The sequence below is a fragment of the Anolis carolinensis genome, chromosome 2 (assembly GCF_035594765.1).
Source record: "Anolis carolinensis isolate JA03-04 chromosome 2, rAnoCar3.1.pri, whole genome shotgun sequence".
Classification (NCBI taxonomy): Eukaryota; Metazoa; Chordata; class Lepidosauria; order Squamata; family Dactyloidae; genus Anolis; species Anolis carolinensis.
In genome coordinates, this window is record NC_085842.1 from 57,006,362 (window position 1) to 57,150,540 (window position 144,179).

The following is a 144,179-nucleotide window of genomic DNA, read 5'->3' on the forward strand; positions in this document are numbered from 1 at the left end:
TATTATTATTATTATTATTAACATTGAGGCTGGATGGCCATCTGTCAGGAGTGCTTTGCTTATGCTTTCGGTGCACAAAGACAGAAGGGGATTGGACTAAATGGCCCAAGGGGTCTCTTCCAACCCTTTTTATTATTGTTGTTGTTGTTGTTGTTATTATTATTATTATTGCTCGGTGGCCAACTATAGTTTGGCCCTCCAACGGTCCGAAGGATCGTGAACTGGCCCCTTGTTTAAAAAGTTTGGGGACCCCTGTCTTAGATGCATCTACTGAAGCCAACTAAATTCAGTAAAGTTCATTCCTACTAAGTAGGCATAAAATTACAACCTACATCTTGTATTTCCCTTAATTTACTTAATTATGTGTAATGGATATCTCTCTGTGAGTTGTTGGAATATAGATTCTAGCAAAACAGGGGGGGGGGGGGAGTCAATAGGAGCTGCAGTTCCGCAAAGTTGTGGCTCACACAATCTCTAGCCCTGATTTACACACTAATATACTTGAACACAGAAGAAAACTCCCTACTCATCACCCCGGATTGTGCAAAATACCTTCTTGTTATTGAGATATCCTAGATACTCAATCATTCAAGGTCTCTGTATTATGAAGAAAGATGCTATAGCCAAGGAAGGGGTTGTTCATTTTGTAGATATTTTTTATGTTAAGGGTGACATTTGTTCTGGCATCCGCATCACTTCTGAAAATGCCCTTGAGAAATCAGAGAAGCTTATTCCACCCCCTGGGACCAGACACTGGTATGAGAAATAAAAAAAAGATAAGTCGACTGCTGTTCTGGCCCGGTAAAACTGCTTTCATGTTGTTAACAGTTTTGCAGAATTCCTGCACAACTTCAGTCTGGGAGAACGGCATAGTCTAATTCCCTGGAGCTTCACTATTCTAAGAATTTGTCAGAGCATAACATATTTATGTGTCCTAAGTACATTTCAATTGGTCAGATCTTGACACTGACACTTGTATTATTGAGCAGCAACAAACCCAACCCTTACATGAGCCAGAACAGCATGAGTTCCAAATGCTGTCCAGCCAGACGTTTCTTTCAGAAGGATGTGTTAAAATAATCCTTCCCTCCTTCTGCCAGTTCAGATTGAGTGCATTGTTGAAACAAGACAGGATATCTTTTAAACTGACAGGACTAAAGAGTTATAGTGTCCTAAATCAAATTAGCAGACAGCCACTGAGTGGGAGCCTTGGTAAGATGAATGGGCTGCCATTTGGGGGGGGGGGGTTAAACAGGAGTAACAACAAGGTAATGAACAAGTTCAACATTAAGCTAAAGGGATGAATAGAGATAAATCTCAAAGGTGAAATGCAGAGCTTGCTAAAGTCTACGGGAGATTTGACACTGATACCATTTAAGCTAGGATTTCACCTGAACTATTTCCACATATTTTTTTTAAAAGTAGACTTCAGGCACACACCTTGGCATAGGAAATGGTATAACATACCCAGGATTAAACCATTAGCAGTAAATCTTAGACAACTTTAGAACAAAGAAAGATCTTGCTTCCAGTCATGAAAGTTCAAGCCAATAAAATGATGAGATTGCTGGTGTGCTGCAAAGTATGACCTAATTTGTGTTGTCCCTCCCTTTGAAATATATGTATCCAATTCAAACCACGTGAATGAGATTTATATTTAAGGTACATTTACATACTTTAAAAAGAAGCCGCAGTGGCACAATGGGTTAAACCCTTGTGCTGGCTGAACTACTGACCTGATGGTTGCTGACCTGAAGGTTGCCGATTCAAATCCACAAGACGGGGTGAGCTTCTGTCTGTCAGCTCTATCTTGCAGGGACATGAGAGAAGCCTCCCAGTAACATATCCAGGCATCCCCTGGGCAACATCTCTGTAGACGACAAATTTTCTCACACCAGAAGTGACTTGCAGTATATTCTCAAGTCGCTTCTGACACAATTAAAAATAACATACTTTAAAGAGACAAATCCTGGAAGTTGATGGGGCTGAAGTAAAGAGCATGTGGTTATAGTAGCATGCTGCATATATTTATCAAAAAAAGAATCAGGTTGTTGTTGAAAAATAATAACTTCCTTAATAATAACTTAAGGTAAGGTAAAGGTTTTCCCCTGACATTAAGTTCAGTCTTGTCCAACTCTGGGGGTTGGTGCTCATCTCCATTTGTAAGAAGAAGAGCCAGCGTTGTCCGTAGACACCTCCAAGGTCATGTGGCCGGCATGACTGCATGGAGCACTGTTACCTTCTGTTTTATTTATAAGACACCCTGATATAGGGCAATGTGCACATATTTTAGGAGACAGCATTGTGTAGTGATTTAAGCATTGGATATGATTTCAAAGACCAGTTATTTAATTTATACTTAATAACTTAGATTGAGTATAAATTTATACCCTTTTTACCAACTTATACAAGTAGATCTTGGCTGGATTTCAAGGAGCCCAGTCCAGCCCAAACACTCCTGAGAAGAGTAATCTAATCAGCTGCTAAGCTCCAAGATGTCAAAGGGAAATGTTCCTTAAGACAATGGAATAACCCCACACCCATTTCTTGTAGAGGTTTGTCTTGACAAAATATTTTGGAGCTTCTCTCTTATCTGGATTCAGACTGATGATTTATTAGAAATAAATGTACATGGGAGGTTTCATGAAATTATTAAGTACACTGAACTAGACCATAAAGCTATGGCCCCTTTGACCTTGGAAACCTTGGAAAAGATGTTTCATTTGCCTGTGAAATTTCCCCTCAAGGAAGCAAGGCAAGAAATCCTCTTTAAAGACGTAATTAAGATCAGGTTTCAAGAAAGGCATCCAGATGTTGCAGAAATATCAGATAGTGGTAAGGCCTGGTCTGAGGAAGAGGCGGACACTTTGGTGATGGGGCCCGATACTCTTGAAGTAGAATCTAAAGTTCAAAAGCAATGCAGCTATGAAACAAAAGTGTTTGCAACAAGTATTCACAGCAGACAGGAGCAAGAGTCTTTGGCAAAAAAAAGTCTTACAGTATATGGGAACAAGAGTCTGTGGCAAGAAATCTTTTGCAAAGTCAACGCTGTAGCATGGAGACTGGAACACAAATACAGTAGAGTCTCGCTTATCCAATGTAAATGGGCCGGCAGAACGTTGGATAAGCGAATATGTTGGATAATAAGGAGAGATTAAGGAAAAGCCTATAAAACATTAAATTAGGTTATGATTTTACAAAATAAGCACCAAAACATCATGTTATACAACAAATATGACAGAAAAAGTAGTTCAATACACAGTAATGCTATGCAGTAATTACTGTATTTACGAATTTAGCACCAAAATATTACGATGTATTGAAAACATTGACTACAAAAATGTGTTGGATAATCCAGAATGTTGGATAAGCGAGTGTTGGATAAGTGAGACTCTACTGTACCCCAAGTTGGTTGGTTGCTGCCAGCACTGACTACTGGCTTTGCTGCTAATTTATAGCCCTGAACTCCTAGCACAGATGTTCCTAGGGCAAGGTCTGATTGCTCAGCATTTTTGCTGTGATTCTAGCTGACCTTCCCCTTTTTTCTTTTACCCTTCGCCATTCAAAAAATGTATGGACTAGTAGTATGTCTTGCTCGTCTTCTCCTTGCTCCTCAACTCTTGGCCCCAAATCCCCAAGTGCTACCTTTTCAGCCTCCTGTTCTACCTCTTCCTCAGAAGCAGGAGAGTAGTCCACAACAATCTGTTATTGCCTTCAAACCTGGTCATGTTTTTCCTAGATTTCAAGGTAGCCTGGTGAGCTGGACAACAGACCTACACTTCTCCCTTGTGGTGGATAGCTTATTTTGGCAACAAGGTTTTTTTAGTTCATGTGGCCATAAGTGGACAGGTGACATGAAAGCTGTGATGCCTCATGGGCCTTGTAATCCTGTTCCTAGTACAGACCCAATATAGGTGTTTGGCGCGGGAGATTCTTTGCGGAGTCAATTGATCAGCTTGAGGAGAGAGATCGTGTGTGGACTTCGTAACCCCAGTTCCTTGCTTCCCGGATCAAGCTTTCAAGCCTTTGCCTTGCCTTGCTGTTTAACCACGGACCCTGCTCCATGCTTCACGTTTTGCCTTGTTCCTAGTCACGGACCTAGCCAAGAACCAAGTTTATTTCCAGCCTTGTTGTCAAGCTTCATTGGACTCTAAGACTCTGACATTTCCCCACACTATTGCTTGGCAAAAGTGTGTGTTTCGGTCAAGTGGATTAAAACTTTGAACTCTAATATCATTTATTGGACAATATATTTTTGGACTATATTTGACCTCATTTGAAAGGTCTGTTTCTGAACTATATTCTTCACTTGTTTTTATTGCTTTTAAATATTTCCTTAATAAAGATATTAGATAGAGATTGGCCTCCGTGTACGGTTATTGGTGCCCAGCAGCCAGGGGTCTGACAGTTTGACTCCGCCAACCCAGCACCAATTAACCTAAGGCCAATATGTCAACTCCAGGAGCCGGAGCGACCGCCCCAGCTCAACCACTCAGTTACACCATTTCTCAAGATGAATTTAATCGGATCCGGGACACACTCCGGGAGCAGGAGGGAGAGATACGGGGCTTGAAGGAACGAGGAGCCCGTCTCCCTGCCCTAGCGCTGCCAACCAAGTTTTCTGGAGAAGCCTCCAAGGTTCATGTCTTCCGTCGCCAGTGCCAGGCGTACTTAGAAGCCCATCAAGCCGAGTTTGCCCAAGAGGATGTCAAGGTGGCGTGGATATTCAGTCTCCTGGATGGGCCTGCGACCACTTGGGCGACGGCATTGTACGACGCGGGTACCATGCACCTAAATACCGCGCAGCAATTCTTGAACCACCTTCGGAAAACCTGGGGGATCGAGGACGACGAAGAGGCGGCCGGCCATAAACTCCGGCGCCTCTTCCAAGGGGACAGATCGTTGTCCCGATACATAGCCGAGTTCCGGGTGCTGGCTCAAAACACCAGCTGGAACGATATAGCGCTCAGGGGGCAGTTTCGCGAGGGCCTCAACATCGAGATGCAGGAAGAAATTTCTAAGGTGGACCCCTCCTGGGACTCTTGAAAGACTCATTGCCCAGTGCTTACGGGCCGAAGTCTTGCTTGCCAACAAGAAACAGTGGCTCCGGGGCCAGAGTGGAAGGGCCGGAGTAAAGCCTCCCACTTCTACCAGTGTCCAGCCTCGTCCAGTATGGAGACCTCCACCACCAGCCCCTAACCCCACGGGAGGCGAGGAGGAGCCGATGCAGTTGGGCAATGTGCGCCCCAGGCTGGATGTTGCTGAAAAGGCCCGCCGCCAACGTTTGAATCTGTGCTGGTACTGCGGAAATGGGGGCCACTTCGCCAGAGAATGTCCAGCCAAAAAGAAGCCCGCCGCCCGTCTGGCGGTGGCGTCCTCCGCGGAGGCGGAGGCTGCCGAGGCGGCTGGAACAAAGCCGGCGGGGGAAGCCAGCGACCGGGCGTAGAAGGGCTCGCCAACCCGGTAAAAAACTCCATTCAAGAGCCGCAAACAGGGGTCCTATTTCTCCTGGTGGTCACGCTGTGGTCAGTGAAAAAAGGACCCGTCATGATACATGCCATGATAGACTCAGGGGCAACAAACAACTTCATCGATAGGGACTATGCTGACTCTCTGGGATTACAATATCATGATTTCAAGAACGCCCGGGTGGTGCAAGCCATAGACGGCCGACCCCTAAAGACAGGTCCAGTAAGCCAATGGACCGAGCCCACCAGAATGTGGATAAGAGAACACATGGAAGAAATCTCCTTCTTCATTACCGAGGTTCTCCATTTCCCCGTGATTTTGGGTATCCCGTGGCTGACACTCCACGACCCAAACATCTCCTGGACCAACAGAGAACTGCAGTTCGCCTCAAGGTTTTGCCAAAATCATTGTCTAGTAGCCAAGGTCTGCCATGCCACAGACGCAGAACCCATCATCACCTTGCCCAAGAAATACTCGGACTTTTGGGATGTTTTCAATGAAAAGGAAGCCGAGAAACTACCCCCACATAGACCCTACGACTGTGCCATTGACCTGGTGGAGGGGGCCCCAATTCCGCGAGGACATCTCTACTCCCTGACTGAACCAGAGCAAGAAGCTCTCAGGGAGTTTATAGAGTCAAACCTTTGCAAGGGGTTCATCAGACCCTCTCAATCCCCAGCCGCTTCCCCAGTGATGTTTGTGAAAAAGAAGTCAGGGGACCTACGCTTGGTTGTGGACTATAGAGCATTGAACAATATCACGAAGCGGAATCGCTACCCCCTGCCTTTGATCTTGGACCTATTAGACTGGCTCCGAGGGGCCAAGGTTTACACCAAGCTGGATCTCCGGGGGGCTTACAATCTAGTTCGTATCAGAGAAGGGGACGAATGGAAAACCGCCTTCCAGACCAAATTCGGATTATACGAGTCCCTAGTCATGAATTTCGGATTATCCGGAGCCCCTGCAACTTTCCAGCATTTTGTCAACGATATTTTCCAAGATTATCTAGATCGGTTCTTGATCATATACTTGGACGACTTTTTGGTGTTCTCGAAATCGCAATCGGAACACGAGCAACAATGGTGCTACAACGACTGCGGGATCATGGACTATATGCCAAGTTAGAAAAATGCGCCTTTGATTTGCAAGAGGTAGACTTCCTGGGATACCGCGTCTCGCCACTAGGACTCTCCATGGACCCGGCAAAGGTTTCAGCAGTATTGGAATGGCGGGCGCCAACCAACAAGAAGGAAGTACAGCGCTTCTTGGGGTTTGCAAACTACTACCGCAAATTCATCCCAGACTTCGCTCGCTGGTCTGACCCAATCACCAGCTGCATCCGTGGGAAGCAGCCTTTCCGCTGGACGGAGCAAGCAGAGAAAGGGTTCCACTAGCTAAAGCAGTTATTCACGACCCAGCCAATTCTACAGCACCCTGATCCTAAAACCCCTTTTGTTGTGCAGGCTGACGCCTCTGATGTCGCAATTGGGGCTGTACTCATGCAGCCAGTGGGAGAACATCTTCATCCTTGTGCCTATTACTCCCGTCAACTAACAGCCCCAGAGAGAAACTACACTATTTGGGAGAAAGAACTTTTGGCCATAAAGGCAGCTTTTGAAAATTGGAGACATTGGTTGGAAGGGGCCAAATTTCCTATTGAAGTTCATACTGATCATCGAAATTTAATATCATTTATTGGACAATATATTTTTGGACTATATTTGACCTCATTTGAAAGGTCTGCTTCTGAACTATATTCTTCACTTGTTTTTATTGCTTTTAAATATTTCCTTAATAAAGATATTAGATAGAGATTGGCCTCCGTGTACAGTTATTGGTGCCCAGCAGCCAGGGGTCTGACAAAAGCGCATGCATAAACAGTTAATGTATACCAAAGTGTACCATAATTATGACAGCAATAATTCAAGTTTAACTATGACTTAGAACCCAAATACTCTAAAGGCATGAGATTCCATCTGATTTTGGAAGGTAAGCAGGGGCAACCCTGATTAGTAATTGGATGGGACAATACCAATGAATACCAAGTGATGTAAGCTATATTTCAGGGAAGGAACTAACAAAAACATCTCTAAGTATTCCTTGCCTAAGAAAACTTTATGAAATTCATGGAGTCACCATAAATTGACAGGAGAATTGAAGGTGCGCGCACACACACAGAGGAGGGGAAGTTACAACATACAAAGAAATTCTAAACTCCTGTAAGAGGAAGGCCAGGAAGAACAGAACCTCACTTTGCCTGGTTTAAACAAAATGCTAAAGCCAGAGAAAAATATGTTGCATTTTAATCTGAAGTTGGGAAAGTGGCAGGGCAAAAGTACAGGACAAGTAGTCAGAGTATTTATTTATTAATACTAATGAATTATCTTACATCTTGATCTTAGCAAGTATTTACAGTATTTGCAATGAACATTATACCATAGAAAACAAATTTAATCTAATCTGATTGATATATTATTCTGTTCCTCCTAGAAATTCAGGGAGGCATATACATGTGTAACTATATGCATATAAACATTCTACTCGTTTGATCCATTTGTGAGTTTGGTTCAGCTGAACTCTAGGGCCCTTACTCAATATTTGTTTGTTTGTTTAATATCTTTCTCCCAGTATGGAATCCAAGGTGGTGTCTTACTAGATAGTTACAGCACTTTAGTATAACCTTTAACTATCCTGGATAGTTTGAAGTGTTATGAAATCTTTAGAATTCACTGCCAAAGACCAAGGGTATTGCTCTAACTTTAAATCCCAGAATTCTACAGTATACAACCATGGCTATTAAAGTAGAATTGAAGTGTATAGTGTAAAAGAGCTATTTGTGACATGGAGCTAATCTGAAGACATTTCAACCTAGGTTTCCTCACTCTTGATCTAACACAACACCACATGTGTTTTCCCTAATACTTTTATCAAAAATGCTGGGGCCTATAAACATTTCTTTAAAGGGCTTTCATCTGGCATTGCAGATTATTTCCCTATTAAAATAAGAGATTGTATCCACTGATTTTTTATAGTCATCTGCTGCAGGGATATGGAATGGCTGGCCCTCCAGATGATTTTGGACATTCACATCCATCATCCTTTGTTATTTGCTATGCTATTTTGGGGCTGAGGAATGTTGCAGCCCAGTAAACCTGACATTCTTCATCCATGCTGTACTACTAAAATATTTTATTAAGGGGAAACAGCCCAATCTATTTTATCACCACACGTATATATGCCCCCATAAGTATATATATATATCTTGAAATGAGGAAGATGGTTTTTAAAAACATGCATGTTTCTGAAGCTACAGGTTCTCATCTGCCATCTCACAGCTCCAAATATCTGCTAGTTAATTTAACTTTTCACTTCAGAGCTGATCAATGTAATTATAACTGTGTGAAAGCATGAATCCATTTAAACATGATTATAGTAGTGCTATTCCCACTTGGCCAACTTTGTAAATGCTCCTATTATAGACATTGTTTTTCCTTACCACCTGTGGTTTTTAATCATGGCTCAGATTTGGCAGCTAGAAATGTAGTATTAATTCCATGTCCCTTTACACTGCATAATGCCCACTCTTTTTCTTTGATTCTTTCTTTCTTTGTATACATTTGTGCTCTTATCTGGCCTTGAACATAAATTAACCCCAGAGCATTGTGGCCACTGCTCATGGTTTTACAGGATAAGTGTTTTAATCTAAACAGAGATTAGTTTGTTAACTGCAGCAAAACTTGGGAGGATCAAGCCACTTTCTTCTAAAGCGGTAATCGTTTTCTTGATCTCACAAGCAAGCACTTAAGCAGAAAAGATTTAGTGGGACACTGGAGTATTTGTCTTCTGAAATACCACAGCATGTAAACACCATTTGTTCTCATGTCTGTGAAGAAGTGAAGGAGCTCAAGGTAACACGGAATCTGCCTACATTTCCAACAGTGGTGCTTTTCTTTCCAAAGATGCTGATTAATATTTATTGTCAGAGCAAATAGCTTAAGTGCTGGCTCTTATGTAATACATCAGTAATGATAAAAGAGAGAAATAATGTCTACCATCAGTTAACAATAAGTTGGGATATACAAGTAATTGAAGCATCTGCTCGCCACTAACAGTATAAAATTTGGTCACCTCTGGGGCCAGGTAGGAATTTTTCCCCTCCTATGTTCTAGGAGGGTTTTTCGACTACCCTATGCTGTTGTAAATGGCAAATTGGGAGGTGCAGTTGCTTAAATAGGCTATAACGGAAAGCAGTAAGGGATTGACATCTTTGGTGTGCACCCAAGGCTCCTCATTTGTGTGTAGGACAAGAATGGACACCCCCCCCCCCCCCGCGCCTAGGATTCAAACAACCCTTGTGAGGGGGAACGAAAATGGCCTAGGAATGGGAGATTATGACCTCAATTAATTCTTGGGGCAAAACTCTCTGGCACATTTCCCTTAAAGGTCATCAAGGATTACTTCAGCTGAGGACCTGGTGATTTGCCCAAATTCAGCCCAGGGGAAGGTCGGGAAGGACCTTGACTTCATTCCACACCAGATTCATACCACACGTTAGAATTAGTTTCAAGTTACAAGTTACAAAAGTTTAATTAGGTAACATTTAATAAAGTTGGCCATATATGAACCCATATCTGTCATGTTTGTGTCCATATTTTGGTAGGTTGGATGGCAATATCAATTTAAGTATAAAATCTTTACAACCAAGAGGAAGTCTGCTCAAATAAATAATGTGTATTACTTTTATGGGTTCGTGGTCTTTATTTTTGATTTTTGCTGAGTGAGGCAGCGACCAGATCTTTTGTACATCAGTCTGACTGCAGCATTTGTAGTTGAATTTGGTCTGCTGTTAAGTTTTGACTTGTTTGCTTCTCAAATGCTGGAATTTCTAATCTCTCCTAAAAGGCATTTTGGTGACTCAGTCTTGTTTGTGCCTGGAAAAAATGTCCATGATGATGAAATCAATTCAATTCAAATGTAATGCTTGAGTTCACCTATAGAACTATGACACCCCTTCCATCTCACTGGGATGAACCAGACAAGTACTTTCCCGTGGCCTGACTAAGATCAATTGATGTTGCCAGTTAGTTATAATATGTTTCCTTATAGGGTTTGTAGTTGCAGATGTCACTGTTGCTTTGATTGTGGCCTGGGGGCTGAGATTTTTAAGGCTGTGGGTGCAATATTGTTCATACTTGTGTGCATTGAATGGTCATCATGCCACAAAGGGGGGGGGGGGTATTAAGCAGCATCAGATGGTGGCTCCCATGTCTGTGGATCCACTATAGATTTTAATCCTGTCCTTGAAGGAGCTCTCCAAAGTGCTGAACACTTTCATCCAAGGTTGTTGTATGTTTTCCGGGCTGTATGGCCATGTTTATTTTTATTTATTTATTTATTTACACTATTTATATTCCGCCCTTCTCATTCCGAAGGGGACTCAGGGTGGATCACATTACACATATAAGGCAAACATTCAATGCCTTAACATAGAACAAAGACAAAGACAAACGTGGGGCTCCAAGCTGGCCTCGAACTCATGATCTCTTGGTCAGAGTGATTTGTTGCAGCTGGCTGCAGCTGGCTGCTCAACAGCCTGTGCCACAGCCTGGGCCGAAATGTTCCAGAAGTATTCTCTCCTGACGTTTCGCCCATATCTATGGCAGGCATCCTCAGCAGTTGTGAGGTACTTTCATCCAAATTTAAAGCTTCTTTAAAGGTTGGAATGGATCACTGCCTCATTAACACAAGAGCCACCAGTTGAAACTTCAGTTGAGATGTCAACTGGCAATTACAATATTCAGGGTTTGAAGCTTTTAGCACACAGCTCCAAAGAATCAAGGAGTTGTGAGGGGGCGGGGGGGGAGGCAGGATTCCTCATTTGGAACAAGAGGGAAATGGCATCTATTCTCTTCAGACAGTAGTGGGAGCCCATGATCCCAGATAGATACTGATTCTGAGTCCAGTTCCTCCACTGAGACTTCCTACTGTCTTCTCCAAAACCTCCACAGTACCTGGCCCGATACTGGAACAGTTGAGAGAGCTCTAAGTAGGCACCTTGTAGAAAACTTTGAAGAAATAGCACTCATTGTTCTCACTCAGGTTGACCTTGGAGTAACACAGGAAATATTGTGGCAGGAAGAAACAAGAAAGCAATGAAGAGATATAAGAATTCTAGGTGTAAGTAATATTCAACATCTCACTCCCTGCAATGCTAAAATTTTTGAAACAAAGCAACAAATTCATGATGGGAATAGAAATGGGGGTTTTCTCCACTATCCAATTAAGAAAAGGTAAAACTGTCTGGGTGTACACATTGGGTGAAGTTATTCATTCTCAAATGCTTTTTAAAATGCCTTTCTATAAAACCATTGAGTTTTTCTTGCTGTATTTTCCCTCGTTTACTATTTTGGAAAAAGGAATAACAATACCATGACATACTGACAGCAGTCAATATTCTGTAGAAGTAATGTAACCCTGCAATCTCTAAAATAAATTAAAATGTACTTGAGCAATGGCTGGAAGAAGGCTACGAAATGAAAACGCTCACAATTAAATCTAGATATCAATTTCTATATTGATTACCAATAAAGCAAAGGATGATTCCTTCATGTGTCAGCTTAGCTCTGGTTACTTGTTGATATACTCTAAATAGAAAAGTAATGTTGCTAAAGCTGCCTGTTAGGGGAAGTCTAACAGAAATGTTATTAGTCTACATTTTAAATTGTTCAGTCACTTTTAACATAGATCAATGGAACCCCCAATGGCACAGTGAGTTAAACCCTTGTGCTGGCAGGACTGCTGACTTACAGGTCAGTGGTTCAAATGTGGGGAGAGCAGGTTGAGCTCCCTCTGTCAGCTCCAGCTCCCTATGCGGGGACATGAGAGAAGCCTCTCACAGGATGGTTAACATCAAACATCCGGGCATGCCCTGGGCAACATCCTTGCAGATGGCCAGTTCTCTCACACCAGAAGCAACTTCTCAGGTCGCTCATGACATGAAAAAGGAAATCATAGATCAATGTGAAATCCTACAATGTGAGGCACGATGGAAATTTCATATAATCCATATCCATGTGACATATGTTCCCAGATTTTGAAAGAATATGCAAAACTGTGGATTGTAGTGAACCCTACTGAAGTGAATAACTTCTAGTTCAAAAATACTTTAGGGTTACAATGGAAGACTTAGAAAATACCTATAGAAACCATATTATGTTGGTAGTAGATAAATGAAAATCTGCATACTAGTCCCATGAATCTACAGCTATACTGCATTGCAAATAAATAAATAAATTTGTTGCTTTTGTAATCTAACTACATTACACTTTCATGCCCCCTGCCAAATAACTCATGAGATGTAATCTTGCTACTTGTAACTTAATGATTTCCAAGCTCTGCTTCTGTTCCTCTTCATCTTGTCTGATCTGTGAAATGGGAGACTTGGACATGGGTTTTTTTTATCACTTATAGGATGTTTTATTATGGCAATTAATGTCAAACTATAAAAATATGTGGAGGACATACAAACTCTAGACTGTTTTTTTCCCAAGCATCTTGTCAGAATAAAAACAAATTATGTTTATTTATTCATTTTGTGTCAAAAGCATTACCTAAATAAACAAATATAAAACTAATAAAATAGAAGGAACTCAAGGAGCTAAATAATTTTAGACCAAAATGGGCAACAGCCTTGTGGATTTACAAAGCACATTTGATTGCTGATTTTTTTTTTTGAATTCTACACTTTCTTACCTTACCCCTGCTTTCTACTATTTATCTTTTGTGTGCTTTTACAATAAACTGTTTGCCTTCACTCTGGGCTCTTGTGTGATGCTCTGATCATAGGTGGCTTCAGGTCTGGGGTGTAATAGCCCAGAGGGATACTCTTGCTGTTGTTGGAGAAACATTAAGAGGAGTGGTGGTTTCCATACAGAGGATGGCTTTCACAGTATTCAACCTTATTTCTCTCACAGTGGGCAGCAACTTCTTGTCGCACATCAGGGAGGGGGTGGCAATGCCAAGTAGCTTATAGAATCTATCAAAGGGTTTGGGTTTGAGACATCCTGTGATTATTCTACATGTTTTATTCATTGCTATATTCACCTGCTTCATGTGGGCAGACTCGTGCCAAACAGGGCAGGCATACTAAGCAGTTGAGTAAGACAAGGCCAGGGCTGATGTTCTTATTAATTTTGGGTCTGCACCCCATGTACTACCAGTAAGTTTCTGCAGGATGTTATTGCCTACAGCTACTTTGTGCTTGGTGTTTATATAGTGTTTTCTAAATGTAAGTAATCGATCTAAGGTGAATTGTGTTTAGTTAAGACAACACTATTAATTCCAGGGTTATAATGTTTATTTATCAGTTTGCACTTCATCTTTTCTCTCCACTGTTATCATGGCATGTTTCTGTAAATTTCTACTATGAATCCCCTTCAGGAAGTAACAGCTTTACAAAACACACAGGAAATAGGTGATCTCTGTGCTGTATACTTTCCAATAATTAAGTCTGCTTTCTCCCTTCATCAGCCTGTCACATTAATTCCTATACTATGACCGATACAGAGATTTAATCTGCATTTAGTCAGAAAATGACTGGTCTCTTCATAGCACGCAGTCAGGCATGACATAGGCTTATTAATCGGAAGCAGACAGAGGAAGTACATTTTGGATTTTTTCCCAGCTGCCACATAGTTTGAACATCTCAGGGTCTTCAGTGCCAATGTTCTTCTTCAAACTTGTGTTTACTTTCCACTCATGTTTAATACAAACAATTTCATTACTGAGGTTGTTTGCTGCCCCAATCCAATTTCAAAATATAATTCTGATCTTCAGTCATTTCTGATTACTCCTTGTTGTTTCCCAAGTTTGTTCATTTTCAGAACACCTCCTTTTATTTTTTGATAAGGTTTTAAAATTTAACCAGATACACCAATATGTCTCAGAATGAGTCACTGTTCTGCCACCAAACGACAGTGTGGGACAGGAAAGGTTTACAGAAACCTTAACAAATAGAAATCCTATCAATCCTATCAATCTAACTAACTCATTACAAAATATGAAGCTGTTTTAGACCACTTTGAACAATCTAATTTTTTTACAAAACACCAGTGGGTAACTTTTGAGTCTATCCTGAAACCCATCCTAAAGCACAATTGTGATCTTCCATAGTTTATTAATTAATACAAGGTGTACAGACAACAGGCATGTACCATCAGACAAATTACTGCATTTTGGATGATACACAGAGTAACAAATAAATTTAGAAAATATTTCTAAAGTAATAACTTTTCTGAATGTTTTAATCAGTTATTCCCAAACTTTTGAAAGACAATCTGATGGATCATAGAGGTGCCACTATTTGAATGGATTCTTAAGATCATAGTGTTTGCACATGAAAACTGTGGGTGAAAGTTTAATCAGTTGAAGTTGACATCACATGATGAACCATAGCAGGTAGTTCACAAAGTGCTTTGGTTGCCGCCATCATTATTAATGTGCAATTTAATTTGCAAAACTGATGACTGACTACTTTGAAATCATTTTGTATTACTTCTGAGTGATAATATCATGGCCATTTACAAAATGAAACATCTAAAATCTCAAAAGAGTTTCTGTATTGCAGATTGACAATTGGATCAACCTTGCTAAGACAAGAAGGACAAATATTAAAAATTGAAGTACTGTAATTACAAAATTCCTTTATGAAGCTTGCAGAGTTTAGTTTTTTGCAGCAGAACTGAAATCACTATTGTGTACACATACGGTGGAACCTTGACTTACGAGTGTCCCAAGTTGCAAGCTTTTTGAGTTATGAGTTGTCACTTGTCCAATGTTTTGATTTGACATGCAAGCCAGACCAGACTTATGAGCCCCTTCCAAGATGGTGGCCATACCGGAAGACTGAGGCAGAGAGAGAACAGCCAGAGCATCAACCATTCCATCTACCCACTGAGGGACTCTGCCATTGTTTGGACTTGGAGAAGGCCATGCAAGGCCAGCAAAGGGACTTGAAGGGAGTCTCCACAGTGGTGAAAGGAGATGGAGATGGTCCCAAAGACAGGCCAAGCTTGCAGGGAAGGATGGGGGGGGGGCGCCTTGGTGCAGGGCAACTGGAGGCCTCCTTTCTCTCTGTCTCTGCCTCTGAAGGGCAGATGGCTGTGGGGAGGTTGAGAGGGAGCTGCTCAAGGAGCGAGGGAGGAAGTAAAGGCTGGCTGAAGCCCACAGGACCTTGGCAAATGGATTTAATTTGTTCTGTAACAGAGCTCTGGGATGGATTAGTAGCATTTCAATAGGGAAATTTGCTTTGACATACAAACAAACTGAGTTACGAGTTTGGTCACAGAATGAATTAAACTCACATGTCAAAGTATCACTGTATCTTGATTATAAGTTTTCATTTAATAATTTTGCATCCTATTTACCAATATATCCCTGATGTCCAGTCCACGGTTTTCTGTGCAAAATACTGAAATTGTGATGAAGGGGCACAAATATATGAGGTTGCAATAACTATCTCATGGTTTTATGCAGCTCCAGGCACCAATTGGATTTCTGACTTGGCTTATGCATTGACAATGCTTTGATTGATTGAATGGTTTAACCGACAGTGGGTGAAAGGCAATGGGAATGTGATCCTATTAATATTAACTGGCCTATACTTAACTATATTTGATACAACCCAGCATGATTTCTTTCTAGATAGGTTCTCTACATTGGAGATTACAGGTGTCAATTTCTGGGGGGTTCGTTCTAACTTGGAGAGCCAGTTATGGGTGATGCTGGGTTGCATTATTAGGCTACGACTTTGCCCCATTTCATTTATGCTGCAATTGTTCTGTCCCCAAGCCCTTCAACATATATGTGATGCCTCTGAGTGGGGTCTTTTGAAGTGAGATATTGTAAAAATGCTGATGTAGCTCTTTCTCTCATCTGGCAATATATCTCCATTGTAGTTGATTTAGAGGAAGCAAAGGCTGTGATGTACCCGGCTGGATGACAGCCAATGAAATTAAGTATAATCCAGGCATAATGATTGTAGATGAGACAATTCATCCAATTGGAAAAGAGCTTTAATCTATTCTAAAAGGGACTGCATCCTTTTTAATGTTCTATCAGTCTGGGGTGAGAGTGGGGCAATTTTGCAGGCTGCTGCCCATTCCTAAATACCCTATTTTTCATAACTGGTGGTGACGAGGTGGCACTTCTGGTTTTTGGAGGGGGGCATCAGGACTCTTAATCAAGATATATGGCCCTATATCATGCTTTAGAAAAGAATCATGACTCCTGGGAGCTTATGCTTCCAAGAAAAAGTATCAGTGGATATGACAGTTTAGGAGTGTACCACTAGCTGCAAAAGTAGGCAGATATGCATGTGACCATGCCTGCTTTAAAAGATCAGGGCTAAATTTTGCAGATGCTACATAGCATATAATACATTTCAGTAATTGGGCAGTACAGAGTTAGCTGCAGTTGTCTATCATTATATATTGTATGTGGGGCTCTTGGGATCTGCAGTCCAGCAACATCAATTACTAGCCTTACTATACAGACTGGAATTCCAAAATCCAAAATACTCTGACATCTAAAATTGTCCACAGGGGTTGCTGAGGTAGTGACACAATTGCTTTCTGATTATTCAATGGACACAAACTTTGTTTCGTGCAAACATAATTAAAATATTGTATAAAATTATCTTTAGGCAATTACCACTAGGTGTATATGAATCACAAAACAACTTCATATTTAGACATGGGTCAATATATCTCATTATATACAAATCTGAAATCTTAAACACTTCTGGTACCAAGCATTTTAGATAAAGAATACTCATTATGTATATCACTGCCACTAAGTTTGATTGGACTTATTTCTAGATGAGTGGATATATATGGAAAAGCAGCCTAACTCAAAGCAGTAGGATTTTCTTTCAATGTGATGCATTCACCGTGTGCTATATTTTTCAGTGTGATGCATACACTGTCTGCCACCAGCTTTCACGTGCTGAGATTACCATTCAAGGAACAAAAGTGTACTTTTTAAGAAGTGGCTACAACTTATTTTTAATTTCTTGATTGAAAAACTAATCACAAAATTGTTTTCCTTTCCCTTCACATTATTGTCTGAAAGATACTTGAGTAAGGCATAACTTTATGAAATGGAACCCACTTAAGGGAAATGGCAGATTTGGTTTGGGGCCTTTTTGTAGGAAGAGAAATAATATTCAGGCTACAGAAGAAAATAAATTCTGTTTTGGACTCTGGCTCACCTTTAAAACTCCTCAAAAATATGTTTTGACTCCAGAACAGAGAGACTTTTTGGACTGAATTTCCTATTCTCTTAGTGTTGTGTATCTATATATACATATACTCTTGATAGGTTCAAGGCTGTTGCAGAAAGTGGGAACATAAAACAAATGTGATACCATTTGAATATTTCCTGTCTTACAAGAGTGATTACAGATGATAGTTTAGTCAAAAATGGGGGTGAATATTCTCACAGAAAAGAGAATGCTTAATCATCTTAAACATTTACACAGAAAAACATTTTAAAAAATCTAATTCCAATGACCCATATAATTTTAAACGTTTTTTAATAAAACAATCTGGGTCATTAGAATTAGATGATCCTTTCTTCTCAGTATTCCTCCTAATTGGTTATGTTAGCAGTGGCTTCTGGAAGCTGCAGTCCAACAATATATGGGAGTGTTTGCCGTTTCAACCCCAGCCTTATATTTTAATGCATATTAATACTGCTGACCTATGTTGGCTGCTTTCCATTGTCTTTTCCCCCATATGACACCTTAGAGATAATACACATTATCCTGAATATGTATTCTAATAGCTATGAAAGAATTAGATGAAATTCTGAAGTGTAAAGATATATCACTATATACTAAAGTTACAATGGTTTGTGCCATCATATTTCCCATTTTTAATGTATAGTTGTGAAAGCTGGACAATGAACATTTTATGAGTTTACCTGTGAGCTGTCTTATGTCTCACTCTGGGAGAAAAGCAGCAGATAGATAGAGATAAATAGACAATACATAGATAGTTGATGGGGAAAAAATAATTCATTTGGGACGTGTACTGGAGAAGAGTTTGATCAATACTATATCAACTACAAAAAGGACAAATAAATGGGTGTGAGAGCATCAGGCCTGAATTCCCTTTAGAAACCAAGATGACTAAACTGAGGTTATCATACATTGGCCACATCATGAGAAAGCATGACACAGCAGAAGCAATAATGTTTGAAAAGCAGAAGGCAATAGGACTAACATTCCAGGTGGATAGACTCAATCAGGGAAGCCACAACCCTAGGTCAAAGTCAACTTGAAGGCAGCTAACAACACTACCGTAATTTTCAGCTGGAATTCATGATCCTAAATATTGTAAAGGTAAAGGTTTTCCCCTGTCATTAAGTCTAGTCGTGTCCGACTCTGGGAGGTGGTGCTCATCTCCATCTCTAAGCCGAAGAGCTGGCATTGTCTGTAGACACCTCCAAGGTCATGTGGCCAGCATGGTTGCATGGAGCACAATTTCCTTCTCCTCAGAGATCTATTGATCTATTCATATTTCCATGTTTTCAAACTGTTAGGTTGGCAGAAGCTGGGCTAACAGTGGGAGCTCGCCTCACTCCCTGGATATGAATGGCTGATCTTTTGATCGGCAAGTTCAGCAGCTCAGTGGTTTAACCCACTGCGTCACTAGGGGCTCCTCCTAAACACAAAAAAGGAGTGTATGAGTTCATTGGTACATGTTTCCGATTCACAGCCCCTCAGACTGTTGGGGGACCGGACTAGGATGAAATAGTCCAAAATTAGGATTGTTGTTGTTGTGTGCCTTCAAGTCATTTCAGACTTAGGTCAACCCTAAATCTAAAGTTTAGGACAGAGGCCAGGTCAATGACCTTGGAGGGCCTTAGTTTGGCGACACCTGATCTAGACGATCTCATAAGGCCATAGGTAAGCAAAGAGACCTCCAAAGACCATTTAGATGATTTCATAAGACCATAGGTAAGGAAAGGGACCTTCAAAGGCCATCTAGATGATCTCATCAGGCCATCAGAAGACTATAGATAAGGAAAGGGACCTCAAAGACCACCTAATGGTTTCATAAGACCATGGGTAAGGAAAGGGCCCCCCAAAGGCTATCTAGACAATCTCATAAAGCCATAGGTAAGTAAAGGGACCCTCAAAGGCTATCTAGACAATCTCATAAAGCAATAGGTATGGAAAAAGACCCTCAAAGGCCATCTGGACGGTCTCATAGGACCATAGGTAAGGAAAATGATCTCCAAAAGCCATCTAGATGGTCTCATAAGGCCGTAGCTAAGCAAAGAGACCTTCAAAGACCATTTAGATGATCTCATAAGACCATAGGTAAGCAAAGAGACCTCCAAAGACCAGGTAGACTTAGGTCAACCCTAAGTCTAAAGTTTAGGAGAGGGGCCAGGTCAATGACCTTGGAGGGCCGCATCCGGCCCCCAGGCCTTAGTTTGGGGACCCCTGCTCTAGAGGTTTGACATTCTTGTGCCAGATTTCGTTCTTGTGATTTCAGAGATCCATATGACATTCTCCGCATCCTCAGGTAGTTCCTTTGAGCTCCTCAACTGCCACCAGATCAGTTTATTTTTATCACAGTACTTTGTAAAGTAAAAAATACTGGTTACTAGTGGCTATCCCTTTCTGTTGTTCCTTTGTCAAGAGGAGAGTTTCCTCTGTCTGTGGGGATTCTCCATATGACTCAAAACACTGATTTTCCAGTATTCTGGACTATTTGCAATGCCCCATAGATAAAGAATATTCTCCTTTTTAAACCACCATCCTCCTCCTAACGCACATAATGGAAACAGGTTAGCAATGTCCCCCTACTTGCATATATTTATTTAGTCTATTTGGATAATACAGCAACTGCTACTGTATGCACATTCATTCAGATTTGGTTACCACTGCCAACCCTACTAAAAGTGCATTCCCTACATTTAATTGCCAAAAGGTCATATATAAAATTAAAAATACAAGGGTAAGACAGGAAACTATTATTCCAAGAACCTCGGTTCTTTGCAGTAAAGAATGGTTTCTTTATTGAAATGTTTATATCTTGCCCTATATCTGCGGTTCTCAGAGCAGCATGCAATAAATCAGTTTACAAGGGTTTTAAATGATAAGAATAACAAGATTAAAATACTATTAAACCACTGAGCAGTGGAGACAATTTAAAACCAGTTAAAGCTATTTAAAAAGGCTAAAGACTGGTTTCGCAGGGCATTTCTCTCCCCCCCCCCCCCTTCCCCACCCCATGTATTTACTAAGGGAAGCGGGGAGAGGAATGTCCTTTCCTTAGGATGGTGGTTCTCAATCTGGCTGGGATTTCTGGGAATTATAGGCCAAAAACATCTGGGGACCCCAGGTTGAGAACCACTGCCTTTGGGGAAAGATGGTAGTGCACAGTGTGGTAGCCTCAAGACTTAACTTCTTTAATGTGCTACACACTGAGTTATTGCTACACCAAGTCGGGAAATTTCAGTTAGTTGAAAACATGGCAGCCAGATTGGTTACCAATATATCAATGAGTAAAAGTGACCATATTATTCCAATGCTTAAACTCTTCCACTGGATGCCAATTAGTTTCCATTCAAAATAAAAGGTGTTGATTATACTTTTAAAGTCCCACACGGTTTGGATCTTCCCATATAATCTGCCCTGTATACTTAGGTCCTATGGGGAACATTTACTTCAATCAGTTAAGAGTAGTTTGGAAACTGTCATGTCATCTAGAGGACTTTCTTCCACCACCTAGGGAGTAGAACAAACTGCTGGAAGAGGCTAAGGGCCCTTCCATACAGCCATATAACCCAGAATACCAAGGCAGGAAATCCCACAATATCTGCTTTGAACTGGGTTATCTGAGTCCACACTGCCACATATTCCAGTTCAAAGCAGATATTGTGGGATTTCCTGCTTTGTTATTCTGGGATATAGGACCTATCTCGAAGGCCCCTAAGGCCTTCTACACTGCCATATAAAATCCAGATTATCTGCTTTGAAATGTATTATATGGCAGTGTAGACTCATGTAATCCAGCTCAAAACCCACACTTTTCTTCCTAATGAACTCATCTTGCTGTCAGCGATTGCTCCACATTTCCAATCCTTTGCATTATTTTTAGCCACATGGCTGTGGCTGCCCCTTTTGTGTGTGTGTGTGTGTGTGTGTGTGTGTATGTGTATGTGTGTGTATGTTTTTCTACAAATATGTGTATTTCCTGTTAAGCAGAAGTGTACTAATGATATACAAGATAATCAATGCTGCCTGCGGGGATGATCACATGACTAAAAGTCCCAGTTCTGTAAAAACAACTGGAGAAAGGCAAGGTTTTGTTAAATAAATAAATAAATAAATAAATAAATAAAACAGATTAAATCCCCAAGAAACATACAACAAGCAAATTATCCTTGACTTTGTGTGTCAGGATCTGAGCATTTATGAGTATGATTTTTCAGTCTGCCTAGATATTTATTTATCATGTCAGAAATGAATTGAGACTATAGTTATAATGTATAAACAAACCACAAACAAAGTTTAAAAAACCATAAATTTAAAAACATAGTATTATACTAAATTTCCTTTAACCAGAAGCTGGCCACTTTGAGAGCCTCTGGTATCACTGTAAGAAGGTCCTCCATTGTGCATGTGGCGGGGCTCAGACTACATTTTAGTACGTGGTTTGTGGTTTGGTCTTCTTCATACTCACATGCCGTGGTTAGATGAGCCCTAGGAAAGGCGTTTTGCACTTTTCTTCACTGCCTGTCCAATTTTTGTACAATTAGGAATTCATCTTTACTGTAGAATTAATACAGTTTTGACAACACTTTAACCACCATGGCTCAGAGCTATGGAATCATGGGAGTTCCAGTTTAACATGGTCTTTTGCCAGAGTGAGGGTGCCTCACACAACTACAAATCCCAAGACATCATAGCATTGAGCCATGGCAGTTAAAATATCATATTACATTAATTCTGCCCTGTAGATCAGGTATGGGCAAACTTTGGCTCTCCAGCAGGTAGACTATTAGGAATTGTGGGGGTCAAAGTCCAAAACATCTGGAGGGCTGAAGTTTGCCCATGCCTGCTCTAGATGCACCTTGAGATAATAAAAAACTTCTGGAAAATTCAAAAGTTATGGAAAGTGGGTTAATTTGGAATAAAAGTATGACTCACTTGTAGATTGGTGTTCTCATGATCCAATAGGGCTATAATTACACAAGCCAACAAAATCAAACTTTTTGTAATAATCAAAAATGAGAGAAGCACAGTTTAAATCAATTTTATGCTGATTTTAAATATGTCTTTATTTTCCCCCATCATGTCAACTTTTTAAAATATGACAAATGGTACATTTCAGTGGACTGCTGCAAAGTCTGTACATTTTGCATCATATTCATGTAACACAAAGCAATAAGCATTTTTATCAGACATAATTTTAGGTCATTCTTATAGATTTTTTATGCTGAATTCAGATCTGTGATTTAATTTTTTTACTCTTATCATGTGCAATTTTTGCAATGAGGCTAATCAAATAATTAATACAATTACACACTGATATCAATAGAAATCAGAGACTTTCATCTATGCTGATGATCATGCCATCAACGCCCAAGCAGGGAGGAAATGGTTGAACCGAAGCTCTCCGAAGCTCTAGGTGCTCTTACTGCCTATTACAGGGAAAACCAACTGTTCCCTAACCCATCTAAAACACAGACGTGTGCTTTCCACCTTAAGAACAGACAAGCATCTCGAGCTCTGAGGATTACCTGGGAAGGAATCCCATTGGATTGCAGCACACCAAAAAAATTGGGAGCTACCCTGGACCGTGCCCTGACTGACAAAAAGCATTGCTTGACTATCAAGCAAAAAGTGGGCGCTAGAAATAATATTGTACGGAAGCTAACTGGCACAACCTGGGGATCACAACCAGACACAGTGAAGACATCTGCCCTTCTGCGGTGTTACTTTGCTGCTGAATACACATGCCCAGTGTGGAATACATCTCACCACGTTAAAGCAATGGATGTGGCTCTTAATGAGACATGTCGCATTAACACAGGATGTCTACGCCCCACACTACTGGAGAAATTATTTTGTTTAGCTGGCATTGCACCACTTGACATCCGTCAGGAAGTAGCAGCCAGCAATAAAAGGACCAAGGCATTGACATCTCTGGCCCATCCCCTGTTTGGATATCAGCCAGCATGCCAATGCCTTAAATCAAGAAATGGTTTTCTAAGATCTACAGAGTTACTCGCAGAACACCTCAGTAAGCGAGAGTCCAAAAGTGGCAGGCTAAAACACAGAACCTCAATCAGTGGTTGATGGCAGACGAGAGACTCATTCCTGGGCACACAGAAGACTGGGCAACTTGGAAGGTGCTGAACAGACTGCGCTCTGGCACTGCGAGATGCAGAGCCAACCTTAAGAAATGTGGCTACCAAGTGGAATCTGCAACATGTGAGTGTGGAGAAGAGCAAACCACAGACCACCTACTACAATTCAGTCTGAGCCCTGCCACATGCATGATGGAGGGCCTTCAGGGTCACAGCCAGAAAAAAAAATCAGGGTGGGGGGGATTGAAACTTTTTTTTAGCGAATCATGAAGAATAGTTCCATCAATAGACCTCAGTGAACATTCAAGACAGATAAACTTCAATGGATGCTCATGGGGATTTTGTTAATCAGTTAAAATTCATGAGTAAGCCAGATGTTTTTTTAAGCCCTGAGGACCTTCTTAGAGCAACACCACAAGCACTCCAAGTGGCCAGCTACTGGTCAAAGGATATTTAGTATAATGGCAAGTTTTTGTTTTGTTTTTTTTTTTTAAAAAAAACTTTGTGTTTTCAAATGCATTATAATTTGTACCCTCGCTTCGCTTCTGACACTATAAATAAATATCAATAGAATCTAATTGCTATCAGTGCGTAAAGGCATTAATTATTTAATTAGCCTCATTGCAAAAACTACAAATGATGGAAAATAAAATAAACACAGATCTTAAATTAAAGGTAAAGATTTCCCCTGACATTAAGTCCAGTCGTGTCTGACTCTGGAGGATGGTGGTGCTCATCTCCATTTCTAAGCCAAAGAGCTGGCGTTGTTGGTAGACACCTCCAAAGTCATGTGGCCGGCATGACTGCATGGAGTGCCGTTATCGTCACGCCGGAGTAGTACCTATTGATCTATTCACATTTGCATGTTTTTTGAAGTGCTAGGTTGGCAGAAGCTGGAGCTAACAGCGGGCACGCACCCCGCTCCCGGATTCAAACCTTCAACCTTTCGGTCAGCAAGTTCAACAGCTTAGTGGTTTAACCTGCTGCACCACTGGGGGCTCCACACGGGTCTTAATTCAGCTCAAAAAACTCTATAAGAATAACCTAAAATTGTATCTGATGAAAAATACTTGTTAGCTTGTGTTATCATATGTGCAGGTATTTTGAACTTCACCTCCCTGTGGCCACTTTGGTCAATGCTCAGAGATCCCTGGATTTGGGAATCCCTGCTCCTCTTGATGGAGAGACAGAGGCGGGGCAGGGGCCAAGAAACACAGTTGAGGTCAAGATTTATTTTTGGGATCCGGAGGGCGCGGTCTCCCGCCACGAAACACACTCATTTCCTCTTTCCCCGAATGAATGGGCCGCCATCCCTTTAAAAGGGCAAAAAAGGCGCCGCCTGAGTCAGAGCAAGGACTCCGGGCTGCTCCATTCATTCCCCGCCCTTCCCAGGAGGGTGAAAAGCGAGCTCAGAAACCAAGGATTAAAGCCTCGCTGCCTATTGGCTGGAAAAGTTCGCCGCTCTCCCCTGATTGGCCGGCGGGGTTTTCGAAGGAGCCCTGGGTTCCAATTTAAAGGCACTCTGTTTGCGCGTCCGCTTGCAAAGTGGAGTGGGTTGAAGTTCTGCCTCTGTGAGCCTTTCTGCAAGCAGAGACGCTCTCCTTTGCTAGTGCTGCCCGAAGTCGCCTCTGTATATCGAGATACTTGACTCACTCCGGTTAGAAAGAAGTAGAACCAGGTGGGCTGAGGAATGGATCTGAGCTCAGGAATCCAAAAGGTAAGCCAGAACTTCTAACATCAATGCAGTGCATGGCTCAGTGCTATGAAGTCATGTGAGTTTTAGTCTTACAGCAGGCATGGGCAAGCTTGGGCCCTCCAGGTGTTTTGGACTCCAACTCCCACAATTCCTAACAGCCGGTAGGCTGTTAGGAATTGTGGGAGTTGGAGTCCAAAACACCTGGAGGGCTCAAGCTTTGCCCATACCTGTCTTAAAAGGTCTTTTAGCTTCTTCTGCAGATCCCATGCTTCCATAGCATTGAGACAGGGCAGCTAAAGTGGCCTCAAAGAGTGTTAATTCCACAGTGCAGCTCCAGCCTAAGAAGTGTTGTGACCTCTAACAGGACAATTAATACCCACGAGTTAAGAATTATGATTTTGTGTTGTCAAAGGCTTTCATGACTGGAATCACTAGGTTGCAGTGAGTTTTCTGGGGTGTATGGCCATGTTCCAGAAGCATTCTCTTCTTATGTTTCACCCACATCTATGATAGGCATCCCCAGAGTTTGTGAGGTGTTGGAAACTAGGCAAGTGGGGTTTATATATCTGTGAAATGTCCAGGTTGGGAGAAAGAACTCTTCGTCTGTCTGAGGCAAGTGTGAGTGTTTCAATTGGCCAGCTTGATTAGCATTGAATAGCCAGGCAGCTTCAAAGCCTGGCTGCTTCCTGCCTGGGGGAATCCTTTGTTGGGAGGTGTTAACTGGCCCTAATCGTTTCCTGTCTGGAATTCCACAGTTTTCTGAGTGTTGTTCTTTACCTACTGTCCTGATTTTATTTCTTACCCTCCTCTCCTTATGCCTCGAGGTGGGTTACCACATCACTAAAACACACACAATCATCTAAAACCATTCTACAAAATACACATAATAAAACACACTTCTACAAAATATATATCAAAATACATTGAACAAATATTAAATATAAGATACAAGTTTAAAATTATTGATTTCATTTTATTTCTCAAGTCCTCACTCCATTTTCTGTTGGTCTGCATCGCCCAGTATTTTTCCTTATCACAGGCATTGTAGAGGGAATTGTAGTTCAGTAATAACTGGAGGATCACACAGTTCTCACCCCTGATCTGGATATAAACTCATAACTTGGTGATAAATGTAATTAAACTAAGAATGAGGTGATTTTTTGTGTGTACAGGAGCTCATGTAGCTACCAAAATCAGTGGATGCTTATTCCATTATATATGACAGTGTAGGCAAGGGGCATCCTGTATATAAAATGGCAAAATAATGGTTTTCCTTTTGGGAATTTATTTGGAGTATTTTCTAGCTGTGGTTGGCAGAATCCGTGGATGCTGAATCTGTGGGTACAGAGGGCCAACTATAGATGCACCCATTGGGGCAGATGACTTGCTTCATTGATATGGCCCAACAGAGAGCAAAAGTTTGTCATCAGTGAGATTTGGGAAACCCATGCTGGGATAGATGGCATTACAGCTTTGGATGTTAATATTGGGAATGAATGGCAGGCATTGTACTGCCTTGGCTTGGACTGCCACAGTTTTCTCCAGCTCCTGTGGATTTCTCCCCCTTCCCTTCCTGCTTGCTTAAAACTACATCCTACACCAGAAAGTATAGGTTGTAAAGTTCTGCCCCTCATTTGGTAGACTAATGGGTTGGCCTGGTACCTAGCTCTCTGGGTGCTATAGAACGAGTTCAATGTTACAGGTCATGCTCATAAAAAGGAGTTTCAGTTGCTCAACCTAGCAGCTTGAACACAGTTTCCTTCACAAGCCATGGGATTTTTCAAGTAGCTCCGTTTAAGAATCTATCCAAAACAGAAAGAAAAGGAGCCCACCCATGCAAAGCAAAACTCATTTTAACTCTCATTGCAGCTCAGCAATTTGAATCTGCAGAGTAGCTCTGAAAGTGACATTCATATACTACTTTCAAGAGGGCAATCTTGTGCATATTGGACCTTCCTTCCAGTGAAGAAGCAAAATGAGCCACAGAAAGCTGATCCTATGAAGCAGTGGTTCTCAACCTGGAGTCCCCAGATGTTTTTGGCCTACAACTCCCAGAAATTCCAGCTAGTTTACCAGCTGTTAGGATTTCTGGGAGTTGAAGGCCAAAAATGCCTGGGGACCCCAGATTGAGAACCACTGCTATAAAGGAAATGAAAACCAGTGTGATATAGTGGGTTGGGTTTAACTCTAGAGGCCAGGGTACAAATTCATTCATAGCCCCGAAATCCTATTGGGTGACCTTAAGCAAGTCACACTCTCAACCTCGGAGGAAGGCCATGACAAACGCTCTCTGATCAAATCTTAACCCCTTGCTAAGTTTACGTTACATAGGTCAATATAGAGTCTTGAAGGTACACAACAGTAATAAAGGGTGTGTTGTCCAAAGTGTACTTACTCTCACATAAATTAATTGGCCTAATTTCTATGTAAACAATGCAGAGTTCAAGTCAACACTGCATATTGAAGATTTACTTAAGGTGTGTCTTTATAAAGATCATACAACTCCCCTGTTACGTCATCTCCACTGGCTGCCAGTCTGCTACCGAGCACAATTCAAAGTGCTGGTTCTAAATGATTCCAGACCAACTTACCTGTCCAAACGTATCTCCCTCTATGAGCCACTTTGGAGGTTAAGATCATCCGAGGAGGCCCTACTCTCGGTCCCACCTTCTTCGCAGGTGTGGTTGGTGGAGACGAGAGACAGGGCCTTCTCCGTGGTTGCCCCTTGTCTATGGAATTCACTTCCCAATGAAATTAGATCATCTCCCTCCCTCCTGACCTTCAGGAAAAAACTAAAAATGTGGCTATGGGATCAAGCTTTTGGTCAGTAATTTTCAAACAGTGCAATAAGTGAATACGAAATAGTGTAATGACAAATAAACTGCTTTAATGTCTAATGTTCAATGTTTTTTAACTTTTTGAATTTTAATGTATTTGTTTATTGTATGTATTTGGGTGGCATGGAATTGTTGCCTACTGTAAGGCTGCTCTGAGTTCTCTTCGGGGTGAGAAAGGTGGGGTATAAATGTGGTAAATAAATACTATTTAAGTGTTTGGTAAGGGTAGGCTGGCATAGGTTGTTTAGGTGACAGTGTGGGACTGAATATTGTTTTTAATAGGTATTGGTTCTGAAAGTCTCAAATAAGAATACAGGCAATCCCAAAGTTACAAACAAGATGGGTTCTGTAGGGTGTTGTTAAGTTGAATTTGTTTGTAATTCAGAACAGATACATTTTAAAGAGTATCCCTAGACAAATAATATAGAGAGTTTGTGCATGCTTTGAGTAGCATAGGGAAGAGTTAACACTCCTGTGACATTTGTTTTGCAGTCTGTGCCCCCTGTTCAGAAGATTTCACCTCATTTTCTGTCCTTGTGATAATTGGATTTTGAAAAAAGGCATGTTGTGGAAACAAGGATTTATTTATTATTTATTTATTTACAGTATTTATATTCCGCCCTTCTCACCCCGAAGGGGAATCAGGGCGGATCACAATGTACACATACATGGCAAACATTCAATGCCATATGAATATAGAGACAGAGACACAGAGGCAATTTACCTTTCTCCAGCTTCCTGAGGGTATGCTCGATTCCGGCCACAAGCTGCTTCATCATCCACTGTGACGCCATCTTTGTCACACTCAAGGCAGCAGAGCACCAAGAACCATACACGGAGGCCAATAAACTATCTAATATCTTTATTAAGGAAATATATAAGAATAATAAAAACAAGTAGAAAATGTAGTCCAGAAGCAGACCTTTCAAATGAGGTCAAATATAGTCCAGAAATAGTTTGTCCAATAAATGATATTAGAGTCCAAAGATAAAATCCAATAAACCGAAACACACACTATTGCCAAACAATAGTGTGGGGAATTGTCCAGGGTCTTTCAAGGTCCAAGATAAAATCCACAACAAGGCTGGAAACAAAACTTGATTCTAGGAACAAGGTCTGTGACTATGAACAAGGCAAGGCAATTCTTGAATACTTGAATAAGCAAGGCAAGGAAACTGGATTTGCGGACTTAGCGAAGTCCACACAAGGCTGGAACACGATTTCACTCCTGAAGCTGCTCTGTTGTCTCTGCACAGAATCAACCATGCCAGGCACCTTTAACTGGGTCTCATTTTCCCGCCAAACAGGTGTCCAGCGTTCTCTTTCCCTAGAGAACAAGAAACGAAACCCAACTGTCCAGATGTGAGACTCCCTGGATTTTCCCAGGGGAAACATGGCTAATCAGTGTCTTGTTTGGCTGCAATTCTTAAGCTCCTGCGAACCCGCTCTTTCCCCTGTCTGCAGCAAAGGACTGTCTCCTAGCGAAGGGAGGTGAGAGCTGCTCAAGGTCTGTGTTAATTGGTTCTTGGGCAAGAACATCAACATCAGGCATCTGGAAGGATTCCGGCTGTTGTTGATCTGGAGAAAGCCCCATGTTTTCATCCTCATCTGCCACAGGGACACTAGGAGCGGGACTACAAGACCCATGAGGCATCACAATCTTCCTCATTCTAAATGCTGCTGGACAATTTTTATGGTGATGTAAATTAGTTAAATTAGCCTCCCCACATAAGTGGTACCTAAATTTCCTACTTGATAGATGCAACTATCGTTTGGGTTGCTTATGTCAACAATGAACAGGGCTATTTTTTATTTTAATGGTCTGGTACTCACTCTGACACTGGCTGGCTTCGAATTCATGACCTCTTGGTCTTAGTGATTTATTGCAGCTGGCTACTAACCAGCTTGCGCCACAACCCGGATTGGTGATAAACCTTCAGTTGAGACACCTTTTCCTCATGATAACTCTTTCAGGGGTGAATTTCCCTCCTGAGGGGTAGATTTCTCTCACTTTCTGTTGTCTAACCCCTGTTCTTAACTATGAGCCATTTGTAAGTCATATGTTTGTAACTCGAGGACTGTACTATGAAACAGAACCTGTATGGAAACTCAGGATGGCTGCCATTGTCAAAGGTCAGATGCCAACTGAGAGCAAAATATAGTTTATTTAAGTAATAACTCAAAAACAGCTCAGTAAATTGTCCAGAGGCTTAAAACACTTAATCTTCAGTGTTATTAAGCAGTCAAAACAGAAAAAACTCCAAAAACACGAACTGGCATATAATCCAGATTATCCAGAGATATAATCCGGATTTAAACTAAAGTACTTGAACTCAGCCCAAAAACGCAAAACGGGCTTAAAATGGCAAAACAAATGAAGGTAAGTAGTTACAAAGCCCCCAAAACTTCCCAAAAACCCAGAAGTATAGCAGCGATTCCAAAACTAAAGCAAAAACCCAAACCGGGCTAAAAGCTCTTCTTAGCGGCAAGCCACTGCAGAGTCTAAAGCCAGGCCAGGAGTTAAAGGAGCGTAGCATTGTAACGAAGTCAAGCCGATCCGAAGTCGGGATAAGAAAACAGCGTCAGGGTCAAGAACGAAGCCAGCAGTCAGCAACAGTAGACAGCTACGGAGATGAGAACGATACCAAGCCGAGTTTGGGAGCGAAGAGATATGCCAAGTCAAGTTCCAGTCCAAGGTCAAAAGGGCGAAGTCGTCACAAGAAGGTCCACGTCAAGGGATGGCACAAAAAGCCAAGACAACGGAGGCGAACAGCAGCTAATGCAAAATAGTAATAACAGTGCAGTCCAGGAAAACCCACACAATTCCAGCCCTCCGTTGTAGAATAACCCGGATCAAACTTACATCGGTTGCAAAGTCCCAAGCCAGTCTTCATGTACAGGAAACCCAATGGCGCCCAGCAACACCTTGCCACACACAAAGAATAATGGCCAAAAAATCCCCAATTTATTTAGGTTTCCTTGGGCGTCCAAACTTCCAACGCCCTAGGGTCAGGTGTCCCAAACTCCTCATCAGAATCAAGATCGCCCTGCCCACACCCAACTCTGTCCACACCTGTGGAACTACCCTCATTCCTCCAGGCAGGCCATGTGGGATCTGCTTCTGAAGATACCCAAGCCTCTCCAGCGTCCACAGCATCCATGGACCCAGATTCCTCCCCAAGATCCTCCAGAGCCCGTGCCCAATCTATGCCAACTTCCTCCGCCACCACCGGTTCCTCAGCATCCATTTCCACCTCACGATCCCCTCCCACATCCCCACACGAATCCTCCTCGGAAGACTCCCCATCAATCTCCCTGATTCTCTTCCTGTGTAAATCTTCCAGTGATCCTTCCTCGTGAGGATTCTTCCTTCCTCTCCTGATCCCACCATTATCACTCACATCCTCAGGAGACCCATTCACAACAGCCATAGATGTGGGTCAAGAGAAAATCCTTCTGGAACATGGCCATACAGCCTGGAAAACTCACAGCAACTCAGTGATTCTGGGCATGAAAGCCTTTGACAAAACTCAGGATAATTTGTTTTTACGTGCTGAATATGGGTTTACACATTGTAAGCCTGTAGTAGTTTAGAAGCTGTGAAATACAATATTCAGTTGTAATGGGGGTGCATGTATGCTGTAGAATTGATATGCTTTAGCCACTGCAGAGTAATGCTATGAAATCACGAGAGGTGTAGTTAAACACAATCTTTAGCCTTCTTTGCAAAAGAGTGCTGGTGCCTCCCAGGATTCCATAGTATGGAGCCATGGCAGTTATAATGGTGTCAATCTGCATTAATTCTACAGTGTAGATGCACCTGGGTTAAAGTACATGTTCATTTTGTCTTGCAATGCTGCTTGTGGATCACTTACATGATGTGTCAAGAACATTTTAATCAAATCCATGAATAATAAAATCTGCAAAAGTAAAAATTACAAATATGGAGGGATGCTATAGTTTCATTTACTGGGCTTTGTGCTTGCTTATTCCTTTTCAGTGGCCAAAGATGCAGGTTGTTGACTTCTCACCTAGCTTCTTAATAATGGTATTTGTTGATCTTACAATTGTGCAACTGGGAATTAAAGAATACATTTTCCCAACAACATTTTGTCAATGTGAAAGACCGGTTGTTGGTTGGTTTGTTGTTTTCGGAAAAATAACAGCCCTTAAATTCATTTTGTCTCCTGTGTATCTTAATGAAAAGATAGGATCTTAAATTTGGCAAACTGTATCTTGAAAAGTGAGGGAGTGACATCCTCTAAAGTCCACTGCTTTGCAGAAAGGGCAGCGCTTGAAAAGTTTCTTTTAAACTGTTACATAAACGGTTACATGAAATTCATAGGGAGAGGAAAAGTATCATGTTACTGTTAACATTGCCAAATATATAGTTCATTTTGTTGTATGTAACATCGCTAAGTGCTTTTCTAGGTTTTTAAACAAGTGAAATCTTAGGATGAGATTACAGCATCAAACTTAAAATGTCTCTCCAAATAGCCTTAAAAACAATTTGTACCAAATAACCCTTTGATATTGTTCCAAATTAGGTTCTGTTATGTTCAAAATATTTTCTGCTGCATTCTTTTAATTAGAAAGTTACTTGTTAACAGTGAACCAAGTTACTTGTTAGGTCCAAGTTCTAGAGTGAAATATAGCTATTACTTCAGTGTACTTCTCCATATTTGTGTTCAAAGAAATGTAACAACAGGGTTTAGGTATCTGAGGTTATTTTGTCTGATATAATGTAATTCTTTCAGACAACAGAGTGCATCTAAACTATAGGATTAATGTAGTTTGAAACCAGTTAACTGCTATGGCGCAATGCTATTGAATCCTGGGAGTTGTAAGATATATGGTTTCTTTGCCAAAGATTGCTGATGCCTCAGCAAATTACAAATCTATCATGCCCATAAACAAGGCATTGGGGATTCTGAAGTTAATCTTGTACATGTTTATATTGCAAAATCCCTTTTGCCATTGCATCTACTAGTCCAGCAGTACATGTGTATTGTGTAAATTCAAAGTGGTGGATTTGTTATAGAACATCGCTTGATTTCTCTGTCCAATCTCTCATCAGATTTTTTTTCTCCCATTTGTTTCCAGTTGAATTTAATATAGTATCTTTTCATTTCTCCTGCAGACACCTCAAGCTAAGTTAACAAAGAGTGTTTGATGGCTTTTTCAAATATATGTCGCTTGACCTCAGCAGGATTTGTAACAGTTGATCACCTCTTTCCTTATCAGCACTGTCTTGAAGTTTCCATGTTTGCTTACTTGCTTGCTTGCTTGTTTTTTTGTTTTGCCCCACTAGCTTTTCTTTTCTGTGAAAGATCTATTCCCTTTTGTTCAACATTCCCTCTTTTCTCTGATATAATTAGGTTCACTTCTTTGCTGCCTCATCACCTACATTAGGGCAGTCTTAATAAGTAGCTACCCAAGCCAATGTATAATCTGTGTGTTGTTCAGCCCATATCCATCATATTCTAGAAAGCTCCCCAACACTGATGTCTTCCCACCAGCTCTAATGTGAGCCCCATAATTTTAGTGCAAAAATACCATGATTACATTAAGGCTTCATTCCATGTTGTTGTGGTGGTGTCTCTGCCCAGGAGATGCAATGATGTGCTCCCATCCCATCTATATATATAAAAGGGTAATGAAATTTCGGCCTAGGACAAAACAACAAAACTACACATCCCTGAAACACTAAACCTGGCAGCACAACCCCTCATCCATGCCTCTACGTTCATATAACAAAAAGAAAAGAAAAATAAAGTCCTAATTAGAGGGAGAGGAATAATTGTTTTTATCCAATTGCTGCCAATTAGAAGGCTAAGCTCTACCCACTTGGTCTCCTAGCAACCCACTCAGCTCAGGGGACAGGCAGAGTTCGGCCTCACTTAGGCCTCTTCCACACTGCCTATAAAATACAGATTATCTGATTTTAACTGCATTATATGGCAGTGTAGACTCAAGGCCCTTCCACACAGCTATATAACCCATTTATAATCTTATATTGTCTGCTTTGAACTGGATTATCTTGACTCCACACTGTGTGCATTTTATCCAGCTGTGTAGAAGGGGCCTCATATAATCCAGTTCTAAGCAGATAATATAAATATACAGTAGAGTCTCACTTACCCAACATAAACAGGCCGGCAGAACATTGGATAAGTGAATATGTTGGATAATAAGAAGGGATTCAGGAAAAGCTGATTAAACATCAAATTAGGTAATGATTATACAAATTAAGCACCAAAACATCATGTTATACAACAAATTTGACAGAAAAGGTCATTCAATGCGCAGTAATGCTATGTAGTAATTACTGCATTTACAAATTTACCACCAAAATATCACAATGAATTTCAAACACTGACTACTGAAACATTGACTACCAAAACGCAGACTGTGTTGGATAATCCAGAACATTAGATAAGCGAGTTTTGGATAAGTGAGATTCTACTGTAATATGAAATAATTGCTGTGGTAGAATATTACAGAACAATATAATCTCTAAAACCAGGACAATAAATAAAGAGCAACACTCACAAAGGAAACAACCAGGGCCAGCTAACACCTCCCAAGAAAGGATTCTTCCAGAAAGTAAGCTGAAAAGGGAGTGAAGCAGTGTTTGTTACCAAAGTCATTATTATTATTATTATTATTATTATTGTGTTGCTGTGAAAATGAATACAATCTGGCTCCAAGTATTGAAAAACACTAAAATCAGAATATATAAAAATTACTGTGGTATAATAAAACAGAACAATACAATCTCTAAAATCAGAACACTAAATAAAGAACAACACTCTGAAAACAGGGGAATTCCACACAGGAAACAATCAGGGCCAGCTAACACCTCCCAACAAATTATTTCCATCACCAAAGTCTGGCAACTCCTCTGTTTTCTGAGGGCCACAAACAGTAGAAGCACATAAAATATCACAAAGAACACCACTCTGAAAACAAGGGAATTCCAGACAGGAAACAATCAGGGCCAGCTAACACCTCCCAACAAAAAATTCACTCAGTGAGGAAGCAGCCAGGCTTTAAAGCTGCAAGGCCATTACATGCTGATCATTTTGCCTAATTGCAGCATTCATACTTGCCTCCAGCAGAAAAAAAAACAACCAGAAATATTCTATATTCACAAGCTTTAGGAAATAATATCCCCTTATGGTGCAGCGTGTTAAAGCGCTGAGCTGCTGAACTTCTGAACCGAAAGGTCACAGGTTTGAACTGGGGGAACGGAGAGAGCCCCCACTGTTAGCCCCAGCTTCTCCCAACCCTAAAGTTCAAAAACATGCAAATGAGAGTAGATGAATAGGTACTCCTCCGGTGGGAAGGTAACCCTGGCGCTCCATGCAGTCATGCCACATGACCTTGGAGGAGTCCACGGACAACGACGGCTCTTCGGCTTAGAAAAGGAGATGAGCACCAATCCCCAGAGTCAGACATGACTGGACTTCATGTCAGGGGAAAACCTTTACCCTTTACCTTAACTACCACCAATTCCTCAATACTTTATTTCCCATACCACCATACTTCGCCACAGCAATGCGTGGCCGGGCACAGCTAGTATCAGTATAATTTCATGGGTGCATATATGCCTAGCAAGTTTCCCGATGCAACTCTATAGCCTACCTTTCTAGCCAACTGTTGCTTTTCTTTTGGCTAATTCTCAGTGGGGATTAGGAGACCTAACCCATCCTGCAAGAAAGCATAGTCCACAAATATTTCCCTATTATAGAATCCAGAACATGAAAAACAAAGATGCATAATCAGAGCTCATGTATATGGTCCTCCAAAGGGACTGAAATTTGAATATTCCCTTTTCAAATTTCTTTAATAATTAAGAATCCAATCGCCATGGTTGGCTTGTGTAGCCGTGGTATAGCATTCCAAATTATCAGAATGGGAGCTTGGAACAATAATCACACATCTTTATCAATGACTTGATGACAGAGTAGAAGGCATGTTCATCAAATTTGCTGATGACACCAAATTGGAAGGGATTGCCAATACCCCGGAAGATAGGTTTAGAATCAAAAATGATCTTAACAAATTAGAGAGTTGGGCCAAAACTAACAAAATGAATTTCAACTGGGAGAAATGTATGCACTACACTTTGGTAATAGAAATGAAATGCACAAATATGGGATGAGAGACACTTGGCTTGAAAACAATACATGTGAAAAGAATCTAGGAGATTTGGTAGACCACTAACTGAACATAAGTCAACAGTGTGATGCAGCAGTTTAAAAGCCAATATGATTCTAGGCTGCATCAATAGAAGTACTATATAGTGTCAAGATGGAGGAAGTCATAGACTCACTCCCTTCTGCTTTAGTCAGATCTCACCTGGAATAGTGTGTCCAGTTTTGGGTACCACAATTCAAGAGGGATATTGACAAGCTCGAACGTGTCCATAGGTGGGCAACCATAAAAAAAAAGGTTTGGAAGCCAAGTCCTATGAGGAATGGCTTAAAGAGCTGGGTATGTTTAGCTTGGAGAAAAGAAAGTTGAGAGGAGTCATGATAGCCATATTTAAAGTATGTCACACTGAGAGGGCAAGGTTGTTTTCTGCTGCTCTAGAGGCTAGGGCATGGAGCAATGGGTTAAAATTGCAGGAAAAGAGATTCCACCTAAACATTAGGAAGAACTTCCTGAGGTCAAGAGCTGTTTGACTGTGAAATATGCTGCCTTGGAGTGTGGCAGAGTCTTATTCTCTGGAGCTTCTTAAGAAGCTGGATGGGCATCTGTTGCGAGTACTTTGGTTCTGTATTCATTCATGGTGGAAGGGATTTAAACTAGATGACCCTTGTGTTCTCTTCCATCTCCATGATTCTAAAAGAAATGAAACAGGCATTACCGTATGAGAATTGAATATTTGTTGCTTATTGAAAATGAAGACCAAAATCAGTCAGTCTCTTGGAATAGTGCCATAATATCCAGGCCAAAAATCAGTTTGGTAGATGACTGCTTAATTTCTTGGATGGGGAAAGAGCTCTTTAATTTTCTTTTATTTTCTGGACATGGGGTGAACTACTGTCAACTCAAGAGTTTGGCTTGGCAATGTCACCAAGCCAATTTTAGCAAGTGTATGAAAGGAGTCTGGAATCCATTATTGTGATGACTCATGGGCCATGTAGTCCCGTTCCTAGTGCTGTTGTGACAGATGAAGAGGAAAACTTGGGTTTTCCACCTTTTCAGCCAGAAAGGGAACTTTCCCAGCCTGAATTAGAGCCCTTGCACCTGCAGGAGGTTTGTATTCCAGAAATCTGCCAAACAAGCCCTGAGTCAAAATCTCCCCCATTTTCTCGCCGTAATTATTATCTACAACAAAAAGGAGTTCAGCAGGCTAATCGCCGAAGCCTGAGAATCGCAGCAAAGCATTCTGATGATTAAGCCTGCTTTCATGAGAAATTTTAGGGAGTCATACATCTGGACACAGAGATTGACTTTCGTTTCTGGTTTCCCCAGAGAAGTGTTCTCTGGTGGGAAACGAGGCCCTATTTAGGTTCCTTGCCCCTTTTGGAATCTTGCGGAGTCAATTCGTCAGCTACTGGAGTAGCGTGTGTGGACAGCTACTCCGTTTCCAAGCCTCGTTCCTGTTTCCAAGCCTTGTTCCTGTTTCCAAGCCTTCGTTCCCAGCCTTGTTTACTTCCACGGATCTTGCCTTGCTTCCCGGACCTTGCCAAGTAAATTCCACGGATCTTGGTTTTGCTCCTCGTTTCTTGTTGCCTTGTTCAAGCCTTGTGTTCCAAGTATCAAGTTATTACCTAGCCTTGCTCAAGTTTCATGGACTAAAGGACCTTGTCATCTCCCCTCACTTCGCTTGACGAAGTGAGTGTTTCGGTTATTGGATTACAACTTTGGACCTTAATATTTCATATTGGACATTGTTTCTTTGGACTAATTTTGACCTTCCCTGAAAGGTCTACTCCTGAACTATTTCCTACACTTGCTTTTATTTACCTTATACAATTCCTTAATAAAGATATTAGTTAGATTCTGGCCTCTGTGTATGGTTATTGGTGCTCTGCAGCCTGGGTCGTGACAGTTTGACTCCGCCACCCTAAGCACCAATTAACCTAGGCCAGAATGTCTACCGGAGCCGGACCGGGGGCCCAACCACTCAGCTACACCATCGACAAGGATGAAGTGGACCGCATCCGTGATAAGCTCAATGCGCAGGAGGGAGAAATAAGGGGATTGAAGGAACGCGGAATCCGTCTCCCGGCCCTGGCGTTGCCAACCAAGTTTACTGGAGAAGCTTCTAAGGTACATGTTTTCCGTCGCCAATGCCAGGCTTATCTAGAGGCCCGTAATGCCGAGTTTCCCCAAGAAGACATCAAGGTGGCGTGGATCTACAGTCTCCTAGACGGGCCAGCGGCCAACTGGGCGACGGCACTGTTCGACCAAGACTCCCCACATCTAAGATCAGCGCAACAATTCTTAGATCACATTAAGGCGACTTGGGGGATTGAGGACAATTTGGAGGCAGCCGGCCACAAACTCCGGCGCCTCTCCCAAGGGGACAGACCCATGTCCCAGTACATAGCCGAGTTCCGAGTGCTGGCCCATAACACCGGATGGAACGATATAGCCCTCAGGACAATTTCGGGAGGGTCTCAATATCGAGATGCTGGAGGAAATCTCCAAGGTGGATCCTCCACACTCTCTTGAAGCACTCATTGATCAATGTTTACGAGCTGAAGTCATGATTGCCAACAGAAGACAATGGATCCGAGGCCAGAGCGGTAGGACCGGAGCGAGACCTCCCGCTCCCACCGGCGTCCAGCCGCGTCCAGTGTGGAGACCCCCGCCACCAGCCCCATACCCCAGAGGAAGCGAGGAGGTGCCGATGCAGTTGGGCAATGTGCGTCCCAGATTAGATGCCGCCGAGAAGGCCCGCCGCCAACGCCTAAATCTCTGTTGGTACTGCGGAAACGGGGGCCACTTTGCCAGAGAGTGTCCAGCCAAAGGGAAGCCCGCCGCTCGTCTGGCGGTGGCATCCTCCACGGAGACGAAGACGTCTGAGGCGGCTGGCGCACAGCCGGCGGGGGAAGCCAGCGACCGGGCGTAGAGAGGCTCGCCAACCCGGTCAAAAACCCCACTCAAGAGCCGCCAACCGGGGTCCTATTTCTTCTAGTGGTCACCTTGTGGTCAGTGAAAAAAGGACCCGTCATGGTCCATGCCATGATAGACTCAGGAGCCACAAACAACTTCATTGATAGAGAGTATGCCGACTCTCTGGGATTACAATATCACGACTTCAAGAACGCCCGTGTGGTGCAAGCCATCGATGGCCGCCCCCTCAAGACAGGTCCAGTAAGCCAGTGGTCGGAGCCCACCAGAATGTGGATAAGGGAACACATGGAAGAGATTTCCTTCTTTGTTACCGAGGTTCCCCACTTCCCTGTGATTTTGGGAATTCCATGGCTGACACTCCACGACCCAAACATCTCCTGGTCCAACAGAGAACTGCAGTTTGCTTCAAAATATTGCCAAAACCATTGCCTTGTAGCCAAGGTCTGCCATGCCACAGACGCTGAACCCATCATCACCTTGCCCAAGAAGTACTCAGAATATTGGGATGTATTCAATGAAAAAGAAGCCGAGAGACTACCCCCACATAGACCTTATGACTGTGCCATTGTCTTGGTGGAGGGGGCCCCGATCCCGCGAGGACACCTCTACTCCCTGACTGAACCAGAGCAAGAAGCTCTCAGGGAGTTCTTAGAGACAAACCTCCGCAAGGGGTTTATCAGACCCTCTCAATCCCCAGCCGCTTCCCCGGTGATGTTTGTGAAAAAGAAGTCAGGGGATCTACGCTTGGTGGTGGACTATAGAGCATTGAACAATATCACTAAGCGAAACCGGTATCCCCTGCCTTTGATCTCGGACCTCTTAGACCGGCTTCGAGGGGCTAAGGTTTACACCAAACTGGATCTACGAGGAGCTTATAATCTAGTTCGCATCAGGGAAGGGGACGAGTGGAAGACTGCCTTCCAGACTAAATTCGGTTTATTCGAAACCCTGGTCATGAATTTCGGTTTATGTGGAGCTCCCGCAACGTTCCAGCATTTTGTCAACGATATCTTTCAGGATTATCTAGACCGGTTCTTGATTATCTACCTGGACGATTTTTTGGTGTTTTCTAGATCACAATCAGAACATGAGACCCACGTCAGAATGGTGTTACAACGATTGCGGGACCATGGACTTTATGCCAAGCTGGAAAAATGCGCTTTTGATCTACAAGAGGTAGATTTCCTGGGATATCGTGTCTCGCCACTAGGGCTCACCATGGACCCGGCAAAGGTTGCAGCAGTATTGGAATGGCGGGCGCCAACCAACAAGAAAGAGGTGCAACGTTTCTTGGGGTTCGCGAACTACTACCGCAAGTTCATTCCAGACTTCGCCCGCTGGTCTGATCCAATCACCAGCTGCATCCGTGGGAAACTGCCCTTCCGCTGGACAGAACAAGCAGAGAAAGGGTTCCAGCAACTAAAGAAATTATTCACGTCCCAGCCAATCCTTCAGCACCCAGATCCTGAAACCCCTTTTGTCGTGCAGGCGGACGCCTCCGATGTGGCGATTGGGGCTGTACTCCTACAACCAGTGGGAGATCATCTTCACCCTTGTGCCTTTTATTCCCGTCAATTGACCGCACCAGAGAGGAATTACACTATTTGGGAAAAGGAACTTTTGGCCATAAAGGCAGCCTTTGAAACTTGGAGACATTGGTTAGAAGGGGCCAAATTTCCCATTGAAGTCCATACTGATCATCGGAACCTAGAGCATATAAGAACTGCCCGCAAGCTAAATCAGAGGCAACAACGCTGGGCTTTATTCTTTGAACGTTTTAACTTCCAAATCCATTATGTAACCCCAGCCCAGACCAAGCAAGCAGATGCTCTGTCACGGAAACCGGAATATGCTGCAGGGCGCAAAGAGACCATTGAGTCCCAGCTGCTACAGCCCGAGAACTTTGCCACGCTCACAGTGGGAAACACCAAATCCACTCCCATTGAATCAACTCCCTCTACTCCAGGGCCCCTTTGTGCTCAGGAAATCAGGGCTAGTCAGCAAGCAGATGCCTGGGCACAGGACCAACTTCGCCAAGGACTACATTTCCCCTTTTCGCTTAAGGATGGGCTACTCTGCTATAGAAATCATGTCTACATTCCTCCAGGACCGGGCAGGGAAAAAGCACTTCGTCTGTGTCATGACTGCAAGCCAGCAGGGCACTACGGACTATTTAAAACCATGCATTTGATCCTAAGAGATTTCTGGTGGCCCAAGATCCGCAAGGATGTGGAAAAATATGTCAACACCTGCCCAGTATGCCAGCGCTCCAAGACAAGAAGGGAAAAGCCCTCAGGGCTTCTGCATCCCCTCCCTACCCCATCTCGCCCATGGGAAATAATCTCTGCGGATTTTATCACTGATCTACCACCTTCTTGTGGATTCACCACAATCCTAGTGGTGGTGGACCTTTTTACTAAGTTAGCCCATTTCATTCCCTGCGATGGCCTTCCCACGGCCAAAGAGACTGCAGATTTATTCCTTCAACATGTTTTCAGATTGCATGGATTGCCCAAGAGTTTGGTCACAGACCGTGGGTCCCAATTCACCTCTCGTTTCTGGAAAGCACTACAAAAACTATTGGGCATAGACTCTCGTTTATCTTCGGCTCACCATCCCCAAACGGATGGGCAAACTGAGCGCACCAATGCCACTCTGGAACAATACCTTCGCTGTTATGTGAACTACCAGCAGGACAATTGGGCTTCCCTGTTACCGCTGTCAGAGTTTGCCTATAACAATGGTGTCCAGGCCTCGACTAAAGAAACCCCGTTCTTTGCAAACTACGGCTTCCATCCACGTTTCTTTCCTCCTGTCATTGAAACCTCAGAAGTTCCCGCAGCCGAAGACTGGCTGCAGGAACTCACAGCGGTGCAACAACTTTTGCTCCAGCAACTAGACCAAGCCAAGGAGGACTATAAACGTCACGCGGACAAACATCGCCAGCCGGGGCCCGAAATCAAGGTAGGAGACCGGGTTCTTCTGTCCACTCGCTTTTTGCCCTCCCATCGCCCTTGCCGGAAGTTAGATGCCCGTTTCATTGGTCCCTATCCAGTGGTGGCGCAACTTAACCCCGTGACTTTCAAACTCCAACTTCCGCGCTCTATGCGCATTCATCCAGTGTTTCATCGCTCTCTGCTCCTTCCGGCGGATGGTGTGCGCCCTGATGTAGACCGGCCGGCCCCCACTCCTATTTTGGTGGATGGGGAGGAGGAATTCGAGGTTCAGGACATTTTGGATTCTCGCTTTCACCGCCGCTGCCTTCAATATCTCATTGACTGGGTGGGTTTTGGTCCCGAGGAACGCTCTTGGGAAGACGCTTCCACAGTTCATGCCCCAGATTTAACCCGCCGTTTCCATCAGACCTATCCCGCCAAGCCGCGGCCTCGCGCCTCGGGGAGAGAGTCCCAGTTTGAGAGGGGGCTTGAGGAGGGGGATAGTGTGATGACTCATGGGCCATGTAGTCCCGTTCCTAGTGCTGTTGTGACAGATGAAGAGGAAAACTTGGGTTTTCCACCTTTTCAGCCAGAAAGGGAACTTTCCCAGCCTGAGTTAGAGCCCTTGCACCTGCAGGAGGTTTGTATTCCAGAAATCTGCCAAACAAGCCCTGAGTCAAAATCTCCCCCATTTTCTCGCCGTAATTATTATCTACAACAAAAAGGAGTTCAGCAGGCTAATCGCCGAAGCCTGAGAATCGCAGCAAAGCATTCTGATGATTAAGCCTGCTTTCATGAGAAATTTTAGGGAGTCATACATCTGGACACAGAGATTGACTTTCGTTTCTGGTTTCCCCAGAGAAGTGTTCTCTGGTGGGAAACGAGGCCCTATTTAGGTTCCTTGCCCCTTTTGGAATCTTGCGGAGTCAATTCGTCAGCTACTGGAGTAGCGTGTGTGGACAGCTACTCCGTTTCCAAGCCTCGTTCCTGTTTCCAAGCCTTGTTCCTGTTTCCAAGCCTTCGTTCCCAGCCTTGTTTACTTCCACGGATCTTGCCTTGCTTCCCGGACCTTGCCAAGTAAATTCCACGGATCTTGGTTTTGCTCCTCGTTTCTTGTTGCCTTGTTCAAGCCTTGTGTTCCAAGTATCAAGTTATTACCTAGCCTTGCTCAAGTTTCATGGACTAAAGGACCTTGTCATCTCCCCTCACTTCGCTTGGCGAAGTGAGTGTTTCGGTTATTGGATTACAACTTTGGACCTTAATATTTCATATTGGACATTGTTTCTTTGGACTAATTTTGACCTTCCCTGAAAGGTCTACTCCTGAACTATTTCCTACACTTGCTTTTATTTACCTTATACAATTCCTTAATAAAGATATTAGTTAGATTCTGGCCTCTGTGTATGGTTATTGGTGCTCTGCAGCCTGGGTCGTGACAATTATGGTTTGCCATGGAGTCTTAAAACTTGAATATTCACTCACTGTAATTGCTGTTGATGCTTTTAGCAGCATATTATGTATAAAAGAGAAGCCTTGGGTAGGGCAGACATTTCAAAGCTAGAAGGACTGGTATTAAATGTGAAATGAGCAGCCTTATGTTCAAACTAAGACAATTTAATGGCTTCCATCTCTGAACATTGTTGGAAACACACTAGTGCTAAAAACAGATGTAAGCTCATGATTCAAGCCCACTAAATTCAATCAGTTTCTTCAAGAGAAATAAGTATTTGTTTTCTTTTCAAATCCTCCAAGCATCAAATGTCAAAACTGGATTTCAAAGGATTCAGATGTCATATTTCTATCTAGAACATGGATAGCACCATATTGCTATATATAAATAGATTTATTTATAGTTCTGCCCAAGGTTTGGTTTTTGAAGGAGAACAGAGGTAAAATGTTGCAGTGTGAAGGCCAACCACAGAACATAACAGATACAGAATATTAATCTGTGTCTTACAGGCAAGGATGGTGGTAATGGAACTGTATAAGGCCCAGCTCCTCTTGTTAGACTGCCCCACCCACAGTTTAAGAATAGCCACTTTTCTGTTAGTTTTACGAAGGTGAAGCTTAAGGAGACCCCTCAGTAAGTTGGCCCACCCCTTTTTGCTTGGGGAAAGAGAGCCATTTTTAGTTTGGGGTTATTACCACCAGGAATTTGGGTAGCAAGATGTGCCTGTAGTTGATCCCAGCGAGATCCAGGTTTGGACAAGCCATTTCAAGCCAATAACTAATCTGGGAACCCATCTGGCTGTACTGGCCTACCTCTGATCAGTGACAGTCTGGAATTTCCAGCACCTTCAGCGAGGTGCCAAGCTTCAATAGGAGGGACCCACTCTCTCTACCTCTGATCTGACCACCTTGGGCACCCAGAGGCCCCTCTACCAGAGAAAGTGAGCAAGGGAGACTTTCATCTGTTCATCTCCAGAATAAGCCACAACCAGCAACAACCAGTTATCTTCAGACTTTAAGTATAGACTTTGTTGTGGGAAAATCAAGATAGTTCCTGGGTAGAGAAAGACCCAAGACCAATTAATAAATCATTATCATTTCTTGAAAACCATAGCATGGACATTGATTCTATGGGGTTCCTTGCTCAAACAGGAAGGCAATCCAGCACCCCCCCACCCCCCAAGCTGATAGAAAGTCGGGATGTGTTAATGCTAAAGATATTTAAGGCAGCTCAGGTGCAACAGCACAATGGGAAAACAGTACCTTTTAATCATTGGAAAGATGTCATTTGTAAGGTCTTCCTACATACTGCAACTTCTCTGCAAGATCCTGGAGAAGGCTCAGATTTCTTACCCTCAGTCCTGTGAAAAGTGACTCTAGTTTCCACCAGCTTGAGATAAAAAAGTGAATCAAATAACATTTGTGCAAACTGAATTTGCTGGTGGCTTGTTTCAGTGGAAATTTTAAAACCTTCACACCTTTCTCAGATTGCTCCTTCAAGAAAATTAGTTGCCCAGTTTTACATTTTGAGCCCTTGTCATTTTGAGCAGAACAACTGAAAACATTTTTTTTAAAAAAAATGACAAAATATTGGGCCTGTCTCTCAGCTGAGCTGCGAAACATGTATTTTAGCAATATTTGCCGTTGGTCAGATCTGGATTTGCAAAGCAGTCAGTCAGTGCAGTAATTTAAAAACACACTGCTTATGTATCTCGGGATGCTTGTTGCTTAAAATTGCCTGCACTCTCTATACACACTTTCATGGAATATGCTGCCTCGGAGCATGGTGAAGTCTCCTTCTCTAGAGGCTTTTAATCAGAGGCTGGATGGCCATTTATTGGGGGGCACTTTGATTCTGTGTACCTGCATGATGGGTTGGAGTGGATTGCCCTTGTGGCATCTTCCAACTCATATGATTCTATGACTATTTTGAAGAGACTCTCACATTACTTTAGTATGTGAGATTATTGTGCCATATGGTTGCTCATATATTTCTAAAGTTGCAGATTTTGTGGTATGGATTTTATAGCTTGACATTGGCTTTGTGCTAGGTGTGAAAATGGCCTTGGAAATTGTAGTACAGGGATGAGTTGCATTTAAATTTGTCTTTGTTGATTTTGTAACTCCCCCCGCCCAACTCAGTCTTTTGCCAGCACAACATAACCATTCTGCATATAATTCTTCCTTTTCTGTACTTCTAATCAAGTTTAAGTAATCTAACCCTCCCTGCAAGATCCTGGAGAAGTTTTTCATCAAAGCCTTGATATTTTTCTAGGCAAGCAAATAAATGTGTACTCAGTTAATGTACCAGAACATTGTTTCGGCTCATGGCAATGTGATCATTCCAGTGTTGCAGGAAGATGTGAATGTAAACACTTTGATAAATGCTGCAATGAATAGCAAACAGATACAGTACTACTTGATGCTGTTGTCTAGAGCCAAAGAGAAGATGCCAGATCAAACAGTCAGCCAGATATGGTCTATGGTGGTTTCCCGGCAGACCAGCATGTGGTCAGTGATTGGAAGCAAGAGATAGGAGACCATATAAATCCATGAAGGTAATAATAGGGAACTGTGCTTTACAGTCACCAAAACTTCTGCATGGGGATTACTCCAGAGTAGATATGCATGAAATTAACTTGTTGGGCAGGGAGCTGGGCACATATGGAAGACAGGCTCCGTTGTGATCACTTGAAGGTCTGAACTAATGTTGCACATGTACAGGTGTACATCCTGGGGACCTCTCCATGTCATTGGGAACCATATATCAGAAATGGGAAAAGTGTGAACAATGGCCCCTGTGCAAATGTACAAGGCTGTTTGTGTGGCTTCTGTTCCCTCACGTATACTCTACAGACAAAATTGTCACAGGTAATGCTCTCCTGTGATGACCCATGGGCCTTGTAGTCCTGCTCAGGACATTGTAATTCCTGATGAAGATGAAAACTTGGGTTTTTTACCTTCCCAGTCTGAACTGGATTCCTCTCAGCCAGATCTTTCCCAGGCAGATCTGGGAACCTTGCACCTGCAAGAAAGTTGTCTCCCAGAAGTATGTCAAACAAGCCCAGAGCCTACTTCTCCCGTATTCTTGCGCCGGGAGTTTTGTAAACAACAGAGAAGTTTGGATTCAGCTTCGCGCAGGAGTGCGAGGATTGCAGCTAAGAATGTGGCCAATTAAGACTGCTTCTCGTGAGAATCTTTGGGGAGTCTCACATCTGGTCTCAGAGTTAGCTTTCGGTTCTGATTCCCAGAGAACTGCTTCGGCGGGAAGCTAGACTCTATTTAGGTGTTTTACCCGCGTAGTAACTTCGCGGAGTCAATTCGTCAGCCTACGGAGCGAGTTGTGTCTGGACAGCGCGCTCCGGTTCAAGCCTCGCTCCTGCTCAAGCCTTGCCTTGCTATCCAGCCTTCGCCTTGCTTCCCAGCCTTTGTTTATCTACGGACTTTGCCTTGTTTCCCAGGATTAATCCTTGCCTTGTTCCACGGATTTATCAAGTTATTCCACGGACCTTGTTCTTGTTCTTAGTTACCTTGTTCCACGTTCAAGCCTTGTTTCAAGTATCAAGTTATTTCCTAGCCTCGCTCAAGTTTCATGGACTAAAGGACCTTGTCATCTCCCCTCACTTTGCTTGGCAAAGTGAGTGTTTCGGTTATTGGATTACAACTTTGGACCTTAATATTTCTTATTGGACATTGCTTTTTTGGACTAATTCTGACCTTTCCTGAAAGGTCTAATTCTGGACTATTTTCTACACTAGTTTTTATTAACTTTATATAATCCTACAATAAAGATATTAGATAGATTCTGGCCTCTGTGTATGGTTATTGGTGCTCTGCAGCCTGGGTCGTGACAGTTTGACTCCGCCGCCCTAAGCACCAATTAACCTCGGCCAGAATGTCTACCGGAGTCGTACCTGGGCCGAGCGGCCAGCCGATTACCTACACCATCGACAAGGAAGAGGTGGACCGAATCCGTGATAAGCTCAATGCACAGGATGGAGAAATAAGGGGTTTGAAGGAACGCGGAGTTCGTCTTCCGGCCATGGCGTTGCCAACCAAGTTTACTGGAGAAGCTTCTAAGGTTCATGTCTTCCGTCGCCAATGTCAAGCTTATCTGGAGGCCCGTGCTGCCGAGTTTCCCCAAGAAGACATCAAGGTGGCATGGGTTTACAGTCTTCTAGACGGGCCAGCGGCCAGCTGGGCGACGGCACTGTTCGACCAAGCCTCTCCGCACCTAAGATCAGCGCAACACTTCTTGGACCACCTCAAGGAGACTTGGGGAATCGAGGACAATTTGGAGGCAGCCGGTCACAAACTCCGTCGCCTTTTCCAAGGAGACAGACCTATGTCTCAGTATATAGCCGAGTTCCGAGTGCTGGCCCACAACACCGGCTGGAACGATGTAGCCCTCAGGGGACAATTCCGGGAGGGTCTCAACATTGAAATGCTGGAAGAAATCTCCAAGGTGGATCCTCCCCAGACCCTCGAGGCACTCATTGATCAATGTTTACGGGCTGAAGTCATGATTGCCAACAGGAAACAGTGGGTTCGAGGCCAGGGCAGTAGAGCCGGGGCAAAACCCCCCGCTCCCGCCAGCGTTCAGCCACGTCCGGTGTGGAGACCCCCACCGCCAACCCCATACCCCAGAGGAGGCGAGGAGGTGCCGATGCAGTTGGGCAATGTGCGTCCCAGACTAGATGCCGCCGAGAAGGCCCGTCGTCAACGCTTAAACCTCTGCTGGTACTGCGGGAACGGGGGCCACTTCGCCAGAGAGTGCCCAGCCAAAGGGAAGCCTGCCGCCCGTCTTGCGGCGGCGTCCTCCACGGAGACGAAGGCGTCTGAGCCGACTGGCACACAGCCGGCGGGGGAAGCCAACGACCGGGTGTAGAGGGGCTCGCCAACCCGGTCAAAAAATCCATCCAAGAGCCGCCAACCGGGGTCCTGTTCCTTCTCGTGGTCACATTATGGTCAGCAAAAAGGGGACCCGTCATGATCCACGCCATGATAGACTCTGGAGCTACCAACAATTTCATCGATAGAGAGTATGCCGACTCTCTGGGATTACAATATCATGATTTCAAGAATGCCCGTGTGGTGCAAGCCATAGACGGCCGTCCCCTCAAGACGGGCCCCGTAAGTCAGTGGTCGGAACCCACCAGGATGTGGATAAGGGAACATATGGAAGAGATTTCCTTCTTTGTTACCGAGGTTCCCCATTTCCCTGTGATTTTGGGAATTCCATGGCTGACTCTCCACGACCCTAACATCTCCTGGTCCAACAGAGAACTGCAGTTTGCTTCACCGTACTGCCAAAACCATTGCCTCGTAGCCAAGGTATGCCATGCCACAGACACCGAGCCCATCATCACCTTGCCAAAGAAGTACTCCGAGTATTGGGATGTATTCAATGAGAAAGAAGCCGAAAAATTACCCCCACATAGACCTTATGACTGTGCCATTGACTTGGTGGAGGGGGCCCCGATCCCGCGAGGGCATCTCTACTCCCTGACTGAGCCAGAGCAAGAAGCTCTCAGGGAATTCCTAGAGACAAACCTTCGCAAGGGGTTCATCAGACCCTCTCAATCCCCAGCCGCCTCCCCAGTGATGTTTGTGAAGAAGAAGTCAGGGGAACTACGCTTGGTGGTGGACTACAGAGCATTGAACAATATCACCAAGCGGAACAGCTATCCCCTGCCTTTAATCTCGGATCTACTGGATCGGCTTCGAGGAGCCAAGGTTTACACCAAGCTGGATCTTCGGGGGGCTTACAACTTAGTTCGCATCAGGGAAGGGGACGAGTGGAAGACCGCCTTCCAGACCAAATTCGGATTATTTGAGTCCCGAGTTATGAATTTTGGTTTATGCGGAGCCCCCGCAACGTTCCAGCATTTTGTCAATGACATTTTTCAGGACTATCTAGACAGGTTCTTGATAATCTACCTGGACGATTTTTTGGTGTTTTCCAGATCACAATCAGAACATGAGAACCACGTCAAAATGGTGTTACAACGATTGCGGGATCATGGACTTTATGCCAAGCTGGAAAAATGCGCTTTTGATCTACAAGAGGTAGATTTCCTTGGTTACCGCATCTCGCCTCTAGGGCTTTCCATGGACCCAGCCAAAGTTTCAGCAGTATTGGAATGGCGGGCGCCAACTAACAAGAAAGAGGTGCAGCGTTTCTTGGGGTTCGCGAACTACTACCGCAAGTTCATTCCAGATTTTGCCCGCTGGTCCGACCCCATCACTAGCTGCATCCGTGGAAAGCAGCCTTTCCGCTGGACTGATCAAGCAGAGAAAGGGTTCCAGCAACTAAAGAAACTATTCACCTCCCAGCCAATTCTACAGCACCCAAATCCTGGAACCCCTTTTGTGGTGCAAGCGGACGCCTCTGATGTGGCAATTGGGGCTGTACTCTTACAACCGGTGGGAGATCACCTCCACCCCTGTGCCTTTTATTCTCGTCAACTAACCACACCAGAGAGGAATTACACCATTTGGGAAAAAGAACTACTGGCCATAAAGGCAGCCTTTGAAACTTGGAGACATTGGCTAGAAGGGGCCAAATTTCCCATTGAAGTCCACACTGATCATCGTAATCTAGAACATCTAAGAACTGCCCGCAAACTAAATCAGAGGCAGCAACGTTGGGCTTTATTCTTTGAACGTTTCAACTTCCAGATCCATTATGTGACCCCAGCCCAAACCAAGCAAGCAGACGCCCTGTCACGTAAACCGGAATACGCTGCAGGACGCAAGGAGACCTTTGAATCCCAACTGCTACAACCTGAGAACTTTGCCACGCTCACGGTGGGGAACACCAAATCCATTCCCATTGGTTCAACTTCCCCTACTCCAGGACCCATCTGTGCTCAAGAAATCAGGGCTAGTCAGCAAGCAGATGCCTGGGCGCAGGACCAACTTCGCCAAGGTCTGCATTTCCCCTTTTCGCTTAAAGATGGGCTGCTCTGCTATAGAAATCATGTCTATATCCCACCCGGACCGGGCAGAGAAAAAGCGCTTCGTCTGTGTCATGACTGCAAACCAGCAGGACACTTCGGACTATTTAAAACTATGCATTTGATCCTAAGGGATTTTTGGTGGCCCAAGATCCGCAAGGATGTGGAAAAATATGTCAACACCTGCCCAGTATGCCAGCGCTCCAAGATACGAAGGGAGAAGCCCTCAGGGCTTTTACACCCCCTTCCTACCCCATCTCGCCCATGGGAAATAATTTCCGCGGATTTCATCACTGACCTACCACCTTCCTGTGGATTCACCACGATCTTAGTGGTGGTGGACCTATTCACCAAGTTAGCCCATTTCATTCCCTGCGAAGGCCTCCCCACGGCCAAGGAAACTGCGGATCTATTTCTTCAACATGTCTTCAGACTACATGGATTGCCCAAGAGTTTAGTCACAGACCGTGGATCTCAATTCACCTCTCGTTTTTGGAAGGCACTACAAAAACTATTGGGCATAGACTCTCGCTTATCTTCAGCTCATCATCCCCAAACAGATGGGCAAACGGAGCACACCAATGCCACTTTGGAGCAGTATCTTCGCTGTTATGTAAACTATCAACAGGACAATTGGGCTTCTCTGTTACCACTGTCTGAGTTTGCCTACAACAATGGAGTTCAAGCTTCTACAAAAGAAACGCCGTTCTTTGCAAACTACGGCTTCCATCCACGTTTCTTTCCCCCTGTCATTGAAACTTCAGAGGTTCCCGCAGCAGAGGATTGGCTGCAGGAACTCACAGCGGTGCAACAACTTTTGCTCCAGCAACTGGACCAAGCCAAGGAGGACTATAAACGCCACGCTGACAAACATCGCCAGCCGGGCCCTGAAATCAAGGTAGGAGATCGGGTTTTCCTGTCCACTCGCTTTCTGCCCTCCCACCGCCCTTGCCGGAAGTTAGATGCCCGTTTCATTGGTCCCTATCCAGTGGTGGCGCAATTAAACCCCGTGACTTTCAAACTCCAACTTCCGCGTTCAATGCGCATTCACCCAGTGTTTCACCGTTCCCTGCTCCTTCCGGCGGATGGTGTGCGACCTGATACAGACCAACCGGCCCCCCCTCCTGTTTTGATGAATGGGGAGGAGGAGTTCGAGGTTGAGGACATTTTGGATTCTCGCTTTCACCGCCGCCGCCTACAATATCTCATTGACTGGGTGGGTTTTGGCCCTGAGGAACGCTCTTGGGAAGACGCCTCCACAGTCCATGCCCCTGATCTAACCCGTCGCTTTCATCAGACCTATCCCACCAAACCGCGACCTCGCGCCTCGGGGAGAGGGCCCCAGTTTGGGAGGGGCCTTGAGGAGGGGGATAGTGTGATGACCCATGGGCCTTGTAGTCCTGCTCAGGACATTGTAATTCCTGATGAAGATGAAAACTTGGGTTTTTTACCTTCCCAGTCTGAACTGGATTCCTCTCAGCCAGATCTTTCCCAGGCAGATCTGGGAACCTTGCACCTGCAAGAAAGTTGTCTCCCAGAAGTATGTCAAACAAGCCCAGAGCCTACTTCTCCCGTATTCTTGCGCCGGGAGTTTTGTAAACAACAGAGAAGTTTGGATTCAGCTTCGCGCAGGAGTGCGAGGATTGCAGCTAAGAATGTGGCCAATTAAGACTGCTTCTCGTGAGAATCTTTGGGGAGTCTCACATCTGGTCTCAGAGTTAGCTTTCGGTTCTGATTCCCAGAGAACTGCTTCGGCGGGAAGCTAGACTCTATTTAGGTGTTTTACCCGCGTAGTAACTTCGCGGAGTCAATTCGTCAGCCTACGGAGCGAGTTGTGTCTGGACAGCGCGCTCCGGTTCAAGCCTCGCTCCTGCTCAAGCCTTGCCTTGCTATCCAGCCTTCGCCTTGCTTCCCAGCCTTTGTTTATCTACGGACTTTGCCTTGTTTCCCAGGATTAATCCTTGCCTTGTTCCACGGATTTATCAAGTTATTCCACGGACCTTGTTCTTGTTCTTAGTTACCTTGTTCCACGTTCAAGCCTTGTTTCAAGTATCAAGTTATTTCCTAGCCTCGCTCAAGTTTCATGGACTAAAGGACCTTGTCATCTCCCCTCACTTTGCTTGGCAAAGTGAGTGTTTCGGTTATTGGATTACAACTTTGGACCTTAATATTTCTTATTGGACATTGCTTTTTTGGACTAATTCTGACCTTTCCTGAAAGGTCTAATTCTGGACTATTTTCTACACTAGTTTTTATTAACTTTATATAATCCTACAATAAAGATATTAGATAGATTCTGGCCTCTGTGTATGGTTATTGGTGCTCTGCAGCCTGGGTCGTGACATCTCCCCCAGAGAAAATTCTGTTTTGTTCATGTATAGGTCTCTGTTTTGGAGTAATGTTGCCACTTTGGACAGGAATATTGGTGATGTAATGTCTGTAGATCCTGATGAAGGCTTCAACAAAAAGACTAAATACTGAGATCTTTGAATATTCCCTGCCTTTAAAAAACTCTATCAAATGCATTGGATTGCCATACGTTGACAGTTAACTTGAAAGCACGTAGACATACATTCCATTCAAGACTGGACTTGTAGAGAAAAGCTGACTCACTCAACACAGAACTCTTCTTTCATCATCATTCAGTAGGATGTGTATGCCAGAGAAGTGTTGCTCTTTTTATTTCACATGTATGAATTATTTCTTGTTACACCAATTTAAACTCAATAGGAGTTTGCAGCTCTTTGCTGCAGTGCCTCATTATCATTCATACTAAATGCAGAAAAGAATTCTTGCTCCATGATCTCCTTGGTAGTTCAGGCCGGAGGTGAAAGAAAGTCTGAACAGAGATAAAAGAATTGTCTTCTTCCCATTTATCCTTGGCTGGTGCCTTGGAGCTGAGAGATATTCCAGGGCAGAAGTAGAATAATAACTAAACAGAGAAAAAAGCATTTGGATCCACTATCCAACCTCTGTGGACTTAATTCTGGCTCTTGTAATAATTAAGCTTTGAACTATTCTGATAGAAACAAGTTTCTAAAGCAGGCTTCTAATGCAGTGTTTGTTTACATTTTAGCTTCTGCAGTCACAATGGTAATAACTCCCTGTGCTAAATCTGTCCCCAGTAGTGGACGCCTGGCAATTTTGATGAGACATATTATTGACTATCATTGTTCCTAGTGAGATCTTGATATGAGGTGGAACTGTAGTTCTGATATATGTATGCAACGAATCCTCACTGTTTGCTTCCTTGGGGTAAAGGCAATGTTGGAGATATCCAGGTTCTGACTGTGAAGGAACAGCATCAGGGAAGGATGTATTTGATGCTTTTAAATTGTCTTTGTTGCTATTGTGTGCCTTCAGGTCAACTCTGGCTTTGGTGACTCTTTTAAAGGGCCTTCTTAGCAAGATTTATTGAGAAAAGTTTTGCCACTGCCCTTGTCTGAGACACTGTGATGTGCCCATGTTCACACAGTAGCATTCCCATGTCTGAGCAGATATTCAAACCCTGTACTCCCCAAGTTCTTGTTCACACTTAATCCACTACACTGTAAGTGAATGTCTACAATGTGTTTGTGGATCTTTTCAAATACAAATGGAGAAAGGTCATGAATTGAAATTCTAGTACAGTAGAGTCTCACTTTTCCAACACTCGCTTATCCAACGTTCTGGATTATCCAACGCATTTTTGTAGTCAATGTTTTCAATATATTGTGATATTTTGGTGCTAAATTCGTAAATACAGTAATTACAGCGTAACATTACTACGTATTGAACTACTTTTTCTGTCAAATTTGTTGTATAACATAATGTTTTGGTGCTTAATTTGTAAAATCATAACCTAATTTGATGTTTAATAGGCTTTTCCTTAATCCCTCCTTATTATCCAATGTATTCGCTTATCCAACGTTCTGCCGCCCTGTTTATGTTGGATAAGTGAGACTCTACTGTATTTATATTTTTAGGTTGAGCATGACCAAACTCCTCTGAGTAGTTTACAAAAAAGGAAAGATTTCTAATAGCATAAGAAAAATCAACAGCAGAAGGCTAAAGTTGCACAATGAAATAAAACCATAGCTACCTGATTACACCTATCTTCCAAAATATCTGCCTGTTTAAATTGTTAATTAGTAGTTTTGGTGGTGACCAAACTTTCCATTTCCAGTATTCTTAAAATGAGTAGAACAGCTTTTGGTGTAATGGCACAGCCCATATTTTCAGCTGACTAGTCCTTATCTTGACCTCCATCCTTCCAACTGTATCCTTTTGACAATATTTTATGAGGTTACAGGAAAGCCAAGCAGACACAGCATTTTAATTGACTTCATCTCAATCCCTCTTTGAGACTTCCAGTGCTTTCCTCCCAGGGTTTCTGTGTCTCACTTCAGGGAAATGATGACCTACTTGTTGTCTAGTTGTCTCTGTGAAGTGAAATCCCCCTTGCTTGTGCAGGGCATGTGTACCAGCTGTACTTCTTTATTTCATTTCTGTTTAACATGGCCTTAAGCTTTTATTACATAAAATATTAGTTTAGAGTCACTTAATTGAATTTAATGATGCCTAATTAAAAGCTAAGCTCTACATGCTGGTAGTATGGAATATTTATGACTGATAATAACATACTAATGTGGCTGAGGCATCTGCAGTTTTGTAAGAGTCTAAATCAGGGGTCCCCAAACTTTTTAAACGGGGGGCCAGTTAACAGTCCCTCAGACCGTTGGAGAGCCGGACTATAGTTTTTTTTTAAAAAAACTATGAACAAATGCCTATGCACATGGCACATATTTTATTTTGAGGTTAAAAAAAAGAAACAAATACAGCCTCAATGTTAATAATAATAATAATAATAATAATAATAATAATAATAATAATAATAATAATAATAAAGAGGGTTGGAAGAAACCCTTGGGCCATTTAGTCCAACCCCCTTCTGCCTTTGTGCACCAAAAGCACAGCAAGGAACCCCTGATAGATGGCCACCCAGACTCAATGTTAATGATAATAATAAAACAATGGAGAGGGTTGGAAGAGACCCTTGGGCCATTTAGTCCAACCCCCTTCTGCCTTTGTGCACCAAAAGCACAGCAAAGCACCCCTGACAGATGGCCACCCAGACTCAATGTTAATAATAATAATAATAATAATAATAATAATAATAATAATAATAATAATAATACTGGAGAGGCCCCACTAAGGCCTCCAGCCCAGGGAGAAATCAGAAATAGCAATATACTCCAGATTTCTCCCAGGACTGGAAGTCTGAGTGGGGAAAGAAACTCTCCCTCACTCAGGCCTCCAACCCAGGGAGAAATCCGGAGTATATTGCAAATCAGAAATAGCAATATATTCCAGATTTCTCCCTGGACTGGAAGTCTGAGTGGGGAAAGAAACTCTCCCTCACTCAGGCCTCCAACCCAGGGAGAAATCCGGAGTATATTGCTAATCAGAAATAGAAATATATTCCAGATTTCTCCCAGGACTGGAAGTCTGAGTGGGGAAAGAAACTCTCCCTCACTCAGGCCTCCAGCCCAGGGAGAAATCCGGAGTATATTGCTAATCAGAAATAGCAATATACTCCAGATTTCTCCCTTGACTGGAAGCCTGAGTGGGGAAAGAAACTCTCCCTCACTCAGGCCTCCAACCCAGGGAGAAATCCGGAGTATATTGCTAATCAGAAATAGCAATATACTCCAGATTTCTCCCTGGACTGGAAGTCTGAGTGGGGAAAGAAACTCTCCCTCACTCAGGCCTCCAACCCAGGGAGAAATCCGGAGTATATTGCTAATCAGAAATAGAAATATATTCCAGATTTCTCCCTGGACTGGAAGTCTGAGTGGGGAAAGAAACTCTCCCTCACTCAGGCCTCCAACCCAGGGAGAAATCCGGAGTATATTGCTAATCAGAAATAGCAATTTACTCCAGATTTCTCCCTGGACTGGAAGTCTGAGTGGGGAAAGAAACTCTCCCTCACTCAGGCCTCCAGCCCATGGAAAAATCCGGAGTATATTGCTAATCAGAAATAGCAATATACTCCGGATTTCTCCCTGGACTGGAAGTCTGAGTGGGGAAAGAAACTCTCCCTCACTCAGGCCTCCAGCCCAGGGAGAAATCCGGAGTATATTGCTAATCAGAAATAGCAATATACTCCAGATTTCTCCCTGGACTGGAAGCCTGAGTGGGGAAAGAAACTCTCCCTCACTCAGGCCTCCAACCCAGGGAGAAATCCAGAGTATATTGCTAATCAGAAATAGCAATATACTCCAGATTTCTCCCTGGACTGGAAGCCTGAGTGGGGAAAGAAACTCTCCCTCACTCAGGCCTCCAACCCAGGGAGAAATCCAGAGTATATTGCTAATCAGAAATAGCAATATACTCCAGATTTCTCCCTGGACTGGAAGTCTGAGTGGGGAAAGAAACTCTCCCTCACTCAGGCCTCCAACCCAGGGAGAAATCCGGAGTATATTGCTAATCAGAAATAGAAATATATTCCAGATTTCTCCCTGGACTGGAAGTCTGAGTGGGGAAAGAAACTCTCCCTCACTCAGGCCTCCAGCCCATGGAAAAATCCGGAGTATATTGCTAATCAGAAATAGCAATATACTCCGGATTTCTCCCTGGACTGGAAGCCTGAGTGGGGAAAGAAACTCTCCCTCACTCAGGCCTCCAGCCCAGGGAGAAATCCGGAGTATATTGCTAATCAGAAATAGCAATATACTCCAGATTTCTCCCAGGACTGGAAGTCTGAGTGGGGAAAGAAACTCTCCCTCACTCAGGCCTCCAGCCCAGGGAGAAATCCGGAGTATATTGCTAATCAGAAATAGCAATATACTCCAGATTTCTCCTAGGACTGGAAGTCTGCGTGGGGAAAGAAACTCTCCCTCACTCAGGTCTCTAGCCCAGGGAGAAATCCGGAGTATATTGCTGATCAACGTATTGCTAAACCTGGAGGAAACACACCTTAGTAATTAATAATTAATTAAATAATTATTAAAATACCTTTTGATCAGCAGTAAAAGGCAAGGCTCCTCCACAGCTTATGCAGGGAGAGTGGGGAGCCAGGTGAGGCTCAAAGGCTCATAGAGCAGAAAAGTGGCCGGGAAGGCGGAAAGGCAAGCCTCCAAGGCTTGTGCAGGGAGCGGGAGAACGCAGGAAAGGGAGGAAAGCTGCCGCGGGCCAGATAAATGGCTCCGGCGGGCCGGATCTGGCCCGCGGGCCTTAGTTTGGGGACCCCTGGTCTTAATCCCTACCCCACCCCATCCCTGCTCCCAGGCACAATCTTGTAAGGATGTAGGCAGTTGTGGTTTCACATGAAAATACAGTGCCCTACCAGGGTGTGAGAAGTAATTATACACATGAAAGAGAGTCAACAAAGTCAGTGACTAACTGTTTAGTATAGTAATGTGTAGTATAGTTCTGTAGCAAATTTTAGCTTGGTCAAGCTTCTGGTGGTAGTTGTGCTGGTAAATTTTAACCCATCCTTCTTGTGCATTATCTGATTTCTTCACTTAAGAAGCCCACATACAGATAGTCATTTGTTCAACACTTAATTTAATTTGGCTTATTTCAAGTCCTATGTATTCTTGAAATTGGAAATAATTGTTATCAAATAAAGAAACGTCAGATAGGTATCTCTGCTGCTTCCTATGCTTTATATGAAAATAAGAATACACTTCTAGATACATGATGCATCATTTGCCTAGTCAATTGGTGTTAGGTTGCAGAAGCATGTCTGCAGCAAACAAAACAAATCTTTAATATATCCCCCCCAGAAGAGGAGTTCTCAACTTTTTACACTCCAGATTGAATTCATCTTCTGGCACCCTTGATCTTAGGCTTGTTGATGATTGTAGACTGGTGGTTCTCAACCTGTGGATCCCCAGATGTTTTAGCCTTCAACTCGCAGAAATCCTAACAGCTGGTAAACAGGCTGGGATTTCTGGGAGTTGTAGGCCAAAACATCTGGGGACCCATAGGTTGAGAACCAATGCTATAGACCTTGCAGGTTTCTCATGAATTAAGATGGAAGCAAGGAAAAGCCAGCCCAAATCTGTGCCGTCGCGCCTGGGGCTGTAAACTCTTAGTGAAAGAGGCATGGACGTGACATCTTTCCCCAGGGGATTGCTTCTTGCCCTCCTTTAGGGAAACTGGAACTCCCAAGGACCAAAACACTGTAGTTAACTCAAAAACTGGGTTTATTCTTCACAAAGGGGGTAAAAGAAAATATACATTACAGTCTTTGATTGTTTAAGTCCATGAAGCTTGTCCAGATCCCTCTTTCTCTGGCTGTGAATGCCGGAGCAAACTCAGCCTCAGTCCAATGACCTATATCTGAAGACAAGAGTCTTCCTCTGTTGCCAAAGGACTGATGTGAAGGCGCTTGAGACTCCTCAACGTTGTTCAGGTTGGCCCTGAACATGAAGTGTGAGTCCCAAGGGTAAGAACCTCAGAATTGGTGCTGAGAGGTAACTTTTGAAGGGCTTTCAGAGCCAAGCCTCTCTTTCACGTCCATCCGATAGAGTGGAATGAAAAGGAGGAAACACAGTCCTACTCCAGGAAGAGGTGGAGCCAAACAGTTTTGCTGAGTGAGCAATATAACAGGTACAAACAACATTGATTGACAGATATAAATAACCAATCCAACTACATTTACAGGGTAAGGGCAAAATCAGGCATGATACAACAATTCAAATCTTGAAACTTATAGTTTGACATATAGATGGCGCCACTCGCGCCGTCACAAAATCCTATTTTTAGTCCCAAATAGAACAAACATGTAGTATCAGGGAGATTTAATTAACATTTATATTTGTATTAAAAATTTAGTAAAAAAAATCAACCCAGAAAATCTGGGTCAACTTATCTAGGGGTCAGTGTGAGTTCTGTATCTGAACTCTTATCAAAAATTATTCCTCATTTTCTCTGAGTAGAGTGGCAAAAGGCAAGAACTTTTAGGTTCCCAGGGGAATCTAAAAGAAAAACTGGCTCGCTCTACTCACTTTGCCATGGTGCCACTTCAGACTTTTTAAAATATCCAGGTGAGGAAATGGCAGCAGTAACCAGGGGCATCTGGCTCTCTGAGGTGCCATTGGTGCTTTCCCCTCTCCATGGAATGATCCTCAACTTATTCTTGGATCATAATAAAATCCTTAATTTTGGCCCCCAAACCTACCTTCAATTTATACATGAGTATATTTGGTATATGTTGACTTGTCAGCCAAAAATGCATTCAGTGAGTCCGTTCTAATTGGCCTTAACTTAACCAATACATTTTAGTCCATAAAGTAATACTGGTACATGCTTTGTTCCACATATTACTATATTTGGAATATGTTTGGATTCTTGCTGCAAGCAAATCACCACCTACCCTGTTTCTCTATCTTGTTTTCTTTATCGAATCTGGGCCCAATTTTTAGATGACCAACTTTAAATCCAGTTGCTGGAAAAATCTTGCAACTCTATTTTTAAAAGCTGGAAGGTTTTTTCGCTTCTCTTATCAAGAATTCACACACTGTTGATGAAGAAAGGCAGCCTGCCAAGCATTTGCACTTGGAAGGGCATGATATTTGTTGAGACTCTGCACTGTGGTATTATTGTCCCATTGAATGGAGGTGGAAATCTGTAAGCTATCCTTAGTTTTTTCTTTGATATTGGGGTGTGTTTGAGAGTGGCTAAACAAAGTGTTTTATTGTAAACTTTTCTAGACACCCCCCTCCCCAAAGAAGATTTTAATATATCTCCACATATGTCAGGTTTCTTTCTCAATCTTTAATCAAGTGTATTGTTTGACTAATTGTTAATGTCTTACTGATGTCAGCTTGGGCACAAGTCATAAGTGAACAGTGAACTGTATTTCCCATGAATTCCAAGATAGGTTCAGAACTTAGCTCTTGGTTATTGGTTGGCACACCTCAGTTAATAAAACATCTGACAAATAAACTCTTATTTATGTTAACTCCCCACTACTTTTTGTCCTCAAGCTTAATTGATGGAATTTTTTAGCAGCACTGGGAAGGTTTTACAAAAAGATTGGAAAACCAAAGTGCCAGGTTGCATCAGCATGCCTTCAGTAAAAAAAAAAAAATGCAATAAAACGTTACCTGAGAAATAATAGGATTCTTGTCTTGTAACAAAATTTGAAAATAATCCATTCCTGGTTAGAAAGTCTTATTTCCTGTTTAATTGTGCAGTACTTACTTTGAAAGTAGCTATCCTCCAGAAACTTTATTTTTGTGGCTGCCACAAACTATGTTGAATTGGTTGAGACTCTGTGAGATATTCATTGAAAATGTGCTGCAGGATATCCTGCATAAACAAAGTTTTTGCAGTTTAATAAACATTTCCCATATTTTTATTATAGAACCAATTAGGAAATGACCCAGAAACAAAAAATGTGTTGCATAGTGTAATTAATGCAGTTTAGTGTGTGTGTGTGTGTGTGTGTGTCTGACTATAGCAGGTGAGGTAAACAGCAGCTGCCTCCAGAATCCCTTACCAAGCATATCTGCAAAATAGCAATAAAAGGAGAAAGCAGATTAGCCTGCCTGACCAGCTACCCATCATATGGAAAGTTCTGTATATTTAACCAAAGGGAATTAATTTTTATAAGGCCCACAAAAAAAATCATCCCTGGGTGCATTTTGGAAGAAGCATTTGGGTAGGTTGCAGAAGGTTCAAAATACTTTTGTTTACTTACCTAGAATCATAGTTGGAAGAGACTGCATAGGCCATCTAGTCCCAACACCCTGCCATGATTTATGTCACATGTGCATGGTGTTGGTTTTGAAAAAAAAAGTTTGCTGAAACTGCTTTTTCCCCTTTTCATTGTATTTCTGCTTCTGCTACCAAATTTTCTTTTAAAATACTAATGTTCAGGAAAACATCTCCTTAGTTAATTGGAACATATCTCTACTTGTGATAAAGACATGAATATGGAATTGACTGATGTGAGATTTCTAACACCTAATCTATAAAAAGGAACCATATGAATCTATTAATGCCTCATTTTATATTTTCTTGAAAATGATGAAAAGAGGTCCTGAAAATTGCAGCTATATTTAGTATTTCTGTACTAACAAAAACCCTGCTGGGTTTGTTTGTGAAACAGCAAGAAATAAGTTATCGTTTTGCGATTTTAAACTCTTGCAGAGCACTTACCATCCTTTGCCATCCTTTTCACCTTGGACTCAAATGAGAGCAGTCTTGCTACGTGCATTCATTTAACATACAGAGAAGTTCAAACAAGGATAGAAAGCTGCAGACAAGGGACTCCTTTGCTCACAGAAAGCAGCAGACACAACCGTAGCAGGAATGTCCCAACTCGCTTTGGAGGAAGGGCGAGTCTGATCACTTTTTATTTTTATTTTTATCTTTTGTTTTGCTCTGTAGATTTCACTTGGCAACTATCCTATTCTGCTCCTTTCATTGGTGTTTTTATGAATGTAATGGAACCCCTTGAGTATACTTAGTGAAACAGTTTAGAGAAAAACAAATGTCTGCCAAATGCTATTTAATGTAGCTTTTTACAATCAAGACGCTGCTTGGTTTACAGTTGATGAGTAAACACAGACTATATATTTGCAGAAAGAGCCTTTCTCTGTCCAGTTTTGTAAGACTCTTTTTGCCACAGTGTCAAGCTGAACTGGAAAGCAAAGCTTTGTTTATTATTTGACTGTCCTCAGTACTTCTGCAACACATAGTTCTCTTGCAGTATTCCGGGTTGCTTGTTCACATAGAAAAACAACTGTGGTAAACAAAACAAAAAAGCTAGCAACTATAATTGAAGTGTGGTCAAAAAGGGCCACAAATAAGTAATGCTTGCCACAGCAATACAGTGACTTGCTGAATGATTCCTAACTGTTCAAGCTGCTGAGCATTTGCAGGTGGTATATGAAGCTGGGTCATTACCATGTAGGTAACTTGGGTAGTAGATACACTGCTGTCACATAGGCTACCTTCTGTCCTCCTACCATAGTAGGTATAAGGTATTACCCTCCGGATGGTCTTACATTGCAACTCCCAACATTTGCTATGATTACTGAGATTGTAAAGAAGTAAAAGTAAAGGTTTCCCCTGACATTGTCTAGTCATGTCCGACTCTAGGGGTTGGTGCTCATATCCATTTCTAGGCCAAAGAGCCAACGTTGTCTATAGACTCCTCCTAGGTCATGTGGCCAGCATGACTGCATGGAACGCCGTTACCTACCTGCTGGAGCAGTACTTCTTGATCTACTCACATTTGCATGTTTTTGAACTTGTAGGTTAGCAGAAGCTGGTTCTAACAGTGGGAGCTCACCCCGAATCAGTTAAGTTTATAAAGCTTAGGGCCTTCCAAAATTTACTAGACAGGATGACTATAGGTAATCTCCAGTATTAGAAACTACGGTAGAGGCATGAGATGGAGGGTACAGTTGCCCTTCTGTTGATAGGTTTCCATAGAGATCTTGTTGATCAACAAGTGAATAGAATGTTAGACTAGATCAGTGGCTCTCAACCTGTGGATCCCCAAGTGTTTTGGTCTACAACTCCCAGAAATCCCAGCCAGTTTACCAGCTGTTAGGATTTCTGCATGTTGAAGGCCAAATTATCTAGGGACCCACAGGTTGAGAACCACTGGACTAGATAGACCTGATCCAGCTATATCTGATCCTGCATGATTCGTATAACATATGTTCAGAACCTCCTCTGCTAACAAGCCAGTATTGTGTGTGCATAATGCAAGCTAAGTAATCTGATTTTTAAACTCTTCCAAATGAGTGGTGATGTGAACAACCATAGCATGATTTTGGGAATCCTCTTGTGTTTGTGGGACTAACATTGTCTAAAATGCTTTGCAGCTGAAGGTACCTCACCCAGTTCAAGCCTATGCTGTCTTCAGCAACATTAGAAACCCAGAGCGCCAGCTGCACTAATGACTGCCAGACAAAATATTTCTGGGCTGTGTGGGATTGCTGTGATGTGGTGAGAATTTCATGCTAAAAGGCAAAACCCACCCATCTTCTAGAATCTGAGCAGAATTAAGCACAACTAAATAACTTCCTGACAGAAATAGTAAATGTGTATGTTAAGTACTGCTGGCTACTATTGTGTGCCTTCAAGTTGGTTTTGACTAAAGGAGAACCCATTAAAAGGTTTTCTTGGCAAGCTTTGATCATGAGAGTTTGCCATTCCATTCCTCTGAGGCAGAGAGAGTCTGACGTGCTCAAGGCTATCTAGTGGGCTTCCGTGGCTGAGCAGGGATTTTACCCTTGTCTCCAGAGTCCTAATCCAATATTCAAACCACTACATCATGACTGACTTTTGTGCTGGTTTCTGCAATGTGCAGTTCTAAAGGATTATAAGGACGATTCATGCTTATTGTGAATGAAGGCTCTTCTATTTAGTCTGGATTATTCTGTCCTTCATTAGAAGACAGACATTCAATTTATGTTCATTTTTGGTGGCAGAAGCACTTTCTCTGGGGAAAAAGTAAGGTAATCACAGTTTGACTTTTAGAGTGGGGGAGTTTGAAAAAGCAAATATTACAAATCAGTATAACTGAGGTATAATGAGAACAGAGGATTTATTGAAAAGACTGTGGGTCAATATTAAAGTATGGAGGAGATATTAGAATGTTTCTAGAAGGGACAGTGATAGTATCAAGATTTAAAAGCAGTGACAGGCTAGTGATCTGGGAAATGTGTTCCCAAAACTCCACTTGCAGTCTGGATTGGTACATGCAAAAATGGATGCTAAGCAATACTGTTTTAAGTGAGTCCACTGTATCTTTGCTTGCTTTTCCTTTTAAAAAATTAAAGATATGTGATCCTTCTTGCTGTCTTTACAGTATTGTGTTTAGGTCTGGAAGAAGATGTCAGTCCATAATACAGTCTGTATAGAACAGTGAACACTAAAATAAATGTTTGTGATGCAGTCTGTGGAGTTCACCATCCATCATCTGCATGAGGCATGTTCCTTGGAGATCAAGAAGTCTTTAGGATTAGTAATTGTATCTGGTGATGTTTTTAAGCCTTTCATCAACAAGTTGTACTCCACTAGATTTAGGCATGTTGCAGTATCATAGCTAATAATAGGTTCTGTTTGAATCCAATTGCTTAATGCTTTGATGAATGTATCAGTTCATTCAGATTTCCCATAAGGGTGGAGTGACTTCCTCTGAGGGGTCTTTATAGGCTACATTTAATACATGTTCTTAGAAGTGGGAGATGCCAGGGTACAGACCACTTAAAAAGCCTACTATGTAAGTCTACCCAATAGGTCCCTTCATAATTAACATTATTTTAAAGATAAAGATCGTGGTTCTGCAGATAATAAAATTAATACTGCTTTTGAAACAATCAACCAATTCTGGATTTGCTGTGCTGGCAACAAAAACCAACTAAGATTGGGTGTACTAGCCGATATATGACAAGCATACCATCACATAGCCAGAAGCTTACACCCATGGATCTGAAAGTTTGCCAAGAAGCATGTGAAGTTTGGCCCCATTCACTCAGAGTCCCTTTTGATAAGCAGTTCTTCAGTCAGATTTTCCTTCTTATATTTCCCGCATGCAAATGAAAACCATATGTTGACAGGACTATAATTAAATTTAACAATGAACACAAGAATCATAGAATCAGACTGCATGCCTGTTTGATCCAGCAGTCTGTTCCCTCAGTGGCCAACCAGATGCCTATAGGAGACCCACAATCGGAGGAAATGTTCTCTCAGCAACTTGACACTTGGGACATATGACTTCTGATGGTCTAAATCACTGTTTCCCAGATGTTGCCCTTGCAGATGTTTTGGATATAGCTCTCAGATCTCCTGACTGTTGGCAAAGCTGGCTGGGCCTCATGGGAGTTGGAAGTCCTAAACAGCTAGAGGACTAACTGCTGTAGGTCAAGGATGGACAGTGTTGCCTTTTAATGGTGTTGCCCTGCAACTCCCATAATTCCTAAACAGCATAGATGATTGTGAGACCACATATTGCTCATATTTGGTTAGTGTATAGCTATCACAATTAGTAGCTGTGGAAGGCTTTGAGCTCCATGAGTGTAGCTAATCAGAGTATGGAAGTCATGTATCTCTCCAAATGCTGCTCGATTACAAGCACTACCAGACCCAAGCAGGAGAGATATAAGTTAGGAATGTTGTGAGCTGCAATTCCAACAGCATCTGAAGGTTACTCCCATAACTCTCACCTTGGTATAATCCCTTCCAATCTTAAGGTAATCAATTGGCTTTATAGTAGTGAATTCTACTGAAGAACTATATGTTGTTATATTCACTGTTTTCCTTCTGGATGTCTGATCCTAGATCATTTAAGTTCAATGGACAATCAAGTGTCCTTAATTGTAGGAAAAGGGGAAAATTCCCCTATCACTTTCTCCTTGTTTCACATATTTTTTACGCTTTTTATCAATACTCCATTTCTCCTACAAAGCAACTGCAGCATCTTTAAAATTCCTTTGTTAGTCTAGTGACTTTGAGTCCCATTTAGAGGAGATAAAGCAATGTATAAGTAATAATAATAATAATAATTCATGTAAGCAAGAGCATTAGGCTAGAGAAGAACAATAAGGAGTGGGGCTGGCATTTCTTTGGCCATGAGCTTGCATGCCCATCACAGTGGAACAATCTACACATTAAGTCTTCACACAATTTTTTTTTTACAAACCTGCAAAAATCCATTAGGCCATAAACATTATTGCAAGAAAGCAACAGTATTTGTACACCATGGGGATATTGTCAGACCATTAATCAAAAATCATAGAGTTGGAAGGAATCTTAAAAGCAATCTAAAGGAGAAATACACACCTGGAGCACTTTTAAGAAATTGACATCCAACTTCTGTTTAAAGACCTCCATAGAACGGGAGTTCAGCAGTCTATTTAATGGTTGAATAGTTCTTAGACTTAAGAGATTCATCCTGATGCTTAGGTGGGATCTTTCTCTCTCTTTTGTAATTTGAATCCTTTGGTTTATGTTCTAGTTTCTGGGGAAGCAGAAAGCAAGCTTGTTCTGTCTTCTCCGTGACATTGAATTATGACATCTTTCAGTTATTGAATTATGGCTATCATATCAACTCTCTTTTTTCCCTTCTCTATGCTAAACATACCCATAATCCATCTGGCTGAGCATTGCTGTCATTCACTAGTAGTGGCTCTCCTTCCTATGTTTACCTGGCAATACCAAGAATAAGACTTTAAGGCTATGAAGTATATGATTTACCTTTGAACTACCTCCTTTTCCTTTTTCAGTTGAATCCGGTTTTAGTTTTGTACTTCCCATTCATCAAGGATTTAAAGCTTCAGCTGCCAAATAGCATCAGTCACTTGTTCTTATGCATCCAAAAACCATCATGTTGTCAAAAAAACCCATTTCAATGTGATTTTATTTAGAGATGTGATCATTGAAATATGTGATTTTTTAAAATCCCAATAAACAGGAGTTATTTTTCTTTCTTTTATTCTTCAGACACCATGACATATAATATTTACTTAGAGAGATAAAGAATTTCTATAGGCATCTATCATTTTCAATCTGCATGAAATGGTACCTCATATTTCACAGCCTTCATCCTGCAAGTAATTTTTTTACCTTGTTGGCACAGGATTAATTCAAAGAAAAGACTATCCTCATTTCTTCCTCATTTATCTTCTGACATGCGTATTCCTCGAGCCTAATTTGTCTTCAGTTACTCCTTCCTTTAGTTCCGTTACTCCTTCATATTTTCAAAACTTGCCAGAAACAATTATGGGCCTTTGGAACACACCCTAAATAAATCTATGTTTCTAGACTGAAGGCTTTATATATAATGCCTAAAATACAAGCAAAGCGTCTTAAAGTGAGAATCAGATTTGGCAAGCATAAATGAAGGGATGGGATGTTCTTTAATCTGGGACTTGGAACAGTTTCCAACTTGATGTAAAGACATTAGAATGAGATAAATATTATCTCCGTCTGTGACAAGCTGCTTCTGATTTCAGAAGATAAAGCTGCCATTAAAAAGCAAACCAGGGGGGATTCTCCCTGTCTCCCTTGGCAGACCAAAGCTTGGCAAGCTATGAAGTACTGGGAATGTTAGTTGGAACATGGCAGTAGCGATCAGCAAGTGCTTATATAAGTCATCATTTGAGCCCAGCCTTATTTTTTTTAACTGAATCTATAGAGTATTTATCCTACTGACCATGGACTGACACAAGTTCTTACCTGGTGCTACACGTTGAATCTGATCACAAGATGAGCATCTTCACAGTTCGGTCTGCAGTCATACCACCCTGAACATACCCAATCTCTTTGTAATGATGGTGATCTGAAATCACAAGTACATCTCTTTCTAAACTACAGACAGTGCTTGCCCAAATCATTTTGTTGTCTGAAGTAGAAGATCAGATAGAACCTGCACTTAAATTTTACTTTACACAGATGAGAAAACATGTAGTGCAGCTGACTTCAGTGGGGCAGGCAAGTTAAGTGACACAAACTGCATCCCATGTACAAACATACCTGCTGACACTCTCTTCCAGCATAGGCCAGCCCTACAGAACAGAAACATCTCTTACTCAGTTATTTCACTACAGTACTCAGTACTAAGATCTGTATAGGGAGAAGTGACATCATGGGAAACAAAACTATTAAGCTAAAATTGAACTTGGAGATACAATGTTAATGTCGTTTTTTTCTGCAAGAGATTATTGGAATCATTATGTTGCCAGTACTCTTCCCTGAGACACGATTCGACGGAGTTTCTGTGCAAGTTGAAGCTGCCTGTACCAGCAGAATAGGGAAGGAAAAATCCTCTTCTCATTGCCTAAATACCTTAACCACACCAGATCCTGTCCAATATTGGCAGATCAGCAACTTCAGCCCTGGTTAATATTAGGATGTAGATATAACAAGACTGCCAGGTGTTGTAGGCTACATTTAGAGCAGTGGTTCCCAATCTTTTTTTGACCAGAGTCCACTTGACCAGGGACCACATTGACTAGGGATCACTCTCCAACATTAGTACCAAAAGGGTTACAAATCAGTTTTTGGTCAACTTTAGACTCCATTTGGCTATTTGGGGTGCTAATTCAGAAAATAGCATTGGATAGACAACATCAGCTCTAGTTTCTGATACAGAATATATGCCATCCAGTAGTCACAATCTGCTTGCCCACAGAAAACCATATTTAATAATCCAGAGCTGATGTGGTCTATCCAATGCAATGGTCAGCTCTGTTGAAAGGAGTGGAAATAAAATTAATAAAACAACATTACGACATTATGGAAATTATGAATATGGATATTTTAACATATCATTTAAAAATTATCAAGCTTCTCCAATTTAAAAAATGGACCGGAAATGTTTTAAAGACTACATAAACTTAGAAAATAGGAAAATGTTCATTTGACTAAAGACAAATTGCAAAGAGAGTTAAGAAAGAAAGATTTCTAAGGACTTATCCCAAGATGAAGAGACTGGAAGTCAACAACTACCCCTGTTTGTCAGATCCTATCTGTTTTCCCCCCTTTTTTTCTCATATCTTTTTATACCTTCCCTTTTCTCTCATTCCATTTTTTAAATAATAATATATACAAATTGTTTTTAAATAAAGAAGAAAAAGAATTGTATCCCCTTCCATATTTCTTTTCTTCTTTTTTTCTCCCTCCCATGTGTTGTTTAATAAACATTATTTTTTTAAAAAATTAATAAAAGGGAAAGAAGTTTGCAGACCGGATTTTCATTCTTGCGGCCCACTGCTGGATCGCAGCCCACAAGTTGGAAACCACTGATTAAGAGAAAGAAACTGGCAAAACCACCTCTGAGTATTCTTTGTCTTTAAAACTCCCATAAAATTCATGTAGTTGCGATGAGTTGATGGGCAACTTAAAGGGACATAAGTGCCAAAATTAACTTCATCCCACATCTTTTTGAATGCCAGGGTGGGAAAATGACAGCGCCCAGGGGCAGCTGGCCCTTTAAGGCAGCACTGGCATTTTCTCCTCTCTGCAGAATAATCCTCTATCTAAGTATGTCATTTTAGCCCCAAAGCCTGCCCTCTTAAACATGAGATTAACCTATAAACAAGTATATAGGGTAATCCATGGAAACTTATGCTAGCAACTTAGTTCTCTCAGTCTACAAGGTGCTATAAGATCCCTTTGCATAGTGATACTTGTGTGAGCTGAACAGGGCTAGGATTTGTGATAAGTTCATAGGAATGTTCCTCCCTGATGACCAGAATTACTGCCACGTCTGAAGTCATGGCCTTTTAGATTTTAGAGTCTGGGAAAATTCCTTGGGGATGGAGAGAAAGCCAGTGACAAGTCCGGAGACAGCATTCCACAGTATTCATTTCTCTAGAATATTTCCTTTTAGGACAACTTCAGTTTGGCTCCTCCAGTACATTTTTCTTTTGTTTTGAAGACGGGGTACATTTGATCATTTTCTGAAAATTAAAGGCTGGGGTTGATTACATTTGGAGGACAATTATTAGAATATTTGCCCCATTTAAACTCACCATTTAAAATAATATGTCTCAGATTTGATTTTTTGTAGCCTGTTATCTCATGAATGAATATCTGAACATTATTACAAGCATTTCACTCCCTCTCTCCATTGGCCCATGCTTTTTTTCAAGGGCATGCTTTATTTTATTTTCTTCAACCATGTTTCCCATTCACCATAGAAACCATCTCCAACGCATAACTGAAAAGATGTGGAAACTAGCCACATTCTCAAAATAACTTTGAGTCTTTGTGAGGTGTACAAGTGTGTGGAAGCCAATAAAATGAGATCAAGCCAGTGCATTGCAATCTCTCACTCGTGTTTCCTGATTTAAATTGTGGAAGAATGAATTCTTGAGTAATTATAAATAACTTAGTCCTGTTATTTGGTTTTGCTTCCTACAAAACCATTGTAACCTTCAATGTTTCTCTCAGCTATATCTCTATATGTGTTAAAAAAGTGTTTCCATGTAGTAAAGAAGATGGCCTCGCTACCTTTTTTTAATTTGGGGGGGGGGGGGGTTAATCCTACTTTCATCTTGAAATCTCAGAGGAGAAGCCACATATAACAATATGAGCATTCTAAACAATTCTAAAGGTTTTTTTTTCATGTCAGGAGTGACTTAAGAAACTGCAAGTCATTTCTGGCATGAGAGTATTGGCCATCTGCAACGATGCAGCTCAGGGGATGCCTGGATGTTTTGAAGTTTTACCATCCTTGTGGGAGGCTTCTCTCATGTCCCCATGAGCTGGAGCTGATAGAGGGAACTTATTCATTCTCTCTCCAGGTTGGATTCGAACTGGCAACGTTCAGGTCAGCAACCGAACCTTTAAGTCATCAATCCTGCCAGCACAAGGGTTTTAATCAACTGTGCCATCAAGGGCTGTAGCAATTCTAAGTGAAAAATAATAAATTTAAATAACGAAAAACTTGTACAAGTTAAAATAGCTCTAAAGCAGTGGTTCTCAACCTGTGGGTCCCCAGATGTTTGGCCTTCAACTCCCAGAAATCCTAACAGCTGGTAAACTGGCTGGGATTTCTGGTAGTTGTAGGCCAAAAACATCTGGGGACCCACAGGTTGAGAAACAAATAGTTTTACAACGTTGATGTTATGTTCCTTCAAGTCATTTATAACTTACAGCAACATTTATCATTTATTTATTTATTTATTTATTTATTTACATTATCCCTGCCTATTTCCCCCGTGGGAACTTAAACCAACTAACAATCACACAATCTGATTACAGTTTAAAACAAGAAAATACATTTTAAAAAAAACACACACACAAATAGTACTGTGTTGATTTAAAGCTAAAATACAATTAAAATGTAACGCACAAACGTGCTTAGGCAATTCTAACACTGAGTTTTCTTAGCAAAGTTTGTTCAGGGGTGGGGTGTGTTTGTGATCCCAATGCCCTCATCTGAGGCTGAGAATGATTTGTCCAAGCTAACTCAGTGATATGAACCCAATCTTCCAGATTTTTAGTCCAATGCTCAAACCATTACATTATCCTGAATTTCAAATATAGTGGAAATTCTACTTAAGAGTATCCCAACTTAAAAGCATTTTGAGTTAAGAGTGTCACTCAGCCTGGGGTTTACTTTGACATAAGAGCAGCATTTTGAGTTAAGAGCTAATGTGAGAGGAAGTGCTAGTGTGGGAGTACAAACTTTAAGGCTTCAAGGGAGCAACCTCCATGCCTTGTTGATCTTTCTTTTTATTGTTCCATGTGAATGTGCATTTATGCATGCTTTGTTATTTATAAAGTATATTTTCTTATTTAAAAACACATTACAAAAAAGGGGGCAGGGTGGAATGTATTAATAGCATTTCAATGGTCTTCAATGGGAAAATTCACTTTGAGATAAGAGTGTTTTGAGTTAAGAGCTGTCACAGAATGAATTAAATTCTTAAGACAAGGTATCTCTCTCCTCCCTCTCTCTCTCTCTCTCTCTCTCTCTCTCTATATATATATATATATATATATATATATATAGAGAGAGAGAGAGAGAGAGAGAGAGAGAGAGAGAGAGAGAGAGAGAGAGAGAGAGAGATCTGTATAAAGACCAAGTAGCCACAGTAAGAACAGACCACGGAACAACAGATTGGTTCAAGATTGGAAAAGGAGTACAGCAGGGCTGTGTCCTCTCACCCTACCTATTTAACTTGTACGCAGAACACATCATGCGAAGTGTGGGGCTTGATGAATCCAAGACTGAAGTTAAAATTGCTGGAAGAAACATTAACAAACTTAGATATGCAGATAATACCACTCTGATGGCTGAAAGTGAGGAGGAGCTGAGGAGCCTTATCACCAAGGTGAAAGAAGAAAGTGCAAAAGCTGGGTTGCACTTAAACATCAAGAAGACCAAGATGATGGCAACCAGACCGATTGATAACTGGCAAATAGAAGGAGAAAACATGGAGGCAGTGACAGACTTTATATTTCTAGGCTCTAAGATCACTGCAGATGCAGACTGCAGCCAGGAAATCAGACGATGTCTACTTCTTGGGAAGAGAGCAATGGCCAACCTCAATAAAATAGTGAAAAGCAGAGACATCACACTGTCAACGAAGGTCCACATCAGGGGTCCCCAAACTAAGGCCCGTGGGCCAGATCCGGCCCGCCGGAGCCATTTATCCGGCCCGCGGCAGCTTTCCTCCCTTTCCTGCGTTGTCCCGCTCCCTGCACAAGCCTTGGAGGCTTGCCTTTCCGCCTTCCCGGCCACTTTTCTGCTCTATGAGCCTTTGAGCCTCACCTGGCTCCCCACTCTCCCTGCATAAGCTGTGGAGGAGCCTTGCCTTTTACTGCTGATCAAAAGGTAATTTAATTATTATTTAATTAATTATTAATTACTAAGGTGTGTTCCCTCCAGGTTTAGCAATACGTTGATCAGCAATATACTCCGGATTTCTCCCTGGGCTAGAGACCTGAGTGAGGGAGAGTTTCTTTCCCCACGCAGACTTCCAGTCCTAGGAGAAATCTGGAGTATATTGCTATTTCTGATTAGCAATATACTCCGGATTTCTCCCTGGGCTGGAGGCCTGAGTGTGGGAGAGTTTCTTTCCCCACTCAGACTCAGACTTCCAGTCCTGGGAGAAATCTGGAGTATATTGCTATTTCTGATTAGCAATATACTCCGGATTTCTCCCTGGGTTGGAGGCCTGAGTGAGGGAGAGTTTCTTTCCCCACTCAGACTTCCAGTCCTGGGAGAAATCTGGAGTATATTGCTATTTCTGATTTCTCCCTGGGCTGGAGGCCTTAGTGGGGCCTCTCCAGTATTATTATTATTATTATTATTATTATTATTATTATTATTATTATTATTATTATTAACATTGAGTCTGGGTGGCCATCTGTCAGGGGTGCTTTGCTGTGCTTTTGGTGCACAAAGGCAGAAGGGGTTGGACTAAATGGCCCAAGGGTCTCTTCCAACCCTCTCCATTGTTTTATTATTATTATTAACATTGAGTCTGGGTGGCCATCTATCAGGGGTTCCTTGCTGTGCTTTTGGTGCACAAAGGCAGAAGGGGGTTGGACTAAATGGCCCAAGGGTTTCTTCCAACCCTCTTTATTATTATTATTATTATTATTATTATTATTATTATTATTATTACTATTATTATTATTATTATTATTATTATTATTATTAACATTGAGGCTGTATTTGTTTCTTTTTTTAACCTCAAAATAAAATATGTGCCATGTGCATAGGCATTTGTTCATAGTTTTTTTTAAAAAACTATAGTCCGGCTCTCCAACGGTCTGAGGGACTGTTAACTGGCCCCCCGTTTAAAAAGTTTGGGGACCCCTGGTCCACATAGTTAAAGCAATGGTATTCCCCATAGTAACCTATGGATGTGAGAGCTGGACCATAAGGAAAGCTGAGCGAAGGAAGATAGATGCCTTTGAACTTTGGTGCTGGAGGAGAATCCTGAGAGTGCCTTGGACTGCAAGAAGATCAAATCATAGAATCATAGAATAGTAGAGTTAGAAGAGACCCCATGGGCCATGTAGTCCAACCCCCCTGCCAAATCAGTCCATACTCTAGGAAATAATTCCTGGCTGCTCACTGGAGGGAAGGATATTAGATGCAAAGAGGAAGTATTTTGGCCACATCGTGAGAAGACATGAAAGCTTGGAAAAGATCATGATGCTCGGAAAAATGGAAGGAAAAAGGAAGAGAGGCCAACCAAGGGCGAGATGGATGGATTGACTGGCTTGACCTTGAAGGAACGGGGGGCGGTGATGGCCGACAGAGAGCTCTGGCGTGGACTGGTCCATGAGGTCACGAAGAGTCGGAAAATACTGTGTGAATGAAGAAGAATATATATATAAATGAACACGCACGCGCTCACACATATATAACATACACATGCTTTAAAATAAATTGATATTCAAGGGTTTTAATAATAAAAATCTTGACCTAGTGCCCCAAAGAAACCAACATTGGTGCCAATTACACCTTCAAAGTGAGGGACTCTTCCTCTTCTATGCCCCCCAGCATTATATTGCCCCCACTGTTGGGCCTCCAATGTATGTATGTATAAAATGTGGCTCAGTCCAACCAATTTTATCTATTCATTTTACATACCACAATAGCAAAGATACTTTAAGGGATAGCACAAATCAGTTTGGGGCTGTGTCTGACTTGATGCTCAGAATGCAGTTCAGTTGCTCCAGACTGAGGATGTGAATGGTGCTCATGACCGCTGAACCCTAACCCTTTATGGACCTGATGCCTAGCAGAGGGGGATTGACTAACTTTCTGCTGCTTGACATGTCACATGAGTATTGGATTCAGTGATTAAGGGCAATGCAGATCATTTCTAAACAATATTCTCTATCTCTCTTCAGGTTTCAATTAGTCAGCAACCATCAGGAAGAGGCGCGCCTTGCTTAAGATGCAGAGGAATGTGCACTGGCTTTGAGCCACATTTTTGGAGGTAATCCATTTACAGCTACATGAATTCTAATTCACCCCTTTCATACTTCCTCTTTTTTAACTTCACGTTCTGGCATGGCATGTGTTCAGTGCAACTGTGAATTGACAAATGTCAGTTGCTTCGTAGAATAGACAGAGCACTGTTCAGATCAATGTCTTGTTACTGTCTTGCAGTATGAGGCATTAGGGCTTCTAATATTTGATTTGGAATAGTCAGAAAATTTTGTCTTGTGTATACTTTTTTGCATTTTCTCATTTTTTATTATTTTATTCTATCATTGAGTCCATCTTACAACTTATAATGATAATGATTTTAATGATGCATTAAAAGCCATGTTATAACACTTTCTCAAAGTGTTCAGAAACTGTCCCTTAAATTAGCTTGATCATTCTTACACCACTTCAGTAAGTATGTGATATGTCAAAACAGTATTGGACCCCAGTTAGTAAATTCATAACAGATCTGAAATTCTGAACTGGTCACATCTGTTCACATATTCAAACTGATCAGATATTTAATGTGCCATACTATATTTACATGGAAGCATGACATACTCCAGTATAAGAGACCCTTGAGAAGTTGAAAAATGCACACAAATAAAAACATTGTTTGTCTTAACCTGAAAGATTATCTATCTAGAAATTGCTATGTTCTCCAGTGCAGCACCGTGGAAACTGACCATGGAGTTGTGCTGGAGGACTTATATATTCTTAGAGAGGTGTTTTTTGTTTTGTTTTTTTTTTAGCAAACTTAACTTTTCCAGCATAACTCGAGAGTCACCTTCTGGCAGAAGTTGACCATAAAGTCACACTGAGGGATTTAGAGATTCCCCGAGCCACCATGTTAATCAAACTCATGAATAATCAGATCCACAAAATCTAAACCCAGAAATGTAGAGGCCCAACCACTGGTGGTTTCAGTCCTGCAGAGGTGCATGAATAACGTATTCAAGCTATATGCTCAGCAGAATCCATACAGTAATCGGGTCCTCCAAGCTGACTTTGGTGGGCTCCATACATCCCACAAAAAGATCTTTGACCTCTTTTCTTCTACAGTAGCACCCACAGAAGTGACAGCAATCATTCACCAATCTTGTGTTCTTTATCACTGATCTAGATTGGAGTTTCCATTCAAAATTAAGCTTTCATGTGAAATCCTTTTCTTTAATCACTCTGACAAACCAGAAAAAAGGCTTTATTCACCACAGTAGCCATTCACCAGAATAAAAATTGATCTAGCCACTCATGAAAAGGGTTAAGAGGCTTATGTGTGAACATCAATTTGCTGCTAAAATGAATTGTGACTCTTCCTTCCATTATCTTTTTCCCTGGTCAGTTTAGGATTTGACATTTGAGCCAGCCTTTTATTTGTAGGTTTTTTTTTTTGCATTCTTAGTCCCGTTCTTTTGTCTAAAGTGCAGAGTGTATAGTTGTGTATCCTTTCTGATAGTGGGTGGCAGTTAAAGCATTCCAGTCCAAGCACGCTAGTCTTTCAACAGTGATTGCATCTTTTAAAATGTCACATTCCTCAAAGCCTCCACTCCCAAGGGAACAGTTTAGAAAGACTGAAGTGACCCATTTGAATGCAAATATTTGGGCCTTCTGATGTATCTGTTCAACAACGATCACATAAACTATCAGGCATGTTCTGAATTTGGTCTGTTTTGATTTCAGTGGGAAAACATTTTGGGACCCAAGGATCCAAGATACACATAAAAATGCAGTACCATTCCTGCTTATATTTAATCTTACACAATCACAAATGCTTTTTTCCCCTTTCAAAAATAGCGAAATCTTTGTAAAATTTGGGAATTGGTCAAAGCTGTCATCTCTGAAAAATACACTTTGTCCGGCCAGGTCTAATGCTGCCTTGTTTATATGTCATTCTTGCTATATTAAACCATCATCCTCTCCAGTGTCTTACTGCTTCTTGGGTTTTACATAAATGTTTACCTCTTGAAATAGGTGTGTGTATGCTTCACATTATCAGTCTACCCCAATACTTCTTTTTCTGAGCTTTTAAGGATCTTATCATTCCAATCCCGAAGTCCAGGAATATTTATCCAGGAATATTTACACAGTTACAACATCTGTGGTCCATGAGATCCCTTCCACGTACAGATCCCATAAATCCCAAACTGACATTGCCACTGCTGGAGCATTATAGGAGTTGCAGTTAATGGAAGGCCACAGTCATCCCCACCTCCATTTTTAAATGTTTAAATTGAATGAGGGATGGCCAGAAAAAAGGGGTATGCACAAGTCTAGCACCCTCTGTGTTTTTCCTCAAGGGTCCTTGACAAACAAAAGAGATACTGAGGACAGGAAAGAAGACTTTGCTTACAAAAAGCCCCTGTAAAAACCAGGTATCTTAGAGGATTTCCTGCAATCATTCCATTTTCCACTGTCTTGGCAAAGTAAATGGAAAGGAAAATCCCTCGCTGACCCTCCATGAGTCTTTTTATTCCCTTTGACTAGATATAGATGGCAGCCAATGTGGTCACTTTGTTCTGACTCTTACTACTGCCACCATTACTTACTGGTCCTCAAGGAGAAAATACTAGCCATTCAACAGTCTGCTGTGAAGCATGTGCATGGCACTTTGCAGATAAAGTAGCTCAGGTCTATTCTGATTTAGATTCTGTCATTGATGGATATAACTGTGGCTTCCGCTTGTCCAGTGTTAATGGATATACAGTAGAGTCTCACTTATCCAAGCTAAACGGGCCGGCAGAAGCTTGGATAAGCAAATATCTTGGATAATAAGGAGGGATTAAGGAGAAGCCTATTAAACATCAAATTAGGTTATGATTTTACAAATTAAGCACCAAAACATCATGTTATACAACAAATTTGACAGAAAAAGTAGTTCAATACGCAGTAATGTTATGTTGTAATTACTGTATTTATGAATTTAGCACCAAAATATCATGATATATTGAAAACATTGACTACAAAAATGGCTTGGATAATCCAGAACATTGGATAAGCGAATGTTGGATAAGTGAGACTCTACTGTACTTTTCAATTTGTATAGCCTGGGTATGTAGACAGGATCCTTAGAGAAGTGAGAGCTACCACGTGTATTCTAGATACTTGCCCTTCCTAGCTGATAAAACAAGCCAGAGTGGGACTGGCAGAGTGGGTGAAGGTGGTGGTCAATGCCTCCTTAGAACAAAGCAGAATTCCAACTTACCTAAAGGAAGTAGTTGTGAGATATATTTAAAAAGCCATCCCTGAACCCTCCATAATGGATTACTATTGGCCAGTATCCAGTCTTCCTTTTTTGAACAAGGTTTTGGAAAATATGATAGCCTCCCAACTCCTGGGGTTTCTGGTTGAAATGGATTATCTAGATCCATTTTAATCTGGTTTCAGGCCTGGTTATGGAACAGAAACAGCTTTGGCCACCTTGATGCATGACCTATGCAGTGAGATGGACAGGGTGTGTGTGTCCATGTTGGTTCTCCTTTTGATACCATCAACCATGGTATTCTTCTGAGATGGGACTTGGGGGCACTGTTTTACAGTGGCTCCATTCCTTCCTAGAAGGGCACATGCAGAAAGTGGTGCTGGGGGCCTCCTGTTCGAACCCCTGGCCATTGATATGTGGGGTTCCTCGGAGTTCTGTTTTGTCCCTCATACTGTTTAACATATGCATGAAAATACTGGGAGAGGTCATCCAGAGTCTTGGAGTTTTGTCATCTATATGCAGTTGACACCCAACTCTATTACTTCTTCTCACTTAAAGCAAAGGAAATTGTCCTAACCCTAAACCAGTTTCTGTTATCAGTAATGGACTGGATGAGGGCAAACACATTGAAACTTAATCCAGACTAGACAGAGGTGCTCCTGGTCAGTCAGAAGGCAAATCAGGGGATGGGGACCCAACTTGTGCAGGATGGGGTTACACTCCCCCTGAAGACACAGGTCCGCAGTTTGGAGGTATTTCAGGATTCAGTGTTGAACCTGGAGACCCAGGTTTTTGTAGTGGCCAGGAGTGCTTTTTCACAATTAAAATTTGTGTGCCAACTGCACACATTCCTGAAGAAGCCAGATCTGGCCACAGTGGTATATAACTTAGTTACATCCCATTTACATTACTGTAACACACTCTACATGGAACTGCCTTTGAAGAGTGTTAGACAGTTCAAGTCCATGCTCTTTGGTTGACCACATTTTTTCAGGCAAGCTTTTAAAGAAAGGTTTTTTTTAAAAAAAAATATCAAGACAGTGGCTGTTATGGTTTTAGCCTTGAATATGTTTTAATCTTTAAGGATTTTAACTGTTTATTTTTTAATACCATTACTATTTAGTTCTATTTTAATAATTTTATATTTTAGGTGTTAAATTATATTTCATTCAGTTTTACTGTAAGCTGTTTTGAATCTCTTTTGTAGAGGAAAAAATTGTGGTATACATAAATATAATAATCATAATTATCATCATCATCCTGTCAGAAGGCAAGTGTGGAAGCATCTGTGTCACCTGCTTTTAACAAGAGCTTTATGTAAATGGAGTCCTTATCCTTTTCCTCCCTTCCCTTTCCCTGTCAGGGCTCCTTGATGTAAATCTCAGCAGGTGCAGGACACATTACTAACTCACTTCCTTCTAAAGCAGAAGTGCCCACGTGGTGACCAAAAGATTACACTTTTGGAGTAACTTGGATTCCCAGATGGAGATGCAACTTGTCTTAGTTGTGTTTTTCTCTGGTGAATGTATTTGTCTTGTTCTTGAACTATATGTAAGTCCAAGAGTCTCCAAGGATTTTAAAGTGCCAAACTGTAACACAAATTAGCATAATACATAAGCTCTATTGGTGGTAAATGAAGCAACAAATAATACTCAGAAGGAAAGCATTCCATCATCCTCCTCACCACTAATGGCAGAATTGGCCCCACAAGACATATTCTACCTAACTCTAGGACACCCTTTGGATATCATTCCACATTGCCAGATATATGTGAAACCTTTGGGCTGGGGTGCACCTTCCCCATTAGGTAAAGCCATTGGAAGATGGGTTCCCATAGACTATATAGTAAAGAAGTAAGATACACACTGTGCATGTGTCCCCTCAAGGTCTTTGAGAACTTCACAGAAAGGTTAACAAAAGTGCAATATTGACTTTCCTAGTAGGCTCTTAGCCTTTTACAACTTTTACTAGACTCAAAATGTAAAAGGGAAGCCAAAACAAATCCAGCAAGATCATGAATACAACTTCACTCATTCAAGCCACTGGTCAGGTATTGACATATGGCCATGATGCTAACAAGGTGACAGAGGCTTATGTCCCTATGCCATTCTTCAGCACAGGCAATGCTAATGATTTCAGTGATTGCGATGCCTCAGAAAGCAGGTAACAACCACCTGATCATTTTCACATTCACGATCTTCCTGATAGGTTAATAAATGAAAGTGAAGTATTATCTTAGGTATGCTAGTCCTTTATACATGGAGTGGGTTTTTTTTTCTTTTTAACAAGCAATTGTGGAGGAGATTCAGTTGCATACTTTCAAGTGGTTTAGACCTTGGACTCAATGAAGATTTATTCATAATGGAAGCTGTTTTGAAGCTATTACAGGTAAATATGGTGCACAAAGGTATTGCAGGTCTCTGAAGTCATTATTGTAATGGTCCTACAATTCAATTTCTTCTAAGATAGAGAATGATCCCCCAATGAGATTCAAAACTATACAGTTCTTCCAGCTTTTGGAGTGCAGAGTACATACAATGGCTAGCAGTAATTGTCTTTAGACAATTTGAAATGACTTTATTTATTATGTCATTGGAAGCTGGCTGATACTATTAAAAAAACTGGGGACAAAGTCTTTAAATCAGTCATCATTCCTTGTTGTTTTGTCTAAAGACAAAAGAGTGGATAGAATTAAAGCACGAGGCATGGCATTCATTTACTAGTGTCCCTCTACAGGTTGAGTATCCCTTATCTAGAATTCTGAAATCAAAAACACTCCAAAATCACCCTCATGGGTGGCTGAGATAGTGACCCCTTGGTTTTTGAGGGTTCAGTGTGCAAAAAAGTTGTTTCATGTACAAAATTATTATAAATATTGCGTATAAAATTATCTTCAGGCTGGAACCCCCTGATGGCATAGTGGGTTAAACCCTTGTTGCTGCAGGACTGCTGACCTGCAGGTTGGTTTGCTGACCTGAAGGCTGCTGGTTTGAATCCAACCCAGGGAGAGTGCAGATGAGCTCCCTCTATCAGCTCCAGCTCCATGTGGGGACATGAGAGAAGCCTCCCACAAGGGTAGAAAAAACATCAAAACATTAGGGCAACCCCTGGGCAACGTCCTTGCAGATGGCTAATTTTCTCACACCAGAAGCGACTTGCAGTTTCTCAAGTCACTCCTAACACACACAAAAATCAAGTTATATGTACATGAAATATGAATGAACTTTGTGTGAATTTGGGCCCTGTTTCTGAGATGCATTGTGGGATTGCAAGTTTTCCAAAATCCAAAAAAAAAAAAAAAAAACCAACCTGAAATGTAGACCTCTTCTGGTTCTAAGCATTTTGAATAAGGGATACGTAACCTGTGTTAGTTTTCTGGCACAATTAGGTGCGATTTTTTTTCCTGAAAGCCATGCCCAAATCCATCATCACACATGAAGCTCTATTCACAATGTTGGTCCTATACAACTGAAAAGCATGTATTTTTGACAAGTGAATGAGTGGCTCTGAACTGTGTGGGATGGGGCTTGATATTCGTCTTCTCAATTAGCCATCTCTGCTTTATCGGCTAGCAGCTTCAAAAATAAAGCCATTTCCTCCCATTAAAATAATCCTTGAACTGCACTCATTTGTGCTTTCTCTTAAGAGGCCAGTAGCACTCCTAGAAAGTTTTCAGGTCTTCACTTTTATGGGGTTCATTTCGAGGGTTTGGTTAATACGTTATCTCAAGAAATCTCTAGGTCCTCCAACACAACTCTGTGGGTAACTTCCCACTGGAGGGCCTAGAGTTTTAAAGAGAGAACACATCTCTTGGCATTTGTAGATGTCAACCTTAGAGTTGTGTTGAAGGACTTAGAGATTCCTAGAGAGGTGTTCTCTAAGGCAATTAAACCTATTTTATGCATGTTTTTTTCACTTTCGTGAGCATTCTGTGCCTCTATGCCAGTGAATGTGGAGGGCAGACTGTATTCCTGAGAAACAAGGTTTCTGGGGTATATACACCTTGTTTACAAGGTTACAAATGTTCCTCCAGCAGTATTAGTCTCTCAGATGACCTGCATGGGCCTCCTTTTTTAGGCAAAAGAAGGAAGGGGGTTTCCTAGTTTCCACTGTTCTCACAGAGATTGCAGCAAGTGAGGTTTAAGGGCACAAAACGGGGACTGCATGTACCCTGCAGAATCTGTTGCCAGACCTATTGTGTGAAATACTGTACATGGCTATTTGACATTTGCTCAGCAGCTGGATTGTTAACAATGGACAATAGGGAACAGCAGCAAAGGAATCAATGCAAGCAATGTCTGTAATGCATTGGTCTTTTAACTCCATGGAATATTTGCAGTACATTTTAATAAGGTTTAAGCCTTGACTTTCTCCATCTTTTCCTTTGTAGCATCTACTGAAAATTGTCTGGGTAGAGCTTCCTATCCTCCAAGTGAGAAACCATAAAGGTCTAGTGCCCTAATATTTGCATTGCCTACAGTAATACCACCATGGAATGGTGGGAGAAAAGTGATCGGCTTCATTTCACTTCAAATCATTTTTACAGTGTGTAACCAGTGAGATGTGGTTTCAGAAGAGCTTTTAAAAGGAAGTATTTGGATTAGAGTCATTGGGATATTGATTCCATTTGCTACAAGCTATAGTGCCAATTCATCACCCTCGTAACATAAAAACACATGCTCAACTTCACCCACATTATGGCTACTCTGCAGCCAGGAAACACTTTTTAATAACTATGATGGTATTACCAGCTGTTAAAGCAAAGGGCTGCAATATATAATAGTGGAAAGCATCTACTCTCTGTCTTATGATCTGCAAAGAAAAGAGATGTAAAATATATATAGTGCTTAGATCCAAGTTCTTCAAACCCATGCCAAGTATGTTGTAAATCTTTTCTTCCTAAACCCTTTCAGATCACAGTTAGATTGTAGCTCAGTGGCATAAGGCACCAGTTTGGATCCTTTGCATCTCAAACTAAAAAGATAATTTATAAGCAGCCTGGCAAATTATACTGAGTAAGACTTTTCAGAATCACCACCAGTTAGATTAGAGACCCTTTCATGCTACATAATTATAGTCCTAAAATACCACACTAACTGCCAACCTTCAGAGGAAGTTTATTTATTTACAGTATTTATATTCCACCGTTATCACCCCGAAGGGGACTCAGGATGGATCACAATGCACATTTACATGGCAAACATTCAATGCCATTAGACATACAACATATATAGACAGACACAGAGGCCATTTAACATTCCAGCTTCCGGCTTCATGAGGGCATGCTTGATTCCGGCCACAGAGGGAGCTGCTGCTTCACCGTCCACTTGTGACACCGAGTTCTTGATTGAGTACTTCCTCATTCTTCCACACGCTGCTGGAGGTTTTTTATGGTGTTGTAAATTGATTAAATTAGCCTCTCAGCATAAAGCAGTACCTAAATTTCCTACTCAACAGATGCATCTGTCTTTCAGTCTGCATAGGTCAACAGCAAGCTGGACTATTAATGGTCGGGAGTTTGCTCCAACCCAGGCTGGCTCAAACTCATAACCTCTCCGTCAGTAGTGATTTATTGCAGCTGGCTACTAATCAGCTGTGCCACAGCCCGGTCTCTCAGGAAATCATTGTGTGGGACAGGACAATTAAACAGAGCCACATCTTTATTTAGCACATACTGTGGAATTCAATGAATTATATTACAAGAGGTAATAAACATTTCCAACCAGGATTACTTCATAAGGAATATTTTTAAATCACTTTTAAAGCTATTGGTGGCTACTCCTGAAGTGATATATATAGTGAGATTAATTCCACCAGTATAATCAGTATGCTTTTTTTAACTAGAAATATGAGGGAAATGTACTCTCATTGCTGACTTTCTGGTTGGCTTCCATGTGAACAGAAAATGAGCCCTTCTTGAGAGACAAACCCAGCAGAAATTGGTGCTTTGGCTTATCTCTTGCCCAGAAAACCAGAGTTTTAAGACAGAATTTGTTTTAGGGTTAACTATCTGATGATTTTAACAAAAATTGATGGTGACGCTTTCTAAAATATTTCCAAATTTGAGCAAGCATCAGAATGGCCTTAACCCAAACTCTACTTGCCAGGTGTATAAGTTGCAAGAAGAAAGCCACTTTATCCAGACTTATTGCACGTAGGGAGTGATCAGCAGCAATTCTGGTTTACTGTGATGAGCAGGCATGTAGCGTCTAGTATTCAAAGATTCAAAATGATTATCACCACTCCCTGAAATGGCAGATTGTGTACTACTTTGTACCTTAGTTTTCAGATGTATTAACAGATACAGTTCCTAAGTCTCATTTCTAACTCAGATCATAACCTTGGCCAGAAAGCAGAACTCTAAAGGAAGAAGTACCATATATACTTGAGTATACACTGACCCGAATATAAACCAAGGCACTTAATTTTACCACAAAAAACGTATTGACTCGAGTATAAGATGGGGTGGGAAATGCAGCAGCTACTGGTAAAATTCAAAAATAAAAATAGATACCAATAAAATTACATTAATTGAGGTATCAGTTGGTTAAATGTTTTTGAATATTTAATATTTTGAACATTAAAATTGTAATTTAAGATAAGACTGTCCAACTCTGATTACCTATATACTCAAGTATATGCCAACCCAAATATAAGACAACCCGAATATAAGCCAATCAGGACCCTCACTTGAGTATAAGCAGAGCAGGGTTTTTTCAGCCCTAAAAAGAGCTGAAAAACTTGGCTTATGCTCAAGTATACACGGTAACCCTACAATCACAGCAGATTATTTCTGAGATGTAAACTGGAGAGAATCATTAGTCAGGCAGCTGATTTGTGCTGTCATGAATGGCCGATAATAATCCAATGTTTTGTTTGTTTAGGTTAGAAAAGTGTAGATTGGCATATTAGATTTAAATTAATCAATTTAATCCAATTGGAATGCAAAATACTTTGTTTTGTTATATAGTAAGTGGAGGGATAGGCGACATTTGCTGCTTTGCCTCATTTTAAAAAATTGTCTTAGGATCTTGATTTACTAAGGAGATGTTTAAAAAAGGAGAACACGTACTAATCTTACAGAGTACATAGTATTATATCTTCAATTGCCTCCATTTTGTGCCATGTCATGAAGAACCTATTTAGGACAAAAAATTGCTTTGTAGAATGGAATGTGTGGACAAACATTGACCTGGCTTCATGGTTCTCTGTAACATTTTTTCTTCTTGGAGCTTCAATATGCTATTTAACTTTGGAAAATGAAATGTAATCACACAGAATTGGTGTACCTTGGAAGTGGAAACTTCCAAGAATCCTAAGAGGAGTCATTTTCCTGTCTTCTGCAACACTAGTATTCTTTCTAAATTGAAGTTTGGCAAGTCTAGCAGAAAACAAGCATTCTTCTATGGCATTTTGTAATTGGAGAAGGACTGCCACATGCCTGCCCTTTATTTGCACAACAGGGGAAAGAGGGCAGGCTGCCAAAGTAATCATACTCAACACAGCATCCTAATTCTCCACATGTGGGTTTTATAAACTGTTAAACTTTTGTCCACATCTGTGAGGGATGCTGACTCCCAGACCCATTGGTACTGAAGAAAGGATACCACTAAATACAGATTGCTGGAGTCAGTAACAGGAGGGGATATCTTCTGATTGATAATTTTCCACATGATATCACTCAGCTGTCATATTGATCCACAGAGTCTCTTGTTGAGATTCCCTCTTTATATATGTGGCTTGATTTCAATTGAAAGCTACCTCAAGCCAAAGTGGGGGTGTGCTCTTGATGGATAAATGTTGCATTTTGTTTAATTCCTGTAGTATAGAGTATAATACTTAGAGTATAGAGTAATATAGAGAATAATAGGTATGAAATATTAATGCTTTACAGAGGAGCAGAATAATTTTTCTGTGAATAAAAGCCATATCTCAGTTATATGGTCATGTTTTACATAGGTTAAATCCTTGCCATCTACATACAAGCCAGATATTTTCTAGTAAGCTGCTCTCATTGTAGAAACCTGTAACTCTCCAGAAGTTGGTAAATTGGTTCGGTAATAATTTCTCTTCATTGTCCATGTTGATGAAAGCTGATGATAGTTGGAGTTCAACAATATCTGCACTATCACAGCTTCTGCTGTATGTAGTAGTTTCCACTTATTGCTTCCAGGAAGAAACATCTAAACAGAAATATAATGTAAAGACTCATGTGGCCCATAGATAGCAAAACAGAAATCCCCTGCGTGATTTATTGCATCCTAGCATTTGAAATATCGCCCCCTTCCAGGAGGAACAGTCGGGATTCCTACCAAAACGTAACCTAAAAGACAATATTAGAATAGTGATTGACGCAATTGAATTCTTTGAAACTAATCATCAAAAGGAAGTGGCCTTTCTGGCAATTGATGCAGAAAAGGCATTCGACAACTTGAACTGGGATTTTTTTTAAATTGTTGATGAACGAATTAGACCTGGGCTATCAATTCATTAATGCAATAAATACAATTTATGATAAACAATTCGCTAGAATTCAAATTAATGGACTAACGTCGGAATTATTTGAAATTAGTAAAGGTACCCGACAAGGTTGTCCCCTCTCTCCACTTATTTTTATATTGTCATTGGAACTATTGTTAAAGAACATAAGAGAAGACAGCAATATAAAAGGATTAAAAGTGGCCAAACATGAATTTAAGACGAGGGCATTTGCCGATGATATAATAGGCATTATCGAAAATCCATCTAAGAATCTAGAAGCTTGGCTTCAAAAAATAGAGGAATTTGGGAAGTTGGCGGGTTTTAGATTGAATAAAAAAAACAATGCTATTAACGAAGAATATGTCAAAACAGAATCAAGACACTTTAAGTAAAAAAACGAGTATAAAATGCGTGACAAAAATAAAATACCTGGGGATATGGATTACTTCAAAAAATTCTCAACTCCTAACAAATAATTATACCAGCGTGTGGAAAGAAATAAAGAAAAATTTAGAATCATGGAAATTTTTAAATCTATCTCTTCTGGGTAGGATATCACTGGTCAAAATGAACATTTTACCAAGACTTCTGTTCCTTTTCCAAAATATTCCAATAATACGGAATAATAGAATATTTAAACAATGGACCAAAGACATAATGAAATTTGTTTGGAAGGGGAAGAAACCCAGGATTAATTACAAAATAATGACAGAAAAAAATAGAGGAGGATTTGGCCTCCCAGATATAAAACTTTATCATGATGCCTGCGCCCTCGACTGGATCAGAACATGGATGAATCTTAAAAAAGAAAAGCTACTTACATTGGAAGGTTATGATCTGAGAGTGGGTTGGCACTCGTACATTTGGTACGAAAGAGAGAAAAAAGAGAAAAATTTTGGGAATCACTTCATCCGTTCCTCCTTACTCCGTACATGGCAGAAATATATATAAAAAAATTCATTTAAAGACACCATTATGGCTCTCTACTATGGAAGCCAAACAAAGAAGGTTACTAGGTTGGTCTAATTGGCCTGTATATAAGGACCTATTAATAAAAGGCTCATCACCCACAAATATTCACCCACATCTCTTGGTTACATTATATGCAGATCAAGGAGCAGTATAATAAAGATAAAGAAATTGGATTTTGTCAAAGTGAGCAATTTTGGGACAAAATATTAGGAACAGAAAATAAGATAATTACAAAAATTTACAACAAATTACTGGAGTGGTCCACAGAAGAGGAAACAGTAAAAAAATGTATGATTAGGTGGGCAGATAATTTACGAAGACCTATTACTCTTGCAGAATGGGAATCCATTTGGACTAAAAAGTTAAAATATACATATGCAATGGATCTGAAAGAGAATTGGCTAAAAATGTTCCATCGCTGGTACATCACTCTAAAGAAACTAAATCAAATGTATAGGAACACTCAAAAAAATTGTTGGAAATGTGAGGAACAAGAGGGTAGTTATTTTCACATGTGGTGGACTTGTAAAGAAACGAAAAAATACTGGGAGAAGGTCCATACAATTTGTCAACAAATATTAAAAATTCATTTCCCTAGAAAAGCGGAGTATTACCTATTGGGAATAACTGATCGGGACATCCATTTAGATACCAATGACGACATTTTATTTATATATCTAACGACAGCCGCCAAGATTAGCTTTGCCAAAAGATGGAAGCAAAAGGAAACACCGAATATGGAAGAATGGTTACAGAAAGTGAGAGAAATAAAAGACATGGATAAATTAACTTTTTTATTAAAGAAAAATACAGGGTCTCCGATAAAATTTACAGACTGGAGCAAAGTAGAAGAATATGAAAGGAAAAGAAGTTGAAGGATATTGGTGAAAGAATAGAAGGACAACTCTTCTTGGTGTCTCTTTTTTTTTCTTTTCTCCTTTTCTAAAGCATGGCTTTATAAAAAGTGAAGAATTCCGTGACTTAGCCAACATTCAAGACAACACTTTTTGTTTTTGAGTGTTTGTCTTTAGTATTATAGAGGCAGAGGCTGATAAAATATTTTTCTTTACAACCCTCCTTTTCATATATAGAAAGAGATACGCAAAGGCAAAGATGGAAGTCCTTAAAAAAAATTTATAATTTTTTTTCTTCTTTTTTTTTTCCTCCTCAGCTTCTCCGTTTTTTGCTCTTTTTTTTTTTTAGCAATTTACCTTTCTCTCTCGTTTTTCTTCACTTTCTGTTATCAAATATTGTTCTCACTCTTTCGTTGTATATAACTACTCTATATTTTAATAAAATATTTAATAATAATTAAAAAAGAAATATCGCCCCCTTCCAACTATCACCACTTAGTGACTAGGTAGCTTAATCAAGCTGATGACAATTTCTCCCTTGTTCTTATTTCTTTTCACATGCAAAACAACCACAATTGGGTTGTGTTGCTGGTTGGGCAAGCAATTAGATTTAGGCAAGAATTTAGCAAATATATTTCCTACATATATTTGCTGGAATCTGGCTGAGAATGACTGCTGTCAGCATGTCAGTACCATACTCCATATGTATGTTAGTTGGGTTTTTTTCATAATTAGGAGAAAGAAATATTGAATTCTGCTATAAGCAATTCCATTTTTTGTACTATAACTTCTATTATGCCTAAACAACATAGATAGTGATGACAGATTATGGGAGTTGCAATCCAAACATATATGAGGAAGGGCACACGTGTCTATCACAACCTAGGAATCGTTTAACTTTATCATTGTATTCTACTTTCAGTTAAAATACTGAGAAATTATGCATCTCACTTATGCCACTGTGGATAGGGACATTTCAAACATTGGCTATTTCACAGTAGCAATGATATTTGTAAGTTTTGTGTATATTTGTAGATTCATAGAATCATAGAATCATAGAATAGTAGAGTTGGAAGAGACCTCAAGGGCCATCTAGTCCAACCCCCCGCTAAGAAGCAGGAAATCGCATTCAAAGCACCCCCGACAGATGGCCATCCAGCCTCTGCTTAAAAGCCTCCAAAGAAGGAGCCTCCACCACGGCCCGGGGGAGAGAGTTCCACTGCCGAACAGCCCTCACAGTGAGGAAGTTCTTCCTGATGTTCAGGTGGAATCTCCTTTCCTGTAGTTTGAAGCCATTGTTCCGTGTCCTAGTCTGCAGGGCAGCAGAAAATAAGCTTGCTCCCTCCTCCCTATGACTTCCCCTCACATATTTGTACATGGCTATCATGTCTCCTCTCAGCCTTCTCTTCTGCAGGCTAAACATGCCCAGCTCTTTAAGCCTCTCCTCATAGGGCTTGTTCTCCAGACCCTTAATCATTTTAGTTGCCCTCCTCTGGACGCTTTCCAGCTTGTCAGCATCTCCCTTCATCTGCGGTGCCCAAAACTGGACACAGTATTCCAGGTGTGGTCTGACCAAGGCAGAATAGAGGGGGAGCATGACTTCCCTGGATCTAGACGTTATTCCCCTATTGATGCAGGCCAAAATCCCATTGGCTTTTTTAGCTGCCGCATCACATTGTAGGCTCATGTTTAACTTGTTGTCCACGAGGACTCCAAGATCTTTTTCGCACACACTGCTGTCAAGCCAGGCGTCCCCCATTCTGTATCTTTGATTTCCATTTTTTCTGCCGAAGTGAAGTATCTTGCATTTGTCCCTGTTGAACTTCATTTTGTTAGTTTCGGCCCATCTCTCTAGTCTGTCAAGATCGTTTTGAATTCTGCTCCTGTCTTCTGGAGTGTTAGCTATCCCTCCGAGTTTGGTGTCATCTGCAAACTTGATGATCGTGCCTTCTAACCCTTCGTCTAAGTCGTTAATAAAGATGTTGAACAGAACCGGGCCCAGGACGGAGCCCTGCGGCACTCCACTTGTCACTTCTTTCCATGATGAAGACGACGCATTGGTGAGCACCCTTTGGGTTCGTTCGCTTAGCCAATTACAGATCCACCTAACCGTAGTTTTGTCTAGCCCACATTTTACTAGTTTGTTTGCCAGAAGGTCGTGGGGGACTTTGTCGAAGGCCTTACTGAAATCTAGATATGCTACATCCACGGCATTCCCTGTATCGACCCAACTCGTAACTCTATCGAAAAAAGAGATCAGATTAGTCTGGCATGACTTGTTTTTGGTAAATCCGTGTTGACTATTAGCAATGACCGCATTTGTTTCTAAGTGTTTGCAGACCACTTCCTTAATGATCTTTTCCAGAATCTTGCCTGGTATTGATGTGAGGCTGACCGGACGGTAATTGTTTGGGTCGTTCTTTTTTCCCTTCTTGAAGATAGGGATTCATGTAAACACAAGCTCTTGTTATCAAATGTTTGTGTTCATAACACTTGGTTATAGTGCTCTGTGGCTTTTCTTTCAGGGCCTCTGAAGAGCAGATTTTTATAGTTTTATATTCTATGCCATTGCAAATCCCGTAAGCCCATAGCTTACAAACTTTTATCTCCAAAGAGAGGTCTTGCCAACAAAGGTATTTTGTCCTATGTCATACTGATCCACTTTGATACTCAACATCCAGGGTTTTTTTTTTTCCTGTCGTAAAGTTCACCCTTGAGCCTTCAAAAGAACACATGCCTGTTGGGATCCAATTTATATCAAAAGATGACCTCATTTGTCTCCCACAGGAAAATATGCAAGTCATGCAAATGCAGCCAGGAAGAGCACAGCCTAAGCTCTGATGCAGAAGATGATCGGAAAATTGGCCGCCTGCTCTCTGATTCGAAATACTCCTCACTAACTGCCCGGGTGAAAGGAGGTGATGGAGCCCGCATCTATAAAAGAAACCGCATGATTATCACCAATCCTATAGTGTCTCGAAAAGATCCAACTTTTGACACTGTTACATACGAATGGGCACCACCTGGACTGACACAGAAGTTGGTAAGTTTTCTTTTCAAAATTCATATAGAATCATAGAGTTGGAGGAGACCACAAGAACCATCCAATCCAATTCCCTGCCATGCAGAAATACACAGTCAAAGCACTCCTGACATATGTCCAGGTAACTTCTGTTTAAAAGCTTCCAGAGAAAGAGGATCTACCACATTCTGAGGTAGTGTACCACACTGTCCAACAGCTGTTACCATCAGTAAGTTTTTCCCTGATGTTTAGGGGAAATCTCTTCCTGTGATTTAAATCCATTGCTCTGAATCTGGAGCAAAGATAATACATATTGGCCCTATCCCCAATATGACATCGTTTCAAATATTTAAACATGGCTGTCATGTTATCTCTTGTCTTCTGTAAGCAAGACATACCCAGGTCCCCAAGTTGCTTTTCATAGGACTGGGTTGCCATACATAAGGCTCCTTAGAATGAAAAAGTCCAGAGTATCTTGGTCTAATGCAGGACTGGGCAAAGTGTGGTCCTCCAGTTGTGGAATGATATCTCCCATTAGCCACTGTTAGTGTTTAGGAAAGTTGGGTTCCACAACATCTGCAGGGCTGTACTTGCCACCCCAAGTATATAGAGTGTCTTCTTGCTAGTCTATCTCTTCCTTGTCTCTCTTGAAAACATTTCACAAACAGCCATGAAGCTCTGTTAAAGGAGTTTGAAATCAGAAATCAGTCATTGTAAGCATTATTATAATGACTAGTGTTTGTCCTTGGCTTACATCAGAAGTGGTGATGCCAAAATGCATAGACAAGAAAGGTCAATAAGAGACACCTTACGTCAGAAAGCACAATTCTAGAATTGCTTTAGATGACCTTCTAAAGTTACTGCTCATCTCAAATCTGGATGTTTGTCATGGTTCATTGTCATTGAAAATATTTCAGTTTGGATTCTTGGGACATCTGTCAGTCTCTCATGGCATGCTCTGATCCCAAATAAATTGCTTAGTGCTTACCCTTAAAAAGAGGGCAGGGGTACATTTCCAAACCAGTTCAAGAGTGACCAAGTACTCTTGGGAAATAGTGTGGTGTTCTGAGACTGACTAATATGTCAAATCATTTGACAGATCTGGGAGCTGAATGTTAAGTAGGACAAAAAATCTGCAACACTCAATTATAAATGTCCCATCACCTGATTGTAAAGCTAATCTATTTACTTATGTTGCACGTCATGAAAATATCTCTGTAACTCCTTTTTATGGTTTGTTCTGTGAGGTAGAAAGTAACAGATTACTTTGATATGCACAGAACAGTAAACCCCCTCAGTTCTTAATTCACTATTTTTAATTTTTTGCATCAGCATAGGTCTCATGTTGTTAAGTGTAGAGACAAGTTTTTCTTGATGTGGATAACAATTTATTGCCAGCACTTATTATTTGTGGGGAGAAAATATGTATGTCTCTAGTGAGTAAAATTTCTTTATCATGTGGCCCAGTAGCTATCTTTATAACATATATAAATTTTGGCATTTCAGAAAGGATAAATGGAAGTGAAAATTAGCTAAGTGGAAAAACAAAAATCACAGTTTAGAAATATTTTTGTTGGGACTAACTGAAATGCTACAAGGGTTTAATGGAAGCAACCTTTCACCTTTCATACATGCATCATGCATGTACATGTTATGTTTAGAATATTGACTAAGGTATGGTCAACCAGTGTTATTTTCTCTTTATTTATCTCTTATAATCCTTTCATAGTTCAGTTCATATTTGTCTGATCTTGGCAGTTCTCATGGGAGGAATACTTACTGACACAAAATACATATCACATTTATTCAGCCAAGTTTACTCATGCAGAATGATGGAAGCTTTCATACCCAGCATTTCAGGATGATGAGCTCATGTAAGTCAAAGTATAATGCTTCATAAGCAAAGTGGAAGATCTAGCCAAGTATCCCATATTAAGGGTATTAGTGGGACCATTAAAGACTGTGACTTTGGAAAAGAGTCCAAACCCTTGGCTATCTTCCTTGACATGAGTTTGGAGTTTAAGAGATTCCCAAATCAGGTCAAGCATTCACATCTTTGCCCAATATCTGTACTTGGCTGACACAATTACGAGAACACATGAAAATGTATTCAAGATATCTGGAATACATTTAGATCACAAATGGGAAAGAATTCAATGACTTGAACTGATTTAGTTCGGCGCTCTGATATCTATGTTAACATATGTATTTGAAATAGGATAATCTTTTCACCTTCAAGCTGAGTTAAGATGACTCCTAAGCCAGTTCCCAGAACTGTACTACATACCAAGAAAGGGATCTGGAAATGCAAACACAACACAGTTTGTTGAACATTCATTACCAAGCATGTATTCAAAGCTACGTAATGTTTCATGTCTTAGGCAAAACTGTAGTTAAAGACTTTCATTAAACCACAGGGTTGAAAAGATTCATTTGAAGTTTTCTCATTCATAATGGGAAATCAGACAACCCCCTACAAAAATGCTTAATGACTAAGATTGTTCACATGTTGTACCCTTTTGTGAAAATTCAATTTTTCTGTAAAATCTACAAAAAAAGAGTTCTTCAAAATGTTTCCTGACATTTTAAAACTTTATTTGTTAATTTTTAAAAAAACAAATGACATCACTGCTTTCACATCATCACATAAAAATCTTCTTTCCCTTAAGGGTTCTTTAAGCAGTCCCAAAAGATGGAAATTAGATAGTGCTAAATCTGGAATGTAAACTGGGTGTTCCATAACCTTCCAGTTCAATTGTCTGGGGATTTCCAATGTGTGGGCCACAGTGTAGAGGGGGAGTTCATACTACAGTATAATTCGCTTTGACAGATTTCCTCTTCTGCCAGAGCAGATTGTGGGTTTCAGTTCTCGCTGAAGCATGTCACAAGATGTTGTACTTGTGATAGTTGTTCCACATTCCTGATTGGTTTTGAGAATAGACCCTTGAGAGTCCCAGGAGATGAGAGAGAACTTTATCCCCATACTGAGCACACATGCAGAGAGGCATTTATCCTCCTGGCATACCTTCTGTCCACAAAAGTGTATGACAGAATGCTGTTCCTCTTTGGTCCAATTATTAGTTTCACAGTCAATTTATCACAGTGTGACAGCTCTTATACTAAACTACAAGGTCAGCTGACTTGCCAGTCACATGACACTCTCAGACACAACCAATTACTTCTCCTCCTACCTTCACTGTTTCCCCTCGTAGAACTGTTGGTAATTTCATGCCTCTCATTTCTTTTCACTAACATTACAGCAAGTAAGGTACCAAATCCTGTATGATGTTGGAAGCTAAACAGAGTCAGACCTAACTAGGGAAACTGCAAACAAATACTAGATGCCGAGGGCTGTATGTCAGAGGAAGGAACTGGCAAAACCATCTCTTACATTTTCCTAGCTTTTTTTAAAAAAAGTCTGTTAAATTTAATGGGTTCACCATAAGTCAACGTAAGAGTGCACATACATTAACAATGCAAAGTTAATGCTTTTAAAATTACAACTTTTATCTCACAGTGCTTACAGAAGGAGGTAACATGTTGCAAGTTATAACCAAGTATAATGACTATATTGTTCAGACAAATGGATTAAACACTAGCAGGGTCATCTACCAGAAATCCAGTTCTAATGATATAAAAGAACAGAAGGTTAGCTGGCGTGTCCTTGATGGGTAATAAAGTGCCCTGTTGTTCTTGTTGGAGTGCCTTCCATTAGTCCATGGTGAAGAATGTTGGAGATTGTAGTCAATGGCATCATCAGGAATGCACTTTGTCTAAGCTTGCCTTCGATAATGGGTCTAAAGGAAAGACAAACAAATGAACCTATTTTAATGGATTTGCTGATTTTCCAGTACTGGGATTACTTAAAAGTACTGTCAGAAATATGGGATGCAGGCAGACAGGGCTAGAGTACAGAAGTGACCAAGACAGAATTGGGAAGACCCAATGGGTGATCTTAGACAAATTGGGCTCTTAGGTAGGCAATGGCAAAGTCTTGCTAAGAAAACCCTGTGGTTTATCTTAAAAGGTAAAAGTTTCCCCTGACGTTAAGTCCAGTCGTGACCGACTCTGGGGGTTGGTGCTCATCTCCATTTCCAACCCGAACTGCCGGCATTGTCCATAGACATCTCCGGGTCATGTGGCGGGCATGACTGTATGGAGCGCTGTTACCTTCCCACCAGAGCGGTACCTATTGATCTACTCACATTTGCATGTTTATGAACTACTAGGTTGGCAGGAGCTGGGGCTAACGGTGGGTGCTCATTCCGCTCCCAGGATTTGAACCTGGCAAAAACAAATCATTCATAAAAGCATTTTATTTTAGCAATCTTTTTTGTGTTTCTGCCTATTCATAATTTTTTATTATCACCAAACCATTTTCTTCCAGTATAGGTTGCTGTTTAAATAAATCAACGCTTTAGACTTCAATACATATTCCATATTACAAACATGTGCTTTGTCTTCCTCTGAAACTTGAGCATCTCCATAAAATAGGTTTAAACTTTATCCTTTTAGTTTAGATGACAGGAGTTAAGTTTGCATCTGTTGAATTTGAATGAGGTAAGTCACTATACTTAAACAGAAAGAGAAAAGAATAGAATTTATGTATATCATTGATCCAAAGTGCAAGAAGCAAGTATGAAAGAAAAACATTTTATGCAGAATGTATGGAATAATTCAAGTGATAAGGATATAAAAATTCAACTATTCTGATTTGCATGTAAAGATGAATAATTTTCATAGCTGTCTTTCCAAGGTGAAGTATTTTAGGACATTATTCTGCACAATATGCATGATTTTTTCCTGCATAAATCCCGCAGTTTTCATGCAAACCTTTTTTTCCAGATTGCCATAATAGTGTGAAACGAAAGCTTTTGATTAAAGCCATGTGTTTGCTGCAGAATTGGGTATTTGTTTATTTGTTAAAATTGTGACTCTTGGTAAAAAAAAAAACAATTTTGAATAAAGCAAATTGGAAAACACCACAAGATATTTTATAGTGCCTCCTCCTCCCCCACAACTGGGGATCCAAGAATAGTGGGTTTTTAAGTTTAAAGTATCTTTTGTTCTTGAAAAACATGAAAAACGTGGGTATTTCTGCATAGAATTATTTCTGGAAGACTTTGAAATGTGTGAATAATGGGTGAAAGCTGCTTACAACTCTGTTATCCTTCCTAGCTAGGTTTCTCAAGTGTCATTAAACCCATTTCCCATCCAGGAAATGAATAACAATGACTTTGTTTCTCATCCATAACAGTTTATTCATATTCCAGCATCAAGTGAAAAAGTACATTAAATATCTGAAGGAACTTTGGTAAATAGGTGTAGAAGCAAATCAAAGTATAGAATAATTAAAGGAATGAAATTAATTTTCTATGTGCTTTCTGAGTGTGATAAAATACAAATAAGTTAACATGTTGTGTATCTCAGTTTTACTGAGCTCAGTGAGACTGCTGAATGCATTTCAACATGTACAACTTTCTCTGCATTGCAGTTATATGAATGAAGAATGAATAGATAGTGGAGTGTGATGGTTGCATTGTTATATAGTTTGTTATATGATGCTGTGTGGTTTTGGAGGGCAAATACATCCTGAATTCAGGATGTGTTTGCCCTCCAAAACCACACAGTATTATATAACAAACAACACAACAATGCAACCATTGCAATCCACTATCTATTCACTGTACATTCATATAACTGCAATGCAGAGAAAAAGATGCCATGTAGAACTGAGCCACTTCTAATTTAGAAATCTTTACACATTTTCTTCCGCTGTTGTCACAGAACAAGCACCCAACTGTGGATTGGAATAACTGCTCCAAATAAAGCACCAAATGGTGCATGTGATACCACATTTTCTTCTTGTGATTGACAGAACGAGAAAGAGACTTGGCTCTTCTATACGGCAGTTTCCTTTGTAAACAAAAACCTTGGCACCCTTAAAAATAATTAGGGAGCAAGCACCTGCTTAGAGGTGTACGAAGAAATGCAGGAGAGAATATCTTTTGAAAGCGATGTCTCTGGGTCTCCTAGCAAGCAGCAGGTAGCACCAGTAGGTTGCAGATGGACATCATCTCAGAAGCCATCCTTCCTGTTTGGCAGAGAGTAATGCCTGCCTCAAATTAACATTACCTAGTGATGCATCAAATGCTGACATCCTCTACATTATTGTTGTTGGCAAAGTGAGGTACAGGTTTTTCTAAACTTTGTGCTAAGAAACTTAAAGTACGATCAGTCTTCCGCATTCAGTTGGGTTATGTGTGCAGGACTTCATGAGAATAGGAAGACCATATTTTAAAATACCTTTTTTAACCTCCAGGAATGCCTAGGTCCTCCAGCACAACTCTACAGTGAACTTTTTACAGAGGTTGATCGTAGAATTGTGCAGAGGACCTACAAATACATAGAAAAATGATCTCTTTTAGTCCTCCAGTGCAACTGCTGCAGAAGTTGACCACTGAGTCATACTGAAGGGCACATGGAGTCTTAGAGAGAACATATTAATTAAATCCACAAATAATCAGCTCTGCAAAAGTAAAGCCCACAAATGTGGAGGGCTGACTGTAGTCCCCTAACTCGGCTTACCTGGCTTTGGTTGTTGTTGTTAGCTCTCTCTTTCTCTATAAACAAAATAATAGATTATCATGCCTTCTTTCCAGATCCTCTTTCTAGGCTTGCCCACTATCTGAGAGTCATATGTATGAAAATCTCCATTAGCCTTGGCAATGGCATGTCCTAGTTGATTTGTTCTAATGAAACAGACACACTAGTTCTGGTTCAGAATGGGTAATAAAGGTATTGCACAAGTGTTTATAGTGATTAGTTCGGGGCATGAGCAACCTCCAATGGTATGGACCTTGTGAAGTTCTTACTTTTCTGTGGCATTTTAGGCTATACTATATATTCTTGCCTGGTCTTGTCATCTTTTCATGTGGACTGTTGTTTTATGTATTTTAATTGGTTCCACCATAGGGCAAAGGCATGATAAGTAGAGTATATGGTTTAATGTCACTTGAGCTCTTATGCTTAGCAGCCTGCAAATGCAAACTCTGTTGAAATTCATGGTTGAGTAGCATATCTTAATCATCCATTTTATGGACAGAGTTGGGTAGACCAGTTTTGGATAGTGAAATATACCATTCATCATCATATATCTCATGCTTAATACACTGATTAACTACCACCCAGATCAATCCCAAGAAGCTAGTTGAATTAATTCCTGCTTTTTCTTATATATTTGTGCCATGCATATTGTTAAAATGCAGAAGGAATGGATCTTTTCCCTGTTTGCACAGTATATTTCCTTCCAGAGCACGGCATTGGCGAACTTATTCTGAATATTCCTTGCCTTTGAAATTCCTAGGTCACCATAAGGCAGTAGTGAAAATGAAGGCACACCCACCCAACCCACCAATCAGTTGAATACCCTTTCTCTTTCTTTTTCTTTTCTTTTCAGCTCCTTAACAAAAGTCTAGAATGGACTAATAAAGTAGGTTGTCCACTGACAAACACTGCTGGTGGCCATTTTCTACCATGGAGTAAGAAATCATGCAGCCATGCAGATGTTGTTGGACAGCAACTCCCAGTAGCTCTGGTCAGCATAGCCATTGGTGAGGAATGCCAGGAGCTACAATTTGACAAAATTTATGAAAACATGCGACCCTGACCTTCGCTCTACAACATGGACACCCCTACTTGACTCCAAGAAAAGAGCAGAAGGAATTGAGCTTCAAAGATACAAAGTCTAGACATTTCTAATTTATGCTAGCTTGTTTATGTTACATGACTCTCAAGAAATGAAAAATAGAAAACATTCTAGAGAGCATTCAACCCTAAGTAATATTTTTTTCTACTTCCCCCTAAGCACTAAATGAGCATCATTAACATCCCACTCGGGTTCTGTTTGTGCACTGCATGGGGGTTTATAAGGCATCGCTGCCAAAGGTTAAGTGTTATAGCAAGCTTTCTGTTTAATGGCTTTTAGCCAGCTAAATGTTGGCAACCACTTGAATGTAATCTTTCATAAATAGGAAACACATCTCTAGGCACACACTTAATATTTGTTAGACACTAGGTGATGCCAAAAAGGTGCAGGTTGAGTTTCCCATACCCAAAATGCTTGGCACTTGAAGTGTTTCATTTTCCAGATTTTTTTCCCCAGATTTCGAAATGTCTGTATTTGTATATACAGTAGAGTCTCACTTATCCAACATAAACAGGCCGGCAGAATGTTGAATAAGCAAATATGTTGGATAATAAGGAGGGATTAAGGAAAAGCCTATTAAACATCAAGTTAGATTATGATTTTACAAATTAAGCACCAAAACATCATGTTAGACAACAAATTTGACAGAAAAAGTAGTTCAATACGCAGTAATGCTCTGTAGTAATTACCGTATTTACGAATTTAGCACCAAAATATCACGATGTATTGAAAACATTGACTACAAAAATGTGTTGGATAATCCAGAATGTTGGATAAGTGAATGTTGGATAAGTGAGACTCTACTGTATGTATATATTGAGATACCTTGGAGGTAGGTTCCAGATTTAAACAAAAAATTCATTTATGTTTCACATGCACCATATATACATAACCTGTAGGGAATGTTATACAGAATACTTTAAATAATTTTGTGCATGAAACAAAGTTTCTTTACACTGGACTACCAGAAAGTAGAGGTGTCACGGTCTCAGCAGCCCCTGTGGACAATTCTGAATTTTGAAGTATTTTGAATTTGAAAATTCTGGATAAGGGATGTTCATCCTATAAAGGAAATAGAAGCTGTGATGTAAATTTTTGGATATTTTAGTTCTTGAAATGTACTGAGACTTTTAAATATTTGTCATATTTCTAAAATGTCAAGCACATATCTTGGAAGTAGTGAATTTGGAGCAATGTGGTCACACATAACTGCTTACATTTGCCTTTCAAATCAGCAAACAAGTGGAAACAACATTAGCTGTCCCATTTTTTCATATAATAACTCATGTTTCCTAGGTTAATTTTTAAAGTACCTTTTAAAGACATTATAGACATTTGTAAAAGCATTCTGAGTTGAACAGCCCATGTTTATTCCTTTCTCTTATTAGTCTGAAAGGAATTAGCGGTGTAACTGCCAACAAAACAAGTTCTCTACTATCCACAAAGTTAAAAATTACTTTTGGTTTTTTTAAAGTTACATAATGAATTACTTTTGAGAAGTTATTTTCCAACCTCAAGTCAAGCAAACTAGGATGGAGCCATGCAGTTGTCATATTTTGACCTAGTGGAAATGAGGTCTGCTGTCAACAGATCAGAAGCAGCAAAAATCAAACCGGTTTATTTTTTCAGTGATCACACATTTCATTTGAAAAAGTAATACTGTTGTACAGAATTCCTCCTAGCAGTTAAGAATTGTTTGATTCCCCTTGAAAAAAATCCATTTAAAGCAGGGGTAGAGCTAGTGTAGTGATTTAAGTGTTCCACTACAACTCTGGACACCAGGGCCCAAAAACTCATTGGATAACCCTTGATAAGATGTACATTCTTAGCCTTCCAAAAAAACTGTGATAGGATCATCTGAGATAGGGTCATCTTTAGTTGGCAATGATGAAAAAAAAAACCTTGAAGTGTAGATCCTATTGTCCTAGCCTGTTGTCCTAGTTCCTAATGTTGAGGAACCCTGGAAGCGGCAATCTGGCAATACTTGAAGGGCTGTGCTTTGGATATACTTGCACTGTGTTGTCGAAGGCTGTGATGTCTCATGGGCCATGTAGTCCCATTCCTAGTACTATGGTGACAGACGAAGAGGAAAACTTGGGTTTCCCACCGATTCAGCCAGAAACGGAGCCCTTGCACCTGGAGGATGTTTGCCCTCAAGAAGTCAGCCAAACAAGCCTTGGGCAGAATTCTCCCCCGTTTTCTCGAAGAGACAATTATAATAGAGATAGAGGAAATAGGGAGGCGAATCGCCGGAGCGCCAGAATCGCAGCCAAACAATTAGCTGATTAAGTCTGCTTCCCTTGGGAAATTCTAAGGAGTCTTGCATCTGGACTAAGTTAAGTTTCACTTCTAGTTCTCCAGGGAAAGTGTTCTTCTGGCGGGAAACGAGACCCTATTTAGGTGTTTGCCGCAAGGGAAACTTTGCGGAGTCAATTCGTCAGCTGGAGGAGTGAGATCGTGTGTAGACTTCGTACTCCAGTTCCCTGTTTCCCGGATCAAGTTTCCAGCCTTGCCTTGTCCCGCGTTTGCCACGGATCTTGTTTTTGCTCTTGTTGCCTTGTTTCAAGTCTTGTTCTAGCCAAGTATCAAGTTTGCTTTCCAGCCTAATTGCCAAGTTTCTATGGACTTAAGGACCTTGTCTTCTCCCCACACTTTGCTTGGCAAAGTGTGTGTTTCGGTTATTGGATTATAACTTTGGACTTTAATATCACATATTGGACATTATTTTCCTGGACTATATTTGACCTTTCCTGAAAGGTCTACTTCTGAACTATATTCTACACTTGTTTTTATTGACTTTATATATTTCCTTAATAAAGATATTAGATAGATTCTGGTCTCTGCGCATGGTTATTGGTGCTCTGCAGCCTGGGTCCTGACAAAGGCTTTCATGGCCGGGATCACAGGGTTGTTATATGTTTTCTGGGCTGTCTGGCCATGTTCTAGAAGTATTCTCTCCTGGCCATGTTCTAGAATACTTCTAGAACATGGCCAGACAGCCCGGAAAACATACAACAACCCTGTACTTGCACTGTTTGTTGTTTGCCTTAATTTTGTTTATTTACCAATAAATCAGTAATAGAGTGCACCCTATCCCTGTATCTTCACTACATAGTTTCAGCAGTTCAGTACCACTTCAGCTGTCATAGCTTCAGCTCACAGGATCCTAAGATTATGTAATATGTGAAAAACCTAAATCGTTTTCTGAAGAACTCTAGCACATTCACCAGAATTAAAAACAATCTATATATCATAGTATTCTGTAGGATGGAGGCATGTCAGTTAAAATAATATTGTCATCCTGTCATTATGTAGTATAAATGCACCCAACAGAGCTCTCACTCCTATTTAGTGTTGTATCCTGGAAATGATGTGTTGAGCACCAACATAAAACACAGTTGAATAAGTTGTTCAAAGTATGCTATAGTCATCAAAATGATAACTTAAGCTATTATAGATTAATTTTCCTTTAGTGTTGGTGTGGAAAATTGCAAAAGATTGGACAATTTTTTCCCTTCCCCACAAGCAGTATTGGGGTGGTGGAGGTTAGGAAGAGGAAAACCCCCATTTTGGGACAGTTTGAGGGTAAGAACATGCACTGAATGTGTCTTGATTTTTTAAAATTGTTTGGTGGTGAAATATCAAGATTTGTGACATAAAGTTGAAGGACTCACATTATAAACCATCAGCTCCATTTTTGCTTTCAAATAAAAGTAATGTTTGAATGGATTGGCATGTTTTTCTAATCTTTATTACAATAATGTGATATTTTGAATTTTTTTCTATAAACCAGGCTACCCAGTACATGGGACTGATTTCCAAAGAAATGCAGCCGGTGGCTGGCACAGAAGGTGCTTATTATCGTCGAAGGAGGTTGATGAAACAACTTCCCATTTATGACCAGGATCCTTCCTACTGCCATGGCCTTGCAGAGAGTGAAATTAAATTGATGGAAGACTTTGTGAAGAAATATAAAAATGATGTTCTTGGCGTTGGTGAGGTTGCACTGCCAGGCCAAGGGGGAGCCACCAAAGAAGATGGGAAGCAGTCTGACAAAAACATCACTGCAGGCAAGGAAGCCATTTCCACCAATGGAACCCTGAGTGATGCACCCAAAGGGCAAGAACTAGTAAGTCCTCAAATGAAACAAACTGGAGGCATGTAATACCAGTATAGTATGTGTTCATTTTTGTTTATTTGTTTGTTTCTATTATGCCTTTCTTTCACAAATGTTGAACATAATGATGATGGATCCAAAGGTGGTTGGTTGGAACTCAAACACATAGTTTTATTGCATCCTTTGGCCAAATAAGATTGAGTGAAGAAGTAAATTAATATGGGTTGCAAAATATAGCTTCTTTGCAAACTCTTAGGCAGTTGTAGAAGTTTTGCCTTGACTCAGAGTTCAGATCTTCAGCGTTTTAGCAGGGTCATCTTTTTCCCTTGTATATTATCCATTTATTTATTTAATATAATATTTATATGCTGCTCTAGATCTGAGGATTTCAGGGCAGCATGAAACTAATCTGAACAACCATACTAGCTGTTCAACACTGGAACCCTCTGCCTCGGAGTGTGGTGGAAGCTTCTCCCTTAAAAGCTTTTAAACAGGCTGGATAGCCATCGGTCAGGGATACTTCGTGCTTTTCCTGCATGGCAGGGGGTTGGACTAGATGGTCCCTGTGGTCTCTTCCAACTCTATTATTCTATTATTCTATAGTTCCCAGTCTGCAGGTTCTGCGTGACATGGCTGTTAGAATGGGAGGATACAAAGAAGAAAAATAGTCCTTCTCATTTTATATATTACACTAGCTTAGGGACCCGGCGGTGCCCGAGTTATTATAAGAAGGCATTGTTTGCTTTGGGATGTTGGGTAATATCACTCAAGTTTGGTCCAGATCTATTGTCAGCTGGGTTCAAGGCTCTCTGGATAAAGGTGAACTACAACTCTCAGATTCCCAGGACAATCATCCCCTAACCCTGACAGTCTTCGCAGTGTGCCAAGTTTGGTCCAGATCTGACATCAGCTGGGTTGAGTGCTCTTTAGATAAGGGTGAACTATAACTCCCAAAATCAAGGTCCATTCCCATTAACTCCTGCAGTATGTTCAGTTTATCATGGGGCTTCTCTGTGCCAAGTTTGTCATTGGGGGTCATACTATCAGTGAAAGTACTGCAAGTCCCATCATTCATGGCAAGTTTGGTCCAGATCCATCTTTGGTTAGGTTGAGTGCTCTCTGGATGTAGGTCAAGTACAACTCCTGTAAATCATGGTGAATTCTCCCCAAACCTCTTGTTCAGTTGCTGATCAATTCCTGTGTTTGTTGTCTGCCATAGGAAAGGGTAGGAAAGGGTTACGGGAGAGGCAGTGGGCAGGGTCATGCAAATTAAGGAACTCTGGGATGTCCATCCTGGAGGAAAAACAGAACATCTAGGAGGACATTGTCCCCACATGAATGCCTTCACTTGGGGGGGGGGGGCAGAATGGTGTTTGTGGAGGACTCTGGCAGGGTTGGGATACATGTTCATGGCACTCACTATAACCTGCACCGTTCTTTGGAGGGAGGGCCATTGATGGCTCCTGCTCAGTGGAAGCTATAGCTGTTTGTGGAGGGAGGAGGCTGTCTGTCTAAGTGGACACCTTCGCGACATATACACATACACATTTTTCACTTTTATTATGTGTATAGATATTGAGTAACTACGTCTGGGCAAAGATTGTTTTTCATCCTTTGCTTCTGGCAAAAATGACTTACTAACTGATGGCAAAAGCTTCCTATAAAAGCATTTGTGAAAACTATATTGGCATGGAGGATTTATTTTGACTTCAAGTTCATCCTTCCAAGTAAATACATATCCTCAGTGTTTATTTTCCAGAAAAATTGAAAGCTTTATTTTTAATGCGGGTACCAGTGGAAAAGTTAGTGTATCTTTAAAAAATAATTATAAAAGCCTGATTTGTGCAAATGTGGCAGACAAAAATAAAGCCAAGATCGCTTTGCAAAATTCCACAGATGTCTTTGGCATTTGAAAAATTAGATCAATGTTTTTATGGACTAGAAGAGTTGCACCCATGTGAATGCTTGTTTTTATATATAACATAGTAGAAGTAACAATATTTAAGGGGGCAATTCCTCAAGTCTGTATTAATAGTAACTTCATAAATGCTCCTACAGCATATTGAAAAGTAGCAAAGAAAGTGTGCTTGCTTTTCTTATTTTTTAGGATATGTTTTCATAGTTCACAGGAAGGATCCAAACATACCACTGATATCTCTAGTTCCTTGAAAATATTTACAATTGAGGTTCACATTTTAGAAATCATGATAATCTAAACCTTGAGCCCCAATGTCAGTGATCCTATGCTCACAGGATTTCTGTGTAATAGATAAATCCTGAATATTTGTGCCTATGAAAGGTCTGTTCTTTTCAAAAATACATAGGATGAAATTATCTTTCATTATGACCACCAAAACAAAGAAAATATAGTGTACACCAGATTTTTTTGGAACTGATAAGGCGAGAGAACACTTAGTTAAACACACAGAATCAATATTACCTTGGCAAATTTCTCTGATCTGGCGCTTTTTCCAATGGAGCTTTCTGTGCCATAGCAAAAAAAAAATCACTTCTCTTCTGCCTATTCTATCTTGGCTCTGTTAAAAGAAAAATTAGTTGCACAAAGAGAAAGCAGAGTCATAAAAACCTGTTTTCCATCCAGTGCTAAACAGCTAATCAGAATTAGAGTCTGTTCCACAGCATTCCTTGAAGCCAACCACAATCTAATAAATGGGAAATGTGAAGTACCAACACTTGTCCAGTTGCAGTGATTTCAGTTTTCTGAGCCTTACAAAGAGAACACTTATCATAGCACCAAATAATGATCCTAGTTCTTTTGGGGTAAAAAATAACTGAAGTGCAATTCTGTATATGTTTAATCCCCTTCTGTTTCCATGGGACTTACTGCCAAAATGTTGTGTCCCAAGAGCCATTGGGATGTAGTGGTTTTATGCACTGGACTATGCTCAAACCACTACACCTGGAGACCAGGGTTCAAATCCCTGCTCAGTCATGGAAACCCACCAAGTGCCATTTGACAAGTCACACTGCCAGAGTCAGAGGAAGGCAAAGACAACCTTATCTGGATAAATCTTGCCTTAGGATTTCCCCAAATAGGAAAATATACAACAAGGTGTTCATACTCAGAGTGGACAGAGTAGCTCTAGGGTTATTTGCCCAGAAAACTATTCTGTATGGCCATTTGATTCCTGAAGATAGAGCCAATTCATCTTTTAAGTAATTGACAGAAGGCTCTTGGAATATGGAGCACATACCTGGGTTTTTTGAAGTAGCAGTGGATTTTCCATCCATGTTTCTTTTCTTTTGGGGGAATCTTTGTGGCAATCTGTGAAGTTTCCAAAGTTCCGTAGGCCAGAACACTGGCCTCTGAAGCCACCATAGTTACCCAGAAGAAAGTCAAATCATTCATAATGATGATAAAGTTTAACATACAACACGGACACAATTAGAAAACTATTCTGTATGACCAATTAGTTGCTAAGTGTTCCTTTAAATCTAACGTCCTATGGGATAACAATTCTGTAGTGTAAGAACAACCACCAAGAAAACCCTCCAGGTGTCTACATCATATGGTTGCTGACTATGGTGGTACAGTAGAGTCTCACTTATCCAAGCTAAATGGGCCGGCAGAAGCTTGGATAAGCAAATATCTTGGATAATAAGGAGGGATTAAGGAAAAGCCTATTATACATCAAATTAGGTTATGATTTTACAAATTAAGCACCAAAACTTCATGTTATACAACAAATTTGAAAGAAAAAGTAGTTCAATATGCAGTAATGTTATGTTATAATTACTGTATGTACGAATTTAGTACCAAAATATCACAATATATTGAAAACATTGACTACAAAAATGGCTTGGATTATCCAGAGGCTTGGATAAATGAGACTCTACTGTACTATGAAGAAGGCTTTTTCCAAGGTTCTGAAGACAAAGGCAGGCTTGTACAAGGAAATGCTGTCTTTTGGATAGTCTAGATCTACGCTGTATAGGGACATACATAATTAACATTTTGAATTGTGCCCAGAGACAAACTGGTAACTGGTGAAGCTGTTTCACCATCACAGAATTGCCCATGTTTGTTGGTATACTCATATTAACATTTTTGCCATACAATCGACTTTGGAATGTTGCTCAGGTTTTGTAACTATATCACTCTAGGTGCATCACTGTACCATGGAGGAAGGTCATGTGCAATCCCTGCTGGCAGTTCAATCTTATATACAGATCCACCTGAAAATGTCTCCATAGGACTTCACATTTCTGTCTCTCAGCATGTCTTCTAAAGGCAATCTTTTAGTCTGCCATCCCAAGAGAATGTCAGGCCAGAAAATTGGCCCCTGGCTAAGATCAAGGTTAGCAGGTAGAACTTTTCTGAAGTCTGTAGTCTTTTGTGAAAATTCATGTACTGACTAACCAGGCATTTGTGAGTTCTCCTTTAGATTCTCTGGGAGAAACAGCTTTAGGCTTTTGAGAAAACATTCCAGTATTGCCCAAGCTTTGCTTCACAGGAAAAGGGTGGTGTGTATTCCTGTGGCAGGGAGAGATGTCTGTGGGGAACTTATTTATTTTCCTTTTCATTGAACTAAAAAAACTGTAAATATTATCTGAGGAAGGATTCATTGGCATGTGATGAACCACACATTTGAAAAATGTTTCTGTAGTGAATGCAAATGGTCTTAGCACAGTCTTTTCTCTGTACATCTGGGAAAGCATTCTCCTTTGAAACATTCTGTCTGGAAGCCTGTGTGAGCCTGTCTGCTCCAGATAACCTTTGGGGAGAGTTTTCTTTCCATCCCACCAGCCTCACAGGCCTATCTGCTAAGCATGTGGGAGAGAGTCTTCTCAAGGCATTCTCCTAAGCTATAGAATATCATTTCTAGGGAGGTAGAGTGGTCTTCTCTCTACTCTCTTCTTGCCAGCAAGCAAATATCTTCTTATTTAAACAGTGCCTTCAGCCTTTAACTGGTTGTGGTAGAAGAATACACAATGAGTATACTTTTTGTTTGCTTTAAAAAACAAAATCTGGAACATGTGCATACATTATTGTTTTAAACTGATATTTTAATTGGATCAAATGTCTACAACTTTTAAAATGTGAGCATCACATGCTGTTTAGATATTTGTTTTTATCTTATGGGTAAGCCGCTTTGGGTCCCATATTGTGAAAAAAATGGGTATGAACCAAATCATTGCATAATTTTGAGGATGAAGGTATTCTCTTTTTGCTATGCCTCCCATTTTATCCCTAAAATCAGATTATTTTCAGAAGCTGACAATAAAAATTAAAAACCTGAGCATCTTTTCAGAAGCATTCTCTTTTTCCTCAGCAGTTGGGACAGTTTTTGAGCAATTTGTCCTTTTAAACCAATCAGAAAAAGTTAGCCACTTTGGATCTCTTTTTAGAGATATAAACTGGGAAATCATAACCATCATCCCTCAGACATATAAAAACACACTCACCTGATACCAAATCCCCAGAACCCTCCTGCCAAATGATTCAATTTTTCTTTGTAGTTCCTTTCAGAATGGTCAAAATCAGGTTGATATGAGGGGTATTGTGTGGTTTCTGGGCTGTATGGCCGTGTTCTTCTGACATTTTGCCTGCATCCCAGTGATTCAGGCAGCGAAAGCCTTTGACAATACATGTTGATATTATATTGGCGCTGTGCCTGGAACAAAGTATTTGATAATACACAAACCTTCCCTGATACATCAAATTTTCTGCTTTATTGTTTGCCTCATAAGGACAGTACTGTATTACATTGAGTCCCCTCGGAGAGATGGGGCGGGATAAAAATAAAGTTTTATTGTAATTTTATTATTATTATTTCCAGGTATCATAGTTCACAATTGCGAACCAAATCAATTTGCAGCCAGTAGCAAAATGGTATTACAGAGAGCCTGGATCCAGAAAGTATAGATCCTTATAGGTCATAACCAGCCTTTTCAACTGTTTTCAGAAACCAATATATAGAGGAGTTGTAACAACGAGTCTCTATTCTCTCTGTACATAAGTACAGATTTATCAAGTTCCAATGGTCTTCATGAGTCTCGTCTAGTTGGGACTACAGCCGGCTCTAGGTTAAGGAGCCCGTTGCAAATCTTGCAAAGGGATGAAATTAAAGTTCATAACACTTCTAACAGTTTGGCATAATAAAATTCAACTTTTATTAACAAGAGGTCGTTGTAAAGTTCTTTGATTCTTTATGCTAAACCAGACTTCATCACAGATACAAGGTTGGAGTGATCTTTTAAACAAAATACAGTGATTCATCCAGAATAGTTGCACAATTTCTGTTGAACAGAAGCAGATACTAAAGGATGTCTCAAGCTAGCAGCCGCATTATTACATTTCTCTATAGTTGACCTCTTTGTGCTTTCGTAAGTGCAAATGACCAAATAATACCCTGGAAAGAATTAGCCTAGGAATCCAGAAGACTGGTCATCATGGTTTGTAGTATGGATATTTTTCCTAGAACCATAGAATCATAGAGTTGGAAGAGACCTCATGGGCCATCCAGTCCAACCCCCTCCCAAAAACTAGGAAAATCGCATTCAAAGCACCCCCACCCAGCCTCTGCTTAAAAGCCTCCAAAGAAGGAATCTCCACCACACTCCATGGTATTGTCCTTTGTATCAGCCATTAGGACGTTCTATCTACTTGTTCATATTTCAGTGTTGCTCTCAAGTAAGCACCCATTTATATTCCCTCATGGGGCATGATTTCACAAGTAATGCTTTTAACTAGAGTGCTTTGTTTCTGAAGATCGCTAATGCAATGTAGAAATGCATTTCTGTGCTGATGCATTCACAAGAGAGCAGAAGAGAGAAATACTTATAATGTGCACTTTGTTCAGTTTGTGTATCCTTTCCCATTTGGGTCTCAGGCTTATGAAAATGGAGTGCTTTTAACTTACAATTGTTGAAGCACCCTTAAAGCAGGTCAGCACTCCTTGGAAGTCACTGAAATGGTCTCCACCATAAGTTGCTGTTATCTACATCAGCAGTGAGCTAAGTGTGCCTCTCTACTCCATAATCTGTAATCATTAGAATAGTAGGTTATTGGGAGTAAAAATTCCCTCCACTCTGCATTGTATCATTTTGATTTTTATTCTTGTACTAAGTTTTCCCAGAGGCTGCTGACAAAAGCACTGAAAGTCTGCATGCAGTAGTGCTTATTTACACATAAAGCTACAGTACACTGTATAGTTACATATTTAGGTTGTTGTGAGTGCTTTCTAGTTGAAAATCGAATGTATTGTGAACTGACCAGAATTATGAATTATGAATGAGGATTAATAAATTTGGTGGAAATGGTTTCATGTTTGGCTGTGAGCTAGATGGGAGGGATGTTTTTTATTGCTTACTAATGTCATTTCTTTCCTAGTTCTGTGACCTCTGCAAGCAACAATTACCCATGGAGCATCCTGTGGTGTATGCAGATAGAGCAGGCTACAATCGCCAGTGGCACCCAGCCTGCTTTGTATGTTCCAAATGCTCCGAACCACTTGTTGATCTGATTTACTTCTGGAACAGTGGGTCCATCTGCTGTGGGCGCCATTACTGTGAAACTAAAAAGCCACGCTGCGCAGCTTGTGATGAGGTAAATAGCCAGAGAAGTGGGGGCATCCTATCCTTTTGATTAATTTTGAGTAAATGTGGAATGGAGCCAGGGTTAGAACTCTTCAAGAGTTGAAGCTGAAATGCAGTTCAGCAGATGAAATGTGTGTTTAACAAAATCCAATGAAATCCACAAATGGTGAATCTGTTTTTGGACCAACTAAAGCTAAAACTCTCAAAAGACCTCTGCGTCTTTATAGTTTTCTCATGAGTGATCTGACTGGAATAGGATGTGCTGAATGCTTTTGGGCATTGTGCCCAGTCTCCTGTTGTTCTTTTGCAAATTCTATATAAAAAAACCACATTTCCATATTCAATTTTCTGCTTTTTGGCTTAATGTCTCCTTAGGTGTGGGGTCAGAGTAGATTCTGCCAGCTGAGCTTCCAATTTTTGCTGCTTTGTTTGAATTTCATTGTGCAGAGATTGGAATAGATTTTCTGTTTCACTAAAATTGCATTGAAAAGTTTGCCATAGAACTTACTGCTCTTTCCGCTGTCTGTGGCCCAGCCATTCTATTAGGATAGGCTGCAACATAGGTAGAGATGTAAGTCATGGTGGTGATGATTGGCTGTGGATAAATCTTTGTATACCTTCCTAACAGGAGTTCTTCTGCAATTCTGTGCCTTTAATGAATTCTTGAATCTGCAGAATTACACTGGGCTACATGCATCTCGAGAAAAGCTACACTTCTAAGAAGATTTTAAACATAGAGAAATGAAACAAACTTCATGGAGATAAAGATAAATCAGAACAATTAAGGTGTAATTTTCCCGGCAACTGGACTATTTGAGAAGTCCCTGTTTACATTAATCTTGCATATACCTATAAAGAAGTCAACATTTTATCATCTGTTGCCTTCAGTGTAACATGCATCTATTTTCAGTTACCAAAACCCAAAGGCAGTTGTCTTTAGTTTCAATTTTATTCTAATAACTTGATAATTGTTGTTTTGTATGTTAACTTGTTCTACAGACTAACAAAGCTGCAATACTCCCGTATGTTTACACATTCTCTGAAGTACAACCTTTCTATGTAATGCTTGAATAGCAATGATGAGTTCATTACTCTTATTTCATATGCGGTTGTCAACTACTGTGTGTGTGTTTTCATAATGAAGGAGTTATAAGACTTGGCTGGCATTAGGAAAAGGATGACATGATAAATGGAGTTGTTTACCTCCACAGATAATATTTTCTGAGGACTACCAGCAAGTTGAAGGCCTCGCCTTGCACAAACAACACTTCACCTGCCTGGAGTGTGAGACCTCATTGTTCGGCAAACCATTCATCCTGGATGGAACCAAATTTCTGTGTACAACTTGCAGTAAAAACAAGCAACCTTGAACAACATGTAATTTCAAATCCCAACTGGATCATTTGTCAGATCAGAGTGGAATCAATGGGGTTGAAATGGTGGGATGGGGGATTTAAGCAAAGAAAATTACAGTGGATGCTGTCTAGTATGGTATTTACATTCACATAACCATGCAAAACAAGATGAAAACATGTAACATAGTAGAAAATGCATTGTGATAAAATTAGAAAATGGAATATTCTAGCTTTCCCCCCTATATAGACATTAGTTATAGCCAAATGTACTGAAACCCAGGTCCTAGGATGTTTGGTTTTTCAGCAACAACATTTTACCAAGCAGCTAATCCAGAATGTCTAGAAGCACTGAGAGAGAATTCTTCATTTTGCTGTCATGTTTACCCTACTTTACTTGTTAAAGCACTACATTTGTAAATTCAACCATGACATGAAGTAACACCAGCCAAATTAGTGGCTTGAAAGGATTGATTGACAAGAATGAGTGTTGCAGTGTTGAGTTTTCAGAAGGAAGTTATATTTTATTAACACATCATTATAGTTGGAATGCAGGTTGTTACCCTGAATAATATGCTAGAGAACTTGAAGATGGAATGACTAAAGCAGACTAAATCAAATACATGTGTATTGCAAGTACAGTAGTGAACAAAAATCTCTAGATATAAGCAAAGCACAAGGTGTGGGTAGAATATTAGTTTTAGAATAACTGGATAGATAGTTTGCATTTATGGATTTTTCCCCAACTTATCTCTTTCATTTCTGGCAGAAAATAGATTTTAATGTTCCAATTTCATACATTTTAAGATTGCAACTGCACAGCAGTTCTGTCATCAAGAATCACACATAGGGAGTAATTGATAAGAGACCCACATTTTCATTCCTGGTCCTTCACTACTTTAAGTACATACAGAAACAAAAGGAAATTACAATCTGAGGTTAACATTCAACATAAATAGTTTGGGTAAGAACATTCCTCCCAAATCCACCTAATGTAGCGGTGGCAATGGGACTGGGTCTTATGAGTTGTTATATGAAGTAAAGCAGGGCTGAATAACATATGCTCCTTCAGATTTCACTGTTGTCCAAATACTATCAGCACTAGGCTGCATGCGATGGAAATTGCATCCCAACAGCATCTAGAGCAGTAGTTCTCAACCTGTGGATCCACAGATGTTTTGGCCTTCAACTCCCAGAAATCCTAACAACTGGTAAACTGGCTGGGATTTCTGGGAATTGTAGGCCAAAACACCTAGGAACCCACAGGTTGAGAACCACTGATCTAGAGCAAAGTATAGATTTTGCACTTATTTCAACTAGTGTACTGTATTAGAGAAATGAACACTTTCAAATCCTTCTGATTTTTTAATTTAGAACATTCTGCTTAGTGTTTGTTATTACCTCAAACCAGTGGTGGAGATTGTGTAGTCATCCAAATGTTGTTGGACTAGAAATCCTCTCAGGCCTAGCCCAGATAGCCGGGGCACTGGATATCATCATGGAAATTGTAATCTAACCCCTGGAGCAAGATGGACTTTCCCTTTAATTGTAGAAAATGTATTAATGGCTATAAGGAACAATGTTAATTTCATCATAGGTATATCCTTGGAGTAATTAACAAGACAGCATTATCTGTCATAATAGAGATACTTGCAGATAATAAATTCTTGTTCTTTCCTTTGGGATTAGCAGCAAATCTTACATTGACTATATTTTTGTTGTGAAGGTGCTATTTTAATTAACACGAAATGAAACCTCTTTGTAGCAGATAGCCCACGTCTTCCTAACGTGGGAGTAAATATTTCATTACTACTTCTCTGAACACTATTTGGTTTGATCAGCTAACAATAATAACTGCCTTTTTCATATAGTAGGAGCAAAAATTGCTTGAGGTGAAGAACTGGAAACTGCAATCTTCTTTTTATTTTAAACTAAATAGATGCTTACATTTTGTTTTCAAGCATATTAATAATGTGTCTGCTTTGAGAATTAATGAGGCTTGTTTAATGTAGGAACTCCATATAGAAATTTCATCTAGCACAATCATCTCCAATAAATTCAGTATTGGGGAACAACATTTTATGGATATAGTAGGACTGCACTTAAATTTTAATATGAGGAAGCTCTTATTCACAATGAAACTCAATGTACATGTTAGAGCATAAGTATATGTTTACTGAGTCCCTGGACAATAAAAAAGCTGTATTCCAGTTATGTGAGCATCATAACATGAGGGATTATTACATTTATATTTGACAATCCTAGCAATTGTTAGATAAGATATGAGAGTAAATGTAACAGGAATATCTGTATTTGATTCAGATTTATTCATTGTAGTAATGCTTACACCTAAGAAATTCTGGGTGATTTGGCTGTCCGGCTATTATGAATTTGCAGTTATGAAACTGCTTTATTATTCACACACCCCAAAAACCTATTAACAATTATAATTATGCATTATAATTAACAATTATAATTATGCATCTCCCATTGGGGAGATGGTGGCGGGGTATAAATAAAGTTTTATTATTATTTTATTATTAAAAGACTGGAGCAGAATTTTGTAACTCACTTTGTCAGTGGTAGTTGATATCGAAATTGTGGTCTTTGAAGAAATTCATAGTTAAACTACACTTGTTGACACTCAACAGTAGTTAAGTTGTATGTAAAAAGGGTGTTTTATTATAATAAACTCTTTTGATGGTGTACAAATGATAATTATTGTAAAATCAATGTAACACGCTGGCATTTTCAAAATCTGTAAAAGCCTGTTATTAAAATAATGTCAAAACAACTTTTATGTGGGCACTTATTTATACTTTCTTTCCCAATAAAGTATTTAGGGTATTTTTAAAAAAATGTTGAGAGTGGTAGTGTGCTGTCCAGCGTGCCTTCACAGGTAGCCCGTATCCACTTTCCTTTGCTCATTTTTCAGAGGAGGAACAAGAGGTGATATTTCTAAATGGCACCCCCTTCACGTAGTAGATTTGCATGTTGAGCATAGTTTTCTTCCAAATGCGTGGTTTTACTACATAGAAGTTTTCCATATTGCATACGGGGGAGGAAATGTGTTTCCAAAGTTTTGGGGAAAGTATATGTTGGATTTCAGTTCCCAAAATTCTCCAACAGATATGCCCAGTGGATTTTTTAGTCAAAAAGAATACATATGAAAATATATAATATTTCCACATTTTCAGTTTTGTCTTTTGTAAATTTCTTTGTTAATTTATTTCATTAAAAACGTTCACCCTAGGCATCGCTTAACTTAGTGGTTCTCAACCTGTGGGTCCCCAGATGTTTTGGTCTTCATCTCCCAGAAATCCTAACAGCTGGTAAACTGGCTGGGATTTCTGGGAGTTGTAGGCCTGGGGACCCACAGGTTGAGAACCACTGTTTTAACTCCTTCAGTGTGTCCAGTCATGCTGGAGGACTTACAGATTTCTGGAGAGTACATCTCTCTAGGACTTTATTAGTCTCCAATGCAATTCTGTGGTCAGCGTCCAGTAAAAGTAACTGTAGAGTCGTGCTGAAAAACCTCAGACATTCCAAGAAAGGTGTTCTCTCAGGATAAAAATAGCTATTTTCAGTTTTTCACTTTCATGGGCACCCTGTGCCGCTAATCACAGTGAATATGGAGGTCTGACTGTAGTAGGGTTCAGAATTAAATTACTGTAGTCTACTTAATGGGCCAAGCCCAACTGTATGGCCAGAAGGTAATAGCAAATTGACAGGTATGTCTAAAAATTGTTTGACTGCCTTTTCGATAAAATGTGCTTGCCACAGGTGTAATAGGAATGTGAATCAAAAGACAGCAGCCCCCATCATGGCCTGTTACCATAATTGTTTTCCATTTCCAAACAAAAGAGTGAGGAGAGAACCAACACTGCGGTGTGTGTTAATAACACTGGCCAACACAGTTTTGGTGCCTCAAATGTTAACCCGATTTCTGAATATATTTAACTTATTAATTCCAAAAATGGCATCCGTTTTCTGGTTTTTGAGATACAGAACATATGGCATCAACTAGTCACCATCTGCTCGCTCATAAAAAAAACATAATAACCATATCTAGGAAACAACATCTGGTGCAGACAATCCAATGCAATATTCTGAATCAGTGCCCCAAATAACCCCAGGAACAGGCCTAAAAACCAAGACATCAAGAAAGGGAATTGAGTAATGTTATGAGAGACATGCCTCCTCTTTAAACTCCTGCAAGGCAGAGAAATTCATGAAAACCCCTTTGTTGCATTGTAAAACCAATTTGAAATCAGGCTTGCATCCAAATGTTTGGGAAGCATGCAAAGCATCTCCCATTTCTGTCAAATTGATCCCTGGTCTCTCTTCCCATGTTTTATTGAGAGTCTGTTTTAACTTACCAAAAACAGGGGAGTGATTAATTTGAATTCATGTGACTTCATCTTTCAGCAGTTTAGCTGGAACTAACATTTCAAACTTCAGTGGGGTTTGCCCCCACTACAAATGCAGGGGAGTCTATGACTAAAATGATGTGGTTTAAGATATTTATTGATGTTCATTTCTTCCTGTCAGTGATTGAAGCAATCATAGGATAAACAATACTGTGATCAAGACTGTGAATCTATAGGAATAGATATGAGTAGAGTACTGCTGTCTGTGTGATTATTTTAGGTTTAGAAGAAAAAACAATTATACTTAATTGTGCAGAAGTCCACCCAGCTACTCTCAGTGTGCCCTTTTATACACAATTATACAATTATAAAATCAGCCATCCGCTATCACTGGTGTTAGGAGCATAGGATCCATGCAAAACTGGAAACATTGCAATTAAAGAGTGCATCTATAAAATGGGGTCGCAACTCAAAAAACTCACTAACATATCTGGTCTAAGGAAGCTGAAAATACTTTCTACTTCAGTGCTAAACATGTTCCTTATACTGCAATAGCTCACCTTCTGTTGTCAAATATGGGACTAGCATGAGATGCAAAGTTACACCTCTGAGCCATTTCACCTGGATAAACAAGGTGTCAGTTTCTTGTTTTTTCCAAGGGCAGATAAGTAAGTAAGTCCAATGGACAAACAATGATGAGATATAGGCTGAGATGTGATGATTTCCACAACACCAGGGACTTCTGCCAGATCTCCGAAGGACACAAAACCACCTCCAAAGAGGTCTGAGGAGGCATATAGGTTTTCTGAATTTGGCAGAAATAGTATTCAGAAGAAATGCAATGCTGGATTCTGATCAATATTTTAGCAATGTGTCTGTTCCAGATGCAAACACCTGGAGCTATTTTCCACTGCACAGATATAGCATTATGGTTTCATTTTAACTGCCATGGCAACATCCTATGGCAACCTGAGAGCTGCTGTTCTCAGCACAAAGCTTCTCTTCATTCACACAGTCGTGACTCTTCGTGACCTCATGGACCAGTCCACATCAGAGCTCCCTGTCGGCCGTCGCCACCCCCAGTTCCCTCAAGGTCAAGCCAGTCACTTCAAGGATACCATCCATCCATCTCACCCTTGGTCGGCCTCTCTTCCTTTTTCCTTCAATTTTCCCCAGCATCATGATCTTTTCCAAGCTTTCCTGTCTTCTCATGATGTGGCCAAAATACTTCAGCTTTGCCTCTAATATCCTTCCCTCCAGTGAGCAGTCAGGCATTATTTCCTGGAGGATGGACTGGTTGGATCTTCTTGCGGTCCAAGGCATTCTCAGGATTTTCCTCCAGCACCAAAGTTCAAAGGCATCTATCTTTCTTTACTCAGCCTTCCTTATGGTCCAGCTCTCGCATCCATAGGTTACTATGGGGAATACTATTGCTTTAACTATGTGGGCCTTCATTGACAGTGTAATGTCTCTGCCCTTCACTATTTTATCGAGGTTGGGCATTGCTCTCCTCCCAAGAAGTAGATGTCTTCTGATTTCCTGGCTGCAGTCTGCATCTGCAGCAGGCCCGGTCCAACATGGAGGCCAATGAAGCTGCCGCGTTGGGCGCACGTCAAGAGGGGCACTGTCGAGGCCTCAACAGCGCCCCCACCCCCAAGGTGCACACACCTCCATCGTCATCGTCGGAAGTGGCAGGGACCATCGCCTCCCTCCTCGGCAAAGGCCTCAACTGAGGCCTAGCTCTTCTCAGTTGATGCCTTCGCCAAGGAGGTAGGCGATGGTCCCCGCTGCCACCTCCCCCCTCGGCAAATGTGGAAGGCCTCCTCTGAGGCCTAGCTCTTCTCACAAGGTCTTCCGCATTCGTCGAGGGGGGAGGCAGCTGTGGGAACCAGCACCTCCCTCCATGTCAAATGTGGAAGGCCTTGCGAGAAGAGCTAGGCCTCAGTTGAGGCCTTCGCCTTGGAGGGAGGTAATGGTCCTCGCCACCCATGATCATGACGATGGAGGTATGTGCGGGGTCTTGAGGGTGGGGGCGCAATTTCGGGGGGGGGGCACGGCCACTAGGTTCGCTTGCAAGGCGAAATTACCTAGGGCTGCCTCTGATCTGGCAAATAGAGGGAGAAAACGTGGAGGCAGTGACAAACTTTATATTTCTAGGTCTAAAAATATAAAGTTTGTCACTGCCTCCACGTTTTCTCCCTCTATTTGCCAGTTATCAATCAGTTGTCAAACTTCTCTAGTACAGTAGAGTCTCACTTATCCAACATAAACGGGTCGGCAGAATGTTGGATAAGCAAATATGTTGGATAATAAGGAGGCATTAAGGAAAAGCCTATTTAACATCAAATTAGGTTATGATTTTACAAATGAAGCACCAAAACATCATGTTATATAACAAATTTGGCAGAAAAAGTAGTTCAATACGGAGTAATGCTATGTAGTAATTACTGTATTTATGAATTTAGCATCAAAATATCACGATATATTGAAAACATTGACTACAAAAATGCGTTGGATAATCCAGAACGTTGGATAAGCGAGTGTTGGATAAATGAGACTCTACTGTACTTCCAAAAACCACAAACCGCTGGATTCTATAAATTAAAAGTGGAATCATAGTGTTATAATTACACAGCAAACTGGCTTCAGGAAAGGCAAACACTGCACATCATAAGTGTTGAACCTGATTCAGCACATGGAAGATGGGTTTGAAAGGCAGCAGATTACAGGAGCTATCTTCTTAGACCTGTCAGCAGCTTATAACACTATAAATCATCGCTTTCTCCTGAGAAAAACTTATACTATCTGCTACAAAAGAGGAGCTTTTTTGTTGAATTCCAGGGCCAGAGAAGCAGATGGAGAAAACAGAAGAACAGCCTCCTTCAAGGGAGTGTGCTTGCTCCATCAATGTGTAACATCTACACAAATGACCAACCACTGCCAGAAAGGACAGAGAGTTTCATCTCTGCAGACAATCATGCTATCACTACCCAAGCAGGGAGCTTTGAAATGGTTGAACAGAAGCTCTCTGAAGCTTTAAGTGCTCTTACTGCCTATTACAGGGGAAACTAACTGATCCCTAACCCATCTACAACACAGACGTGTGCTTTTCACCTTAAGAACAGACAAGCATCTCAAGCTCTGAGGATTACCTAGGAAGGAATCCCACTGGAGCATTACAGCACACTAAAATACTTGGGAGTTACCCTGGACCGTGCTCTGACTTACAAGAAGCACTGCTTGACTATAAAGGCAAAAGTTGGCACTAGAAATAACATTGTACGAAAGCTGACTGGCACAACCTGGGGATCACAACCAGACACAGTGAAGACATCTGCCCTCATGCTGCTACTCTCTGCATGCTCAGTGTGGAATACATCTCACCACATTAAAACAATGTATGTGGCCCTTAATGAGACATGTCACATTATCATAGGACGTCTATGCCCCACACCACAGGAGAAATTATACTGTTTAGCCAGCATTGCACCACCTTACATCCACCGGGAAGTGGCAGCCAGCAATGAAAGGACCAAGGCATTGACATCTCCGGCCCATCCTGTGTTCACATATCAGCCAGCATACCAACACCTTAAATCAAGAAATAGTTTTTTAAGATCTACAGATATACTCACAGAAACCCCTCAGCAAGTGAGAGTCCAAAAGTGGCAGGTTAAAACCCAGAACCTCAATTAGTGGCTGATGACAGATGAGAGACTACTTCCTGGACACACAGAAGACTGAGCAATTTGGAAAACGCTGAACAGACTGCACTCTGGCATCACAAGATGCAGAGCCAATCTTAAGAATTGGGGCTGCAAAGTGAAGTCCACAACATGCGAGTGTGGAGAAGAGCAAATCAAAGACTGTCACGCCCTGGCAGCGGGGCACTAAGAACCAACACACGGAGGCCAATAACAATCTAATATCTTTATTAAGGAAATATTGTAGTAGGATAAAAACAAGTAGAGGTTGTAGAACAGCAAAAGACCTTTCAGGGAAGGGCAAATATAGTCCAGAAATATATTGTCCAGTATATAATATTAGAGTCCAAAGTTGTAATCCCAAAACCGAAACACACTCAACTTTCAAACAGTTAGAGTGGGGAAAGCGTCCAAAAGTTTTACTGAAGTTTAAAGTAAGTCCAAGGCAGGGAGTTGAAGACAAGACTGGATACTTGGCACAAGATGCAAGGCTGGGAAACACGATGAGATAGGTCACAAAACACGGCAAGGCAAGGCACAAAGAAACTGGAGTTTGCAGACTCAAACGCAGTCCACACTTGGCTGGAACCGAAGTTAATCCTTAAGCTGATCTGTTGACTCCGCAACGGATTCACCAGTGCGGGGAACTTTTAAAGAACTTCAATCTTCCTGCAGAGCAGGGGTCCAGAGCTTCTTTTCCCAAGCGAAGAAGCAAAACACATCTTCATCCAGATGTGTTCCTCCCTGAAAGCTCCCTGGGGAAACTAGCTAATTAGCGCCCTGTCTGGCTGCTAATCTCGCGCTTCTCCTCATTTGCTCCCTCTGGAAACGGCTCGCCTCGTAGAACTCCCTTCTTGCAAAGGGGGGAGAAGCGCTGGGAAGAACTTGTTCAAGGTCTGTTTTAATGAGTTCTTGGCAAGAATTGTCCACAACAGGCATCTGGAATGGCTCTGTCTCTTGCTGAGACGGCAAAAATCCCATGTTTTTATCATCATGATCCATGATGGCGCTGGGGTCAGAACTCCGAGACCCATGGGGCATCACAAAGACCAACTACTACAATGCAGTCTGAGCCCTGCCACATGCACCATGGAGGACCTTCTTATGGCAACACCAGAGGCACTCCCAAGTAGCCAGATACTGGTCAAAGGACATTTAGTATAATGCCAAGTTCTTTTAACTTTGTTTGTGTTTTCAAATACATTACAACTTGTAACCTCAGTTCACTTCTGACATGATAAATAAATTACACAATGTGGAAGGGCTACTAGGAAAGAATTCAGACAAGGCTAGAAGGTAATCACTTTTTTTATTACCCACTAAAACAGTTTATTGACTGCTTATAAAATACACAAATGAGTTCTAGATAAAGTGATATTTTAGACTAAACACCTGGTTTTTTAGAGTAGCTACTTTTTCGAAGCACATTTATGAATATATGTGAAACAAAAACCATAGCAGACTTGTCTTGAGCCCAGCTTCAGATCAATGAATAAAGCTTTCCTTATAAAACAGACATATTGATGGATTGCCAACTGTGTCTCAAGAGGAAGACAGAACAAATTTTCTTTAAACTTGACAAAGTAAGGAAAGGTGCTCTGTGTGGTTTTAAACTCATATTCAACGTCTAAGATGCCAGATCTGTTTCTTTTTTATTCCTCCTAGGTGAAAATGCTCATTTTTTCCTCTTAACATTGGCACTGGAAATTCTACTTGGATTGATATTGGCTGTAATGTGAAGCCTGAAATCAATGCCTATGGCTGGTAAACCTTAACTGATCATTTACTGTAGTTGCATGGTGGTAGATATTGTGCTTTTTTCCCAATATAAACATTCCATGGAATACAATCCATAGCACAGGTAGCACAGAAGCATTATGGCTTTGCTATGTTTTTGAATTACCTTCACTAAGTTTTACTCTTGCAAGAACATTTTTCAAGGCAGCTATGATGCCTATAGCTTACCAAATTAATTTAATTTCTAATCTCAAAGATGCACAGAATCATAGAATAATAGAGTTGGAAGAAACCACATGGGCCATCTAGTCCAACCCCCTGCCAAGCAGGAAAAGCACCATCAAAGTACCCCTGCATGATGCTTGGGAAGAACAAAGAATCAAACACCATACAAAGGCCCACTGTTGTACTGCCAGGTCTGCTGGATGAAGTGCCCCAAATCTGTCCATTTCCGTTTTCCCAATATTCTTTTTTTTAATAGATAAAAATCACAAAGCTTCCAATATCTTCTCCAAGCTACTGGGTGCACATCATTGCCAGTCAAGCTGTGCCTGCTTTTCTTTTTTAATATCACTGTTGGTGAATATACAGTTGCTTCAATTTGCTCAGATTCCCATTTAAACACACTATTCTTTTGATTTGGCCTCTGTTTGACTCTTCGATCTGGAGCACCAGTTAAAATTTAATTATCAGCAAAAAGGACAGAATTATATTTTTGCACTTTTGCTTCACACTATCTTACACACCTGTGTGTTTTACAGGAAGCAAGTGGAAGATGTCTGAATTACTATTGTTGAGTGCCTTCAAGTCAGTGCCAATTTAGGGCAGCCCTAAAGTGAACCTTTTATGGGATATTCTGGGGCTGAGCGCTTGTAACTTCCCCAAGGTCACCCAGTGGGTTTCCATGACCAAGCAGGGAATTGAACTCTGGTCTTCGGAATCGTATTTCCAGAGAAAATGCCCACCATATTCTTCTTAACTGAGCAGGTATTGTTCAGTCATGCACACTTACCAGTGATTCATTGTCAGAAATCATTTTGAGACTGAGTTTAAAAAGGATTTTCATGTGTTGCTGTTCTCTTTTCTCCTCTAAGCCCACCAGCCTGGTGAAGAGTTTTGGTGAACTCAAAAGGTTTTACACTTAGAAACACATGTGCTAATCCAGATTGCCCAGGTGCCACCTGGGAATAGTTGTACAGGCTTTAAAGTCAATTGAGAAACACAAACCAAACTTTCTCATGATCCACTACTGCTCATCCTGGGAATTGTCTACCCAGAAGACCCACATAAACATAACAAGACCCAAAAAGTTCAGCCAGTGCCAGAAAACCTGGCAACATTGAATTGGCCACTGGTTTTACGAGAAGGCATGTCTCACCGGAAAAGACAATAATGCTTGGTCAACTAGAAGGGAGAAGAAAAAAAAAAAGGAAAACCATATACCAGATGGATAGACTCAATCATGGAAGTCACTGCCATGAGTCAATATAAATCAAAGTTGACTTGATTACAGTTGACAACAAATGATAATCACATCCCATCTCAAGACAGGATGCCAATTATTGCAACCTGCTGGAGAAGAACATTGCAACATTGTATTGTACCTCATGTCTTATTTGCGGCCATATCTGATTTTCCATGTGGCTGGACAAGATCAGCCTTTGGACCAGTAGAACAGAACTGTTATGTTTCTCTCTGGTATCACATTCAGCTTTGAGGTTCTTTTTATTAATTTTTAAAATAAACTGTATATATAATGTTGAAATTCGTACAAGTAATTAAAAAGAATACATAATATATTACCAACCACTGTTAAACTACAAAGTAAAAATATATACAACAGAAGAATAGCTTAGAGAAAAAGAAAAAGAAATAATCAACAGTTGACTTCAATGTGTTGTCGAAAGCTTTCATGGCTGGAATCACTGGGTTGTTGTCAGTTTTTCAGTCTGTATGGCCATATTCTAGAAGCATTCTCTCCTGATGTTTCACCCACATCTATGGCAGGCATCCTCAGAGGTTGTGTGGCATGTTGGAAACCAGGCAAGGGAGGTTTATATATCTGTGAAAAAACTCTTGTCTGTTGGAGGCAAGTGTGAATGTTGTAATTAAATGCTCATCAAGGTGATTAATTGCAACATTCACACTTGCCTCCGACAGACAAAGAGTTTGATCTCCCACCCTGGATCTTCCACAAATATATAAACCTCTCTTGCTTAGTTTCCAACATACCTCACAACCTCTAAGGATGCCTGCCATAGATGTGGGTGAAATGTCAGGAAAGAATGCTTCTGGAACAAGGTCATATAGCCCAAAAAACTCACAGCACTTTCCTACAAATAGTATAGATGATACTAAATCCTATATCTCCATATTCATGTAACTTCATGCTTCTAATTCTTAATCTAAACTACTATTTCTCAAACCTCTTTTTTGCAAAATGTCAATTCATGCTTCCCAACCTTTCCTTTCATCAAACTCTAATGATTTTGCTCTTATCAAAATGTATTATTATTATTATTATTATTATTATTATTATTATTATTATTATTTATCAATTTCTTTCAGGTCCTGAAGGTCATATGATCTAGACAAAATATTATTTCTTCTAATGGCTACATGCCTTGCACACTTCTGTACATAGATATCTAGGCCACTTTTGCAGTCTTAAATGGATATTACACTTAAATTTTCAACAGCTATGGGGCAGATCTGACGACTACTGCACTCTTGGGTTGCTTTAGTTAATTTTTGATTGTCATGTCAGTTCAACTCACCTTTCCATGCTGCCAGAAGGGAGTACTAAGCAAACATTATGGCCCATAGAATAGATTTGTTCAAATAGTATGCTAGCCTTCCAGGACACATTGTGCTTTGGCATGTATGCACACACACATACACATATACAGAAATGGTCACAGATAAATTAATCAAAGGAAAGAAATATAATACACTCATCTGTTTCATATTGGCCACTGCAGGTGAGAATTGCAATCAGATCTTTATTATTTTTCTTTTTTCTTTTTTCTTTTGGTGTGTGTTTTGTAAGACAGATTCATTGCATAGTGAGAAGAATTGACTGACTGAGAAAAGGCTGCTTTAGGTCTCACTGCAAGTCATTAAAATGTGGGGAAACAAGGAGGTATTAACAGGAAAACCAGAAGTTTTTTAAAGAGGTATATTATTTTAATAAGTAGTAGAACAGTGGTTTTCTCCTATCCCTCAACTCCCCACCCCTATGGTTCTACAAAGAATGATTTATTGCTTTGGGCTGTGATTAACAGCGTATTTTGGAGACCTGGTTTTACAAGGGTACTTTCATAGTCTCTATATTCAGAGTAGGTTCCCCATAAAATATCATTGCCTGGAAATATCTTGGATGGAGCTTGCTATAATAAATAATACCATTTTAAAGCATAAAGCAAAAGTGCTAGAAAGTGAACAAAGAAAAGTGTAAGGTAGGAAATGGAGGGTTTTCATGGCTTTGTTTTGCTTTTATAAAACCTATTGGTTAACATAGAAGGTTTATAGAGATGATATGTTAGAGATGGAAATGCTTTTAAGCTGCCCTGAGATGGCTCCAAGAGAAAGTAGGCTAATCTAAGCAAGGTTTGGAGAATCTTTGACAACTATATCCGTATAATAGGGGGAAAAAACTGTCTTCCTTAAATGGTACATTTTGTGTGACTTCTGTCTGATCATTTGTGAAGCCACCTTGTTTGTTGCCACTTTAGCCCTGACACGGCATTTCAAATAAAGGCTGGACAAGACAATGTCTTATATCATGACTACATTAGCACTTCCATCAGGAGTCAAGGCATCATCATCATATTATGCCAGATGTGAGATGGCTACACTTATGGACAATTTGCTTCTGGACTGCAATTCAAAGTGTTAACATTGAAAGTTATTAATGTTAGGGAGGGAATATTGTGGCCCTCTAGATGCGATTTCCAGTAACCCTACCCCTCAAAGTCAGTGTTAAGTAATGCTGAGAATTGCAGTTCATCAACCTCTGGAGGGCTTCACAATTTGCCCCCTGTTTAATTATTTGAAGTCAAATTATTTAAAGGACTTCCTATGCCCATATGCACTTGTGAAAGCATTGTGTTCAGCTCTGGAGGTTCATAATGAACCAGGAAATATTTCTGGGCATGTAAGGAAGAATCTTTATAGTGCTTGAACAATAGAATCCTACAGTTGGAAGGGGCCTTACAAGCCATCTCTAGCTCGATCAACTCAAGAAGGTAGCTGTCCAGACTTTTTTTCATGATATCCAGAAGAGGAGACCCCAACCTTTTTTCTAGGTCACTGATTCCACTGCTGAGCCATTCTAACCATGGAGACATTTCTTTTAATGTTCCCTCTTATAACTGAAGACTATTAGACCTGATCCTACTGTAGAGCAGGGTCCCTAAAGTCACTTTTAAAAAGTATTTTGTTCTTTTTACTTGTGATGGTGTAGTCCCATATTTAATAGAACTCCATTGTCTGGAAAATGTTATCATTTCCCACCCTGTTGCCTTTTAGACATATCTTTAAAATGTTATTTTAGAACATTTTTAATTCTGAAATAATCACAAATAAAGAGCACAATATATTTGCATTTCTTTTTAGTGGCATGGTTTTAAAATATAATCTTTATTGAGATTTCAAATACAAGATTTTGCTCAAAATAACAAAAAGGAACAAAAAAGGAGAAAAATACTAAAGGAAAAGGAAAAGAGAGAAAAGAAGAAGGAATATATATATATATATATATATATATATATATATATATATATATATATATATAAAGAAGAAGTCGGAACGTAGGAAGAGTAATGCGACTTCCAGTCATCGTCAGTATGATTTTTTCTCTTTTAGTCCTTATCTGTCTTCTTTTCTTTTTCATTACTCCCCTCTTTCTTGCACTCCGCTGTTCTGTTTCTTTGCTTTTGGGGGGGTTCTTTTTCTTCTTACTGTACTGCTGTTTTCTTACTTTCCTTTAATTGATATTCATTTAATGGGCCCAAGTCTGTTTCTTTTTGTGGTTTTCCTTGATATTTTGCCAAGAGATATGTCAGTCTGACCATGTTCTTTATTTCAAGCCATTTTACCATCCATTGTTCTGTTGTGGGGATTTTATTTTGTCTCCATAGTTTGGCCTAAGATATTATTGCTGCTGTTATCATGAAGTTCAGTATCTTTTCCTTATTTTTATCCAGCATCTGATCTGTCATTCCCAATAAGTAAATTTCCGTTTTATCTGGGTTTTTATATTCAACATTTCTTGAGTTTTTTTGTGTATAGTTTTCCAATAGTCTCTGGCTTTTTTACATGACCACTACATGTGGCAAAAAGTCCCTTCTTGCTCTCCACATTTCCAACACTTTGTACTTACGTTCTTATAACATTTTCCTAAGCTATGTGGTGTGATGTATCATCTGTACATCATCTTTAGCCAGTTCTCCTAGTGGCATAGTTTTAGATCATGGCTTAGGTAGTAAGGTTTTCCCCTGACATTGAGTCTAGTCATGCCCAACTTTGGAGGTTGGTACTAATCTCCATTTCTAAGCCGAAGAGCCCGTGTTGTCCATGGACACCTCCAAGGTCATGTGGGCAGCATAACTGCATGGAGTGCTGTTACCTTCCTACTGGAGTGGTATCTATTGATCTACTCACATTTGCATGTTTTTGAACTGCTACATTGACAGAAGCTGGGGCTAACAGCGAGAACTCACCCCGTTCCCTAGATTCAAACCGCTGACCTTTCGGTCAGCAAATTCAGCAGCTCAGCGGTTTAATCTGCTGCACGACCAGGGGCATGGTTAGTTGACAAAAATAGTTTGACTTTACTGTTTTCGCTGTTCACGTCTAATTGTGTTGATGTTAATTGTAGAATTGTACTGTTTTACACTATTTACATACTATTGTATGTCTCCTTGAGCAATATCATATTTTGAAATAAAAATGTAAATATGTGCAAGTTAATTCAAGTTAAGTATTTAACTGAATTTAGTTATATTAAGGCTGCAGGATCCAACAGGGCTAACATGTTTTGTAGAAAGCCAGATAGATGTTACTGGTCTAATCTATTGATTGCGAACACAAACGTTAGTCAGTGGTGAATAGTAGTGTATGATAATTAAAGTAGTCACTGGTAGCTCATGGTTTATAATAATGAAATTGTATTCTCAAAAATTAAGCAAACTTTCCTTTTACTTCAAGAAATACCTAAAAGTAAGCATGCTACTAGAAAATCTATTAATTTCAAATGCAGACAATTCAGCTAAGTGATTGGAACAATATTGCTTGCCAATCGTTTTGTGCATTCATCTCCTCCACAAGTTGCTTCTTTCAAGCAGCATTGTATTACCAAGTGAGGTTTTTTTCCATTCCCATTTTCCATATCCCATAACTTAAAACCGCATCTATATAAAAATTTCCAAGAACCAAAATGCCAATCCCTATTTAAATGGATTCTTAACTTGGAAGGAAAAATGTGCTAGTTTCCATTAACAAATTAGAGCTTTAAAAAGGGGGGCAGTGAGGTGTGCTTTCTTGCAGTTTTGTAGCAGATCTAATTAATCAGCAGAAACTAATTGGATAATTTTAATGTGTACAGCCCAGGATGCAAAGAGGTGTGAGTCACCAAATGTATGCCACAGCCTTGTCCTTCTTAGGTCTAAAAGAAAGATTGGGTAGAGGATTGGGCAAGTGAATTAAGAACGTGGTCCATATCTCACTACAGCAAGATAGACTTTCCACATGCCTCAAGGGGTCAGTTGTAAAGTTTCTGAACAAGAGCCCTTTTTGAACATCCATGAATAATTACCGGCCAGTTTTCAATATTTAATTTCTGGGCAGATTATTAAACTTTGTGGTAGCATCCTGGCTCCACAAATTCTAGGTGAGAAACATGCTTGGAGAAGATTAGAAGCACTGCACTGTAGGGAGCCCGATACTTTCCGTGCCATGCTTTGCTCACAGAAGGGGACTACATGCATTATCGTCCATCATCTCATTCTCCAGAGCCTCAGTATTCCTTCAGTTGGTGAAGCTGTCTGACTTCTAAGGCCCATCTACATATAATGCAGTTTCAAACTGCATTATATGATCAGTGTAGACATATACTGCCATTCAAAGGGGCCTACAATGGGTTATTTGGGGGATAGAGGTGCATTTGTAGTGCTGCCATGACACTACTATTTTTTAATGTCTGGCTTACAATCACATAAATTATGAACAGTTCATTGTCAAAAAATGTGATACATTTTTGGTAAGTTTTTAAAATCTCCAAAACTCTGTGAATCTCATCCACACTACGTAGGGAACTTATTTTATTGATATCTTTTTTGTTTTTGCATACATAAATGAAATAACAAAGTTTAACATTTCTCTAGCTAAAAGATCTTCATGAATCTATCTGAACATGAACACTGATAGTGTTACAACTGCAGCTGGGTGGAACATTCTCTAGAATTCCCAAACATTGTGGAAAAAAAGGACAGCACTGTATGAATACGGCTCTTCCATATTATGAAATTATCACTTTAACTGCTATGGTTTCATCCTGTGGCATCCTGGAGCTTGTACTTTGGTGAGGTACTACAGTGCTTGATCTAAAAGTTCTTATCAGTCCTTTATAAACTACACATTTCAGAATTACATAAGATGAAACCATGTGACTTCAATTAGAGTCATCTTCTATTTTGTATAACTATTTCTGGAAACAACCTTTTCCACCCAGTTATCATTGACCCATTAGTTATTTCATGCAGTTGCCCTCCCACGTTATTGGAATTTATGTCTCTATCAATTGTCAACCCTTCTGTACTTTCCTACCCCTTCTTCCATCTTTTTTCTGATAGTTCTGCCAAATTAAACAATAGGTTAGCAAATGATATCCTTGGGTAGTTCGTGAAAGAGGCACTTTCAGCATCAGGTAATAGTTTCAGATAGGTTTTTCAGAGCAAAGAGCATGCAGATATTGCATGGAGCAGGCAAACCTTTTGTCTACCATGTTCAGAGTTTTCATTGGATTCAAGACTGAAGAAACAGAATATATCTTGGTTCAGTCACAAATCGAAAAGTGGACCATAGTCAAGAAATCAGAAGAAGCCTTATAACAGCACCTGTGAAGAAACTAGGTAAGAACCTTGAGTGTAAATAGATTTATCTGAATAGCAAATCAGGACCATCAGCAGCATAAATACATCTGAAGACCTCAGAGCAGCATACATTAAATCAATTATGGCTGCTTCTACACTGCCATATAATCCAGATTATCAAACCAGGTTTTTTTCATGTCATGAGCAATTTGAGAAACTGCTAGTCGCTTCTGGTATGAGAGGATTAGCCATTTAAAAGGACATTGCCCAGGGGATGCCTGGATTTTTGATATTTTACCATCCTTTTGGGTGGCTTCTCTCATGTTCCCCACATGGGGAGCTGGAGCTGACAAATAGAGCTCAGCCACTCTTCCCGGCACAAGTGTTTAACCCATTGTGCTACTGGGGGCTCCATCAAACCAGATAATTCACAAAAAAACATCTGTTTTGAACTGGATTATCTGAGTCTACCTTGCCATATAATCTAGTTCAAAGCAGATAATCTGGATTTTATATGGCAGCAAAGAAGGAGCCTTAAAGAGGAAAAAATAATCACAGCAGTTGAAAGGTATATTAAATGTTACCACTTAAAACCAGACAATTTTAAACCAGTTAAAATAATTTAAAATAATTCTCACTATAGCACATGTGCGAATTGGGTGAAATCAATGAGTCCGCCCTCCCCTTAAAAGCATGTTCTATCTTGGTCCAAAGTGCTGACAGTGTTGGTGCCAATTGGCTCTTTGCAAAGTTTTTTTTTCATGTCAGGAGCGACTTGAGAAACTGCTAATCGCTTTTGGTGTGAGAGAATTGGCCGTCTGCAAGGATGTTGCCCAGGGGACGCCTCAATGTTTTTTTAAAAATGTTTTCCCCATCTTTGTGGGAGGCTTCTCTCATGTCCCCGCATGGAGCTGGTGCTGATAGAGGGAGCTCATTCGCACTCTCCCCGAGTTCAGATTCGAACTGGCAACCTTCAGCAACCCAACCTTCAAGTCATCAGTCCTGCCGGCACAAGGGTTTAACCCACTTCACCACTGAGGGCTCCTTTTGCAAAGATAATATTCCATGAAAAAGGTGCCACAGCAAAGGGCCCATTAACCTCCTGGTCATAATCCTTCACTCTTGCCTGTGCTGATTGAGACTGATGGAAATTGTGGGGCAACAATGCTTGTAGAGTCACAACAGTCTACACTGATTTAATGTCAGCTAACTAGCCCTCATATATTATAAATGAACAACAACAATCATCTGTAATCCTTGAGGCTATTTTGTTGTTACAGCTAGACACCTAGTGATAAATGTTGGTGTTTACTTTAAAGAAAAGATTTCAAGGAAATGATGTTGTTTAGAAATTGCCATGCTCTTCCCCGAATGCCCAACCTTCTGTATCAAATCTAAAGTGTAAATAAATTTTGCATGTTTTCCATCTTCTACATAATATAGTACATATGGTTGGCATGTGTTAAAATGGCTTTGAAAAGTTGTATTTGTTTGTGTTTTATTAATCCCAGTCTGGTTTATAAACATCTTTTTTCTGTACTTGACATATTGCTCTATCTTTGGGACAAACAATATAGATAGGAAAGTAACATTTACTTTATTTGAAATTTCCCTTAATATTAGAAAGCAATTTAGACTTTTAAAAACTGTTGAGAACCATGCTGCTTTTAGCCTTATAACAACATCTTCCACTTGCACCAATGGACACTTGGCTCTTTCAACAGGCCTTTGATAATGTTTAAGATAGCAGCCAGCCTACTATCTTTAGCCAGGGAAGGCTAAATTGATTGCATAGATTTCTTAACCCGTACTTTGCCATCCTATTGACTCTATGGCCCTTGCTAATTTTATATGTCTGGTTTTAAATTCGTTATTGGTTTTAATGTTGCTATACTGTATTTTATATGTTGTGTGACATCATTTGTGCTATTTGTAAGCCACCCTGCATCCCTATGGGAGATGGTAGCGGGGTATAAATAAAAAATGATGATGATGATGATGATGATGATGATGATGATGATGATGATGATTATTATTATTATTATTATTATTATTATTGGTATCCAAAGGCTTACAAGCCAAAAAAGGCTTATTTCAAAGAAAAGGTGGGGTACCTTTCTTTGAAATTATGTCTGAAGAGGGAAAATATTATACTCTTCTTATTCTTACTTAAAGATCCATATAATTAAAGGGACACATGTTCTGTTCAAAAGCTACTGAATTGGCTTTTCATTCTCCCTTTCTTTAGGTGTGTGTGTGTGTAGATTGCCTTCATTGTGGTAACATTTCAGCAGTAGGTTGGCTGTGGTAGTTTTATTAAAGTTATCAATCTCTGCATGCCAATGCTAACTATCACTAGCTTTGCATATTACTGTCTAGGTATGGCATATATTTATGGTGAATTCCTGTTTATTAGCTTTTGTAGCACACCCTTTCCCTTCCAACTTCATTCTAACCTCTTCTTTCCTATCCACCTTGCAAAATTATAATAATTTGATACAACTTTTGCTGCCAGGGCTTCATTGTATGGAATCCTGGGGTGCGTACTTTGTTGTGGCACTAGAGATTTCTGACAAAGGATAAATATTTTACAAAACTGAACATTGCAGAATTCCATGGCATTGAGTCACTGCAGTCTCAGACTGCTATTATTCTGCAGTGTGAATACATCCCCTATATTTCATTATTTACAAGTAATTTGTAAGTAAAGCTATTTTATAGATATTTCACAAAGCACACTACACCATTCTTTTTCTCTGTTAGATCCCTGGGGGCAAGGGCAGGCATGCAACGAACTGTTATTCAACTGACATCCCATTACACAACTTTGCTCATATTTCTCCAAGAGGTATGTTTCAGTTGCAATTCTTGTAATGCCTGTAATGCTGGGTTCCTTAATGTCAGGAATAGGACAGGGGAAGCATTTCATCCTGTCCAAAGACAGCCCAAGGGGTGGCTCTGCATATACTATTGCCCTTCCTCTCACTCCTTAAGGAAAGAAGTGGTTTCAGTCTTCAAAGGGAGAAGGCTCTGAAACTGGCTTGGATGCTGATATAGAAAATTAATGGATTTTCTTTCTTTCATAGTTTTGTGGAGGAGGAAATGGCTAAAGTTTAAACTGCTGGAGTTCCCTCATAATATATACATCATGACTGCACACACAAATGTCTCATCCCTTTTCTACCTGCCCATCATATATGATTTGCAGTCAAAGTGGTGAACAATTCACAGTGGGCTGGGCTTTAGCACAGATGATAAATCATCATCAGTAATAAGATCTACCAACCAAAAGGTGGCCAGTTTGAAGCCCGGTCGGGATGAGCACTCAACTGTCAAACCCAGATCACTGTTTACCTAAGCAGTTTGAAAACAGCTTAGAGATGTAAGTAGAGAAATTAGGTACCGCTAATTAAGCAGGGGAGGTATTTTACGTCACCATCTAAAAAAGAGACCAGAAATGCCAGTGGCCAAAAGGAAAGAGGAAGTCCTGATGGCTCTTCATCATAGAGAATGGAGCAACAGCACCCCCTGTGGCTCTATCCAAACACAACCTCAAAGGCACTGAAGCTTGACCTTGAGAACATACCTCCTTTCTGTCTGTTCTGTCTGTCTGTCCAAAAGACATTTAATATTTGCCATGTATGTGTACTGTGATCCGCCCTGAGTCCTCTTGGGAAGATAGTCCGGAATATAAATAAAGTGTTGTTGTTGTTGTTGTTGTTGTTGTTGTTGTTGTTGTTGTTGTTGTTACAACCCCCTATCCATGAATTCAATATCCAGTTTCACTTATCCCTACTCCAAAAAATATTATTCCATAAAAGTTTGTAGGCTCTCTGGATTCTCCAGTGCAATTCTATGGTTTGCCTCCTAGTATAGTCTAGGGTTCACCATTTTCCATGGTTTTAAGTATCTACAGGGAATCTTGAACATATCTTGTACAGATATACAAGGGTTGCATTGTATAGTTTGTCACATTATACTTGTCAGTATTTACCAGCTCGAGGTAAATTATTGGTTATAGTAACAAGGAGAAAATGTAGTAATCCAGCTGTTGGTTCACTCCACAATTTCCCTAAAAATGATCTACATTCTATCATAGCAGTGCAGGCTCTAAGAGCAGAATTTTGGTGCTTTCAAGTTCTAGCAAAAATTTCAGCCTTACTTTGATCTCATTGGGTGCCCTTCCTTTTGTGCAAGAAGGCAATAATGATGGTGACTTTGTCAGAAAATTTGCTGCCGGGGTTACTGAAATCACAGAGAGAAGCACTCTCAGAGCCCATGAAATGGAAATATCTATAGAAATTATATTCTCTTTTAGTGAAAAAAAACCCCTTGGTTTATAAAAGCCTAATTGCAGTGCATTAACATCCTTATGTAAAAAAGTGACTATCCCTCTGCAGGTGGATAATTAGTATGCCATAAAAATTAACTCCATTGGCTTGCATCAGTCACATCTTATGGCAATTAGCCAGCCCTTCTTATCATCTGGAGAGCCCTTTTGGCCCCAGGCTCTTAAAACTCCAGTCAGCCTTCATGGCACTGCAAGAGGTATTGCACTAACTTTTGCTCACTCCCATTGGGATATTTCTGCTAATCTATTCAAGCACAGGGTGGAGCACATGGAATGACCTGTTGCACTTGCCTTCATCAAAACATCTGGATTTTGTTATTGTTCAGCTCTGAATCAGAAAGGAAGAAATGGAAACATCATGGATTTTTTGTTTTGTTTTAATCAGAGATGTGGTGGTCCCAGCCATTCTGAATGGAGCACATCCAAAGAATCAGATGCCTAATGATATACATATGAATTCACAGAGTCATAAGAAACAGCACTGGCACAGCACTGGCAAGCTATTCTTTCTCTCATAGAGATTATGGAAAGGCATGGAAGCTTTTCAGACACTTCTACAAAGTACAATTGCCTTCCTGGTTGCATATTTAACTGTATCAGCAGTTAAAGAAAACTTCATGTTGAATAAGTTGAGGGGCGTTTTCCAAAGAAAATTTCATTATTTTGAGGACTAGCAGGTTCTTGACCATTACCTCATTGTAGTACAACAGTCTTATGTGCTTTTCTACTCTTTTAAATGAGTTTTAAATTGAAAATCAGTATTGTGTATTGGCTTGATAATTGTACCTGGACTCAGAAATGTGTATGTGTGTATGCCTTGAGGTCACTTGTCAACTTAGGGCAATCCCATGAATGTCACAGGGTTTTCTGAGACAAGGCATACGCAGAGGTGCTTTGCCAGGTTCTTCCTCTGAAATGTAAGTCTACAGCATCGAGTATTCATTGGCAGTCTCCTATCCATAGTACTAAGCAGCATCTAGTTGCTTCATTGTTGATTTGTGTCTTCAAGTCATTTCTGACTTACTGTAACTCAAATGCAAAACTGTCTTGGGGGTTTCTTGGCTGGATTTGTTCAGCGGGTTGCCTTTGTCTTTGTATGATGCTGAGAGAGTGTGACTTTCTCAAGATCACTGAGTTGGCCATGGAAATCCAATGGATTTTTGGGCAAGTCACAGCCTCCCAACCTCAAGGGAAAGCAATAACCAAACCCCTTTAGACAAATCTGGCCAAGAAAACCTTGCAATAGGATTTGCCTTATGGCTGCTACATATCCCAGTTGCAATAATCAGCATACCTAATGTTGATTTTGCGACGCTCCAAATCTTGCAATCTCTGGAGGGTCACACAATTTGGCTGCCAATTCACTGCCTGTCTGGGCCAACCCCTAGTATACCTTATGAGCCAGCAGCCAGATTTGGAGAAGGGGATGTGGCAAATAACAAGTCAAATCCAACAAAACCTACAAAGCTAGGTTGTGAGCATCTATGTCAATAGACCAATATTGGAAAACCCGTGCTTTCCATAGTATCATGTCCATATGTCCAAGGATCCTTACATCTCCCCGCATCTTGCTAACCCTTTATTTTGCTTGTTTGTTTTCTGTTCAGCTCAAGGTTTCCATTTGTTTTCTGTTCTGTTCAGCTCAAGGTTTCCATTTGCCAGGCTGCATTTTCTCTCAGTCATCTGACAACCTTTCAGCTTGACCTAATAATACAGAGTTAAGTGAAATAATACCAGGATGATATTTAAGTTGCTAGGTAGAACTTTGAAATGGTGCTGATAAGGGCAAGGCTCCCCTTCTGGATTTTTGCCTGCTCTGTACAATAGCTTTTTCATTACAAGGGCAGCGCTGCAGCAACAGATAAAAATCACTCCCTAGCTATCATGTCTCTCAAAGCTGATAAGAACATGGAATCATCTAGCAGCAGCTCCAAGAACAGAAAATGTCATGTGTCTTGGAAAACCAAAGATGGCTGATAGGAGGGGGAGAGAACCCAACAATAATAAAGCAGAGGAATGAAATGCAAATACATATAGTTTCACATCAGACACAGAAAGCACCAAAACTGTGTTTCTACTGCAAAAGGGAAAGGGAAATGAAAATTCTTACATTTGGTCCTTCCAGCAGATGTAAGGAAGGTAATGAAAACATTTTTGACGTCTTGCAACTATCTCCATTTCCATGTTAGACACAGATAAAGCCATTGCGCAGCCACTGAGCAATCTGCCCAAACACCAGGTCTAAGGCTAATATTTTCTAAGCAGGTAGAGCTGTAAATGCTGCCACCATAAATAAATAAGTCTTGGTTGTTTTGATTTCATTGCACTGAAAGCATTGTTGAAACATATGGCTGGCAAAGGCAAGGGAAGAGGAGCGTTGGGAGGAATCAGGATGTGAATGCAGTGGGGAAGATGACAGCCTGCCTCTATGGTATGTTTGTTAGATCTTGCCCTTCAGAAGGGCTGACAGCGGAAAACATTACAATAATGTTTACCATTTAAAAACAATAATCCAGTCATAAAATGTGAAGGGTAACAACATCAGGCAGCAGGATTCTTAAATCATCTGCCATATAAAGCTGGACCTTCAAATGCCTTGCATGAAAGCTCTGCCATATGGTACTTATGAAAACCTGAAGAATGAGACAGACCCCTTTGATTGGTTGTCCATAGTCTTAAAACTGGTGCAGGGAAAGCTTTCTGCTGTTTTTCACAGATGGAGATAACTTCAATTGCATTATTATTGCTGGGAAATGTGGAAAATAGCAGTGGACCTCTTCAGCAGAATAATCATATCAGCAAGGCAGAAACTGAACAACAAGCAGTCCCTTGCCTACACACCCACACAGAGTTTGGCAGAGAAAGGAAACAGGCTAAACTTTGTACAACTTATTAAAGTAACTTTACTTACACATTGCATGTACATAATCAAATACATAGTCTAACAGGAGGAGAAAAGAAAAAATATAGTGATGCAGGAAGATAGTGTGTGTGGAAAAGCAAAGAGAAAGTCACCATAAATATATGCTGCGTACAAAACATTATAGTCTGATATCATGCTCCTGCCTAAGGAATCCTAGGATTTGTAATTTGGTGAGATACTTAGAATAATCTGATTGAAAGCTCTATTTCTTTCCCCTCAACTACAATTTCCAAGGTACCCTGTATGAATATCTTATCTTAAACCAGCCACTTCATCACATGTACTAGAGGGATAGCCCTGCTGCTTCAAAGCCTGGCTGCAATAATGCTACTAAGCAAGTATCCAGATCTTTGGGATTCAGAAGCTGGATTTCATTTCGCCAACATCTGTGGCAGGCATCCTCAGAGGCAAGTGGGATTGTTGCAATTGTCACATCATGATAAAAATCCTTGGAAATAAGGCCCACTGAGTTGAATTGCACTCTAGTTCCTTTCAGAGCTGTCTAGGCAGTGTTCCAGAAGCATTATTTCATTATTATCAGAGGCAAGTGGGAATGTTGCAACTGGCCACCTTGATTGGCATTGAATAGCCTTGAAGTTTCAAAGCATGGCTGAAATTATGCTATGATGCAAGTATCCCCTAGTCATTTGATTGTATATGATTTTGAAAGTATTATACAGTGTATAATACTTTGTTCCCAGAGCACATACTACTAAGTTGCAGAGTTTTTCCCCCTTCCCCATGCCAGAAATAACACTGAAATGCCTAATTCCTTTTGCTCCTATCTTTCTTACTTCCTTCCTCCTCTCTTTTAGGCAGCATCCCAAAGGGACAAACTGAGTATGCTAAGAAACTTCTCATGTTAATACAGAGCAAGGCTGAGATTTCAAGGAGAGGAGAATTTCTTTTAACAAATAATGTGGGGGAGGGATGGTGGGCAGGGCTTCAGATATGTAATGTGGTGAGAAATTTACTCAAGGAATGCAGAGAACATACTAAGTTGCATGAAAGTGTGGTCAAAGCAAGGAATTCATTCGTTTAATTAAAAAATGGAACTCTACTGAGCTCTACTGAGCACAACATTTTCATCCAGTTTTCATCCATTTTATTGCCTTAATGTGATGAAGTCCTTATTGGATTCTCGGGACTTTATCACACAAGGTAAACAAACTGGCCTTGAAGCCATGTACATTCTCCTATGTATATCTGCCTTTTCCTGATGATTAACCCGTAATCCATTATTGTTGCTACAGCCACTCCTAACTAGTCTGCTCATCCTCCTTAATAACTTTTGTCATCTTGGCTACACTTTTCATGGCCATACATGTCATAGCTTTCATCTGTGAAATACCCAAAGAAATGCTTAATAACTTCATAGAGGGGGGGATCAGCAAGTATGATGGTGGGTTAAGCATCCCCTTTTAAGAACCCCTAAGGTCATCCAGTCCATTCCCCTACCAGTGATGAATCATTTACAGCTAACGTACCCCTGATGCACAAACTGTCCAATCTGTTTACAAATCCTCAATGAAGGAGAATCCAATAACACCTGGAACAGTCTATCCCACTGTCAAATAGCTCTTACTATCAGGATGCTATTCCTCTTTTTTCTCTTGATATTTCTCCTTCTCTACTCACAAGTTCCTTTGGGGAAAATGTTGGCTCTTCATTGTATGCAAATGACTGTTTATTTCTGAGATACCTTCATCAACAGCTCACAAGAGAAAGCCAGGAAGGATAAGCAAACATAACTTAATAAACATGGGTTCTCATTACTCATAGGATGCATTGGCTTCCTGGCTTACCAATACATTTATTATTAATTTGTTTGCTCCATTCATATTCTTTGTTTCTCCAAGGCAGTTCATAGAAGAATAAAGTTTTTTTAAAAGATTCTAAAACACAGTTAAAATAATCACATTAAAATAATAAGATAAAAAACAAAATAAAATCATGAATATGCATACAAAAGTGAAAAATAAAGCACCCTCCCATAAAAAGCCTCCCTGAAAGAAATTACTCATTAAAAACTTGAGGGTTACATACATGTATTTGGTTTCCTACCTCTTCTTTTAATGTTCAGAGAACCTTTCCTTATTATCATATAGTTGATTTTAATAAGGATTGTTTAACTCATAATTGTGTTAATTTTTATTTAAATTTACACTAGCATTTTAACAAAAAATAAAAATGAAATAATATCTTAATAGTTGATGCCATTATTATCTATATTCCAGGGATTTTCAACTAGTAAAAGTTGCTTCAAAACATAAAAAGAGAATAAAAAAGAACAAAATAAAATAAAGAGTGGGAAAGAATGAAAGAGGGAGGGAGGGAGGGAGGGAGGGAGGGAAGAGGAATCTATTTTTAAAAAGAAACCATTTAAATAAAGAGAAATGTAAGAACAAACAAAGAAGAGAAGGCTATGGGGAAAATGTGCTGTCATAATTCAGCCATTCAACCAGGTTGGGGTAGAACTATTAAATCATATGAAAATTGTGCCTGGATCTTTTCTTTCCAATAATTTTAAAAGGATGTCCATCACTCTATAGATCTGATTTCCTGCTACACTTGCTGTTCTTGTCTGCTCTACGAGTATATTTATTTACTTAATCCAGTCAACCATATGCCATACTTTCTCCAACCAGACCTTTTTCATAATTTAGGGATAAGTTTTTTGTCGTAGTCAAAAGAAGTGTTGCTTGCACTTCAGATATTGGGGAGGAAAGAACTCTTTCAGTTTCCTGGTACTTTCAAATGTTCAATTCCAAGTAAGTGTCCATACAAAGAGGAAAGCCAATGTCTTCCATCCTTGTGCATTCAAGTCATTTCTGATTTAGGGGACTTTCTGAGGCTCCGAGTGAACAGCATGCCCAAGGACACCCACTGGATCTCCATGGCTGAATGGGGAATAAAATGTTGGTCTCCAAAGTTGTAATCCAGTATTCAAGCCACCAAACATGCTGGTTCTCTCAGAGACCTTCAGGCACATACATTCAAAACTGAATAACTGTAAGGTGGGGCATCTGAGTCCTTTTTACATTACACAATTACAATTCTACAATTGTACTTTAACTCCGATGGAAACATCCAGTGGAATCTTGGGATTTACAGTCTATGGGAATGTTTAGAATTCTCAGACAGATAATCCATCAAAATACAAATCTCAAGATTCCATAGACTGCTGCTATGACACTTGAGACCTTATCATAAAGACCAGGCAAATCAACCTGCTTCACCTGGCATCTGGGGAGGAAAGAGGGAGCCGCGGGACAAATCTGTCACCCGGCACACAGCTCCCTTTCATGAAGCTTTCCCCATCATATGTGGAAAGGGTCGCCCACTTGGGGAAGCCCTGAGCTGGCTCCATTGGAAACAGCACAACACGGGGTGCCTCCCGTGTTGCTGGGGAAAGCATCAGGCAATGCTTTTACCCCAGTTGGGGGAGGTTGAGGTAGAAGCCATAGGTGATGTCGTCTGATGGTTACAGTGGGGCTCAGCTCCAAAACTGGCTCCAAGCATCCTAGGATGCTTATTTGAAGCGATGTGACAAGGTTGTTAAAGTGAAATCAAAGTGCTCTGTAAACCATGACAAGTTTGCATCTTTAGCCGCCCCAGCTCTTGCTTGTGATTGAACAGAGAACACAGGCATGTAAATCTTATTAAACCAGTTCTCTGTAATGCACGTAGGTTGATGCACATAAACAAATGGAGAAACTACTGGCATCTAGGGGTGCATCTACACTGTAGAATGAATACAGTTTGGCAGCAGCTGTGAAGGCCCAATACTATGGACTTAAGTGGGTTGTAATTTTATATCTTTAGACTTCTCTGCCAAAGACTGCTTGTGCCCCACCAAAATACAAATCCCAGGAATCCATAGCATTGAGCTATGGCAGCTAAAGTGGTGTCAAACTGCATTAATTCAACAGTGTCAATGCACCCCTAGATGATTGTTGTTTTTCCATTGAAAGCATTTTCAACTTTCTGAGAAACTAACGATTTACTCCTTGGCCAGAGGCCTTTGGATTGTGTCTAGCTGCTTCAAATTCTATTTTTGCCCTGAAAATAGATAAGTAGTTTCTTGGGTTCTGTTGGGCAGATACCTTATATGAAATTTGGGGCCTATCACTCCAAGACACAGGATGTTTACACTTCTGTCTAACAACTAGCCAGGGTGTCGTTTTTTTTAATCAGCTGCTTTGTGGATGATGTAACCATATTTTGCTTCCCTAGGAAGAAAATGTGCATCTCTGAAAGGAAAAAGCCAAATATGGCAATAAAGTAGACTGTCGTTTTTGTCCTAAAATGGGATTTTAGATTGAGATTAATGGGAGCAATCTTCAGACAGGGTAGACCACACTATAAATGTACAAATCCCTTAAATATGTTTACTACTGGACAGTTAGCGGTAGGAAGAAAACCCACTAGGTTTTGGAAAGCAGTAAAGGGGAGAGCAATTCAAGGAAATTTTCTCCACAAAAATGAGCTATGTCAGAAAGCCAGTATGTGAAGAATTTCAGAACTAGATTAATATATTGGCCAAGAGTTGGGAAATGTTTTGTATAGGTTCTCTTTATATTTGTCATTTCATTGCAAATAGATATTGGATTCCTCTTAACACATAAATGGGGGTATTGAGTGGGGTTTTTCATTCTCCTTGTAAACATTTCTCCTTGCAGCAGTAGAATAAACACTCTGAAAATCTTTGCTCTGGATGGTCCCTTCATAGATTAATATTTGTTTATTTATTTGTTTCTAAATTTTTTTCCTGATATGGGGCCCAAGACAGCTGTGCTGTTGCCTTAATCTTTAGATATATTTGCTGGAATCCTATATCACATTATACTTAACTAAATACTTAATTAAATATATTATTTTAAACTTGACCTCCAGAAACATGATGGAAATATAATTCAACCATACTCAGATCATCAAAAGAATGGCTTTTCTTCTTCCTATGCAGCTGATGCCCAATAAATTAGGTTAGAAATTGTGTCAAAATAGTGTTACTACAGCCTCTTCCACACAGCTGAATAAAATCCCACATTTTCTGCTTTGAACTGGAATATATGGCAGTGTGGACATGGATAACCCAGTTCAAAGCAGATATTGTGGGATTCTCTGCCTTGATATTATGGGTTATAGGGCTATGTGGAAGGGCTCTATGTAGTTACAGTTAGATAACTGTTTTATATTCATGATCATTACTTAGTTATGATTTTGAGATTGTTGTCACAGTTATTACTTGCCATCAATCTAATGTGCTGGGCAGTGGCTACAGAGAGGAGGAGGACCATTCTGCCAACAATTAGATAAGAACTAAATGTTTCTGTCAGGTGCTTTTTGAGTGGGGAGGGAGGTCACCCAAGGAGAAGTTGCTTAGTTCCAGACTTAGTTAAATACAGTCAGCCCTCCACACCTAAAGATTTCTGACAGAAGTTGACCATAGAGTTGTGTGGGGAGGACCTAAGAATTTCTAGAAAGTTATTCTCAGGTTTAAAAACAACATTTTTAAATTCACAATTTTTATTTCATTTTCTCCTAGATCTTGTGTCCCTAACCCCAGCGAATGTAGAGGAATGACTATGGGCTGGTACAAGATTTTGACTGATGCCTCTTATGCATATGTGAAACAATTCTTCATCCCAATTACTAATATACCACAAACATAATAATAACACAAAACACAGAGAGCAGGAAAAATGGCTGAGCTCCTACCTGCGTGTGTAGCCACCCATATGAAAAGGTCCCTGCTGCTGTCACCAATGAGGAAGGGCTGTAACAGGGGGAAGGCAATTCAGCTCATGTGTGATCTCAGTTGTGGCGGGGACAGAGAATAGGATACCCACCTTTCCCTTCTGTAAGAAGCTCAAAGCAGTTGAATTTTCATTGTGTAGTTCATCCAACTGTGCTCCTGTGCACATAAGTCATGAACATAAGTCAGCCACTATTTCCCTCCTCTATTCCTCAACCATGCAATTTTCACCAGTTTCTCGGGTTATTGACTTTGCCTCCAGAAGGTACTACCTTCTGCTTTTATGTGTCTGCTTCAAAAGACACAATTCTTTGGCTTTTTCACAGAGGGCTAGATTGAAAGACTATTGTGGAAAATAAGCATATGTGTGTGTGCACATACATTCACATAAACCAGCTTGAGACTATTTTATCTTCCCTATGTTGAGAAAGAAAGTGCCTACAGTCATGCACTGATAGGTAACAAAATGAACACTTTCATCCTTTTCTTGAAATTCTCCACTTTAAAAAAAAAAAGAATTGCTTCAGATTCTTAATGTTTTGCTGTCCATGATCTCAGAGAGACATAGGAGGCAGCGTCTCCTTTAGATACCTAGTCAAAACATTGTGAGAAGAACTTATTGACTTCCTGCCTGTTACTGATAAGTTGACTTTTATCACAAAGAACCACACCAAAAGCATGCAGCCCCGGTTGCTAATTTATCATTCTTATTGAATGAAATCAC

General features: G+C 40.6%; 1 protein-coding gene across 3 annotated transcripts; it reads left to right on the forward strand.

The window, feature by feature from the left end:
- The first annotated feature begins 25,239 nt into the window (after positions 1–25,239).
- On the forward strand, positions 25,240–115,313 carry lmcd1 (LIM and cysteine rich domains 1). 3 transcript variants are annotated; one of them, XM_008119725.3, is made up of 6 exons: positions 25,240–25,576; positions 75,173–75,261; positions 91,548–91,803; positions 103,284–103,619; positions 110,962–111,177; positions 111,796–112,354. In XM_008119725.3, the coding sequence occupies exons 1-6, from the start codon at positions 25,550–25,552 to the stop codon at positions 111,832–111,834; spliced, it is 963 nt and encodes a 320-aa protein (XP_008117932.1). In that variant the 5' UTR covers positions 25,240–25,549; the 3' UTR covers positions 111,835–112,354. The 3 variants fall into 3 exon arrangements, with proteins under 3 accessions (XP_008117932.1, XP_062825817.1, XP_003226820.1); XM_003226772.4 differs by lacking the exon at positions 111,796–112,354 and adding an exon at positions 112,379–115,313 and having other exon boundaries at positions 25,254–25,576; XM_062969747.1 differs by lacking the exons at positions 75,173–75,261; positions 111,796–112,354 and adding an exon at positions 112,379–115,313 and having other exon boundaries at positions 25,251–25,576.
- Positions 115,314–144,179: the final 28,866 nt, after the last annotated feature.

Coding starts and splice junctions, on each gene's coding strand:
- lmcd1 (XM_003226772.4), top strand. CDS start 25,550: ATGGATCTGAGCTCAGGAATCCAAAAG. Junction 75,262..91,547: donor TTTGAGCCACATTTTTGGAG/GTAATCCATTTA, acceptor TGTCTCCCACAG/GAAAATATGCAAGTCATGCA. Junction 91,804..103,283: donor CTGGACTGACACAGAAGTTG/GTAAGTTTTCTT, acceptor TCTATAAACCAG/GCTACCCAGTACATGGGACT.